The 143153-nt window shown below is 50.9% G+C and overlaps 3 protein-coding genes across 5 annotated transcripts; 1 reads left to right on the top strand and 2 right to left on the bottom strand.

Moving 5' to 3' along the window:
• Positions 1-29966: 29966 nt before the first annotated feature.
• Positions 29967-33426, bottom strand: LOC308437978 (uncharacterized protein C8orf90; the record flags this gene model as incomplete). Its single annotated transcript, XM_080939240.1, has 2 exons — positions 29967-30424; positions 33360-33426. 2 exons carry the CDS (start codon positions 33424-33426, stop codon positions 29967-29969), a joined length of 525 nt encoding a protein of 174 aa, XP_080795366.1.
• Positions 33427-47142: 13716 nt separating this feature from the next.
• Positions 47143-101213, top strand: LOC308438137 (maestro heat-like repeat family member 5; the record flags this gene model as incomplete). The annotated part of the gene is given in 31 exon segments (XM_080939439.1): positions 47143-47277; positions 48080-48208; positions 63365-63524; positions 64600-64652; positions 70025-70132; positions 70425-70541; positions 71544-71663; positions 72301-72459; positions 73055-73177; positions 73811-73890; positions 75255-75555; positions 75558-75581; positions 77159-77254; positions 78319-78423; positions 78908-79043; positions 79310-79508; positions 80354-80478; positions 80625-80728; positions 81633-81782; positions 82487-82641; positions 90319-90478; positions 91222-91403; positions 96162-96299; positions 96685-96799; positions 97512-97655; positions 98968-99144; positions 99679-99834; positions 100324-100446; positions 100580-100682; positions 100796-100870; positions 101113-101213. Coding segments are annotated over 31 exon segments (4050 nt in total). The 5' UTR covers positions 47143-47145.
• A 1876-nt stretch (positions 101214-103089) lies between these two features.
• PTP4A3 (protein tyrosine phosphatase 4A3) lies at positions 103090-133946 on the bottom strand. Of its 3 annotated transcripts, none has more exons than XM_080939529.1 (6): positions 133828-133946; positions 107904-108810; positions 106392-106484; positions 104814-104944; positions 104192-104266; positions 103090-103525 (listed from the first exon to the last, which is right to left on the bottom strand). In XM_080939529.1, the coding sequence occupies exons 2-6, from the start codon at positions 108006-108008 to the stop codon at positions 103408-103410; spliced, it is 522 nt and encodes a 173-aa protein (XP_080795655.1). In that variant the 5' UTR covers positions 108009-108810; positions 133828-133946; the 3' UTR covers positions 103090-103407. The 3 variants fall into 3 exon arrangements, with proteins under 3 accessions (XP_080795655.1, XP_080795654.1, XP_080795656.1); XM_080939528.1 differs by lacking the exon at positions 133828-133946 and adding an exon at positions 111469-111597; XM_080939530.1 differs by lacking the exon at positions 133828-133946 and adding an exon at positions 111347-111364.
• Between the last annotated feature and the right edge of the window lie 9207 nt (positions 133947-143153).

The following is a 143153-nucleotide window of genomic DNA, read 5'->3' as shown; positions in this document are numbered from 1 at the left end:
TTATAATTGAGAAAGCCAAATTGCACAGACAGTGGTGATTTTCCCAAGCAGTCAGTAGATTCCTCCCTCTTCCCAGACAAGGGTCATCTCAGTGACCTAGTCCCCTCTCTTTCAGCCCCCCACACATGCCTCAGCCAGTTGCAGCACAGAGCCACGGAATGGAAGCATGGTTTATCTAGCTGCATAGGCATCAGGATAGGGCTATGGAACTGTTTATTCCTGACCTCAACGTTGGCACAAAGGGCTACCATGTTGAATACTTACTGAAGGGATGAGACTTTGGTGACAGGGTAAGCTTGTTAGTGGAAAGACAGATTGAAGAGTGGATAGATAGGTGGATGAAGTAGGCAGATGAATAGGTAAACAGGTATGTAAAGGGGCAAATGAATGGATAGACAGTTGTTTCAGTGCATAAATGGAAGAGTTGATGAAATAAACAGGAAATGAATGGATGAATAGATGGACAGATGGATGTACAGATTGACGGATGGATGGACAGATGGATGGATAGATAGATAGATGGATGGATGGATAGATGGATGGATGGATGGACAGATTGACGGATGGATGGACAGATGGATGGATGGATGGACAGATGGATGGATGGATGGATGGATGGATGGATTTATGGATGGATGGATAGATGAATGGATGGATGCTTAGAATAAAGGATCTGATTGGACTGATGAGTAGATCAATCGTCGGATGAGCAGGTAGGTAGGATTGGTACCTGACGCACCATGGCGTGTATTCTCTGATATATATCTCTTTTGCAGTAGGGTGATTCAGAAATTAGTCACAGTTTGACAGTTTGGGCCTCGTGTGCATCATCTGCAGATTAACTTGCTCCTGTGTTTCTCATACATGGCCATCATTTCTATACTTAACAGCAGCATCAGTAACAGTGATAGACACGTCTCCCTGTCAGCAGCAGCCAGATCTCCCACTGGGCTTCATTGCAGTCCTGGTGTTCAACCATATCCCAGATCCTCCCACGGAAATAAGGACACTGAGGGTAGAGACAGGTGTTGCCATGGCCTCTGGGTAAGAAATATCTGAGTCTGAGTCACTGTCTGATGCTACATGTGTCTGTATGTATATACATGTCTGAACACACAGGCAGGCGGCTTCATATGTGTGTGATCTGTCCTGTTGTGAGGTAAAATTCTTATGGCCAGTGGTTGGTTTAATGCGCTCTTGAAATCACTCATGTTTTACTGTGGGCCTCCAGATTCCACATGGTCCTAATCATAAGAGCTATATTCGGGGGACCCAGTAGAGCCCACCAGCTCTGCACCATGACCTCATGGGACACCAGCATCTCCTGCCCTTTCTTCGCAGGAGGGATATGCACAGCACATTGTGGAGGGTTAGGCACAGACCCTTGGCACCCTGCCGGGCCTGGCATGACACAGGATCTGGACAGGCACCAACTCTGCTTGCCACCCTCTCCACAAGCCTGGCTCCTGTATGGTACGGCAGAAAGGACTGTCCAGGGATAACAGATAGTGCCATTAGGGAGTGGAGCAGCCCATCCTTCCAGGAGAGAGAAATGAGGCTGTCAGTTGGTGGGGGCCCCAGGCCTCCAAGCGTGATTAACGGGATCAGGCGACCCACACGCTGCGGCAGAAGGTGCCAGGAGATGATTGCTTACAAAATGTACCAATTACCTTCGCGCCTTCCCGCCCACCCTGCCGCCAGGCAAATAAACACATCAGCTGCCAGACTGCACTAGCCTGGGCTTGGAGAGGGCCCAGCGATCAGGGCCATGGGAAGGGCACCCAGGCAGAGACAGGAGGACCTGCCTCACAAGTTCTTCTCAGCCAATGAGACAGGTACCTTATCTTTGCCCAGAAAGATGTTTAATGTTTAAGCAAGGGTGTGGGAAAATGCCAAAGGTGCCCCCCCAAAAAATTGTAAAGGCCCCCCTGCCCCACTGGGAGGAACAGCACTCACTGCACATGATTGACAAGTAACCTCTAACCATTCCAGCTCCATCAACCATGGTCCACACGGAGATGTGTGTGTCTTTGTTTGCATATATATCTGCATGCACCTGCATGTATGTGCTAGAGTTTCAGTGGTGTGTGTGTGTGTGTGTGTGTGTGTGTGTGTGTGTGTGTGTGTGCCTACACATGTGGCTGGGTCCATGTATGTAATTTTGTCTGTGTGTTGTGTGTGAATACATGTGCTTCCATGCATTATGCACGTTTGCATCATGTGTGTACATCTATGTATCAGAGTCTCTATGTATGCATGTGTATCTCTATGTGTTGCATGTGCATGCATTGTGTACCTATGTTCATATGTGTCCTGGGGTCTGTGTGTGTGTGTGTTGCATGGACATGTATTTGCCTCTGTTTGGGTATGCTGCATATCTGTGCACGTACATGCAGACCTTCATAAGTGAGCAGAGGGAGGTGCTGCTGACAACAGGAGTCAAGCCGATCATGTCTGGATGAATGATCAGAATGGGACCAGTAAGTTGGATTCTTCATGAGAAGGAGGAGACAGGGCAGTGAGGCAGTCATCAAGGATCTGCTGTCAGATATGGGGTGGTATGGCTTGATCCAAAAAGAGGTTGCCTCTCATTCTCCTATGTATGAGCATAATCTGTCCCATCTTCCCAGCTTCAGAATCAACTCCATGTTATTTCTTTACAGCTAGATATGGGTACAATCTCTGAGCAACTCTGCTTTCCACAGGGTTAGGGACCTCACTCTCCTTGACAGGAATGAGGTAAAGAAGAATCTTTTGGAGGCCAGGCCAATTTCAGACCCACCATCTTTGGATGTGGCTATGACCACAAGCTAGTCACTCACCTCTCTGAACTCAGTTTCCACACTTGAAAATGAGCTGAAGGCTGGGCAATCCCCCATGGAAAGGCATCGCATGGACTTCTATCAGGCTCTGGTCAGAACTGGACATGGACACAAACTTTGAGGATACTACTGCCATCATCATGGGTCGCTCACAAGGGAATCCTTCCCCTCCCCACCCCATCCATGCTCCCTCCCGAGGGAGGGGCATGCTGGTCTGATCAACCAGACCTGGGAGAGAGTTAAGCCCAGAGCATGGAGCTCACACGGGGCATAATAGCAAAGACCTTCTGTGTCCACCCCAGGCAACCTGTTCTGCTTCAAGATTCTCAATTGGAAGACTCTTCTGTCCTTCCTGCAGACCAGAGCAACATAACACCCTCACCTCTCACCAACCCCTCTGCTAACATCTCCAAATAGAGCACAACGGAAAGCCATGAAGGGCAAGGCAGCAGTGGCCAGTCACCAAGCAGTCTGTCGTTTGCAGCCTATTCGCACAGTGGTCAACACTACTACAGGACAACAACAGGGCGGCTGGGGATCAGCTTGTGTTGAAGGTTTGGTCCCCAGCTGCTGAGACAACAGGGGGTGGTAGAAACATTCAAAGGAGGGTCTGATGTTGAGGGTATACACTTAACTGGGATATTGGGACCTATTTCTTTATGTCCCCTGGCTACCATGAGGTGAGCAGCTCCTCCATCACACCACACCACACCATGGTACTATGCCTTCCCATGGGTCCAAAGCAACAGAACCACATGCACACAATAAGCCCTTCAGAACCCAACCAAACTTCATCCTTTAAGTTGTTTATCTCAGTGACAGAAAGTGACTAACAGGAACCCAGTGGGAGTTGAGCTGATCTGGCATCCCCAGTAGAGCGGGCCTCCCACAGGCAGACCAGGAAAAACAGATCCACAGATTGCAATCCCAGGTCCCTGAGACTAGGGACATGTGTCCTAGGACCTCCTGCCACTGGGAGTCCCAGTTCTCCAAGTACCCACTGGATTCCTCATGAGCTGATGGAGTCATTATGAACAGCTCCAGGCAAGAAAGTGGTCATGGCAGGGAGCCAGGGCTAAAGGGACAGAGGACCAGCACTTTGGGAGTGGAGTCCTGAGGGTGAGTCCTAGCACCTCCCCTCATGTGGAATGACCCGGGTGAAGACCTGAACTCTCCATGCCTGTTATTCCTCTGTGTGGAAATGGATGCAGGAGAAAGGCTTAAGAGACCCTGATGGCTGGGGGTGTGGCTGTGAGCACTCGAGCACGTCCCCCTGTCCTCTCTGCCCAGGAGTGGTGTTTTGCCGTCTCTCAGCCCACCCAACTCTTTACTGTATTAAGACTCAGCTCAGAGGCAGCCACTGCCATGATGCCCTCCCTGACTGCCTTCCTGTGTCATGTTTCCTGCTGACTGCATACAGGAGCTGCAGGCAGAACAGATGCACTATTCACCTGCTGTTCATCCCTCTGTGTGCCTCCCATCCATCTCCTGTCTGTCCACCTACTATCTATCCCTCTGTCTGCTTGCTTGTTATCAAGCCCTCTCTATCCATCCGTTTGCCTACTGTCTTTTTATCTCCGTATCCATCTATCATCATCTCCTAAGCTTGTATCCAACATCAATTTCTCTATCCAACCACCTGTCATCTTTCTCCTCAGCCACCTATCTGTCCATCTGTCACCTCCCATTTCTACCCTTCCATCTATCTTTCATCTGTCTCTCTGTCTATCATCACATCCATTCGCCTATTTGTCTTGTTGGTCTCTGGAAACCCTGAAGAATTCACAACCCACTGGCAAGAAGAGGTTCCAAGATCAACAGTGACCACATAGAAACAGAACTAACAGGGACACAGAGAACACATTGAACTACTAGGTAGGCATTAATGGCATGAGCTATCTCCAGATATCTGTCCAGAGTGTCACAGCCATGTGGCAGTCAGTCAGAACACCACAGACACACAGTGCCAAAGTCCAATGCCCTAGGGCTCAGGACTCATTGGCAAGTAACAGTCACATCTGGTTTCAGAGTTTTATCTGCCTCCTGCAGCCTACGGTTCTTGTTCCTGCATGGGTTGAATTTGACACCACCCCCCCCCCCCACCCACTACAGATGCTGGCAGGAAGTTTGGACTGAAGTTGCAGCAAAGAGAAGCTAGCAGCCTATGGGTCGTGCACAGGGATGGGACATTTATCTTGTTTGACTGTTCTTGGAATGCCAACAGTAAATGCCAGCATGAACAATGTCTAAAAAATATTTCCCAAAACTGATCTCCTTAGGCAGTCCCATGGAGGATCTGGGAAGAACAAGGACTGAATAGGGCAGCTCTCAGCCAGGAACCCTCCCTTCTAGAATGACAGAATCCCAAGGATGAGACAAGGAGTCCCTCAAAGGCAAGAAGACAATAATAGCAAAGAGGGGGTGACATAACCTGCCTGCCATGCCCCTCCAATCCACATTCAGGAGGAAGTTCCAGGGCAACAAAGCAGCCCATGGGCACTGTTCTTGCTTGCACTGGCCTCAGATAACCAAGAGGCTTAAGACCTGCTTCCATGCACAGCGTCGGATAACTGCCCTTTGTGGGCCACCCTGCACCAGGCTGAAAGATGTGTTGGTTAGAGCTTATGAATGGGACCTGACTTTAGGCATAGAGCCCCCAGATGCCATGAGCTCTGAGCTGCTCTCCTGCTGCACAAGGGTGGAGAATGAAGTGGCATCTGCTGGGTGAGGTGGAAGAGCAGGAGGAAGCATCACAAACCAGAGGCCAGGGACTCGCAAGGCTGGAGGAGGTAGAGGACCAGCCTTGGACCAGTGACACCGGATCCATCCCTAGGGGGCTTTGGGGGCATGAGGATGGGTAGCTGTTGCTTTTAGGGATGATTCAGTGCACAGCCCGCTCCCCCGCTCTCTTACCTGGCTGTGGCTCCCACAGGGCTTCACACCCCACTGGCTTTGACCATGTGCTTACCTGGTGCCCGTCTGTGCTCATGGCTCTGAGTGATGTGTGCTGACTCTCACATCCACATCCACACACATGCTGTTCGCTGTGTGGAGGTGCTGGGCTTAATGTGTGAAACCCGAAGGGCAGGCATCGGGATCTCCGTTTCTCTGGACCCAGGCCTGGGAGGCAAGCCTGGAGACAGACTTAGCTCTGGGGGGCAGTGGGAGCAAGCCAGTCTTCTCCACCCCCTTCCTCCAATCACCCAGTTCTCTGCCCTGAGGTGCAGCGGCACGAGACCCCTGTGCTCCCCTCCCCACACCACCATGATGTAGCTGCCTGGCTTTGACCTTCCCAGCTCCTTGAATGAACATCCTTTTTCCTCAGTTACCCACGTGAGCTAGGACAGGGTGAAGAGGTCACAAGATAGCATTGGTGTGGTTGCTGCTGGGAACAGTAATTTTTTTTTTTTTTTTAAATTTTGAACAAGGATACTAAGAGCTTGGGCCCCTGAACCAGTGTCAGACCAGGCCAGACTGAGTATGTTCAACCACGGGAAGCTGAGGCCACAGAAAGGACACAGTACCTCAGAGGACAGGAAGTGTTTATTGAATGGCCAGAGTGACTAAGTCTCCTCCAGAGCTGCCATCCCACCCACTGAGCAAAGCTCCTTCTGAAGGATCTCTCCCCGCGGGTAGTTCTGGGGCATTGTGGTCTGAGCCCTGTCCCTTTTGTCCCTGAGCACACTTGTGACAGGAGCAGTGGTCAAGGAGGAGAGACTCAGGAAATGCAGCAGGGAAGAAGGGAAGAGGCCGTGGGAGTAGAGGATGCCTTGTTAGCCATGCTCTTTGCCTCCGCCGTCCATTTGTTCTGAGTAATTGTGTGCAGGGTTGGCCTGGAGCAAAGCAAAGCACATGAAGCAATTCTGTGTCCTGATCAAAATGAGATGAGGTTAAGTAGGGGACCAAGTCCATGGGAAATTCAACACAGCAACCCACTTAGTCCACTTCGGCACTGAGAAGGAATAGGTGTGGAAACAGAGCTTGGGAGAGCCCAGCCAGTGTGGGGAGGGCAGGACTCCCATTCCAAAGAGGTGGGAGACTGCTGTGGGGGAGGGGCTGAGTCCTGGCAGAAAGGGTATTGTACAGAAGGCATATGCTATCCACGTGCACACCTACTGCATGTGGGCTTACTCAGACCTGGGCAGAGGCCGAAAGTCCCCAGAGTTCCCAGCACCTGCTGTGCAATGTCCCAGCTCAGAATGCTTGTCCTCACCCTCGCTCTCTCTCCTGGCATCAGTGGAGATATTCCTGGCCAGGTGTGTCCACTCCAGGCCATGCCTACCATCTGCCTCCCACTGACTCACCCAGCTCAACCGGCCGACTAGTGTGTTCCCCACAGAACCTGGAGCTAAACTCTGCAGACTTCCTTAAGAAGGCTGGTCAGAAAGGACAGAATGCCCCAGCTTCATGACACTACTCAGTGCTTGAAAAAAGGACAGACTCCATAAAGCCTGTCCCCATTCCTCTGCAACACACAAACACACACACACACACACACACACACATCACACACACAAACACACACACACACCCCACTTAGTTACCCTAGATAACAGAATCTAGGTTTTGTCTATCTAAATGAGCCATTTTGAAAAGCCACAATGACGGGACCACAGGCTGTCTAGACCTCTGGACCTGCAGAAGAAGGTGACGTCACAGAGTTTCTGATTCTGGGATCTGCACTCTATGGATGAGGCTCTAGTAACCAGCACAGACCAGAAGTTCGCCTAGAACCAGACGAGGACACTTCCCAGGAAACCATACCCCAGCCCCATTTCAGAAAGACATGTAGGACATGTGGCACAAGGAGGAAATGCCCAGGAAAGGTGAGATCTGTCCCCAGCTTGCAGGGACTCAGGCCCCCCAGGGAGAAAGAGAGCATGGATAGTTCTGTCTCCCAGATCTGATGCAGAGAGAGTGACAACGACCTCTGTGCCATGCCTGTCCTCAACCCCAGCTGCCTCCACTAGAAGGAAAGAGGCAGTGGAGCAGGTGAGGCCTGGCCATTCCTCAGCCTATGCCTCTAGGGAATCGCCTGCAGTGTTTTTCCTGTGACCAAGGAAGATCTAAATCTATCCACACAGATCCTTGACTTCCTCCATATATAGTCCCAGTAGAAAGGGGTCCCAAGGTCAATGGCACATCACACCACATGGTCATGTGTAGGCCTTTGCCATTGCTTATCGTGATGGTTAGTTTGGGTCTTGACTGAAATGAGAAAAGCTAGAAAGTTTGGAAGCATGCCTCTGGGCATCTTTGAGCAATTGAGAAGGCTCTGGTTTAATCTGTTGATAGACTCAAGGATGCATGGACCATTTGGGAGGCGATAGAAGGTGAATGGTGAGGCCTGGGCAGGATGGGTCAGCAGGATGCGTCTTTGAGAGCATTACTTGACCCTGGCCTCAGCTTGTTTCTCTCTGTTCCCTGCCTGCTGTGAATAAGCACACGCTACCATCACAGTTCTCTCCTTATTGAGGTCCACGAAATGAAACCATTCATCAAACTAAATCCTTCCTCCCATAATCTGTCTCTGATAGGTATTTGGTCCTTGTGATGACTTGCAGTACAGAGGCCAGGTATGTGGAGGGACTGATAGGATTATTTCCCCCAGAACTGAAGCTACTGCTGCATGAAGCTAATTCTCCATATACCACCCCCAATTTACTGACCATTGCAAGAATACAGTCTGCCTAATGCAGTGGGCCTGGAGGGTGTCTCACACTAACTGGTGGTGATTGTAAGCTCTGAGGGCACTGTGGGGTGGGGTGACACTCACCGCACTGTAACTAGCAACAGAAGGAGCCGAGCATCCTGGACTTTCCCTCAGAGAGGCACAAGTCTCACAGGAATCATTTCCAATAGCTATGGGCACCATCCCCCACAAAAGACAGCACTAGCCCCCACAGAGCTGTAGAAATCTGGGAATAAAGGAAGGTGTGGGCTTTCTGCATGTCTAGATCTCTACTTCTATGAAGATGCAGTGTGGACCACTCCTGTGGACTCCAAAGGGGCATCCTGGGTGTGGAGCAGGGTATAAAATACTGCTGACCAGCATGAGGATGAGTCAGAGTGTCACAATGAAAGAGTAAGGGACATTGCCGGGGTAAGGAGTTTGGGGTATCAACCCTGAGCCAGAATCTGTAGACAGTGTTGGGGCTCTAAACCCCCACCCCGTGTAGTCTACCTCATCTCTCATCCTCCTGCATCCACAGTCGGGTCTCTGCTTAGGAAGAGAGGACAGAACCTTATCTTGTTAACTCAGTAGCTGCATTTATCTCTGAGATCCTGCCTGTGCCACACCAACCTGTGCCGGGTGACATGTCACTGCAAATGCAGCTACTACTGCCCCTGGGGACACTCTGTGTGACAGTCAAATGCTAAGTGAGCTCCAGGCTGCCACTTCAGATGTCACTTTCTGAAAATGATGGTGGCTCTGCTGTGGAGCCCCACCCACCCCCATCCGCACATTCCCTACCCTGAGACACAGGCAGGCAACAGATCATGCCCCTCATTCTCCCGGCACATTCAGTGGAGGCTACTGAGACCCCAAAGATCAAGTAGCTGAGTCTGCCATTCTCTATTTTCTAAGACACAGCAGCATCCAGAATTAGGATCTCCATTGTCTATTGTCTTCCCCAGACAAGTGATTCTGCAAAGCAGAGCTCCTGCGTCCCCATATCCCCACCCTGGAGCATCCAGCATGAGCAAGGAGCAAATGCTAAGTTGAAGTGAGAGCTGGCATCGTATCGAGCTGCCCTCTGCAGACTGATTCGGTGCGGCTGGGTTGGAACAGGCTCTGAAGCCCTAGCTGATCCATACGGTCCAACGGAAAGGAGCAGGAGTGTCAGGTCCATTTCTTGGCACTCTCCTGCTCATCTATCCTCAGCAACACACAGTCTCATGGCGATCCCCACACAAGATGGAGCAGAAAGCCTGTTCCGAAGCTGAAAAGCCCTCTGAGGTATTTTTGTCACCTTAAATGCCATGTCTGGAATGAAGAAAGTGCATACCCTTTCACAAGTCACAGCACCATCCAATGGTCAAAAAACAGCCATCAGTGGATCCGGGACTTGCAGCCTCCAGAACTGGGGACCATATGTCTGTTGTTTATGGAGATCTTGGTTTGTGGTATTTTGTCAAGATGCCAAATGGACCAAGATACCAGCTTGTATCTTAGCAAGAGACTTGTGTTGTGTTATTCCTAGGACTGGGCATGTTTATTCCTGCAGCCTGACTTTATATTGCTGACTGCTACACCTGTAACTCAGGCTGGGTAGAGAGCAGTAGCCAAAAACAGCCTGTCTAGGGGCCTGGGGAGAGACAGGATACTTTAGACGTCTACTGGGGTCTCACTTCTCCTATTTTGTAGAGGAGCCTCACCTGGTGGCACAGAGCCACATTTGAAGGATCAGACACTGGGGCCCAATTTCACTCATGCCCCAAAGCGACTCAATACTTTCCACAGCCCCAAAACCTTCACACAAAAGAAGAGGTTTTCTTTAGGTTCAGAGGCAGACATCTGGCCCACCAGTCACTGTAAAACAAACGTTGGCTGGTCTAAGCCCTGTCCTAAATGAACACACAGGTATGGGCCAAAGAGAGGAAGACCTCAACATAAAACCATGGTGAGTCATATCCTTAAAGATTTCTCCTTGGCAGGCCTCCACCCACAAACTCCATAAACCCAGCGTTTTCATCTCACGCCTGGCACATAGAATAGCGTTGTAAGGAGGGAGCTCCAGACATTAAACCCTCTCTCAAGCCTTTCTGGATTTGAGTGGCAGAGCAACGTGGAGGTCTTCTTCAGAAAGGTACAGAGGAGGGCAGAGCTGGAGCCAGAGGTGGGATACAGAACACTTTGGAAGGTCAGGTAGCCTACTCACATCCCCTACCTAACCCAGCTGTCCCAGTGCAAGGACAACCTCACCACCAGTCTGCTTAGTATGCAGGTGAAGAAACGGTCTGTAAACACAACCTTTTCTTTGCTCCTCACAAAAAAAAAAAAAGCTGCCAGGGTCAGTGTCTTAGTCAGGGTTTTTATTCCTGCACAAAACATCATGGCCAAGAAGCAAGTTGTGGAGGAAAGGGTTTATTCAGCTTACACCTCCATATCTCTGTTCATCACTAGAGGAAGTGAGGACTGGAAGCAGGAGCTGATGCAGAGGCCATGGATGTTGCTTACTGGCTTGCTCCCCCTGCGTTGCTCAGCTTGCTTTCTTATAGAACCCAGGTCTACCAGTCCAGGGATGGCAATACCCACAATGGGCTGGACCCTCCCTTTTTTATCACTAGCTGAGAAAATGCCTTAAAGCTGAATCTCATGGAGACATTTTCTCAACTGAGGCTCCTTTCTCTGTGATAACTCCAGCTTGTGCCAAGTTGACACAAAACCAGCCGTACAGTAGGATGAGAAGGGAGCAGGGTAACACACAGGCAAACACAGACCCCAACACATTCAAAAAGCTACACTCATGCCAGCCTTGAATATTCTCTGAAATCACAACAGCTGGGTGGTAGAGATGGAAGGGTTTCAAATTCAAGGCCAGCCTGCGCTGCACAGGAAGATCCTGTCTAAATAAATAGCAAATAAATCCCTGTTGGTGAACCCTAGAATCCTTCAGAGGCTCAGTTGCACAATCAGAAGCCCTGGTTTTCTTATCAGCTCCCAACTCCCTTATAGGAAGAACTTGGGACTGAAGCTACAGGGCCAAGATTAGTTTGCTGTTGTTAGAAGTCCTGCTCCACACAGTAGAACTGTGAGCACTTTTAACATTATAAAGACCTTGTTCTGGGCTCCCCTCAGCTCCCCAGTCCAGTCCTTGTGGTCTCCATCATGAGAGATGCTGAAACAGACTTTATTCCAAAGTAAAATGAATATTCTCAGGGGTGAGAATGGTCGTGGTCAAAGGGACTGCAGAGAGAAACACATTCAAAGACAGAATGGACAGTTCTAGAAGGACCATTGGTGCCAGCTTATATGTTTACAAAGACTTTATACTATTTTCTTAAAGTCTCTAGACCTTGAAGCAGCTGTTGGAGGGGCATTTTCCCACCCAGGTGATTGACAAGTTCATTTGGATTAACTCTGAAGGGAGGGGACATTGGTCTTTATCTGAAAGCCTCTACTGGATGGCAATCTTACGATCTTTTGGACAGTTTAAAATATCCTATCTCCACACAAGGCCAGAGATTCAACTAAGATCCTTGTAATCAAAGTCCTGCAGCTTCTGGTTTTAGATGCTTCGGATTACAAGGGGGGGAGTTTGTCCTCAATGACCTTCAGGCCTGCTGATATCTAAGTAACAGCCTAACATTAGGGAAAAGACCCAGTTCTGGCTGCCTCAAAAAAGCTAAGTTTGACCACCAGTTCAATGACGTCAATGAAATATATGAAGGATGACGTAAGGCAAGAAGTTGAATAGGAAAGGGAACAGAAGGGTCCAGGGAACACAAACCTATCTTCAGGGTGGTAACCTGAGGCTTAGGTCTAACGAGAAGAACTGAGGAGGTGAGAAAGGCAAGAGGTCTGAGTAATTAGGCAGTCCAGGTCAAAGTATGGTCCTTAGTCACTGGGTTGTGTTTATACAAGATGACAGGAAGACATTCTTGGTGCTTGAAGGAACGAGATGGTTCCTACTAGATGATCTGTCCCAGGCGGGGGGGGGGGGGGACTTCTCCACCATCAATAAATATGTCATCCTACAACTCTGATGCTCTAGAATCTAGAACACAGAAGCCAGGTCACACAACACAAGGACACCAATGCTGTCCCCCCTGTCTAGCCCACAAGTCAGGAAACAGGCTTTAAGAATACATGACTCACCTTCACAAGGCATAGGCAAACATGCATGGACAGTGTTCCCAGGACATAGAAACCCCAAGGCCATCTTGACCCCCAGAGGCTCAAGAGCTAGAAGTTAGAGGCTGGGTCTCTGGTCTCCCCCAGGCTCTTACAGCATAGGAAGCTGTATAGAAAGGCAGCTCCAGAGAGCTAAAGCCATAGACTGGGGCTGGGGGTGGGGGGTCCTGGCTTGTTTTCTCAGTTTTTGTAATAAACACAATGACCAAAAGCAACGTAGTGAGGACAGGCCTTACTTACTTCTTCTTACATGTTACAGTCCATCTTGGAGGGAAGCCACGGCAGGAACTCAAGTCAGAAAGAAATCTGTAAGTGGAACTGGAGCAGAGGACATCAGAAGTACCAGCTTGTACCCAAGGCTTGTTCAGCTGTTCTTATACAAACCAGACCTACCTGCCCAAGGATGGTACTGCCTACAGTGTGGTTGTTCCTATCACTTTAATCACCAATTAGGAAAACAATCCACCAACATGTATACAAGCCAATCTGATGGTGTGAGTTTCCCCAATTCTTCCCAGGTATGTCTAGGTTTGTGTCAAGTTGACAAGAACAGAGATAGGTTGATTCTGTACAACGTGGCATTGACCTTTGCCCTTCCATCTCTCGGGCGGAACTGCTGAACGTATCTGGTGCACTGAGTTAGGTTAGATTTGGTGTGGTGTGAGGATAGCAGTTCCCTGCTCTCTAACTCGAGCAGCAGCTTTTGTTCAGCCCAGGACCAAAGGACAGAACTAGTGTGCAGTCTCATCCTGTAAACATGGGTGCTTTCACCTAGAAAGGAAGCCTAGGCAGAAGGAAGCCTGCCCAGTGCCTAGCTTCCTCCCATCCACAGAGGAGCCAACCTGCCCACTCCCCATCCCTGTAGCTTTGAAAAAGGAAAGACCACACACAGCACAAGGCTTTGAGGGGTTTCCACAGGCCCCAGGACAGAGGAGCCAAGGGATGTGGGTACACCTGAGCAGGCCTGATTGCTTCACTCCTTAGACCTAGCCATCAATGGCTAACACTGGGTACCAAAGACAGTGCCCTTGGCTGAGCAGGAAAGCTCCAGGATGGGCTGGGGCCAGGAGACAGGCACTTCCTGCCTGATCTTCATTTTGCTCCCTTTCATGGTAGATTTCCGCCTCAATTTCGGTAATTACTCTCCACTCAGCCTCATTCTTTCCTTCATTCAAAAAGAGGAAAAGCACACTGGAGTCTCTTTGGAGGAGGAAACTCTTTGAGACGGTACATCTGTTCTCTCCATGGGGGCGTCAGGGTGGGGGTAGTGCCTCAGAATGCCACTCTCTGTCCTTGTCCCTTCTCCACATGTCTTCTAGTCTACTACCCAGGCATCCTTACAGCCCCCAAACTGTGTAATCCAAAGGTGGTACGGTGTGGCCATTTCAGGTTGGCAGGTGGAATAGGGCATCTCCTCTGGCAGAAGATGTAGGGAATTGGGTCAAAGAAGCCACAGCTGGCGCTGAGGCACCAAAACTTATCACAGGGGTTGGGATCTGAAATTTGGGTGCTTCCTTCAGTGTTCACCCAAGCTGGGGGCATTCTTCTGTTTACCACAGGACAAAAGAAATCAGGTCTAACATTCACAACCCTGGCCAACAGTTACCAAGCACTTGGGTATGCTATGTGGGGACTAGGCCCACTGTCACTGAGACTCAAAGGAACATACAGTCCGACCAGGGAAGAAAATAAAATCACAGCCACACCCCAGGAAGAGGTGGCATCACAGAACAAGGACTTCAGGACCCAGACACAAAGCTAGGGAAAGATCTCCAGAGTGGATGGTATTTAGGTGGGCCAGGAACACCTTGGCAAAGATGACTCAAGGCCTCCCATGAAGGCCTAACACTTCACCTCCCACAGAGCCTTAGACCTCCCGACACATGGCTGAATGCCAGAACACTTAGTATGATTTATTAATCTGACAGGAGCTTTTTGAGATCTTAATGTGGTGTTTAGAATCTATTTAACTGGGCAACAAAAAAAAATTCTCAACACCAGGCAAAAGTAGATCACGTGTGTTGGGCCTTCCAGGCCCTGGCTGCCACTGTGTGCTCCGTGGTTCTCATTTAAAACAAGTGTCCAGTGTATTAAAGAAGGCATCACTGTGGGCTGGGGTGGGGGTGGATAAAGAGTCTGTACTTCTGTGATTAGGCTGCAAGGGGGATGGTCGGGGTAATTAATTGTTTTTAACTTCAAAAAACTTAAGTTTCCCATCAGCTCCCACATGCCTTCGTAAACCCTATCTGCTTATGTAAATAATGCTACCAGTGATAACATTAATTAGAAGAATAAGACTTGTGCTCACCCAACTGCAGATAGCAGGTAGTCGGGAGAGGATTAATTCCTATTTTAATTAGAAATGTATGTTTTTGGCAGCTTGGCCTCTGGCACAGAACAGTGTCCACATCCAGGGACAAACTCTGGTTCCTTCCAAATGTGGTGACTTCCTAAAGGACACTGGGGGACATTTGCTTCCAAATGTCATCCCTTGCCAGCATGGAGCTGACTAATAACAAAGGAAGGGACAGGATGAAGGCAGTCTAGTGTGAGGGGCCACAGGGCCTGGTCAGCCTACGCTGTTCCATCTGCCGCACTTGCACCAGGTTGCTCAGAGGGCTGAGGTGCAGCCAGCCCTGCAACGCTATGATGGAGGAGCTGCAAAGCTGCAGACGGGTACCAGCCATGAGGAGTCACATTTGCTCCTATGCACCCAACACTGGAAGGCGCCACGGGGGTGGGGGGATATAATGGAACAGATAATAGCCTAGAATCCCTGTCCTAGAGGGCACGGGCATGGAGTCAGGGCTGCTTCACTGAACTCCTTGTGCTGTGCTCACATGAAGAAGAGACCACATGATTCCTGCATGCCCTGTGTCTGCAGCACTGTGCTGGTATGAGTGCTGGACTGGAGCTTTATGCCAGTATGACAGGAATGGGTAATGAGCCTGGAGTGTGTTGGGTGCATGGGAGGGGCAGGGCTTGTTTCTGTTTGAGTCTGCAGACATGCTGAAGGTAAAGGACACTACCCAGCAGACAGTGATGGTCAGGCAGAGAATGCCCCTCCCCTGCCCACCTCCTAGGGGTTCCCCATACCCAGAGTGGGAAAGTGCAAACTAAAATGTATGCCTCAGCTTCCTATGCTGGACCCTGAATGGCTGGTCCTTAGGCTGGAACTGGATTATGAGGCTAAGCTTTAAGGTGGTGACAGAGGCAGTAGGTAGCTATTGGACTTCCTTCTGTGACATTTGTCAAACCATAGTGGGATGGGAATCTGCCATTTCATAGGCCAAAGAAAACTAAGGTGCGACGTGGCAGGAAGTGGTTTCTAGTGTGGGTTTGCCATTCCACCCCAACAGAGGCTCATTGGTAGAAGGGAGCAGGCCTTGGAACAGGAAGTGGCAAGCCTGGAGCTTGCCACTCTCCTATGGAGCAATGAATCTCCAGCCGTACAGGGAACATGGAGCCAATGAGAAGTACTCCAATGAGCTCCCGAGCCTGGGTAGACCCTCTGACCATTGTCTGACACAAGGTGGGCAGTCAAAGACAAGACCTGCTGGACCTATTGCCAGACACACTTGGGCTCTCAAGGACTTATGTAAGTATGTGCTCCCATGTGTGCGTTTGTGAGGTATGTGCATACGTATCTAGGTGGGAATGAGTGTGAGGGTTAGTGTGTGCCTGTTTGTGTTGGTGTCTGTTCGTGTGTAGTGTGTGTGTGTAGTGTATGTGTGTGTGTGGTGTGTGTGTTTATGGTGTGGTATGGGGTGGCATGTCTGTGTGTGGTTTGTGTAGTGTGTGTGTGTTTTGTGTATTGTGTGTGTGTGTGTGTGTGTGTGTGTGTGTGTGTGTGTGTGTGTGTGTGTGCAATTGCATCTCCATGAGTTGATGTCCATGTTTAAGCTTGGGGTCCTGACTGCCTAAGTTCACACCATTCTCTTCACTTCACCCAGAATTAGGTGACTTTGATCAGGCCTCAGAGCCCTTGACCCTCTCCCCCCTTGTCCGAACACATAGGAGGAAGCAAACCAATGGGAGATGCTCAGCCCCTTTGTTCATGGCTCCTACATCCACAGTCCCTTCAGACAAAGGGACAGCTTCAACCTCTTCTGCAGGGCACCATCTCAGACAAGTCCCCTTGGTGAGCTGCCCTCTGCTCGCTCTCCCTGAAGACCCCTCTCAACTCTTACAACCTTCACATGAATCTCGTAATCTGGCTGAGCCCAGAGCATACCCAGTGTTTGCAGAAGGCTACATCACACACTACATCAAGCACCTTCCATGACTCCTCAGCACCCAGCAAGGAGGCAACAGATGTGTGAAATAACTTCTTTCAGAGAGGACACCTGGTATTAGGCAGGACTGACAGACTGCCTGCGTCTGGCTATGGGAGACAGTGCTGTGTTCAGTTAACAGAATATGCAGGGTAAGACACCATTTACTAACCAGCCCAATGAAACCCCAGATTTTGAGCTGACAGCTTAGCACCTCTATGGGCATCTCTATGGGCAGCCACTCACTCGGTGGCCATCCATGGACCATTTGTTCTGCACTAGGTGTCAGGATGTGACAAGAAGACTTTCCTAAGAACTTGCATGGGCTGGGGAAGGGTTGTCGATTGAAGGACTGGGACTATGATGGGGTCCCAAGCCATGGGCAAAGGATCTTCCATCTGACCAAGGAACTGAGACCTACAAGGTACCTCTCTGAGGTTCCCGGGAACAAGCAACCCAGTGTCTGGGCGATAAGCTAGATACACTGCCTCGCCTCTCCTGACTTCAGTATCCCAACTTGTGAAATGCACTTTGGGGCTTCTGTGTCTTAAAATCTTCTCCTGCCCAGCACTCTGGCATGTACTAAGCTCGCAAAGGGAGGGGCCCACTAACTGTAATCTCTCCATCTCACACATGAGGAAACTGAGTCCCAGACATGGACTCAGCATAGTCCTCAGTACCTGCAAAGTCTAGGTGAGAATTCAGCCCCAGCAAGGTAACCAATGAACAAGTAGATAAATAAATGAAGTGTCTGCTCCCCACCTATCAAGGGCAGTGTGTCCTCCCCATGACGGTAACTTCAGGCAGCCCAGTCCCATTCTGTCTCACCATCTACGGAACCTAGTGGACTCACTCCCCAGGTTTCCTTACCTAAGGAAGGGAACATACACCTGCCAGGCAAGTCCTTTGAAATGCCCTAGCGACAGAGACGCAGACCTGGAACAGGTTAGTGCCTCCTGAATCAATGACATGGCCAGCAGTACCCAGGCTTTAGGCCTGCAGCCAGAGGACTCCCGGCAACCAAACCAACCCCTCCCGCTGCTGGCTGCCTGCCGCCCCCTTGAGGCAGCATCTGTTCTCAGCAGGGATGGAGCTAGCACCCAACTGCTATTTTTGTGCATGTTGGGAGTCTGAGAGCTTTGTCTAGACAGCTCCAGACACACAGGGTGAATGAACCCTGTCCTGCCCTGTCCCATCCTGGCAGGAGAAAAAAAAAAGTGTCTTCAAAGCCAGACTTCAGCTCCAGAGCCATCTGGAATAGCCAGGCTGTCAGAAGGAAGCAAGGTTACAAGCTCTCTCTACAGGTCACAGGAAGAGTTGGGACAAGGACCCCAAGAGCACCAAATTCTACCATGCTCTCCCCAGTCATAGCTCTTCCTATCCACGCAGCCAGTCCTCCCTCCAGCATCATGCCTTAGTGAGAAGGCAGGTCACGTGATAATGGCCAGGTTGCCAGCCCCTGACGAGTGTCACTCGACGTGTTTCTCTGTAGAAGCCAGAGCTGCAAAAAAGGGGGCCAGCTGCTTACTATGTGATCCTAGAGGAGTCAGGTTCTCCATAGCCTCAGATTCCCCTGCAAAGCTAAAAACAGACCTCTTTGCTGAGGTTCACAGAGTAACTGTTCCTTCCAGCAGGCACTGGTACCCAGCACCCTACCTATACCTACACCCGGAGAAAACTCCCAGCCGTATGGCATTAGAGCCTCAGCACCACAGACAGAGTAGCTGCGGGTTTGTTGTCACTTAGACACAGTGCTACCAGGCTCTGGCCCAGCTTCTGTTTGTGTTTGTTGCTTTTGGTTTTGACCCAGGAGAGCCCATGGCAGTGGAAAAGCCAAGGAAAAAGCAGTGTGTCACCATTCCTCCTGGGACCACTACTGATGCTTGTCACTCAAAAATGCAGAGGTCTCTGGGGACCTCTTCCCTCAGGGAGCACAGCAGTGTCCCTGTGCTCCAGGAAGCTGGGAAAGAGACCGGAATGTGTCTACCTACGTGGCTTGAACCGGCAGAAGAGGGCCTCAGGGAGTGGAATGACTGGGACCGGCTTTGAGATGGGAAACTGCCCCACAGGTTCAGGCTCAAGGTCAAGATTTTGTAAAATGCATTTTTTCCATGTATCTTCAAAAGCAACCGTAAATAAAATCGGCTGCTTTTGGTGTGTCGGATGTTTGCAAGTGTGAGTGGCTCAGGCCTGCCCGGCTACCTGCCTGAGGCTCCACTCCGGGCCAGCACTTTGATCTCCCTCCTGCCTTGGCAACTTCACCCGCCCTTGCTCCTGCTTAGACCACAGGGCAGGTGGCACCCAGCATGGACCTAGAGAAAGACAGGTCCAGAGGAGCCCAGAGCATGTGTACAGAAGCTGCCAGACCTACAGGGCTGGCACTCAAACCATGTTGTATGTGCACTAGCCAGAGAGAAACGACCCCACAGTCCTAGGCTGCACAGTATGAACCGTACATGCCAGAGCTAACCAGACTCCAGTGGTGCTGTTCCCATGGATACCATGTAGAAGAGGCAGCTGTTCCCAAGACATAAAGATAAAATGGTCCTGGTACTGTGTCTAACCTAAGACCCAAAGGTCACCAGGAACCTTCAGGTAAAGATAGAGGAGGGGTGTCCCTGGCAGAGGTTGGGGAGAGTAAAATGAAACACCTCAAAGTAGGAAAGGGTGGGATGGGGTGAAATCTCCCAAGCCCTACACAGTAAAAGGGGAGGGTCATGGGAGATGCAGTGAGCCTTCTCCAACAATGTGATTACATGAACCCCCAGGATCTTTGGGAACCTTCAGGCTGCCAGAATCTAATCTCAGCATACCAGGGGAAGTAGCCAAGGAAACCACTCATGCATTCGTCCAACAATTACCAAGGACCCCATCAGAACATGACTCCATGGAGAAAGAAAGGAGACCTTGAGGGGGCTGGAGGAAGAACTCAGAAGCCCAGATGGCACCTTCCTCCTTGGAACCTTGCGAGCCACTGAAGGTTCATCAGCAAGGGAGAAGTACAGCAGCTCCACCCCTGTGCAACAGCCTCCTTTGGCGATTAGGTCTGGAGGCTTGCTGGAAGGCCAGTACCACAAGGGGCGTGGCTAGACAGGCCACCTGGGAATCTGCTCTGCTGCCCTGCTGATTCAAGTGCCACCAGAGTGAGCTTAGGAAAACCCTTGGGATTCCAGCTGAGTCCCTATTCAGAGAGGTGACACTTTTTTAAAATGTGAAAAGGGGGACTTGTTAAAGAGTCAATTGCACCAATTAAAGCAGCTTTTCTTTGGGCAAAAGCTCATAAAAATATGACACTAAAACATGTCATTTGCATAACATTTTCATGAATTCAGGGTGCTCATTATTGCCACAAAATAAAAGTGGCAGATCCCAACAGTGGAGACCCTCTCCCTCTGGGAGACCCAGTTGAGCACCAACCCTGCAGTAACCATCCACCAGCACCAAGCCAGACACAGTCATCATCTCCCCAAGACCAGGCCAGATAGGATCCCTGTGGTGATGCCCTTCCTCCCGGTGACCAGGTTACAGATAGTCCCATGCTTTGCTCTAGCAGCTGTGGACCGAAGAGTCATCAACAAATCTCACTTAATGGCTTGAATGGGCCCCAGCCCAGGCCTGCCTAACCTACCTTCTCCATACCATTCCGGTGCTCATAGGTCTTCCCTGAATATCCCACCTACCATGTTTACCTTCATGAGACACACGACCAGAGAACACTGAGGCCTTGATACATATCTGATGTGACCAAAATTCCATTCCACTGAGGTCAGAGATCAGGCCATGACCAGCGACTGGACTGTTTGTAACCAAGACTAAGATTCAGGGAGTGCCCGATATCATCTCCCAGCCTATGGTTGGCATCACCGTTCCACCTAAAGCCAGGGTCAGTGCTCAGCAGGTTATGGGGTCAAGGCTCAGCCTATAAGCAGGGATTAGAGCTCAGTACATGGCCAAGATTGGGTTTAACATGCAGCCAGGAGGACTCAGGTGACAGCTAGAAAATGAGTCTTAACAAGAGGGAGCCAACTCACCCCACCTCAGCACCGCTTCAAGTCAAGGCAACATGAGACCCAAAAATATCTACCACTTCTAATGGCCACACTGTTGTCTGGTTGTCTCTCTCCCTTTCCCCAGCCCAGCCCAGCCAGGCAGCAGGAGAAGGTGTAATTAAAAATCAGGTTTGTTAACACGACACAACGTACATAATATTTAAAACATCCGAGTGCCTTTAACTCGCTACCAACGTGCGTTCGCTCATTAAGCAGGCTTTTTTTTTTTTAACAGCAGCAACACTGCAAATAGCTCTTATTAAAATGCTCAAAACACCATCTGGTCCTTCACTGAGACTCTAAAGCTGGTGGAGGTAGCCCAGCATGCTTGGAGACACGGAGATTCCTGGCTTTATCTGTTCCCGACCCCAGCCAGCTCTTCTGGGCTCTCCTCGGCCACCTCACCCTCCTGCCCGCCTCATTCTCACAGCATTCTGATTTACGGGTAAAGATACAAGACTGGGCTGGGAGATGTTTGCCCCAGTTACCAACTGGAAGAGAATGCACAGATCTGAGCATGGATTCTTCTGACTTTGGTCCAGGCTCTCTCCAGAAGTATTTGAGGGAGCAAAGAGGAAGGAGATAGAAGCCTCATCAGTCTATGCAGCCAGAAATAAAGAGAGCACTGTCCTCTCAGAATGTCCACCACCATCATTAAGTTATTAGAGGTGTGGTGTGGAAGCCCACACCTCGGTCAAAAGACCAAACAGACGCATGTGGAGATATTTTGCAAAGTGTACAACGAACACGAGAATTCCAAATAGAGTCAAGGGGACACTGGAGCTGTTCCTGGAAATAAAACTGTAACCTATGTGGGGTGTCAGGAGGTGTCAGATTTGGACACAGCTGATGACCTTCCAGTGATCAGACCTCAGCAGAGGGAGCGGTGGGTAAGGTTACTCGAGGTGGATCTACAAAAAGGGAAGAGAGACCTGATAGGACCTGAGAGTTCATGAGACTAGGGGAGCCTCAGAGTGGCGTGTCCTGACTGTTGAGTGCTCCGTGGCCTGCCAACTCCGTGACTCCCTGTGAAATGCAGGGCTGAAAACCAGGAATCCCAGGCCGCATCCTTCTGGGTCCAGTCTCAATATAGAGATGGGGCCAGTCCTCTGCTCTCTGCCGCCATCTCTCCTCAACACACAGTTCACGGAGCTACTGTGACAGTATGAGACAGCATGGAGAACCCAGAACCACAAAGGCCTCACTGTTACTTACACAGAAAATAGCATGCCTGGGAGCCCAGAAACACAAGCACACCTGCATATATCACACACAGGTACAAGCACTGACTCCTGCGCACTCGTGTGTGCACAAGCAACAACATGTGCGTACACATAGGTATACACGCGCACACATGCAGGTTAATGATATGGCCCAGTGTATGCACAGCAGCAAAGATACCTGCACACGTGTGCATATGGACACATGTTCATGACACGAGCAAACAGACAGCAGCATGCATGCCTGCCAGCAAGAATACATGCATACATGTATTCATACACAAGTGCACACGTTTTCACGTGTATGGCACAAACAAACACAGACACATGTAGAACAACATTATGCATACACATGGATGCAGAGTGTGTGAGCTCTGTGCGTGTGTGTGTGTGTGTGTGTGTTTGTGTGTGTGTGTGTGTGTGTGTGTGTGTGTGTGTGTGTGTGTCATGCTCATGTCTCATGTTTCCCATGTGTATGGCTTCAATCAATATTGAAAATACCAGCCAAAATTCCAGTTAAAAGCTAACTTAAAAGATACTCCAATGAAACATAAGTATAAGAAAGGTCTTAAAAGGACAACGTGAAGAATCCCTGTCCCCAATCTGTTTTCTGGGTCCTTTGAGGGGAGCAAGTCCATAGGATAATACATGTAAAACCAGCCTGCACCGCTCTACTGTCCCCCACTGACCACCTAGACTATGACCCTGGCACCAGCCCTAAAGACCCCCAAAGACAGAGTAGATGTTGGCTAGAGAAGGGGGATCTGGGACCATGGGCTGGCAAACACAGGTCCCCTTCCCCCCCACCAGTCCCCAGAAATAAGCAGAAAGTGTCAACTTATTCCCAGCTGTTGTTGCCAAAAAAAGAAAAGAAGAAAAAAAGCCTTCAGGGTTTCAAGGAAACTCACAACAACTTTAGAAAATGTGAGAGCAAGATGAATGTTCTGTTTCTCTGCGCATTCAGCCAAAGCCAGGAGCCTGAGTTTGTCACAAGCATTTTGGAAACCCCTGGAAGTGGGAGGGGCCAGGGGACCTCCTTCAGGCCTAACATTGTTCCTCCTTGGGCAGAGCTACCTTCCTGCAAGGAGGCGCTTTTATTTCTCTTTATTCTCAGAAATAATGGTTCTTGACAAGAACGACTCCCACTAGCAATTAGCAGTGATTAATGTAGAAGTCCACTGCAGCCTGGAGGAAGCTCTACAGGAGGAGTGGGCAGTGCTGGCATATTCATGGTCTTGGCACAGGTGCAGAGCCCCAGCAGGGGCACTGTGGGGACTCCCCAGCCCTTGTAGGTACTCTGAGCCTGAAACTGGGCAGAAGGCATGGTAAAATGGCAAGGCTGGGGTCAGAGGCCACCATGGCTTCTCCTGTCACTTTGGGATAAGTCAGGCAGAGTCCTTCGATCTACACTATGGTGATTTCACTTCCCATGTAGAATAACGCTCAAGAATCATTTGCCCAGGGCTTTGGGACCCCAAAGGTGGTGCCAGACACTCCTCTTGTCTTTGCTGCATATGCCCCAGTTTCCACAACCGGAACTGTGGAGCCACCATGAGGGCTAGGGCTAGGTACCTCGTCAGGCCCTCCTGTCATTCCAGGATAATCATTCACCCCAGTCTCCTGGGACCCACAGCTGTGCACACCTGAACTCCAAATGCCTAGTAACCCATCTCATCTGTCCCAACCTCCCGGAGGTTCTTGCTCCTCTACCAAAGCTCAGAGAGAAAGGACACAGGGTTGTTAGCTCCTTCACTTAATTGAATTTTAGGGCTCATTAGTACTCAGTAATTAGGGGGCCAGGGAGCACTCATCACCCCAGCAACAGCCCAACTATTTGGGCTCGAATTTGGGCAGACTGCAAGGAACAGCTCTGAAGAGAAGAGACATACAGTGACTAGTGTGTGCCCGTCCTTGTCCCTGCTGAGAAGCCTGCAGAGAGCAGGGATTTGAGGAAAGGTACAGCACTCAGCAACCTGTGAATTCCTCCCTCGAAGGGCTCAGATCCCCCAGCATACCCTAGAAAGGCCTCCAAAGCAGAGCCACCTGTGGGCATCAGGACATCACCTATGAGCCAACTGTTCTTGCCTTCAGGTAACCCCTGCTGTCCCCAGATCCCTCCTCAAAGTGATGTGACAATCCAGACCAGCCCCTGCCCCACCATCACACCGTGACTCACCCAATTCCCCTCACTCTCCCACCTATCCCCCTAGTCTGGTCTTGCCCTCAGCAGAGGGGCATCCTTCCAGTTTGGAGGTCTGCAACCTTGCATTCATCTTTCCTTCGTTACTTAACAAGCTGTCTAGATAGGTTTTTTACCTCCTACAAAAACTGACCTTCCTCTCCCTCTCTCCCCATCCCCCCCGTCTCTCATGTGTGTGTGTGTGTGTGTGTGTGTGTGTGTGTGTGTGTGTGTGTGTGTGTGTGTACACTGTACACAGCGTTGGATGTCTCTAGCTCCCAAGACCTCAGTGTTCCCTTCAGGGTGGTATCCCTCAGGCTTAGGGACAGACACCCATCAGTCCATCTCCTTGATAGGGTCCATCCCCACTCCCCAGGCCTGAGTGCCTCACAACTTAGGGAGAACACAGCTTACTTCTGCACACCATCTCAAGATCCCACTGGCCAGCCTCTGACATCTTGCCATCCCTTCCTGTGTTTCCTATAGCAGGTCTGTCTGTACCCATCCTCCCGACTTTGCTCAGACCCCCACCCACTAGGGCCTGTGGCTGGCTCTAAGAGGATCCTGGGTTCTCCCTGAAGAGGAGGAAGGGTTTAAACTTGCCTGCTCACTCCCTCCCATCCTCAGATTTACAGATAAGGAAACTAACAGAGAAAAGTTTAAAAAAAAAAAAAAAACTTTCCGTATGAGCCTGGGGGCATGGGGTGGCAGGGTCTGCTGTGTGTAGCAGCCCAGCTGTGCAGAGTCCCAGCCCAGGACCCAGGCTGCTTTGATGAGCAGTGTAGCCAGAGTATCCTCACTCCATCCCGCACGCCGCCAGGAAACCATCTCACATCTCAGAGGAGTATTTCTTGTTCTCTCCACAGGGTTCTATCTCTAGACAGCCCCAGGACCCAGACTATGGGCAAGCCAGGTGCAAGTACTTCAAGACACACAAGAGAGGGGTCTTCATGTGTTTCTCCACCAAGATGCTTTGGCCCACTAGTGGAAGGTCGTGGTGCCCCAATTTCAGTGGCTGTCAATGGTCACCTACTAACCCCACTTGCCTTATAGCCCAGGAGGAGAAGTCACACCCAGAAGTGACAGTAGATTTAACTAGGACATTCTTTAGCCCGCAAAGGTGACCACATATACCCCAATTGATGGTTCACAACAGATCCATTCCCACAGCCATCAGCCTTGACCCTGGCACTGAGGTCTTTATCCAGGCACTATTGTCTTCCCCCACCCCCATCCCACACTCGTTGCCAACCCAATTCCCTGCCTTTGCTGAATACAGGCTTTATCTACAGGGGAGGGACGTAAAGTAGGTCCTTCACAGCAACTCAATTACGCCTCCATTGGAAAGTCTAACACAATCAATTCAGGGAGCCGGCCGACATCATAACACAGTAATTAGGAACAACTTCCAACTCAGGGCTTCCTTTGAAGATTGTAATTGCAATTAATTAAACATCCTCACTGCTCCTCAGAATCTGTTCTTGAGAAAACCTGGGGAGATGGGTCCTACCTCTATTCCAAGCAGCCTGGGACTCAAAGCATGCCCCAGTCTCCTTTGAATACAGCATGACATGGAGTTACCTGGAACAGCTGTAAGATGAGAGGGATCAGCCTCTTAAGTCTACATCTGTATCCTGGACTCACCCTCCCCTTTTCTTCCATTACCAGACTGGTAAGGGCCCCAGGATGCCCTCCCTTGGCTCAGAAAGGTGATGTCTCAGATCATATAATTGCTCTATATACAAACTTGAGAACCTGCTGTATGCACATCTGCCATGTGTGCACCATGTGTGCACCAGGACAGAAACCCTACCATGGCAAGATGGATGCTTCATCCAGATGTCACATCCCCCATCCCCCTTAGGTGGTGCATCCTGAGGCTGAGCCAAATAAACAGTAGGCAGCTCTGGCTCCCAAGAGAATGAGGGGCCCTGGGAAACACTGCTATACTTGGAGCAGAGGACTGGCTAGCCCTTAAGATATGGTAGCATACAGGAGCAGCTTACCCAGTATAGGTCTTGGCTCAGCACTCCAGATCCTTGAAAGATGAATGTGAAGTCCCAACATCCAATGTGACCCTAGAGGAAATTCTTTCCCTCCAACTTCTTAAGATAATTTGAAGGCTAGTTTAGTTTTTTAGTTGCTTGTTTGTTTGTTTGAGACAGGCTGTCACTACACAGACTTAGCTAGCCTAGCACTCACTATGTAAACCAGGCTAACTTTGTACTAACTTTGTACTAACTATGTACAGAACTCAGCCGCCTCTGTCTTCTAAGTGCTGGAATAAAGGCATATGCTGCTATCCCTGACCTTGTTTGAGGCCTTATGGTTAGCTTTGCCAACCTGACAGCCTGAAATCACCTGGGAAGACGGTCGCAATGACACATTGTATTGGTCTGTGACTTGTCCAGCATGTGGGAGCATTGTCTGAGTTAGGTTCATTGATTCTGAAAGCCCAGCCCACTATAGGCAGCTTCATTCCCTAAGCATGGGGTCTGACTGTTTAAGAGTGGAGGGCCGAATTCAGCACAAGTAAACAGGCAGTCTTTCTGCTCTTGACGATGGATGTAATGTGATTAGTTGTTTTAAGCCCCTGCCTTGGCTCCACACAGTGATGGACTAGAACCTAGAATTCTTCACTGAATAAACCCTTTCTCTCCTAAGTAGCTTTGGGGGGAGGTGCAGGGTATTTTATCACAGCAGCAGAAAGGACATGCCTCATGTATTTATGATCCAGACACCATGAGACCTGGAAGGCAGACAGCTGGAGGGAGCATCAGTGATACAGAGGAGGGGCCAAGAGTCCCAGATGATGAAGCAGAGCTATGTCCGTAGCCATAGCAAATTCAGCTCTGTGAGTGCCCCCAACTGTGTATCAGCAAAGACGGAAGCTGGGGTCAGGAAGGGCTGTGCAGATCTTCCTATCACCACGCCCTCATCTGTGAGCTCCTAGAGGCAGAATCTACCCTCACAGCCTCAGAACCACTTGGCGCACACAGATGTCTGGCCAGGCTTTACACAGATGCTAGAGACGCTGTTCTGTAGCTATTTGGGACAGAATGTTCCCTGTGAGTAGGAGGGAAGGTGGAGACTCAGCAGGATCTGGCCATGGGGCCACACCCTTGAACTTCTTGGCTGTGGCTCAGCTCCCTCTCTCCTTGTAGACAGGCCTTAGAGAGCACTGATTAAGTACCTGGCTTCCTGTCCCTGGGAGCTTGACTCTGAGACATACCTAATATTTGCCCACCTTCTTGACAGAGGAACTCACTTTGGTGGCACAGACCAATGTCAACTGGTGTGTGACTCTGCCTGGAACATGGAATCGCATTCACCACAGGGCCACATTTGAGTTCCCGCAACTCCTCAAACATGTGGCTGTCCTTTCTGAAACAGCCAGTGGCCTGTGGCCAGGGAGATGGAGAAGGGACACGGTATGTCAGTTGAGCTAGCGTGATGGGGAGGCCAATTTGAGGGCACAATCGGCAAGCTGGGGGAACAGGGGCTTCCTGGACAGCCTTGAGCCTGGGGAGCAAACCTTCCCTGAAGCTGGTGTTAATGACATTCTAACTATCTGATCACTCAGTCCCTTCTGTGGTTGATGCTCACCTGAGCTCAGTCTCTTCAGTCTGGTAAAGCTCATGCTGGGACCTTTGACACTTGCTGCCACTCCCTGGGATTGCCTAGCCTTTGCCTACAAGGTCTCCTCTGCCTTCAGCTTCCTTCCCTACCCAAAAGGCAGGCTCTGCCCTTTCCTTTTCTTAGCTGAAGTGCCACCCCCTCCAAGAGGCTCTCACATGCTGCTTGAAATAGCCATTATTTCGCATGCCATCTTCTTATGATGTTTAATTTCCTACTTGATAACTCATTCTGGAGCCTTGATGCCCTATATTCCCACACTGGACCAAGGGTTTGTCTCTGAGCTCTCAACCGCATGCTTTTGAAAACTACTTTAAAAATAAATTTCTAGAAAGGCAAGGTTAAAAACGCAAAAGGCCCGACCCCCCCAATTTTATTTTACCGTAATCATAAAATAACTGTGAGAGAAGAGGCTCGCGCTCCAGCCCCACGGGGCAAGCTGACCTAGAAGACTGGCCTAAGGACTCTTCACAATGAAGGGGCAGTGAGCTTCCTGTTTCTGGGAGCACAGCTTTGAGCAATGCTTGGGGAGGAAGTTGTTTTGGGTTTTGCAGAGGCCTGAGGAGGCTGACCTCCAGTTGCCCAAAGTGTGATCTACCTTACCTGCATCCCCTTCCCTTGTTCTTCTGGCTTCCTTGATACCCTGCCCATGTTGGGAGGATAACCTCCACACCTAAGGGCTGCTTTTAAGGAGCCTAAACAGCTAATATACGGTGTGGACAGACAAACACTAGCTCACAGTCAGGATGGATGCTGCCTCGTTGGGAATCAGATGACACTGTTGGACATTTCTGCACAGTTGAAGAGATGTCCTAAGTGAGAAGGAGCCTAAACAGAAGTCGGAGTTCCAGCCAGTGCAGTGAGGGAGCGGGAGAAAGAGATCCCCTCCTCTGTAGCAATAAACTGTCTTTGGTACTGGGCTGTGTCCACCTCATACTCTTCCTCTTCTTCTTCTTCCTCCCCCTCCTCCCTCTTCTCCTACTCCACCTCTTTCTTTCTCATCCTGTCCCTGCTTCTCCACCACATCCCCTAAAGTGAACATTCCATCTAAATTGTTCTGCCAAGACTTGGAATTTTTTTTTCTCCCAGCACTGGGAAATTATAAATAACTCCTGTATTAGAAGAAACAAACAAAACCAGAAGCAAACTCTGAGTCCAGATGCTCTTGTGTGGGAATGGGCCTCCAGCCCACCAGCAGGGCCTCTACACCAGGAACCCAAAGCCCCCAAGCAGGGTGGAGCCTGCTCCTTTCACTAAAGGCCACTTGGCCTGACTGCTTGATATAACTTGATGTAGAGACGTCACCAGGGCCAGGCAGTCCTTCCTTGCTGTCACCTACTGTTGACAGAACTTCTGCCTAAAACTTGCAACTTACATAGGGACCAGCTGGAAGCCCAGGTCACATGTGCCATATTCCAGGAAATCCTCTCAGATTTTCAAGAGAGAAGTAGACAGTATCTTTCTGGGAGGGGAACAGAGAGAAAGGCAGGCTGGAGGCTGTTTAAACTCCTTCCTGACACTGCTTCTTTCATATTTTCCATGCTTACACTCTACTCCTGTGCATCCCTAGCGGCTGTCATAGAAACCAGAGACGCTGTGGCCCTTGGAGTGAGGCACAAGGACAGTCAGCATCCAGGCTACTTCTTGGAAACCAGGCAGACCTCACTAAGTGAGGTGCTGTGACTTCCCATCCTGGCGCTGAGCAAGAAAGACAGCTGGAGGGTTTTGGGGGTGGAGACCTGACCTCCCACCTTCCCCGGGATCACCTCCTTCTCACAGCCTGCCGGGGGTCACCTTTTCCACCTGATTCTCAGACTCACTAAGGCGGTTGAGCTCGTGCAGGCATCGTGTCCCGCGCCCCCTCCCCGGCTTCCCTGGCGCACGGTGCAGGGCGAGGCCGGACACGGGGACAGGAGGGGCAAAGGCTTTATTCGCTGTCGCGGGCGAGGGCGCGCCAAGCAGGACGGCCGGCTTCAGAAGGAAAGGCGGCGGCGGGCTCCAGCAGCACCAAGCCGGGTGGCCGACCGGCGCCCGCGTAGCTAAGCGCCAGGCGCTCCAGGCGCCGCTTGCGCTCGGCCGCCTGCGCCGTGGCGTGCAGGGGTCGCAGCAGCGCGGGGGGCGGCGCGCCGGGGCCGCGCAGCAGGAAGTCGAAGCCCGCGCGGTCCCGCGGGTCGTAGAAGAGCGGCCCGGTGGCCGGGTCCGGGCCTGGCGGCCAGGCGAACGGGAAAGGCAGCGTGAAGTCCTCGGTGAGCACGCGGATAGCGAAGTCGTCCTCTTTGCCCAGAGCGCGGTAGGCGCGCCCGATGCCGCGGAAATGCGCCTCCCAGAGCTGCGCGTCGCCGCCGTAGATGTCGGGGAAGCGTGGCGCCGGGGGCGCAGCCGGACCTGCGGCGGGCGCGACAGTCAGCGGGGATGGAGGGGGTGGTCCCACACTTGTCCCCGACGTGAGGAGACTGAGGGACATGGAAGGAGAGGCCACTCGGCCAGAAGAACCAAGTGAAGGCCAATGGAAAATGAGAACTGGGCCCATCTCAACCCCGAAGAGGGGCCTGCCTTCATCCCTGACCCTTCTCCAGCCTCCTTGTCACCTCTCCCTCCAAAGGGGAAGTTGTCCACTTTCCTGTGAGACAGCATCTGCAGACTGTGGAGGCCTGCAAGGTCCTAAGAGTATGAGAAGGTCAGGCCACTGGGCAGAAAGTTCAAGATGGGGAGGAGGCTAGTTAGCCAGGAAGCCCTGGATAGTAGGATTCACCCAGCAGGTGGCGGTGGCAACAAGCAGCGGTTGGGGCAGGAGGTGTCTGAGTCACTCAACAAAAGCCACACTGACTACTGTGGATACAACAGAATATGAGCCTGGCCTAGGGTCTTGGGCTTGGTTCCCATGAGGAGGAAGTAAGAGTAAGGAGAGTGGAGCTCTCAGATGGAGATACGGGCGCAGGAACCTGGCATGGCAGCAGATGCTGGTCCCCCAGGACGGGGCCAGTCTCAGTGTCAGACTAGAAGATACATGGGTTCCCACATTCCATTTTGCTACAGGCAAAGGTCTAAGGACAGGACAGTCATGTGGGAGGGCTACAATAAACCCACACAGTGCCACAGCCATGCCCAGGAGCCTCTGTTTTTCTTACATAGTGCACTTACTGAGCACCAGCTGTGTGCACTCAGACTCTGGGCTAGGTAACTGTAGCCACGGGCCAGACATCAAAGCCTTCGTAGATAAACAAATGCTTTCTTGAGTCAGAACCTTGGGCAGCATGAGGGGTGTTAGGCCAGGAGGAGAGATGAACTGGAGGTGACCCACCTAGCCCAGTGGAGAGAGCCAGGACCTGAAGGGCAGCACCCATACTCTACAGCTCAGAGGACCGCTGAAATCCCTGCCCCCATCCCTGCAGCCTGTCTGTCTCCCCAGCTGCCTTACAAGTCCCTGTCTTACTGCTCAGTACAAGGCTGGGGTACAGCCACAGAAGGGGCCATGGGAAGTTTTCTGAGGTGCCGGTAGAGACAAGCTTTGGAGAAAAGAGGGCTGCAGTGAGTCCTGGGAGAGGAGACAGTCCCAGGTGAGTACCCTTACAGAGGTACAGTAGGAAGAGCAGCAGGGAGACTGGTAACATAGCAGCTGCCTCTGGCCAGGACAACAGTGAGAGGAGCCCTGCTTCTGAAGATGTCTTGAAGCTACTTAGTGTGGAGACATGGAGTGGGAGCCCCGTGGAGGAGGGAACCGGGGGGCCACCACTTGCTAGAGAGGGGCAAAGATAAAAGAGAAGCAACCGAGGCCAAGGAACGGAGAGTTTGATTTGGGATGGGTTGGCTTGAAGCCTTCAGATGGGCTGGAGACAGACCTGGGGAGATGGTATTTAGAGCCTAAAGAGTGGATAAAATCACTTGAGGAGGGAGGGGAAGAGGGAAGGAAGGGAAAAGGGAGAGAGAGAGGGAGGAGTGGAGTGGAGGAGAGGGCAGAGGGAAGAAGGAGAGGAGCGGGGAGGAGAGGAGAGGAGAGGAGAAGAGAGGAGAAGAGAAGAGAGGAAAGAAGAGAGGAGAAGAGAGGAGATTCAGAGCGAAGCCTGGGCCATCTGTCCTTGCCAGGTCAGAGAGAAGAGAAGCCAGTGAGGGGACCAAAGAGAAGACAGTGATGTAAGAAGCAGACTGGGCCAAGTCCCATGCTACCAGTCGGTCACATCAAATGAGGCCTGAGAGCTGGCCTCAGATTTAGCATCATGGAGGACATCAGTGACCTTGACCTGGGTTGCTTCGGAGAAGTACAGAAATTAAGCCCGATTAGAGCACCATCAAGAACAAAATGGGAGAGAAGTAACCTTCCGGCAGAGCTTTGTTATAAACAAGGAGCAGAGAGAGAAACTGGGTAGTACCTACAAGGGGAGTGAGGTTGAGAGAGCCTCCCAACTCTGTGGTAATGGTTGAGGAAATCAGAGGGTGGCTTGGGTGTGGCCGTGTCAGAGAGAAGGGTGAGCAGCTGTCCTTGGCTGCGTGTGGATAACGTGGACAGAGTCAGGGGTCAGTGGGGGTGGGGCAAGTACCTGAGTCCTATGATGGCTTCAATATCATGGGGGGAGAGGTTCATAGCCAGCATCTGGGGCCCAGAGAGAAGGAACCTGGCTGTTGCTAAGAGAGAGACCAGGCAAGCAAGAGAGTAGTCAGGAGCTTGGCCTGGTGGAGGCACCCTTCAGGCAGCTATGAAGAAAAGGTGAAGACCTGGTTCTTCCAGCCCAAAGGACACAGACAACGGAGTGGGTAGCATTGGGGCAGGGGGTGCCAAGCAAGGACAGGAAAGAGGGCTGGCTAGGTGGGAGGCAAGACACAGCTGGGAGTGCAGGGAGAAAGCTAAAAACAGAGGGTGTGTTGCCCCCAAGTGGGGCAGGAGCTTCCTCAAGGGAGCAGAAGAGAAAAGAATCCTAAGGTGGATATAGGGGAGCTGGAGCCACCATGCTGGCCAGGCCTTGACCAAGCTTGAAGTAGATGAGTCAGGCCTGAGCCGCTGGAAGGGAAGAAGTCAGCAGGATGATAGAGAACAGTCATTGAACAGAGAGGGTGGTGTCCCTAGTGGGGTGGAGGGCTAGGGTCTTAGAGGGCTGCAAGGAGGTGTGACCAGAACAAAGAAGGTCCTATTTGCTCTCCCGGACTTCCAGGGCAAGGGATGGGTAGAGGAAAGAACTCGGAGGAAAAGACTGAAGTCCTCCACTGCCTGGGCCCCACCCCCACTTTCTAGAAGAGTGCTGGTGCGCTGCTTCCTGTTCCCACATTCTCAGAACCTGGCCCCCATACACACACACTTCTCATCAGACATCAGATCCACATGTCTCACCTGGAGTGGTGACAGGGGGCGGGGCCAAACCAGTGGGGCTGAGGTCACCGGAACAAGGGGAAGCCATGTTAGAAGCTAGGGTCCCACTTCTGTTTACTTGGCTGCCCAGGAGACTGGGAGGGTTCTTCTGGAAGACAGAACCTTGTGTTTAAAGGGGCCCCTTCTGGAAGGGGGTGGGGCGGAGTTCATGAGAGTCAGAAGGTACCTTCATATCCTGTCTTGTCTCAGATCAATCTGGTGTTCCCACAGGGCTGCTGAGAACTTAATTCCCCTCGGCCACATTACCCTCCCATGGGCACTGCAGGAGTGTTTCCAGAGCCCAAGAGCCACATCATCAGCTCCTAGCTTCAGCAACTCTATTAGAGCCTAGACTAGAGCCAGACTAAGTCTCCTGCTTCAGGAACCTTCTGTGGACTTGTCCTTCCCCTGCCCCTGTGGACACAGCACCAGTAGAGGTATCAAGGATGTGGGGCTGAAAAGGTAAGACTCTCCAGCAGGAACTGCTGTGGGCAGCAGGGCTCCCTGAAGTCAGGAGAACTGAGCACTGTGGCATAGCCTACCTGGGTTGCCACCCGAGCACTCATGGTTCAGGAACTAGCCATAATCTCTGAAAGAGGCTGGGAGGTATCACTCCCCGCCATACATGCCTGAAGGCTGTAAGAAGGCCCAGAAACCAAGACAACATCAGAAGAAGTGAATACCCATGCTTGTAGTTGGGTCTGGGGCCTGGAAGATAGAAGACCCAATCTTCAGCCATCGTGTGAGCAAGCTCACTGTGAGGGGCTATTTGTTACACAACCGTACTGACAGATACAACAGTGCTGCAGTGGGAGAATGGGGGCAGCTTCATGGACGAGTAGCCTGTCCATCGCCACTACCACCCACATCTGCATTTCCACATCTGCTATCTCCTGTGTTGCTATCCTCTGAAGGGTAAGCACCATCTTGTCCTTCAGGTACCACTCTCTCTGTCCCCTTCCAAGGAGCCCTTCTGGTCTGCTCTGTATCTCCAAGCCCACAGAGCCTTCAAGAGAAGTCGCCTGTCTGAATTAGTCCCTCCTTTGACGTCTGTGGCCTCATGCATCCTGGTAAGAAGAGCATCTTTCTCTAGGCAGCCCATACTAAGACCACTCCCTTTCAATTCCGTTCAGTCATAGTGAAAGGGCTGAAGTCCCTCCCTGTCCCCAAACCAACACCGCTAAGCTGTTGCTCTTACAACTTCCCTGACTCTTAGGGAATTCTAGTTCCTGGTCACCCATGACACACCACCCCATTAGAGCTTTAGTTCTGTGCCCCATGCATGTAAGCTCACACCCTCTGTGCTACATCAGTGTACCACCCTGTCTGCCTCCCCAACGTCTTGGACCAGTAGCCCTCATCCTTTCACCAGCCCTGCCAACCACCGTTCCCCACGGCTGGCAGTCAACCCTGTGGTAGGAATGAGAGCGGCCATATTGCCTGCCATGATAGCTCCTTTCACTTGACACAGTGTCTTCGGAAGCAACGACACATGCTTTCCTTCTGGTTAAAGGCTGGATGGTATCCCCTCAGTGCCTCGTCACCTGCCTCCATCCATTCAGTCCTAGATGGACACAGACCGCTCCCACACCCTGGCCCTGTGGTGGTGGCCGCAAACGAAGAGTGGCAGACACGTCCTGAGATCCTAATCTTGATGGTTCTGGATGTGCGCCCAGACGGGCGATTACTAGATCATATGGCCGTGCTATTTTTGATTTTCTGAGGAACCTCCATACTGTTTTCTTTACTGGCTGCACCCTGTCACACATCACCCGCGGGGCAGCACCGTTCCCCTCCCCCACAGCCCTGAGTCTTGCTTTCCAACAGCCTGTCCTGACAGGTAGGAACTGACAGCTTGCCGTGGGTGGTTCTGATGGCACCACCTGGGTTTCCGTGATGGAGGCACCTGTTTGTCTACCTGCTGGCCAGGTGTCTGTCCACTCTGGAGAATGTCACCGTAGCCCTGCCCTGCTTTCAGTGGGGTTTCTCTTGATGACTTTAAGCATCTTCTTTTACTGTTTGGCTGTAACACCTTATCATGCATTAGAGAGATGATCCCCGGCGTCTTACCCTGGCTGGAGCATGCGCGGGGGAGACTGCCTTCCGTTTTGCTGTTTCCTGTGCTTTGCTGAAGGTTTCTTCTTGGACACCGTCTTCTCCATCTGTCTCTGCCCTCTTCCCCTGTGCTTTTGGTTTCATATCCAGGGAGACCAATGTCAAGCCTCCTGCCCCCTAGGTTTTCTTATAAAGTTCTTGCTGTTAATTCCCAGCCCGAGGTTGATGTCTCCAGAGGGTGAGAGTTGGTCAAAGGGACTGTAATGTACTGCTGAGCAGACAGGAGCAGACCCATGCCTGGCCGCCTCCGTCAACAATGCAGCCCCCCCATCCTTCACCCACTTGGCCCAGCACAGTTCAAGGATCTGCCGCCCTAGAACTCAGAAACCAAGCCTGGCTTCTCAGAGGCCAGGAAGAGCTAGGAAGGTGCACTGTGTTTCCTTAGGAAGGGGGCAAATCCCAGGGTTACAGGGCTGCAAAGAAAAATAAAAAACTGCATCGCTATAACACCGAGGGCTGAGGGAGGCCGAAGATAGGCCTGAGAGCACTCAGAGGCTCCCCTGAAATGGGTCGGGCTCCTGTGCTAGGGGAGCCAGTATGCATCCACAGGAGGTAAGATGCTGAACTCCCACCCCGGAACACCCTGCTGCTGGTCTTAGGATGGGAGAGAGTGCTATAAGGAACCAGCTCACTACCCAGGCTCCAGGACAGGGGGGCAGGCTCAGTGGAACCTTCACATCCCCTCCTCATCTGTCTGTGACCACAGCGCCACCTACTGGCTGCATGGTGGAGGAGCCAGACAAGTGACACATTGAGGCAAGATTGGGAAGCTAGTACCGGGGAAAGCGGGTGCCAGATGGCTTGGACTTGTTTAGTAGCCTGAGTTTGCATCCTGCTCCTAACACTGACAGCTGTGTGACCAATGACTGCCCCCCCCTCTGAATTTCATCCCAGACCAGGACAGTGGGCACATCTGACCTCTGGGTGGCATGAAGAAGCAGTGGCCGCCACTTGACAGGGCACCTATGTCTGGCAGATGTTTGGTTGTGCTCACAGGCAGATCAATACACGCATGGTGTAGCCAGGGACACTGCTGAATGCAGGTTCTCATGAGTACCATGGGTGCTTGTGGCTCACACAAAGTCACCATTATAGTTTCCCACCTGCACAGGTATAGTATACAGCTAAGAAATGCTTTTATCATGAGGACAGTGACAGAGTTACAAACCCAGGAAGGGATACACACGGACTTTTGGGATCCTCTGTTTAAGCTTCCTGTGGCTTTATTTTAGCAACCAGAACACCAAATTCCTAAAAATTCAGGAATCACTCAGAGCCTACTGGGCTGTCTCCTGTACACCTCTGGTCAAGGGCCCTAGGCAAAATGCTTATCAGATTCCTAGGAGCCACCACACACAAGACACAGCACTGCCTCGTGGATGGATAGGTAAGGAGGTGTCAGCCTCCCTAAACGAACGTAGGGTCTCAACTCTGCCCCTCAGACAACATATGGCCTGACAGCTCATGGGCATCGGGAAGTCTGGACAGGATCAAGGTGTGAACCAACTCTAAGTCATCTAAAGGTCTCTTTCTGACTGCAGACAGTACCTTCTTAGAGTCTCTTGCATGGCAAGGGCCCTTGGGCCTCATTCGCTTAGTTACCAGCTTCTACCTTTTCTCCTAGGAAGGAAAACTAAGCTAGAATAGTCCTGGAGACCCCAGAGCAGACCAGAGCCAGGGTGATCAGAGCCTCAGCTGTGAAGAGCTGGGCCCATGGCCTCCAGACGTCTCCCAGGCTAGCCTTTGTGAATGTCGTCCATACAGTCTCATATGATGTTAGGGTTGGATTCAGCTCTGTGGTGACCCAGACACCTGATGGGTCACACCTGACTCTTTATCTTCCTCAGGCGCCCCAGCCCTTCTTTTCTTCACAGTTCCACAAGAGCAGACCTCAAACCTTCATGCTATCTACACACACTGTCCCTAAATACTTCCCAAGTCCTTAGCCTAACATCCCCAACTTACAGGACAGCTGCACTGCCCCACCTTGAGGCCTGGTTTCCTGCTTTGCTTCCCACACTTTGTGGGTGAAGGTGAATTCCAGGAATGCCCAAGGATGAGGACTATGACACTCATCAGCCAGGAATGGCATTGTTACCATCTCTCAGACGATTCTTAGACTGGGATGGCACCAGAACCAAAGATGCCCCCTATTCTGCCCAGTGCTGGGGTACTGTATCCTCTCATCAAGCCTCAGCATGGCCCAGGAGCTCTGTAGATGTGCTCCCATTTCACAGGAGGGGAGACTGACGCTGAGACATAAGGTCAATAAATGGGAAAGCTGAATTTAGTGTGGGTCAGTTTGCCCCACCCTATTCCTAGAACCCCAAGCTGGCCTCAATCCAGGAGCTGCGTCCTTGAAGGTGTTTTCTGGGCATGTCTGTGCAATGACACCCAGAGAGGAGAGCATAGCATCTCATATTTAATTGGAGCCCTAAAGAGCAATCACAGCCCCAGCCTAGACCCTACTATCACCACAGGGTCCTGGACTCCTACAACAGATGGTCCATTCAGTCACAAGTCACGGAGAATGTTGGAGGTCTGAGGAACCAAGAAACAGATGTGAGGCCTTACTGGGGACACATGTCCTCAATGCATGCACATAGACCCAAGCACACATCCATGGCCTACCATCCTCAGACAATGCTGGCACCACAGCACTGTCGCTAGAAGGGTGCTGTGAACACTCGAACCATTATGACCTCAGGGTGAGGTCAGGGCCAGTCAGGGCACCAGAGAAGGAACAGTACCCAGGACAGCGCTAGCCTGTTAGTGAGGATAGGGCTGGCAACTGGGACCTGTGGGTGTCCTGCTCTGAATCTCAACATGGATGGGCAGCATTCTGACAGGTCACACAGCCACAGCTCAATTGATAGGACTTCATCAGCCGTGTCCCACAACCCCAGGTCAGTTCAGCGCTGGAAGACATGGGAGAGTCAGAGGCCACCCAGCCCACAGGCACCTGGGCTTTTTCACCTACCAGGGCAGCAACACACCATCTTGGAGGGTGTATCCTGGGATCACCATGCTGGCACACTGTCTAGGGCTGTCATCTCCAAGAGCAGGCTAACAGGGACTTTAGCATGGGTCCCATGCTATCACTGCCCTCAGTGTGATAGGAGGAGTGGTGGAACTGGACCAGAAGCTCTACCCTTAGGAGAGGAGAGGACAGAAGCTGCTCATGAGGACCAGAGGTGAAGATGGGTCACAACACAGTGTGCGCCAGCAAATGGCCAGCTGGACAGACAGGGATGGGTGCCCACTTCTGTGTCAGCTTCTTCAGGGCAGAGTAGGAAGGACACATAGCTTGTGTTTTTACAGACTTGACCCAGAGAAGAGACACTGTTGTTCACTCACATACAGGTGTACACACATGTGTACACGCATAGCCACACACATATACATACAAATATGTATACATTCATATATATACATACACAGTACACGTATACACATGTGTGTATACACATATACACATACATGTATGCACATATATACAAATACACATATGTATATATGACAGTCACCCTCCAGCTGAGCGTTCACATGAAACATCCTCCTATGGCGGCACTAACCCTATGCTTGGGCCCCATCCTCAGGACCCATTTTAACCCCAATCATTTGGAAAGTCCAACCTCCAAGGACACCAGATGTAGTGAAGTTTTCACCTGAGCCCTAGAGCAAGGAGTAAAGTCTGTTCATAGCAGGGCAGCAGCCTGCTCCACAGTCAAGGTCTCACCCTCTGGCCAGGTGCCTGCTGCCCCCGCTCTGCCCAACTTTGAAACAGTTTCTCCCCAAGCTTGTCCCCAGGGCTTGGGAAACAGTCCCACCCAAGAGCATCCTGCCAGATCCAGAGAGGTAAGCGGGAGACATACAAGCCCAGGGTGTCTGCTGGAGTGCTCTCAGACAGCGTGCATGCCAGCTGAGTTAATACTCTGAAGGCTATTAGGGGCTCCGTCCAAAGATTCAGAGGGGCTGGGGTTGCCTTGGAGATGAGAATTGGTGGGATGCTGTCAGTTATATCTTACAAGCTGAGAAGTGGTAGAAAATTATGTAGAGTGAGGGTCAGGCTGAAGTTTCCGACAAGTTTGTCAAGATGACACCTAAGTAAGACTTGAAAGAAGTGAGCACCTAGGAGCTAGAGAGATGGCTCAGCATTTAAGATGTGCACTGACTGCTCTCGAAAAGTCTGGTTCTCAAGTTCTCACATCAGGGGACTCACATCTTCTGTAACTCCAGCTCCAGGGAATGACTTTTTCTGGCCTCTGCAAGCACGTGTACATATATATGCATCTATTAAGTTGCTTAAATTAAAAAACAAGGGACTGGAAGAACAGTGATGGGGAGGTGACCTCCAGATAGGAGGGAGAAGCTAGTGCAAATGCCCTGAGGTTGTAGCTTGCCTGGGTTTAGAAAGAGCCGGAACTCACCAGACTAGGGTGGGATGAGCAGGAAGCAGGAGGAAATGAGATCCAACAAGGTGGGCTCCCTTCTGCTCGCTGGGTTGTTTTGGTTTTGGGGTTTTGTTTTGTTTTGTTTGGTTTAGTTGCTTGCTTTTTGGGTTTTTTTGTTTTGTTTTTGTTTTTGTTTTTGTTTTGCCTATTTTCTGTATAGTCTTCCATATGATTGAATGTCTCCTAGACCACAAATAAGACAGGAAACAGCTCAGTCTCCATTTTCCCACACAGCCTGGTAGTGAGTGAGCTCCCAGCCACACTCAGCCCAGGAGCCACCAAGCAGTGTTACCTTTTCCATAACGTCAGAAAAATAACACGAAATGTTGCCTTGGGGGTCTGGCTTCTTTCACGTGTCACACTGTGTTTCTGATGTCTGTGTCATTGTTGATCTGTTTTTACCAGATTTCTGGGGCTGTGCTATGGCTTTTTTAGAAGGAGCATTTGCATGCTTTGCGGTTTTAGCTGTTGTAAGTCTGGCACTATTAAACATTTGTGCAGGGATTTGTATGTAACGCTAACACACAAGCAAACACACACAGCTGGGGTGCCTAAGTCACGTGCCCACTATGCATTCAACTTCACCCAACTTTTCCCCCAAGTGCTGAAATTGTAACATCCCTACCCTGACACCGCAGGGACTTCCTGCTTCCACGTGTCCACGGCTTTTGATGTTTTCGGTTTTCCTGATATTATTGTTAGGATGCACAGAGTTTCCCCCGCATGGCTTTGGTTTGTTTGGGGCAGGGCTGCGTTTTTTTCTGTCCTTCAGAGAAACAATGGGCTTCATCCATCCGATGCTCTGTGGTCTACTTCTCTCTACAAATGGCTGTCCCACGAACTGTTTTGCCTGTTTCTTGTTCAGTTGCCTGTGTATGGGTTTGGCTCAAAGTTCTTTATCTGGGGCCCACCCTGTTAACTCCAGGCAGTTTTAGGTTATTTTATGCATGTGTTTAAAATATAGGTAGGGGTTGCTTTGTGAGCGTGTGCCCGAGTATTTCACTGTGTGCAACATGCTGGCAAATTCAGCTTGCATTTTCTTTTGGAATTGCTTTTGCACGTTTGTCAAAACTCAGTTGCCCTGGGTTGGGAAAGTTGCTCAGTGGTTGGAGCACTTGTCTAGCAAGCATGAGAACTAAAATTTGGATCTTTAGAAACCCATGGGTGTGCCAGGTGGTCATGGCAGCCTGCCTGTAATTCCAGCCTCCGAAGAAATGTCCTTGATGAGAAATTATCTTGTTAATTGACCCTGCCAACTGTGGGCAGTACCATCCCCACAGTTTCATGGATGTCATGAAGATGCCCTGGCCTCATTCTTAACTGGGAAGGAAAAGAGTCTGTCTTTCATGGTTAACTGTGAGAGGAGCTGGGGTGGGGTTATGTTCTTGAAGATCATTTGTGAGGGCTCCTCTAATTTCCATTTCCATTGTGATCTTGTTGGACTTTTCAAACATGTTCTCTGCATCTGTTGATATGGGAAGTTGCATTTCCTTGCATTCTCAACAGGAGCCCAACCTGGAGATGACCAGTGAGGAGTTTCCTATATTTTAAAGAAAGCTTGTGGCCCTAGAGGAGGTGTATGAGCCTCTACTTTGCTTTTTTGCAAGGTCACTCATGGTCAGGTGTGGTGATGCAGAACTTTAATCCCACACGTAAGAAGCAGAGGCAGGTGGATCTTGTGAGATCCAGGTCCCAGGCCTGCCAGGACTAAACAGTGAGACCCTACCAGGAAGAACACATGGGAAGAGCAGGCTTGAGTATCTCAGAGGATGAGCCGGACCGTGTTATTTCTTCTGTTTTCTAGATAAATGTCAGTATTGTTTCTCCTCCAAATGCTCTGTAAAAAGTAAGGAGCTGGTAGGTCTGAAGTGTTCTCTGTAGGACATTTCAATATAAAATATTTTTTATCATATATGAGCTTTGTAATTAGCCTCTAGAATGAGTGTTAGCGACTTGTGGCCTTGAGGGTCTGTCCAATCAATTTATGTTGTCATCATAGCATGAGTAAAGTTACCCATTCTATTTGTTTATCATCCTACAAACAGCTATAAGGTGTATCGTCGGGTACCACTCTATTTTAAATTGATCATTTATATCTTCTTTTTGCTTTTTTTTTTTTTTTTTTTGTTCCAATAATCCCACAAGGGATTTGTCAATGAATTTGGCTTTTCAAAGAACCAGTATCAGGCTCTGTTGGCTTTGTCTATTTGTTTGGGAGGAAGGGGTTCATTTTTATTTTGAAATTTCATTCAAACAGCATATTCTTTTCCCTCCCTAACTCCTTCCAGATTCTCCCCGCCTTTGCTATTATTTCTTCATTTTGTTTGTTTCCGATGGCTTGTGGTCAGTTCTCTCCTTCCACCTGTGGGTTTTGGGAATTGATCTCAGGTCATGCAGCCTCATTTAAATGTCCTCACAGCTCACCACCTCACCAACCCCCCAGTTCCTGCTGTTTCCTTTCCTTAAGCTTAATATGCTGTTTTATTTTTACAGAGAGAATCCTAGTCCCTGGATATTTGTTTATTTTGTGAATGAGCATTTTGTCTACACTGCATGCATGCCTGGTCCCCACAGAGTTCAGAAGACCATGTCAGATACCCCTGACACATGTCAGTTCTAGGAATCCAACCTGGCTCTTCTGCACGAACCAGAGCTCTTAACATCTGAGCCATCTCTCCAGCACCTGCTGTTTCGTTTTTAAGACAGGATCTCACTATGTAGCCCAGGCTAACCATGAACTCATAATCCCCCTGCCTCGGCCTTGTGAGCATGGATTGCAGCTGAGCCTTACCACTGGCAGTGCAAATACAGTTCATGCAGGAAACACAGACCTGGTCTTGCTTCCTTCCTTTTGGCCGTCTTTGAATCACTAGCATCCCGTGTGACTGCTGACGTAACTTGGCATTCGTGACCTGTCTCCTTTATTGTCTTTTTGCAGTCCTGACTTTGTGTTGATGTCCTTCTTTGTCATTGCTTAGGTATTTATAGTACGCAGTCCGGCCTTTGAGCTGGATCACACCACTTACACTGCCAGAGCTGTCAACACGTCATTACGACTGTCCCTTGATCTTACACTGATGTTACACATTTTAATTCGACATATATTACAAGCCCACAATGCATTATTTCACAGTAAATATTTTAAACGAGCAGAGACCTTTTCTGCTCGGTTGCATATTTAGCGTCTCCAGTGTTCTTTCTTCTGCTATTTCCATACATGGCTCTGTCAGTCTCCTGCGTGGGAGGGAGCTCTTCTAACACTGTCTGTGGTCTGGGTCTCTGGGGATGAGTTCATGGGGAGTGGGACGCATTCTTAAAAGTGCCATATCTCACCTGAAGGTTTCAAAGGTATTTTCTTGAACAGAGAATCTTCTAGATAGCTAAGCCCCTCCCTCAGCCCCACCCCCACCTTTCTGATCTTCTGTATTGCATTGTTCTAATAGGGACACTGCTGTCCTCATTTCCTTTCATATATCTTTGTTGCCCTTTGTGGGTTTTTTGTTTTGTTTTGTTGCCTTTGGTTTCAGGTAGCATCTTTTCCTGATGTCATTTGCTGTGTTCTTCGTGTCTCTTTGCTTGAGCCTCATTGAGTGTCCTAGATGTGTGGGTCTGTATTGTCTTTATGAAAGCTGCAAAGTATTAAGAGATTGTCAGTTGCCCCCGCAGCTTGAAAGCTCTGTTCCACCTTGTCTGGTCGGCTTGTGTTTTCATTTTCAGATCCCTGCAGTTTGTCAGCTTCTCTCTCCAAGGTATAGAGTCTGCTGCTGGAGCCACCCACTGGAGTCTTCATCTGAAACATGATTCTTGTCCTTTCTGTTTCTTCTCTTTATTTCTTCAGCATCCTCATTCTACTATGTGGAATATAACTGCTTCAGTGACCTTGACTATTGACGTTGGGACTGACTCCTGCATTGGTATGCACCTGTTTGTTTGTAACAGGAGTGTACACTGCAGCCCTGACTAGCCCAGAACTTGCCATGTAGACCAGTCTTGCTGAGATGTTCTCTCACACCTCAGCCTCCCTAATGTTGCGTGTACCTCATACTTGGTCTTCCATATTGATTATGGTCCATTAATTTTCTTCTCTTTGTGGATTGTTTCTTACTATGTTTCATTTCTGGTAAATTTCAAGTGGCTGCCAGTAACCATGAACTAGACCTTGCTCAGTATGATGCTGTTCCTGCACACGTAAAGACTCTTCAGCTCTGTCTGGAATATGGACTGCTGAAACAGTGGTCTCTTTGAGCCTTGCTCTTTCGAGCTTTGACAGGAAGAGCAAGAACACCCTTGCTTGGGTAGATTTTTTCCCTGTAATTGATGTGACTCCTTAAAGACCTCATTGTAGAGATGGAAAAGAAATGCTTCTTAGCCCTGCACCAGCTCCAAAGTTTGTTTCCTCTGCTCCTAACCCTTCATGCACAAAGGTCAGATGAAGATGGGACTGGAGGGGACTCTGGAGACCTTCACCATTCCTCCTGGGTCTCCCACCCTCAAACACTGACCACTGAGTTCTCCCCAAACTACTACTTCCAGGTGAGCAGCTAACAAACATCGCCGACTTTCCTGGTGTTCGCTGGGAACTAGGTTGTGTCTTAACAACCAGCTTTCACAACCTGAAGCTCACCCTGTAGACTTCCATGTCTTGGGGGATCATTGTCCTGGACTGATGGTGTCTACTGACTTCCTAAGGCAAGAAGGAAATCTGGTCCTGGTGGCTCCATCATGGATGCACAGGTGGTGGGATCAGAGACATGGTATGGCAAGTGTCACGTGTAAAACAAGGAATAAATAAAACATTAGAGACTGCGACTTTCTGGTATAAGCATAATGGCAGTCTTTAAAAACACGCCTGATGCCTGTTTTATAATAGGCCTCCTGATCTTGTTTAGTCTGCGGGCAGGGTTATCCTCTTCGCCTATTCTAGAGCAGGCCTTCCCCACAGGAAACGTGGGGAACTAAGAATTACATATGAACCAGCAGATGGTGGTTGTGAAGCAGGGAACAGAAGCCAATATGGAGGCACAGAGGAACTAGATTTGGGCAGCGTCCAAAGCCAGAGGGCCTTTTCTTAGAGCCCTTTATGGTAACTGCCAGTCTAGGGAGATACATTGCATCCTTTCACAAAGCATAAAGCCCTGCATCATCTGGGCTCTCACTGCTGTGCTCCTGAAGATCTGCCCACAGACTCCTCAAGGGATACCTGGGTAGGCAGAATATTACCTGTGCTGCTCTGAAAACCCTGGCTATCAAAGTCACTATGGGGGGGGGGGGCTGGGATGAGCCACCCTGAGCCCTTCTGGACTCCTAGTGCGTCTGTCTATCTCCCTGCTGGATCAGGCTTCCTACTCCAGACTTTAAACTTCTTCTCCATTCATAGGAATCTTTTGCCTAAAAGACCCTGGGGATACAGATGTATACAATAGGCACACAATCCAAAGATAGGAATATACAACAGGCATGCAAGTCAAACACGGGCTGATCATAAAGCCAGAAAGCAATTTCTCTTAATCAATTATTTGCTATGTAGGATCTTACCATTTATTACAGATGAAAACAAATTAGGCACTAATGAGATGGATGTGCTTGTTTGTCTAACACAATAGAATCCAAAGTTGCACTAATTTCATACTTACATGCTGAGTAATGCTGGCAGGGAACTATTCAAAGTTCATTTTCTATCATCCTGTGTGCACGGCAGTGTGTAGGTGGTCTGCTCTGCACCTGTGCTGTGCTAAAGTCACACAATGAGCTCAGGCAAACACGTTCAGGAATATCCCTCTGTTTGATTTTGAATTTGGTCTTGGGGTGTTGCATGCTCAGAAATATTTTACTGGTATCAAATTTCTGAGGCTCCAACAGGCAAATACATGACCCTGTGTGGGGTGAGACCCAGTGTAAGAATCTTCGTCTTATTCAACAGTGTCCTATAGCTTCAAGGAAAACACACATGCGGGCACACACACACACACACACACACACACACACACATGCACACACATACTTCAGGCTCACCAGACCACTAAACAGAGGGACAGACACACAGAAGGACATTGCAGAGCCTGATCCAGAGTAAACCATGCCAATGTGCCCTGCCTGTGACCACACATAAGTGCACGTGATGTTTACACACGGAACTTGATCCATTTCAGAATCTTCTCCCACGTTTCTGTTTCTACGAAGAAGTTGTCGACATGCACCCAGGAACCTCAAGACGATGCCTCCCGGGACCAAGAGTCCCACACTTCCAACTTCCGGCTGTGCAGATCCAAAGGCAGCCAGACTTCCCTGGAACACCAGTCATTTATGGAGGAGGCCTACAACTCAGGTGAGGGTAGCCTGAGCCACAGGTCCCACCCAGTCCCTCCCCAGAAGTGGTCCTAGGGATTCGGAGTGAAAGAACTCCTCTCTAGGACTTTGTGTATCTCAAAGGCTGTGGACATGCACTGTTGTCTGTGAGCCCCTGGCTTGTTCTTAACCTCCGGAAGCACCAACATAATAAAAATTTTTAAATGCCCCTCCTCCTCCTAGTTACTCCTTCTCCCCAACCACACCCCCTACACCTGAGAACTTCAGCTTAGACACGAATCTCTCTTTCTAGAATACTTTCCTCCAGTGCCAGAGAGTATCAGGTGACGAGAAAGACAATTGAAAATAATCAGAGAATTTGTGTATGGAGAGATAGAGAGATGGATTTGAGTGGATTTATGATTATATGGGTGGGTACATTGCCAAATGGATCACAATATGTATTAGTAGATAGTAGTTAGCTGGGTGTAGGAGTGGGTGGATTTTGGAGTACCCAAGTAAATGGGTGGTTAAATAAATATGAAATGAACAGACATGAGATGAAGAGCTAGATCACTGGATATATAGAAATTAGGATGAATTGGTGGGCGAGTGGGCGGAGAGGCAGGTGAAACAATTGTGAATGGGAAAATGAGAATATGCGGGTGAGAATGCATCCCTGCTCTGTCCCGTCTTAAGCCCCAGGAAGGACCATGTAGAAAGCGAGAATACCAGACTTCCCAACGTGTCTCATGTAGAAATTGAGAATATCAGACAACTCCCCAATGTGTCCTGCCCTCACTTTCATTATATGCTTGCCCCTCCTTACCCACCCAACCCTGTGCCACAATATGACCTCCCAAAGGTCTGTCATCCTCACAGCCTTCCTGTTACCTTTAGCCATGTGCTTCAAGATGCTCCGAGACGTAGGCACCTCAGACCTTCTCCAAACCAAATACCTCACCAAGAAGATACAGAAGATGGCTCAGAGGTCCCCCAACCTGGTGATGGAAACTATCCATGACTACTTCAAAGACAACCCAGAGGTGGTGTTGCTTAAGCCCCTGGGGCAGGCATGGAAGCATAGGAAAGCACTGTATCCCAAGCGGGACTCAAACCCCAAATCTTATGTAATCTCCTTGCGTACCAATGGGCTAAATAGGGAGGAAGGGAAATGTACCCACTTACCCTTACCATACTCAGAGCACGCTCATGAGGTAGAGGTTGTGACTCTCACAGATGGGGAACTATGGCTTGGGGCGGAGGAGGGTTTGCCTAAGGTCACAGAACCAGTAAATGTTAGAAACCAGTGAGTAACTATGTGGGTGGGTGGGAGGTGGGCAAACAGACAGATGAGGGGGTGAGGGGTGGATATAGTGGGTTTAGGGTTGGGTGGAGAGATTGGTGGGTAGATAGCTAGAGTGATGGAGAGGTGGGATGATAGAGGGAGAGAAGGGAGGAAGTGTGGGTAGCGAGCAAACATGAAAATGGAAGCATTCATTTATGAATGCTTGAATGCATAAGCGCATTAATGCGTGGATGAGGAAAACCTGCCCAAGTATTGATGAAGGGATAACCTCACTTTGAAGGTGGACTTTTTAAGTCCACAGAAGGTGGACTTTTTAAGTCCACAGCAGTTCCCTGGGGACGGAAAAGCTCTGCCTCCTCGAGTCTGTAGGCCAGGCTCAAGGTTAGCACATGGCTGGTGTCTCCTAAGAATTGCCAAGTGAATGTGTCCACATGTGCCTCCCTCCAGCCTCCTCTCATATCCTCCCAATGGTGTTCTCTTTGGCATTCCCCTGTCCCTGTCAGACAGCATGGTCTCAATCTAGCCTCTGTCCTCCACAGATCTCCTGCCGACACAGATTCCGCCTGTTCCAGGTCCTGGTGGCAGTTATAGGAGCCCTCGATGTCTTGGAGGAGACCTGGCAAAAGTGCTTCATGCAGCTGGCCCTGGATCACATGACCAAGTCCACGGTAGGCTGCTCGCCCACAGCGCACAGGCTGGTTCCCCAAGGGCTTCCAAAAGCCCTTCAGTCAGTTACCTGGGGGTCCAAACTATGTGTGTACGGGGTTTCCGAGCTCTCCCATCCATGTGTTTTCTGTATGTTCTTGACCTTGAAATGTCCTCTTTAGAAGAACCATCTCATGCAGGACCCTGCTAGACCCATATACAAAAAAAAAAAAAAAAAAAAAAAAAACCCAACCATCTGGCTGCAGCCCCTCTTGCTCTCTGGATGTCTCTTCTTTCCCATCTCTTCCCCGATGTCCATACACGAGCATCTGGAAGAACTATTGCCAGCTTCACCCACTTCTCAGACCCCAAACCCGCTTCAGCTCCTGCCTCTTGGGTACCTGTTTGATGGAGACATATAAGCCTGAGACTCGGCTGCCCCAGCCACCCAAACCAGGCGTGAACCAGAAATATCAATGCCCCCTGCCATTCTGTAAGCCATAATGGTCTCCAGGGGCCTGAGACATGTGGTTTTCTCCAGATCCACTGACCCTGGGGAGCCCTGTGTTGAACATATACACAGCACAAATAGTTTTCAAAAACCAGTGACTGTTACCAAGGAATTCTGCAAGTGATACCAGGCTTATTTCTCTGCTCATATGACACAGAAGGTTAATGTCATGAGGAAAAGGTTTGTAATAACATACTCACTGCCACATCCAAATGGTGGCCCAGCACAATTCCATCCAGTGGAAGCCATCCCTACACAGGGGCAGGAGGCAGACAGAGAAAGGTTCTGAGAAACTCTGAGTATGGTAAGTCACTAGAACGAGATTGTCCCCAGGCTACCAATGATGAGGCACGGGTTGAACTGGGCCCATGGTTGCATATTTACAATCTAACCACTGTGCAATGCTCACACACCCATCAGGATGGGGAGAACTTTGGCTCACTGGGTGTTTTGCACAGCCCTGAGATCAGCCAGCTTACCAGGTGATCATTAGTACAGGAAGAAGTGTGTCTACCCCACCAAAGGTTCTTATGGCCCGGTTTTACAGAAAGGGTGGGGGCTCACACAGTTAGAGGACTTGGTCAGTCCAGGTGGTAGCGAGCAGACTGGATGAGCTGCCTGGTTTTCAGCGAAGTCTGAGCAGCCTCGATGGGGGCTGCAGAGGTAAGAGAGAGAAAAGACTGAGTCCACCTAACTCCTTTCAAGCTCTTTCCCCATCATTGTGAAGTGTGTTGGATTCATTGACGAACTGCATAGCTGAAGCCAACTCTTAACAGTGAGTGTCTGTCATACCAGTACATGAGAAGCTGAGGCAGGAGAATGACCATGAATCTGAGGCCAGCCTGGACCTCACAGTGTGTTCCAGGCTAGCCTGAGCTACACAGTAAGAAATTGAATCAAGAAATTGCAAGAAAACAAACAAGCCAACAAAACAGTTGCACACACAGGTGCAGCTGAAGACTTATTGCAGTAACGTCCTAGGGCAGGGACCACAGGTAGAGGGTGAGGGCTACGGGGCATCCTGGGGCATCATCTCCCTGGAGTGGACAGGGACCCTCCTGAAGCTTTCTGACATGGGGCTGGGGTTTGGCAGGCTGAGCGGGCCAGAGCCGCTCTGCATTTTCTGCCTCTGAACACATCCAGATGTGCCCCACCACTGCACCACAGGACTTGATGGAGTGTCTCATACTATCCTTGACGGAGTGTCCAAGCAGTATACAGACAGTCCAAAGCCCAGGATGCACACATTCCCTGACAGTTCCTTCACCAAGAACATTTGGAAGGTCCAATTTTGAGTACTCAGTGTCTAGGAATCTCTCCATTCTCTTGCAACATGGACTAAAATAAAATCGCCGTCCCCTAGTCTTTGTGCCCTTGGTGTGGCTGTTAAAATTCAGAACCTCTAAGCCCAGGTCCTTCCTATGTCCTGTTTTCCCTCCAAGAGCCCACATGGCTTTGAGTTGCATGCTCCAGACTTCTACCGTGAATCAAATCACAGAGCCATGGTCATGGCCATATGTCCTCAAGCTGGCAGCAGTGTCCTCTGATTCCAGAAACCTGCTGAGCATCCTGTATTAATGACAGACAGCACCCCTCTGCTCTGCCAATGCTGATACACAGAGCTCCCCCACTAAGCCTCTCCCCTCCTTTCCCCTCCTATCCCATCTCTCTGGGCTAAAAGTTCACAGCATTCCAAATCTTCCACCAAACATTGTGGTACTGCATCTAGAACTTTTGAGAGAAAACAGTTCTGGTTTTATCAGGATAGACACCTTATACAAAAGAACAGGCTTCTACAACACAGAGAAACACGTGCATCATGTGTGATACTTTTATACATCCTTGTTCCTTCCTACACACTACCGCTAAGCATCTCCCTCACCCAGGTAGTCTCCCGTCCAGTTTCATTTTTTTAAAACATGTTGTTTGATCTAGATTCCAGGTTTAAGATAAGTGACATCCATCTTTTCCCATCTGGCTTATTTCACGTGATTTCCTGTTACGTCTATTTTCCTGCAGAAATGGAATCAGATGTACATCCTTTGTATGTCTGAATAAAACTCCATTGTGTGTTTATGCTGCGTTTTCTCTATCCATTCATCTGCCAGTGGAGAACAAGGCTAAGTCCTTACCTTGGCTATTGCAAACAGTGCATATAAACACAGACATGCACATGTGTCTGTAGATTGACTTAAGACCAGGACTGGTAAAGGGGTAGAGACGTGGCACATCTTCTTTTAGTTCTTCGAGGAATGGCCACACTTATTTCCACAGGTGCTGCTCAAGTAAAATTGCACCAATTAACAGTGTATAAATTCCACCCTACCACCATCCTTACCAGGACTTGTTTACCTTCCTGATGGTGCCCTGTGCTGCGTAGGTCTTTTCAACTTGGCATAAGCTAGCATCAACTGGGAAAAGAAAATTCCCTGAATTAACCTGAGTGTGTATCTTTGGGGCATTGACTGGAACTGCTAATTGACGTAGGAAGGTCCAGCCCACTGTGGGCGGTACCATCCCTAGGCAGAAAGATAGTGAAGCATAAGCCAAGTGACTGGAGCAGCAAGCAGTGTTCCTGCATGGTTTCTGCTTCAGTTCCTGTTTGACTTCCTGCCCTGACTTCCCACACAAGCCAAATAAACCCATTTCCACTCTACACTCATTTCAGTTAATGAGTGTTTCATCACAGTGGCATAAAAGCAAACTATAACACACAGCCACTCTCTGTAAAAGAATAGAATCTCGATGTAATTCTGACTTGGATTTCCCAAATGGCTAAGGATGCCTAACTTTTTTTTTTTTTTACCCAGACAAGTCTTGACCGTTTGTACTTCTTTTGAGAACTGCCTGCTCAATTCATTATTGGGTGATTTGTCTTTTGGTGTTTAATTTTCCTAGCTCCTTAAATGCTCCCGATATTAATCCCCTGTCAGATGAATAGCTACCAACAATTTTTCCCCCATCCTGCGGGCTGACCTTTCACCCTGGTAATTGTTTCTTTTGCTGTGCCAACGCTTTTTAATTTCATGCAGTCCCATTTGTCAGTTCTTGCAGTTGCTTCCTGAGCTGTTAGAGTCCCTTTCAGAAAGTCCTTGCCTGTGCCCATGTGCACGGAGTTCCTGGAAAGAAGCTGTGTCTTCAAAGGCTGATTAACTGACAAGAACTTGGGCCATGTGGAGAGGACCGAATGGTGCAAACCCAGAGCTTAGTTGCAGTTTATTGTGGGCTATCTTTAGCCTAAGCAGACCTTCCTTGCCCTCCTCTGCAGGAGAACAAATACTCCATCACTGAGAGATAAAGCCAGACCTAATATTCTAGCAGATTTTTTAAAGCCCTTTAGAATGTATTAATTCATCAAAACCCAAGTTTTCCACCAACCAAAGGGATAAGATGACATCAGACAGCAGCTAAGACCTACAGCAGAGTTCCGTCCTGCTTGAGTCATCTCCTGCTTTACCCACCAACCTATTTGGAAGATGCCTCAGCTATGGCTTTCTTTCTTTCTATCCCTATAAAGAGTTCATAAGAAATGCAGCCTGCCTAGGACACGGAATTTAGAGAAGACTAAACCTGCGTTCTGGTGCCATGCTCACTCATACGCGGCTCCAAAATAAACTCTCTTATCCCCTGTGAGATGAGAGCCGGGTTTGTGTGTCAGCGCCTATATCTTGAAGTATTTCTTCTATTTTTTTTTTCTTCTAGCAGTTTTGAATTGTCAGATCTTATTGAAGGTCTTTGATCTGTCATAAGCTGAATTTTATTCAGGGTGAGAGATAGTGATCTAGTTTAAGATTTACACGTGGAGATAATCTGCTTTTTTTCCAGCACCATTTATTGAAAGCCCTTCTTTGGTGCAACATAATATTTTGGGCATATTTGTTGTAAATCAGGAGGCTATAGTGTGTTTATTCTGGAAGTCTACACTTCTCCATTGGTTGATTTGTCTGGTTTTGTATGAGCACCATGCTGGTTCTGTTACTGTGGCCCTGTAGTATAATTTATATGCCTATTCCATTGCTCTTACTGCTTTTTATTAATCCCATCAACCCATCAGCAGAGAAAGGTCTGTTTTCTGGTGCCTTCTTTAAATTCCTTAGGCAGTGTCTTAAAGTTTTGATGCTGTGAGTTTCTCACTTCCTTTGTTGGGTTTATGTTTGGCTGTCATTGCTGTTTTTAAGGCTACTGTAAGTAAGATTTGTTTTCTTGCTTTCTTTCTTAGCATGTGTGGTATCAATATAAGGGCATTATTGAGATCTAGAAAACCACTGATTTTTGTATGTTGGTTTTTATATCCCACTACTTTGCTAAGTGTTTGCCAGATCTAAGAGTTTTCTAGTCTTTTGGGTTTTAGTAAAGCAGCAGTTCACAACCCTGTTGTGGGGGTCAGACAACCCTTTCTCACATATCAGGTATTTACATTATAATTTATAACAGTAGCAAGATTACAGTTATAAAGTAGCAATGAAACAGTTTTCTGGTTGGAATTAAAGGGTCACAGTATCAGGAAGGTTGAGAAGCACTGATGTAGGATGAAGGTAATTTGAGTTCTCAATTTCTTCCTCATGTCACTTGTTTCTGTATCTTAACTTTGTACACTCACAAATGATTCATGATCTATACTAGATACAAGTATAAAGAGTAGAGATGTTTGTCTTGCTCCTGATTTTAGGGTAAATGCCCTCAGCTGCTTTCATTTACTCAATGTTCATTGTTCACTGTCTTCAGAGCTTGTTTTTAAGATTTATTTATTTTATGTATATAAGTACACTGTATCTGCAGACATACCAGAAGAGGCATCAGATGCCATTACAGATGGTTGTGAGCCACTATGTGGTTTCTGGGAATTGAACTCAGGACCTCTGGAAGAGCAGTCTCTTAACCACTGAGCCATCTCTCCAGCCCCTTTTCAGAGCTTTTATTATGGGATGTGAATGTTATCCGTTGCATTTTCTGTATCCATATGATCATGTGATACAATCATGTGATTCTATCCCTCATTCTAGTTCTATTCTATAAACACTTCATCGATTTCCATATATTAGACGATCCTTGAAGTGAAGCCAACTTGATTATAGTGTATGATTTTTCTTGGTCACTGTTCTATTGCTGTGAAGAGATACCGTGACCAAGGCAACTGTTATAAAGAAAGCACTGAGCTGGGGTATTGCTTACAGGTTCCGAGGATTAGTCTGTTACCGTCGTGTCAGAGAACATGGTGGCAGGAAGGCAAGCATGGTTCTGGAGAAGTAGCTGAGCACTTTGCATCCTGATCCATACGCAGCAGTGAGAGAGAGACGGACCCTGGAATGGGCCCACTCCGGGCAAAGTACCAACAAGGACACACCCCCTAATCCCTCCCAGCTGGGAACCCAGCATACAAACAGAAGAGCCTATGGAGGCTTATCTCATTCAAGCCACCACACTCCATTCCCTGCCCCCAGAGGCTTATAGCCATATCATAATGCAAAATGCATTCAGTCTGGCTTCACAAGTCTCCACGGTCTACTACAGACTCAACACTGTTTAAAGTCCAACGTCTCTTCTGAGACTCGAGGGAATCCTTAACCAGAACTCTCTGTAAAGCAGATCACATACTTCAAACATATAATGTCACAGAATACACATTACGTTCCAAAGAGGGAGGAAAAGGAGCATCGTGAGACGATCCTGGGCCAAAGCACATCCAAAACCCAGCTGGGCAAATGCCACACTGCCTCTCCACGTCCAACGTCAAAGGGCTCTTCCGAACGCCAATCCATTCGAGCTTTGTTGACTGCAACAGTTCTCTCTCTTGGGCAGGTTCCAGACACCCTAACTCTGGCATCTCCAACACCACCCAGCCTTCACACAATGGCCTCTCCGTGTGTCCATGCAAGGACTTCCCTGACACACACCTGGTGTCCCCAGCTTTTCTTGAGTGGAGAGGAAATTTCCACAATCCCTTTCCCATATTCTTTACTCTAAAACCAGAACCAACGTTATCCTGCTTGCTGGGGCCAGAACCTGAGCGCCTCCCTGGGTTACATTTGCATCAGTTTCCCTTTGCTGGGGGTTTCATTTGCTACTTTAGCTTTCCTTTAATTCCTTTTCACAAACTAAAAGTTCAGCTAGGTGGTATCTTGCCTGGACTAGCACTCTCTTTATTCCATTTAGCATCAGACTTATCTTTATATTTTTTATCTCCTTCAGCCCAGAACTTCACTACACTTCCTTCTGCCCCTTTTCTCCTCAGACTGTGCTTTTTCTACGTCTCCTTACCCTGTTTGCCCTTTTTTCATTGGAGATCTGCATGAAACTGGGCGCTAATAACAAGTCACACGGAACACAGTCAATATGGACGTCTTGAAGTCTCCTCTGCCAGTGGCATTAACTCAAAGACTCTTCAATTTAGCCTCTGGCAGATTTTAAGGGCAAGGGCAAAAGGCAGCCACATTCTCTGCCAAAATATCACAAGAATGGTCTCTAATATTCTTCTCTGAAATCTCCAGTACTACACACTGCCTTGGTACCACCATCTCCCATGTTCCTACTATAGCCCTGAAAACCCCATCTAACACATTCAGCCACTTTTCCAGTCCAGAGTCCCAAAATCTTCCATATGCCTCCAAACAACAGCATGGTCAGGCCTGTTAGTAATACTCTACTCCCTGGTTCCAACTTCTGTCTCAGTCACTGTTGCTGTGAATGAACACCCAAACCAAGGAAATTCTTATAAAAGAAAGCATTTAATTGAGGGGCTTATGATTTCAAAGGGTTAGTCCATTGTCATGGTGGCAGGGAGCACTGTGGCAAGAAGGCAGACATAGTGCTGAGAATTCCTTATTCTGATCCACAGGCAGCAGGCAGAGAAAGAGGAGGAAAGGGAGAGAGACTTTTGAAATCTCAAAGCCCATCTCCAACAAAACACCCCTCCCAACAAAAACACACCTCCTCCAACAAAGGCACACTTCTACTCCTTCCCAGCTGTCTCAGTCAGGGTTTTTATTCCTGCACAAACATCATGACCAAGAAGCAAGTTGGAGAGGAAAGGGTTTGTTCAGCTTACACTTCCACATTGCTGTTTATCACCAGAGGAAGTCAGGACAGGAACTCACACAAGGCAGGAACTTGGAGGCAGGAGCTGATGCAGAGACCATGGAGGGGTGCGGCTTACTGGATTGCTTCCCCTGACTTGCTCACCTTGCTTTTAGAACCCGGGACCACCAGCCTAGGAATGGCACCACCCACAATGGGCTGGGCCCTTTCCCCTTGATCACTAATGGAGAAAATGCCTTACAGCTGGATCTCATAAGGGCATTTTCTTCAATTGAGGCTTCTTTCTCTGTGATAACTCCTTATGTCAAGTTGACACACAAACCCAGACAGTACACCAACAGTCCACTGACTGGGAACTAAGCATTCAAATATACAAAAATATGGAGGCCATTCTCATTCAAACCACCACAATGATATTAATGTGTTCTTGAATTTGGTCTGACAGTATTTTATTTAAAGTTTTTCTATGTTCATTTGGGAACTTTGTCTCTCTGCATCTTGTCTCTCTGTCTCTGTCTGTCTGTCTGTCTGTCTCTCTCTCTCTCTCTCTCTCTCTCTCTTTGTGTGTGTGTGTGTGTGTGTGTGTGTGTGTGTGTGTGTGTGTGCACGTGCCTTTATTGTTTTGGTTTAAGTGTGATGTATTTCTCACTGGTCCATGTGTTGGTTTGAACACTTTGCCCCTCTCTGGTGGTTCTGTTTTAGGTGTTAAGTTGTGAGACCTTAATCATGAGGGGTTTTGTTAATAAAAAGGGCCCCCAGAAAAGCAGGCCTTGGAAATTATAAATTTTACCTACACTATCTCAAGTTCTTCCTGCTTTCCAACACACCAAGATGTAAGGCGTCCACCCACAAGTTCTGCCATGCTTTTCCCACCATGAGGACTCGCCCCTCTCAAACTGGACCAGGGATAATCTTCCACTGAGTATTTATCTTCATCAGATAGTGGGCTGCAGCGATGTGAAAGGTAACCAGCTTGGGCAGCAGGATAATACTGGCTTTGTAGAATGAGGTTGGTATTCTCCATCTCCATGGTGTAGGATGACCGGAGGAGTCCTGGTGTTAATTCTTTAAAGGCTCGCCCAGATCTGGGATTCCTTTGTCAGGAGGCTGCTCACTCCTGTCTCCATAATACTCATTCTACATCTGTTCCGGTTGTTTCTGGCAACTAGATTTAATTTAGTCAGGTCATGTGTCTCTGGGACTTTATCCATGTCTTCTCAAGTAATTCCTAAGGATTGTCTGAGTTTCACTGGTATTGCTTATAATGTCCCCCTGCCCCCATCTCTACCTTTTCAATTGTTTCTTCTCTCCTCTTGGTTAGTTTTGCTAGGAGTTGCCAGTGTCTCTGCAACCTTCATGGTGGCAGAGCAGTGAGCTGTGGGAGGCAAGAAGGCAGTTCAGCTCAACAGGACTCAGTATCTGCTGTTCCTTCAAACGGCAGGAGTCTGACACCAGTTGGTTTATTTTGGGGCCATTAAATCACAGCACAGTCTGGTTAATAAAAATAAAAATTATTTTTGTGACGATCAACTAAATCCTACATGAACACCAAAACTTACCTAAATCTCTTTGAGGAACAACGTAAGCTAAATCCAAATCAGATCTGAGTACATTGAAGCTCTTTGTTAAAGTACCTCTGACAGCTTTCGTAAAGCTAGGGTCTATAAATTAATTCACAAATGCAAGCTGTTGAGATTATTGGGGGTAGGTTGGAGAGGGGACAGTCTTCTGCCACATAGATCGCTTAAAGATCACCGGGCTAGAAAGCATATCTACCCCAGTCCCCTGGGCTGACAAAGTTTTTCATGTTTTGCCTTGAAGGAACAACACTGAATGTTTAACACTCCAGCTTACCCCCTACAAAGAGTTTGCAATACTGTATCTTTTCAGAAAAGCAGCTCGCCAATCACAGCTTTTAGTCCCCTTGTCACTTACTTCCTCCCCATCTTTATTACTCAATTCCATCCCATCTGATAGCTTACTCTTGTTCTTTAAGAGCTTGAGATACATTGTTGAGCTTTTTATTTGAATTATTTTTCTTGGTGGTGGCAGTGGTGGTGGCAGTGGTGGTGGCAGTGGTGGTGGTGGCAGCGGCGGCAGGGGTGGGTTTAATGTGAGCACTTGCCTGTGAACTTCCATCTTAGAACCACCTTTGCTGCCTTCCTGGGAAGCTGTTTTCACTTTCACTTGATTTTTAGGAATTTTTGTTTTTAACTTCTCCAGCAACTCACATCTAAAATGCACCATTTAGTCAATGTATGTTCATATGGTTTCTATAGTTTCTCTTTGATATTTATTTCTAGTTTTTTTTTCTATTACAATCTGATAAGATACAATACCTTTATTTCTGGTTTTCATGTACAAGCTGACTTGTCCTATAAACTATCGGTGAATTTTTTTATTCCTCCATTAATTTTAAGGGAAGGTTGGTGGGTGTGGTATCTGGGTTGTCATCTCTTTACTCTTGGTGCTCAAAGAGGGTTTGAAGCTTCTGTGCTGGTAAGTCTGCTGTCCGTCTGATCAGCAGGGCTTTGAGTTGGCGTTTTCTTCTTGAATACTCAGCCCTGTGTCTCTGTTCTGCAGTCCTGGCTTTCTAACTACAGCTGCACTGAGTGACTCTTCCCTAGACGTGTCTCTTTAGGTTCTAAGTCACTCTTATTCTGGGATGCTCTCTCTTTCTCTTCCTTTGGGGGTTTCCCACTATACTTCTCACTGGATGGGTTTTCTTGTTCCTTCCATTTGTATTCTGGCCCCTTTTCCTACCCATTTGGTTCTCATTTTCTAGTTATCCCTCAGAATTCCTACAAGTTAGCACTATGTTTATTTGTTCTTTTATTGGTCTATGAATATTAGGTTTCTTCGATGAGTATTTCCCTTTAATCCCAGCACTCAGAGGCAGTAACTGACAGATCTTTGAGAGTTCAAGGCCAGCCTGGTCTTTAGTGTGAATTCCAGGACAACCAGGGCTCTGATACACAGAGAAAACCCTGTCTCAAAAGAAAAAAAAAATCTCTTTGACCTCACGTTAAACTGCTAATTTTTTTTCTGACTTGGCCTCCCATATTGGTGGCTCTTCATTTCCAGCGTTCTTTGTTTGATATACTGAGTGTTTCGTTGTAAGCATTTCATTTGGCTGTTGTTCTGTTGGTTGTTTTCAGGCATTCGGCTTTCTTACTGAACTCCTTGGTGCTGCGGGCCCTCCTGCAGGTTCTGTGGCGTCTCTCTGCTTCTTTATCTGCTCGTGTCGATTCACTTTGCTCTCTCTCCAGGCCTTTTTATTAACACATTGGCATATCAGCCTTCCTCATACTTCGATTTAGTAGCTGAAGAGTCATGGTCTTTTGCAGGAGTGACAATGCCCTGCTTTTTTGTGGTTCTTGTGTTCCTGGCCTATGTAGTTTGCTCATCTATTGGGATATTTGCTTCTTCCAACTTTAGCCTAGAGACTTCCTAGCCTTTCTTCTTGAGGGTTAAATCTCAGGCACCACTCAGAAGAGAAAACAAACTACTATAACAACATCAGTACCAAACCAAAGCAGATAAATTAACAGAAACATAATTAAAATCAATTAAAGCTAACTGCTATGCTACCGATAACTGCAGGAAGGAAAATGGCAGAAATTATGTAGATAGGGTAAGCTATCAAGATAAAATGGTTAAGGTAAGCAATAAAGTGTGTGTGTGTGTGTGTGTGTGTGTGTGTGTGTGTGTGTGTGTGTGTGTGTTTAAAATAATGAAATAGGGCTAGAGAGGTGACTCAGTGGTTAAGGGCACTGACTACTCTTCTAGAGGTCCTGAGTTCAGTTCCCAGAAACCACATGGTGGCTCACAACCATCTGTAATGGGATCTGATTCTTCTGGTGTGTCTGAAGACAGTGCTGGTTTACTCACATACATAAAATAAAATAAGAGGATGGGAAAGGGGAAAGGAAAGAAGGAGACTTAAATAAAAGACAAGAGAGAAGAGGGTGAGGAAGAAGATGAAAATCTGGACAGGAAAGAACAATTTGTAATATTAGACAAAGAGAAGGTGTGAAAAATACAAAAGCTTTGCTTAAAAAGTAAAGTAAAACAAGCAGACCTGGGCTGGGGAGATGGCATGATGCCAACCTAGAGATCCGGGTTGTATTCATGAAACCTACACAGAGCTAAAATAGAAAGCGGGCATAACAAAACTGTCCTCTGACCCCCACATGCATACCTCGGCACACTGCCCACACGTTGTACACATATGCGCACTAGTAATTTTTAAGGATTTGTTTTCATGTTCTCATTTTGTGTTTGTGCACATGAGTGTGTGCAAGCGTCCAAAGAGACCAGAAAAGGGTGTTGGATCCCTACAGCTCTTGACTATGAGCTGCCCAACATGAATGCTGGGAACTGACCTTGGGTCCTCTGCAACAGCAGTGTGTGTCTTCTGTTGAGCCAACTCCACAACCTCCATCGCCCCTCCTGATCTTCATTTCTCAAATTTTATAACACATGTAAATGAGGCTTTGCCTTTACCCCGTCCCACCCCAGTCTGGGGGTGTGGGGAAGCCAGGGCTGGGGCTTAGTTTTATTTCTGTTACCAGCACAGCTTGTCTTTCCCTGTCACCTCTTTCCAGAGTCCCGCTGCTCCTCTCTCTCCCTCTTTGGAATAAAAATGCCCCCCCCCCCGTTACTGTGACATTTCTCATTCACAGTCACACACAGGCAGCTTCTAACCGGTCACCTCTTCAGAAGTCTAATTTTCAAGAGATCTCGGTTTTGTTCACAGAGTCACTCTCTGAGGGAAAACCGACATCTTGTCTTCACTTTCCCACCTCCGGTGCCTGTGACCTTGGAGGAGGTGTGTGGGTGGCTCCAACATCAGCAACTCTGAGGCTGTAGGCACCAGCAGGGCATCCCTCCAAACCGAGGAGGCCCTCACACTCTCTACCTGTCGGTGGCCTCCATCTCTGCAGGCTGGGCTCAGTCCCCAGGCTGCCTGCCCTCTTCAGATACTGTCACAGCCCCAGTCCCCTGATCAATAACCACAGGAGGCCCACAACCACCTCCCCATCTTCACTTAATTATCTCAAGCAGCTAAGGGAACTCAGGGAAAGACTGTAAAACGTGGATAGAAATGTGTGTAGAAAGAGGTGTGGGGAAAGAAGGAGCCATCCCTACTCTCTCCAGGCACTCCCAATTTCCAGAAACATCTCTGGGTTGAGCTGTCAAGGAATCTGTGAACCCTGACCTTTCAGGTTCCTGTGCAGGCTCTGTTTCCCATAAATGACCTGGCTCGGGGAGCAAGCAAAAGCTGTCTGCTCAGATGCTTCCTGCCACTGCTAGCAACACTCCTCCCTCCGGGGCTTGGGGCAGGAATGCCCTGGAATAAAGAGATCAAATGACCCACCATGAGATAAAGCAAGTCTGAAGGTCTCTATGATCTGCTCTAAGACAAAAAGGCAGAGAAAGACAAGGATGGCTGCAACCTGCCTTGGGGAATGTGATGGTTCATCCCTGCTGGTAACCTGACACACCTGGGAACAGGGAACCTCAGCTGGGGAGCTGCTTCTATCTTATCTGCTAATGGATGTAGGAGGGCCTAGCCCACTTGGGACAGTACCCTCCCTAGGCAGCTGGGCCTGGGCTAGATAAATAAGGTAGCTGACTACGAAGCTAGGAGAGAGCCAATAAGCAGTATTCCAGTTTCTGCTTCAAGCTTCTGCCTTGAGTCCCTCCCTTGGCTTTCGTACATGGTGGGCTGTAGCCTACCAGGTGAAATAAACCCTTTCCTCCCCAAGTGCTTTGGCCAGGGTGTGTAATCATAGCAACAGAAAGCAAGCTAGGACGTGTAAAGTAATTCTAGGTTTTGTGCTCTACCGTGCTTGGGGAGGGGCCTGTGAGCAAGGAACCATGGATTAAAACAAAAGGTGTATGTTGCCACTGTATGCATGACTTATAGAATTCAGGACATCACCTCCTCTTGCTCTGGTGGCATCAATAGGCTTTCACCTTTGGTTAGCATAAGTGCATGTTCATGGTGCCTACATGTGCACCGATGCACATGTGTGTGCACCCATGCACAAGTGTATGCACATGTGCACCCATACACATGGAGGCCACAGGTCCCTCGGTGATATTGCTCAGGAGGACACTTTCTTGAGACACTGTCCCTCACCAGGACTTGGAGCTCACTGATTAGGAAAGGCTGGCCAACCAGTCCTAGGGACCCTCCCTCCCTGCATCCCAGCACGAGGATTACAAGCACGAATTGCCGTGCCCTGCTTTTTATATGTTGCTGAGTTGAACTCAGGTCCTTGCACTTTCCACAGTGAGCACTGTATCAGCTGAGCAGACCCCCTCGCCCTTAAAGTGTCTTACCTGATGACGCTGTCTGTGTCCAGCCTCTATCTCTCTCCAGTAAGTTCTTTCTGGATTGTACTGGGTAGCAGCAGGCTGTATGGTTTCCTCCCTGTCATGTCCAGAGCTCTGTCTTCCAGCCCCTTCACTGCCACTGTTGTAGTTCCAAAGGTTGGGGAGCTGAGACCACTGGTCCCTCAGATGCAGGGGATGGCGCTGAGAGAGGCTCGATCTCAGTACTCCCCGACGCTGGCATAGCCCTAGGTTGTCAGCTCCCTTGTCCTTCGGTTCCTGGCTTTCAGAACATGATTACTGTTGCTCCCTCCCTTTAATCTCCTAAATACAGTTTTAGATGAGGGACTTCTGTGATGTTTGAGGGGTTTTTTTGTTTGTTTTTTAAACGCAAAATCAGATTCAATCCAGTCTGTTAACGAGAGGCCCTCACAACCGTGCCTATAATAAGCTGTAAGTGGTATATTGATTTCATAGGACAATTTCCTGCATCGCAGGGAGAGCGGGAGGGAAAGGGGCCTCAGACATCTACCCCTACTGATGCTGTCAAACCATCAGATTTGAGCAGGCAGCTGTACCCTACTGAATCTACCTCTCTCCAACCCCACCCAGTAACACCCTGAGTGGGTGGAAGCAGGTTTGGCAAAACATAGCACACTTGCTGAGAAGAGCAATGTGTGGCGCCTGGCTGTGCTGCAGGCACTGAGCTTCTAGCTGCCTGGGAATGATCCTCACGCAGGCAGACAGGGAGCTGCCTGGCTGGACTCTGCTGTGGAGCTTTACACACCCTGGCTGTCCAGGCTGAGGTCTTAAGGTGGAAATTTCATAGGACAATTTCCAGCATCACTGGGAGAGCAGGACGGAGAAGGGCCTCTACTCAAAACTCATGGTAACAGAGAATGGGGGGGGGGGGTGTTTGATGCCCTAAGCTGCCTGGGCTCCAAGGGAAAGGTGATGTTAGCCAGGGACCCTGTGAATGGATGTGAATGGAAAGCAGCTTGGAGGTAGGCTTACAAATAAACGTGGGTTTGACTAGAGAAAGAGGGATTGGAACTCCAGGCAGGAACAGAAAGGTACCAAAGGCTGGGGAGCAAAGACAACACTAGAGTTATGGGCTCTGGAAAGCCCAGCATCAGGAGGCAGCCCGTCTCGGGTTCCTTTAGCCTGTATTCTATCCAAAAGATGGCTTGGTAAAGGCAATGTGGAGTTGCCCGGCTTGGTACATGTCATTCTCACCCTGTTCCATCTGCTCCCACCCTGCGTTAACCACCGCCCTTCCTCCCCTGCCCAGGAACTGGGTGATATATATCAAGATGCAGCCAGCAATGTGTTACTGGCCCTCTGTCGGCATTCATGGCCGGCAGTGGCCAAGCACTTGGAGACGGAGCTCCTGACGGGTGTCTTCCCACACCGGAGCCTGTTGTATGTGATGGGCATCCTGTTCTCTCAAGGTACGTGCTACCATACGCTGGATCAAAAACAGGCAATAGAAGGAGACCATGGAGGGCCTCTGGGATCACCCTCTACCCATGGCTATAGTTACACATGGCTCATGCAGCCTGAAGCCCTCTCAGCAGCTCTGAGCTCCATGCCCTGGCCGTTCTACGGACCTCCCTGTAAAAGGGGGAAGGACCTCTGCCCCACTGTCTGATAGAATCACATTGTTGCTGGTCCCAGACCCTGTGAGATTGTCACTCTGCCATCACGCCTCCCTATACTGGCTGTCACATTGAACACACAAGGCAGATGAGAATTCCAGCTCAAAGAAACCCAGCTTTGATGGTCAGGATCATGGAGATTGCCTTACCTCAGACCCTGGGCTTTCTGCCTGCTTCATTCATTCACTCTTTTCACATGCATGTGCTATTCTTTAAAACGCCCAATCAAGTTGTTGTTACAGGACCCGCTGGTCAGAAGGCCAGTATAGAGGGCTTCCAATAGGAGGCAGGCTGTATGGACCACATCTAGTCAGGCCTTGGGAGCTACAGGTCAGCAGCCAGCAAGGTCAAGCAGGAAGAAGGGATGGGGGGGGGGGCTCCAAAGATAATCTGGAAGTTTGTGCTCAAGTCTGAGACCAGGCAGGACAGGCTTAGCTCAGCCTCCCCGTTTCCAAATTAACAGGCAAGGTGAGGGCCCTTTCATTGCAGAGGGATCCCCAAAGCAAGCCCTCCCATCATGGTAGAATTCCTAATCTTCCTAAAAGGCCTTCAGCCCCATCAGTGTCCCTTCCCAGCCTGACATTCCCATACTTGATGGTACTACAGCATATCCCAGAAGGCCATGTTTCCAAGACCCCTCCATTTACCGGTAGAAAACATGGTCCAACAGCATGCAGGAAGTACTGGGGTTCCAACCCAGCTCTCTAGACCCTCATCCCCATTCTAGCTCATGGTCTTCCTACTGGAGGCTGACCTACCAAATCCCTCTGGATCCCACCAGGCAGGAACAGATGGTTTGGCGGGGGGGGGGGGGGGGGCGGGGGGGAGTTACAAGACCTGTCCTGTAGCCTACCCTCTTTTCCCACAGAGGAGCATCTCAAGAAAGAAGACAGGGGGAGCTGGAAAGATCTGCTTTCCAAGGTACAGAAGGAGCCCTTCACCCCAGGATGTCTGAGGGATATTATCAACAAGTGAGAAACAGCAAGCTTACAGGGGAGCCCTGCTGTGGCCTTCAAGAAAGAGGGAAGTGGGAAAGGTGGAGAGAGTGGAATTGAACAGAGGAAGGGGAAATGGGGATGGCAGGAGGGCAGAAAGGAATCTCCACTTACAGATAAACACACAGCATAGGGGCAGGAGGAGGTGACTTGACCAAGGTCACCGGGGAAGCCAGGATTTGATCTTTGTCTCTAGACACTTGGCACAGAATAATGCTCAGCACAGAAAAGTCCCATACTGCTCAACTTGGGAGACTAGAAAAGACACAGGGGCCAGAGTTAAGACTTGGGAGGAAGGGAGACAGGCTTGGGTGGACTGACTGCAGATGTGTCAGAGGCTTGTACTGGTTTGCAGTCCAATGTCAACTACTCAGAACTGTGGCCTGGGCTGACTGCATTTGCCTCCTTGTTGCTTAGTTTTGCTCATCTGTGAAATGGGTTGAAGGTCTTGCCCAGTGTGGAACCCAAGGGGCTTCCACACTGCTCAGTGTTGGTTGTCAGCAGAGAAAGGAGTGGGTTGAGAGATGACACAGAATTGCAAGAAATATATCATTGAGGACTTGAGGCCCAAAGACATCACTAGCCACATCCATCTGATTGGCGATCTTCACTACAGTGAGTAGTAGGACTTCCCTCTGCCCGCTACACGCTGGCTGTGTATCAGCATCCAATAAACTCAGAAGGACTAAAACCAAACAGAAGATTTCTATGCCCGAAAGTTAAACTAGGCATCGGTGTTAAAAAATATATCTGAAAACATTCCAAATGCTCAAAGATGAAACAACTCGCTTCTCAGTAAAATGTAGGGGAAAGGGATCCAAAGGGAAATTAGAAAAAATATTTTTATGTGACTGTTAATGAAAACATATTTGAACATCCTGGGATACAAAAAGCTTTTTTTTATGTTAGTCAGGATCTAAAACTTCATTGTTAGAAGCTACCAAGGAAGAACAACTTAAATCCAAGAGAAATAGAAAGAAGGAAAAATACACTCAACACAGAGACAGAAGCGCCCTAAGTATGAGGCCAGCCTGGTCTACATAGCAAACACAAAGGAAAGAAAGCAAGTTCATCACAAAAGGTCACCATACTGATTAAGAGGAGGGAAATGTCTCTTTCATCACAAAATAATGAACAACCCCACAAGCGCTTTCAGTATTAAAGGATTCCCTGCAAAAGACAGACTGTCAGCCCTGGAACACGAAGCAGCAGGTCTCAATGGCAGTGTGAGGATGGCAACGGAGCATCTTCCTGTTCCAAGCCAAGCCCACTTCACCAGCTGCCCTGCAAGCAGGCCGGTCACTAAATGACAGACTTGCAAGAGTAACAAATGTATTCATTAGATGCCTAGTGCCTGGACACAAGGATGCGCACGGATGCGCCTCCACACCTGGGGAAAGGTGACTGGATCGCACTTCCTCCTGAGGCACTAGGTGTCACCAGGCAGTTTACAGTGACTAAGAGCAGGCGAGGTCTGCTCTGTCTGCTCAGGACAGCAGCTGGCTTGTTCGGTGTTTCCTGTGTGCAAAGAAAATGCCCAGTTCTACCTGGAGAAATCTAATGGGATTCTGTGACCCTGAGGAATTCTGTGGAGTCGTTCTGTGAATTCTGCAACCCTACAAAAAGTGCACTGCAGCCATCCTTGCTCTAGCCTCAAACTGGAGACACGCAGGGCTGGTGGAGCAATGTCTCCGGTTAGAGATCTGAAGCCACAACCCGATGTCCCCCTTAGGAAGCCCGACAGGGGAAGCCTCCCAAACACTAACCAATTAAAAACAACCAAATTCCAAATTTAAGGAAAAAAAATTAATGAAGTTTGATGCAGGCAGCAGCTTGGATGAATCTCAGAAATATTCACTTAGTGGGAAAAAAGCACACACTAAAAGACTCTAAATACAGGCAATTCCAGAAAAGTCAACACTAGTTTATAATCAGGAAGGGTCATGCTGGTGGCCAGTCTTGGCTCTGCGCAGACTCCGGGAGCTAGAAGAAACATAAAGCTCACAGTTCTAGTGTGCGTTCAAACCTCTTGCACTCTGCTGTGAACGTCACTGTAAGTTAACTACACCTGGGTGTTCCCAACGGTGACAAGGCTCCAGTAAAGGTGCTTATACCAACCCTGATGGCCCAAGTTCAATCCCAGGACCCACGTGAAGGAAAGAATTCAAGTTGTGTATATGTTTTCTGCTTTCATGTATGTCTGTGTGTCATGTGTGTACAGTGGCAATGGCTCTCCTGGAACTGGAGTTACACCTGGTTGTGAACCACCAAGTGGGTGCTGCGAACTGAGCTCAGTTCCTCTAGAAGGGCAGCCAATGCTCTTAACTACTAAGCCAAATCTGCGGCATGTTTGTGTGTGTGTGTGTGTGTGTGTGTGTGTGTGATGTTATACACATATATGTGTTACATACACCGATAGGAGTTATATATGTGTATATTATATAAACCAATTGGGTATAGATGGGCTTCAAAGTTTCAAATATTCTGATTTTTCTAAGTGAAATGGCACCTGCCCTGTATAGTCCCTGGATGCTCTGAACATTGTATAGGGCACATGCACAGACAGAAACACAGACACTGCCCATGCTGCACAGACAGGTATCCAAGAGCTGCAATGCGTGCCACACCATCTTGGGTCAGACTGGGCCACATGCAGAGGAGACTGCAGAGCTATAGAGAGAAAAATGTTTAATTTTCAGAGTTTGAAAATTTGCATTGCAGACAAGAGGCCCTGGTACTTATCACAGTGAGCAGACAGGAGGGACTGGGTGAGAAAACAAGACCCCAACACACAAACACACACACACACACACACACACACACACATACACACACACACACATCTGCTGCTGCTGCTGGGTGACCTGGTGGCTTCCCAGGAGTCACAGTACTCTGGGATCAACCTGGCATCCGTTCTGTATCCTAGAAAGTAGGGAACAGACCAAGAGCAGGGCCCAGCCAGGACAAGCAAGCTTTTATCAGTTTTTGCCATCTGATGAGAGCTATTCCCTTCTGGGGGATGAACGCTAGAGAAGAACATAAACAATCCTACCTGCAGGGGGCGCTCTAAGAAGGTCGTCTGCCTTGCAAGACACTCCCTCTAGAGTTCACAGTGTCTCTCATTTAAGACTTCTTTAGGATAAATTCCTAAAAGTTCAGCTGCTTAAACAAATGTATTTCAGGTTTTAATTTCTGTCAATATTGTCTTTTAATTGGTGCTGCCGAAATGTTCACACATACACATGTGATAAGCTGTCAGTCCAGTCACCATGCTACCAAAGAGCACTTCCTTCCCATCACAGATCTGCTGGGCATTTTCAGTGCTGCGCAAACAGGGTCTAGAGGAAAGTAAGAGTCGGTACTCACAAGCCGTATGGGGCTGCTGCCGGCTGACACTGTTGGAGAGTGAAGGTATATATATATATATATATATATATATATATATATATGCAAGAAGTATACCAAGAAATGATCAAAGGAAGGAGTGGATGCATAAGCCAGCAACAAAGTCATTTATCATGATCAAGGAGTACACACCACACCATAATTGTAAGTGTCAGGTCTGACAAGCCTGGTGGCACATAAGCCTGTTCCCACCAACGGCACCACACTGCCACAAAAAAAACACGGGAGCAAAGACCGTATGACAGCAGCAATGGAAATCTCCCAGCTCAACTTTCAACTTAATGGGACCCTGTCTGTGCTTCTCCGTTGGTGGAAACAATATTGTGAATCTAGTCTCTACTCAGTCTTGGCCCAAGTTAAGTGTTAATTTCCATTTTTTAAATATCCGTTTTAGGATATTTATCCATTAAAAATCCCATTGCTAGGATTACAGACACATGCAGCCACGCTTGGTTTGTTTGTGGTTGCCGTTTGGTTTGGGTTGTTTTTTCTTTTTAAGGTGGGCGCTGAGGATTCAAACTCAGATCCTCAAGTTTGACCAGTAAGCTTCCTTAGCTACTGAGCCCCTGCCTCAGCCTTTAATTTCCACTTCTGCAATATCGGCCAGGTAGAGCTTACACCTTCTTCATCAATACGTTCCCTTTTGCAATTTTCAAATGGGTTGTCGTGGTTACCCTTCTACTGCTGTGAAAAGACACCGTGACCAAGGCAACTCATAAAGAAGCATGTATTTAGGGGGAACGGCTCACAGCATCAGTAGGTCTAAGACTATCACAGCGAGGGTCATGGCAGCAGGCAGGCAGGCATGGTGCTGGAGCAGTAGGTGAGACCTTACATCTAGTCCATAAGCAGGAGACAGAAAGGAAATGTAGGCTTCTGGAACATCAAAGCCCACCCCCAGAGACACACCTCCTTCAATACCTCTTAATCCTTCCTAAACAGTTCCACCAACTAGGGACCAAGCACTCAAATATGTGAGCCTATGGGGGCCATTACCGTTCAAGCAACCGCATCCCATCCCTGGTCCCCACAGGCTTGTAGCCACATCAGAACGAAACGCATTTAACCCAACTCGAAACATTTCATAGCTTTTCACAGTCTCGACACTGTTGAAAAGTCTAAAGTTCGGTCTCTTTCAGGACAATCTCAAGGCAATACCTTAATTGTAACCTGTAAAGTCAAAATGGCATGCTTCCAACAGGCAATGCCACAGAATCTACATTACGGATTTAGGAGAGGCCAGGGGGCAACTTACTCTCAACTATATCTTTCAACTTCGCTTACACATTTTAAGCAACCTTTTCCCGACCATTTATCAACGTTTTCTAAGAGCTGGGTGATAAGGGGTGTCCCTAACACCAGAAGAATGTTGGAAACAAAAACCTCAGGCCCGTTGACTTACAGCATCTGGGAGCATTGGAAATGGAGGTCTATTAGACAGCATTACAGCCTTCCTACTGAGCTAAGATGGAACCTTCCAGAATCCTGCATTTAGAAGGGTTGATGCATTGAACCCTCATTTCATTAAGAAACAATCGAGCGTTTACCACAGGCTGGCACCAGGCCAGGCACTATAAACACACTGGGAAACAGACTGAACCCTGCCTATGGGCCCACCCTGTCTGAGGGCCACTTTTATTGATGCTGAGCTTGTATGGGTTGAGCCCTCGGCTCATGCTGGGAATGTGGCTGAGTACCACACTGCAGCCTCCCAGGCTTTCAGATACCCTGAACACCGCTGGAGGTCCCTTGAGAAATGTGTTCCCCATCTCTAAGAGCCATCCAGCAAGCAAAAGTGCTGAAAATTTAGAGGGAGGAGCAGGGGATAATGAAGCCAGGGCTTTCAGGCTCTGGGAAAGTGCCTTCAGCCCTGCCCACCTCACCTGCTCACAGATTACCAGAAAGTCGGTGCCATTCCTGAACACAGATGTATGGTCCAAGGAATTGCTGTGGGCCATCACCAAGTCTGGCAGGACACAGCAAGAGCACGCCCCAGAGAAGGTAGCCCCCTCCCCACTGTTCCCAAGGGCCCCAGCCTACTCACCACACAGGTCCATGGGCTCTGTCACAGGACAAACAGGGCCCTTGAACAAAATCAGTGGCTCTAAGGGGAGAAGGAACTAGGCCTGGGCAGCTGGACTAGAAAACCTCCCTTCCTCACCTCAGGCTAAGGTTTAGGCTATCCTGGGGCAAAATAGGAAGGGTGGCCTCAGGGTGAGGGAACCCAGGGAATTGATCATAGGAGCTCAGGTCAGGTGGGTTCCGCTCAGGACAGGATGTTGAACCCCACCAGGCCTTCCTGTTCACCTACTATGGGCTAATCCTTCAAGCTGAGGGTAACAGCACCACCGTAAGAACACATCTCAAAACCCTCTTGGAAACGTCTCACCAGTTGGCCAAGCAAAGGGAGGTGAGTTCCCAAAGGGGGGAGGTGAGGGCCCAGGTGGGGGGTGAGAGGGTGCGGTCCAGTGTCCTTTGATCCTCAAACTGCATAAACCAAACCACGGCTTCAGTCAGGGTCACACAGTGACCACCTCTAACTGCATAAACCAAACCACGGCTTCAGTCAGGGTCACACAGTGACCACCTCTAACTGCATAAACCAAACCAAGGCTTCAGTCAGGGTCACACAGTGACCACCTCTAACTGCATAAACCAAACCACGGATTCAGTCAGGGTCACACAGTGACCACGGTCATAAACTGAGCTGTGCTACTCACCTACTGATTCCTGGTTCCCATCACACAGAGCTCTGATCACACACTGAACCTGGATCCTGTTCATACACTGCCTTGTCCCTCTCACAGAATGAGCCCCCTACCTGGTTTCACAATAAACCCTGATCATGCACAGTGACTGTTAATCCTGCTCCCATAGTGAGCCCTAAAGGTCACACACCGAACCCCCTATCCCTTGCTCCTGACACTGAGACCTCCTGAGTCTGGTCACATACTGAGTCATTATAACTCTCAAACAGAGATTTTCCAGTCTGAATCTGAGCCCAGATCCTGGTCCCACATTGAGCCCTGGTACTACTCCCAATCTAAGACCTGACCGTAAATGCTCACTGAGACCTGATCCTTGCCTTATACTGAGCCCTGATCCTGGTCATGTCCTGAAGGCTGATCACAGCATGAACTCTCAGTTGCAAACTCTTGCGTCTCACACATATCTTCACTGCTACCCCTGAGCACGTCTGCTCAGAGCTGATCTGGCATAAGAGACAACCAACCCCAAAAGCTCTATCTCTGCCTTTCCCCCACCCCAAACCCACCCACCAGACTCCACAAGAGACACCTCCTGGGTGTCTGGCCTCTGAGCTTCAAGTCCTAAATTGTGTGTAAGCTCCTGCCCCCTGCTGGTGGACTGGGGAATTACTGGATCCAGGTCACAGATTCAGGACTCTTCATAGGGTATGGCTCTCACGGTGGGACTGGTTGCAGTATGCCACTTGGATGATGCCTGGGCCATCCTAGAACAGTTTGGGCGGAGCACACCGATCAAGTGGAGCCTACAGAATCTTTCCCTGAAGGTATCAACTTAGGGTTCCTGGGGTTGTCGGAGGGGGTGGGGATACACATCAAAGCCCACACTGCATGAAGGGACACATAGAAACCACTGCAGGATTATGTTTGCCACTGAGCCAAAGATTTATCCAAAAGGTGGGACACTTGGCCCGAGAACTGCTTATGAACACTGGAGGGAGCTCCATTCTGTGCTTACACACCCTACATGACCCTCCCTGGAAGGCAGTGCCCGGGAGCCTCTCCATGGGGATTCCTGGGTTGGGGAGGCTCTCCGTGCTCCTGCAGGTAATGTCACCTTGCTAGCACTGTGGTGACATCTGAGAGAAGAGGTGGCTCTGGGCCACACCCAAGCAGGAAATTCCACTTTGCCCATTACTGTCTGTCTGGACAGAGCATGATCTTTCCAGGCCCCCAGCAGCCTGTGTGTGTGGTGTGTGAGCCCATCTGGGTGCTTGACTATGGGGAAAGGGCTATCACAGGAGAGGCCCCAACTCTTCAAGTTCCAGTAGAGCCTAGTATGTCCCGGTACAAAGTCCCTATAGACACTCCCCTCCCCCACATGGCTTGAATCAGGGTACCCCTTCTCACCATTCCCCAAGTAAACCACGGGCAAGACCCAACACCAAATCCACTCCTACCCAGCCCTACGGCCAGATCCCTGAGGACCTTCGGTGGAAGTGGGCCAGCAGCACCATCCTCCTCTCCTACGGCCAGATGGCAGTCTGGGCCAAGTGCCACATCCTGCCATGGGTGGACAACATCTTATCCAGGATGATCTTCTACTTCCGCTTCAGCTCCTGGGTACAGGTTACCTCGCTCACCATCACCCCAGTCCTGCACCTTCCCCAGGACAGAGCCAGAACTCCAGCTCTGCCCTGCCCCAATCATAGAGTCAGAGAAGCCCAGGGCCATCTTTGCCCTGTGCCCAACTCCCCTGCCCTCCCACCAAGCCTCCTGTGCTGTGCATTTTTTCTGGTCTGGTGAGGACCCTCATCCCCCACTTCTAACAAAGCAAATACTAGCTTTTCACTTGGGGAGGGCTGGATCCTAAGAGACTAGGGTGATGCTTTTCTCTAAGAAGCACCATAACCTTGGTTGTTGTAATGGCCAGCAGTAAGTCTTTCCCACCAGGCTGTAGTCACTACACCCCAGAAACCCTCACAGGCCCCTCTTACGTTTTGACTAGACTCACAGAATTCACACGTTTAAACCAAGAGCTGTGCTCCTTCCTAAAGATAACCCTACCCACCAACTCCCAGCCCAGTGGTCCGTGCCATGCCCCCTCACCCTGACTCAAGTGTGCGTGAAGATGGTGGCCTTGGCCTCGCTTCTTGCTTTCTCCCACAAGCTCCTGGGCTCCCAGCCTGATCGATGCCCTGGGGCCTGCCCTACACAGGATGAGACCATGAAACAAAGCTTCCTTACGGCTATCACGATGCTGGTGGGGGCCATCAGCAGGAGTGAAGGTGCCCACAGCTACGAGTTCTCCCAGACTAGCGAGCTCCTCGAGTGTTTGATGGTACGTGCCCTGAGAACAGGAAGCCTTCCCCTCAGAGCAGTCCTCCTAGGCAGAGCTCCCTCTCTCAAACCAGCAGCAGATCATAGAAAGGGCAACCACAGTCCCAGCCCCATCTGGAAATACTCCATATGCCCCGAGTTAGTTGGGTCTTAATGGAACCCTAGAAGACTAGGTATGCCCATACCACAGGTAATGCCATTGAGACCCAAAAAGGCCAACACACTCCATTCCCAGACCAAGCCAAGATTTTGGGTTTCCAAATAGATTCTTTGGGATAGTGAAAAATGTACAAGAAGCTGCACAGTAGAGTCGGGAGTAAAGGGCCACTGATCAAAACAGGATGGCTCCTGTCCCCTGCCCTGAGACCCAACAGCCAAGTGGGATGATTTCTAAAAAAGCAAGAGGCAGAGCATCCTGGAGCTAGTCCAGGGGCGGCAACTAGGACTCAGTATCCAGGACTCAGACCTGGCCTGTCTCGTGCCAGAGGCCACACTGGCTCTATAAGGGTGGGCCAGATCTCAGTACAGTGGGGATAAAGGCAAACAGCAGCAGAACCCAGGTTGCATGCAGTGGGCATAAGATCATAGGTGTCAGAGGTTGGGTCCACTAGCTTCTGCACCTGTGGACTTACAGACGCTGATGGACAAAGAGCCACAAGACACACTGCTCACCAGCATCCGCCAGCAGGTCATCCACATTGTCTCCAGCCTCTGGTAGGTTACAGTCTGTAATGACTGCCAACTCTCTGCCCAGGCTGCTAGCAACACAAGGTAGAGGGAAGTCAGACATCAAAGCCCTTCAAGGCACAACAGCTACGCCACTGCAGGTCATGGGGCAGTGAAGGGTCTGGAACATTTAGTTGGAGCACAGCCATCCCAGAATTGACTCCCTCTCTCAGATACTCAAGTAGGGAAGAGCTGAGGAGGTCAAGCATCTAGACCCAGCCAAGCCCCAAGGAAAAGGAGTGACACTGGGTGTCGAGAGCCAGGGATGCAGAGAGCCAGGGATGCAGAGAGCCAGGGATGCAGAGATCCAGGGATGCAGAGAACCAGGGATGGAGAGAGCCAGGGATGCAGAGAGCCAGGGATGCAGAGAGCCAGTGATGCAGGACCTGGTTTATCTCTCCACCCACAGATCAGAGAGTAGGTTAGACCAGGGTGCTCAGAGCTGCCTGCTCACAGACCATACCAGGCAATCCACATGGCCTCTGGCAGGGTTGGCAGGGTTGGCAGATGGAGCTGGGTGGCTCTCCACTCTGTATTTCCCAGGTGCTTCTCTTCTGCTAGCCTTCCCTTCCTAGTCACCTGCTGCAGTCACTGGTGATCTCTATGTGCTCAGCCCTCTGTGGTCTCTGGAGACACAGCTGGAAGCCAGCAGCAAACACCTCTGTCCGCCATACATGCCCCTAAGATGGAATACATACACCACACGGAACTGAGAAGGGTGCCGAAAGAGACCGAAGCAGGAAGGGAGACAGGGAGAATGTAACATCTTCATGGCAGGAGCCCCAGCACTGGGTCCAGAAGTTGATTGACAGTTGGTAGAGTATTGCATCATAGACTGTTCCTATAAGCTTGGTGCTCGGATAGAGTCCGGGGAATAGTCTGAGGCTGACCCAAACAGGACTATTAAGCAAAGTCAGTGAGCCCCGCGGGTACATGGCTGCAGGAACAGAGCCTCTGAGAGCCCTTAGGTAACACGTGCTTGGGTTGATAGAGGAGTAGGTGACTGGGGAAACCGGTGTGTGCACAAATCCCAGTAAGGGCCGGGGCTGGAGAGATGACTCCGTGGTCAAGAGCACTAGCTGCTCTTCCAGAGGACCTGGATTCAATTTCCAGCAACCACATGGTAGCTCACAACCATCTGTAACTCCTGTTCCAGGGGATCCGACCCCCTCACATGTATGTACATGCAGTCGACACACCAATGTACATAAAACAAAAATACGTAATTTTTTAAAACCAGAAGTAGAAGCGGGAAAAGGCCTCATTGTCAGAAACAGACGATAGGGGATTTCTGAACCCTGACCTACGCCTGCACAATCCCAGGCCCTCAGGATCCTTTACCCTCCCAACAGTGCGCTGAGGCCACCCATGGATATGGACAGGAAGTCCCGCCTCCTCTCCATCTGCTTCCGAAGCATCTTTACCCTGCCACAGCTGGATGCCCTGGAGAAGCACACCTGTCACCTCTTGGAACCACCCAACGTCCAGGTACAGCCAGCAACCCAGGGGACCCTGGCAGAACATCAGGCTCAGTCAGCTATGTGTGTGTCTGGATGGGGGGTAATGGCTTCACAGGCAGGGTTGGAGGCCCTGGGGGGTTGCCTAAAGGCTCAGGATCTCCATCTGCCTGCCTGGGACATGGTCCATGACCATCATTTGGGCCATGGTTACTAAGGCAGGTGGCTTACCTAGTGTGTGCCTGCTCAGGAACTCTGTATGCAAGGGCATGCACAGTTTCCTTGCTGACTCAGGATCCATGTAGAATAGGAAAAGCCACCACTGTGTTGCCTTCTCTCCAACCCCATGCCAACCCAAGGAATTCACAGAAGAGATAGCTCTCTCCAAGGGATGTGTTCCCTGATATTGCAAGAAATTGTCCTGCCACACAAAGGTGGCTTGGGGAGTCCCCTTCCCTGAAGGTAGACTATTTCACCACGCCTACCTGCCTGCTTGGGTACACTACCTTTCAGGTCTCACCTGGTCCACCCTCTTCTATATACCAGCAGGCGATCAGAACAGATACCTGCTATGTCTCATGGCTACCACCAGAGGGCGCGTGAGATTGCCAGGCATAGTCCCAGCCAGGCGAGTCAGTAGCAAAGGGCCAGACAGCTTTGTTAAGTGAGCTCCACCTTGTGGAGCAAAAGCACCAGGCTGTCTGTGTGCCCTTCCCACCTTCCCACAGTGACTTGGGGGCGAGGGGTACACTGCTCAGAAGGAAAAATCCAAGAGTGAGGATGCGAAGATCTGAACCCTACCCAAGGACCTCACTTGTATTATACATCCATGAGGCTGTGTCCAGACTGTCTAGATAGATGGGCCCTTTGGGACCAGGTGGTGACAGAGAAAGCCGTAGTGTCTTTCCCAACATCTTGCAAAGCAACTGGTGACTGGAAGACTCCTTGACGCTGCATAAAACATAACCAAGGTTTGGATGTCCACACTGGGAGCTGGTGGCATTGATCCACTTTCCTGTTTGATACTGCTCCTGTTCTGACACTTGGGACTGGCTTCCTGTCCCCACTGTGGAGGAATGTTGGCCTTAGACATGGAGCCATCACTCCAGGTCACCAGATAGCAAATGGCCAGAGTTCCTAATGGCCTCGTGAGATTCTGACTGGACATTTCTGTGAGCGCCCCCCTCTCTCTTGAAAATGCCAGTGGGAAACACTTTTGAGGGTCCTTATAGGAACCCCAGAAGTCACATCAGCCATATCTTCTGCAGGACCAGGGGAGGTGTTCATCCAAGGCCTTTGTTAAGAGGACCAGTGAGATGGCCACTATGTAAAAGTACTTGCCACTCAACATCCATGACCTGAGTTTGATCCCAAAACCCACAGTAAGAGAGAAACTGCTGCAAGTTGTCCTCTGGTGTCCACACACATGCTGGGGCACATATGCATGTGCATGCTTACACAGAGGCTAAATACATAATGAAACTAAAATTTGCTAAGAGCTTTGGGATGGAAAAATCACTTTTAAATAACATCCCTTTTACCCTGGGGTTCTGGGGCAAGACAGCCCTTGGTCACATGTCTACATGTCTGTGGAGCCAGCCATCCTGAGACTGAATTGTCCTGCAGCCATGGGTGGGTTTCTAGCCAATATCCGTACCTGTGTGGCAAGCCCCCTTGCAAACACAGTGATGAGCTCTGTCAGTTGTGGGAGCCTAGCCTGAACACATCAGAAACTGGGCACTGCAGCAGTTTTGGGGCTTCATCCCCACAGGACCTGGCTGACCTCCTCTCTTCCGCAGGGACTGTACAGCCAGACCATGGAGGCGCTGGACCACATGCTACAGTGCTTCATGGTGCAGCGCCCCACAACCAATGAGTTACACTTCCTGCTGTCGGTGAGGGCAGCTGAGGGACAGGGCAGGGGTACACAGCTCTGGCCCAAAAGTCCCAAAGAGGACATTCCACAGGAAGTAAGACCTGCCCAGTAGGGTTCACATGTCTAGAGGTTTGGAGAGGACAGGGAAGCTTCAGTTAGCCTAACCAGGAAGATCTGCTGAAAAAATGGCTTCCCCTACCCCTACCCATACCTCAGTGTCCCTCAAGGACATGGATATCACAAACCACCTCATCTGCCCACTAAGGTCTCCATGGGAGGGAGACCACTCAGCAGTCAGCAAAAGCCTAGGATGAGGGCCTCAGCCCAGAAGACAGGCCAGAAGTCAGGACCAATGGAAGTTCACTAAAGAGTCCTGAATGAAGACCATAACCATCCCTGAAAAAGACTCACAAGAGTAGCCTAGGGCCAGGGAGAGGCAGGAGCAGTAGGTCAGCAGGTCAGTAGGTCAGTAGGTCAGTAGAGGTAACTTGGCCCACTGGAGCCTGGAGGGTAAGGGGTTATGGTGTGGCTCAGCCCAGCAGGGGCAGGGCCTCATCAAGAAGCCATGAAAATCAGGAGCTCCAAGCCCTGGTGTGCACTGGTTTAAGTCAAGAGGGAGAACACAGCTCCAACACAACCAGGAGTGTGCCACTCTAGGAGTGTACCCAGGTGGCAATGGCTTTGACCGGTGCAAGACACAATGGTTTCAGCACCCATTCCTGGGCCACTTTATCTCCAAACTACCCTGTGTCTAGATCAGGTCACCACCCAGCCTCTCAGCCATGCAGTTGTCTAAACCAATGCCTACCCTCTACCAGAGGCAAGTCTATTCCTGTTTGTGTTCATGGAATAAGGTTCTAGAAAGGACCACCTGGCACGCAGCAGGCTGAGCGCTTGTGGGGGAGGGAATGTGTCTGCTGTACAGGAAGAAGGTAGTCCTGAAGGGTGACTCTAGGAACAGAGACTTACAGGGGAACAGGACAAGTTGAATCTGGACATGGTAAAAAGCCTTGCTCTGAAGGGTGGGCAGGAGTGGCCATTTCTGGGGGTCTGGCAAAGCACCTGACCATATCCACCCTGCAGCACCTCTACGTCTGGCTGACATCAGAGAAGACTCATGAACGACAACGGGCTGTACACAGATGCACAACACTCTTCAAATTCCTGAACCACAAACGCTGCCTAAGTGTGAGCGCCCCCTTCCCAGCTCTTCCCCTCCCCCCTCAACTCACTCTGTAGACCAGGCAGGTCTCAAACTCAGACATCCCAAGTGCTGGGATTAAAGGCACGTGCCACCTTTGCCCTGCAATAAATCCTTCTCTTTAAAAAAAAAAAAAAATGAAGGAAAGAAAGAAATGTAACTATGGTCCTTGGAGTGGCTACTTTGTAAATAGTTTTATTAGATCCAAAGCTGAGATGATAATGTTAGATAATCTCCTACAAGTTCACTGCCCTAAGACACTTAGGACCTGTCCTAAGGCCATGCCACTCATCTGGACATTTTCTACACTTGTTTGAGGATATATTTTGGAGTCAAGTCATTGTATATTTCATAACCCCAACCCCTGCCACACAATGCAAGAGATCCTCTAATGGAGGCCATTCCAGGATGCATGAGTAGCCAGTGGGATGCTGTAGGTAGGCCCACATCAAGGCCATGCTCTCTCCATAGACCAAGGAGAACTTCATAAGGATCGGGCAGCTGGTGGCCATGCTGGGGATCCTGTACCAGGACTCTGACAGGACCATCCAGTGCTTCAGTCTAGAAGCTTTGGGCCATCTCTATCAGCTTCTGATGTACCAGAAAGGTGAGTTTTCTCACCAGCACAGCACACCTAGCCCCTCCTCACCTCAGCCTGGGCGAGCTCACACCAGCATCCCTGAACTCCACCTTCCCCCAAGCCCACCCTTCGCCTTGACTTCATCCGTAACCTTCTACTAACACAACCCCCAAAGCCAAACATACCCAGACCCAGACCTGACGCCAGTTACTAGTGGACCTAGCTGGACTTTTGCCCTGTCCCATAACTCCAGCCCACTCTATCCTGTTCACATCCCTGCCTGCCCTAACCAGCCCAAGAAACTCCAGAAGTGAAGAGGGAAAACCCCTGGGAACTGTTCGGGCCTGATGCAGTTGAAGCTGCCCTATGGAGCAGTGGAGACCAGAAGGGTTCACCAATCCCCCGGAGGATGGCATCCAAAGAGGACAGCATCTTCTACATGAGCAGCAACCAAGCTCTCAAGGTCAAAGCCTTTAAAGTCTTTTCAGCTGGGTGGGTGCACGGCCAGAGCAGACTGCCACATCTGTGGTCAGTGATAAACACATTCCTCTCTAAGATGTTAAGGGAGAGCCAGGAAGGTTGGAGGGACACCAGCACACACTGGACAATGTAAGCCTTGTAGGGGAGCCCAGAGGATTTTCTCATTTTCAGTTTTCCTGTGCCTTTCACACCAGAGTTTGAATTGTGTTTTCTTCAGAAGCCACAACCTGAGGCTATGATTTAGACACTGGTCTTAGCTGCCTGGAACCTGCTAGAGCAGTGTAAGACCTGTGAGTTCAGGAAGTTTGTGAGATACCCAAGCAAAAGTTGATCTGATCCCATAGACTCTGGAACTCAGCAGCTGTAGCATACTGTCCGAAGTACTGGGGCTCCTTAGAAGTTTAGTACAGAAACTCTGAGCCCCTGAGGACAGCACCTCAGTGGGCCTGCCTATCCTGAAGAAAAGCTCAGTGAGTCATAGTTTGCACAGAAGGAGGCAGAGGCAAGGAAAGGGGGGATGGGTTCCACTGGCTGCCAGTCCAGCAAGTACCAGAGGGAAGATGAGCCACTGACTGGGAAGCATAGTGCCCAGGGCCTGGAGAAAGGCATCTGCCCTGCCTTCCCCTGGAGTGGAGACGGAGGTAGAATGAGGTAGACGGAGGTAGAGAAGGGGTGCAGCACGAATGGGAGGATCTGCTAATTGCATAAAGTCATTGTCATCATCAGCTTTACCACTGCTGTTACCACAATCACCATCATGGTGATTGTCACCACCACTGACCTCACTAATACCTCCCTTATCACCACTGCCATCATCATCATCTCTCTGTCATCCCTATCCTTGCTATCCCTACCAGCACCAGCACCACCATTACCGCCACCATAACCACGAGCATTCACTCTCACACTACCATTGTTACCGTTAATACTGGTGTCATCACCTCCACTGCCATTAGCATCACCCCTATCATCACTGTCATCAGTATCCTGACTATGAGTCATCACCATCACCATTATCACTACCGTTGTATTTACCATTACCTCCACCATCATCACCCCTGCAACTGTCATAATCACAATCACCCTTAAACATCGCCTTTGCCATCACCACAATCACTGCCACACCAGCTCACATTCACTCACCGCTCAACATCACGGGGATCTTTACCATTCCTGTGTGTACAGTGCTCTGGATTCTGCGTATCTCACCACCATTCCAACTTGAGCTTTCGGTAAGGTTGAACATGGTCTGCATCTGTACTGAACAGAGGAGCCGCTGGCCATGTGTAGCTCCTGACGTGAATCTAGGGCTCCCAGAGAGCAAATTAAATGTTAATAGATTTAAGTCTATCATAGATCTAAACTACTATGAGTGGTTATATTGAACAGCCATAGTTCAATTCTTTCTAGAAGGTTCTGTCTATGTATTGATCTAGCCCAACTCTCTTCTCCAGGGAAATAGGGAGGAGGACTTAACCCTACCAATCGCCTTGCCTTTATTTTCTCAAGTGTCCTTCTCCACCTTCCTGGGTGGCTCGTGAGCTACATTCAGACATGAGATTCACCATGAGACTGACCCTGGAGAATGTCACTGCCAAGCAAAGCTGGAGGCTCAAAAGGCCTACAAGGAACAGTAGTCCTGAGTTCCATACCAGCCTGGCCCACATATTTTCACCCTACTCCATGGCACCTCTCTCTAGGGCTAGAGGTCGGACCAGGTGGCCTGGAAGATATGTCACAGCTCTGAAGTTTAATTCTCATTGATTAAAACCCTAATAAGGAGGAATGGGGCCTAACTACGGGCAGCACTACTCTGAGCTCAGGATGATATGTGAATGACCTGGGGTCAAGACAGAAAGAAGAAAGGATGAAACAAATCACCCAGGAACAAGCCAACACTGACTGGGGAAAAGAGCCCTGTGCCTGCCCAGTGCTGGGCCTCATATTCTCCCTTCCTGTCCCTAGTCATTGGCTGGGGCAAGAAAGGGTGGAAGAAATTGTATCCTGGGCCCACCAGAGAGCTTAGAGGAGTGGATGCCCAGAGATTTAGGAAATCTGACAAAGGAAAAGGGTAAAGGGGCAGGGGCAGGCACAAGGGTTTGAAGCGATAAGGTAACAGGCTCCCTACTCTCACAGGTGATCATGAATCATCTGGAAATGGCAGAGCTGACCGACCTCATCTGGACATCCATTGATGGCTTGGGCTCTACCAGCTCTTCCTGGGTGCAGGCAGCTGCTGATTTGCTTCTCCTTGTCATCCAGGAGCATGGGGACAGCCTGGCAACTGTGAGGGATTGGGGCCCCACCCCTAGGCCAGGGAGAAGAGGGGCAGAGTTGGGGACTAGGCAGTAGGCAGCATCTAGAGGCTTTTCTCTAAACCATGGTAGACTGGGATCCCATTGCAGGCAGCAGATAATCCCATTGGTGGGAGGGTGGGTGGATGGATATATGGATGGATGGATGGATGGATGGATGGATGGATGGATGGATGGATGGATGGATGGATGGATAGGTGAGTGAATAGATGAGTGGGTGGCTAGATGGATGGACAGGTGGATGGGTGGATTGTTGGATGGATGGATGAGTGGGTGAACAGATAGGTGGATGGGTGGGAGTAGGTGGGTGGGTGGGTAGGTAGATACAGGGGTGACTCATAAAGTCCTGGTGTCCCTGATGACAACAGCAGGACTATGGGGTAAATGCACATTAGTTAAATGCAGCTTTGGACCATAGAGAAATGAGGTGACAGAGAAAAACAGACCTGAGCTTCTAGAGCTTATGGTCTGATGGGGTAACAGGATACAGACAGAGGTGAATAGAATGGTCCAGTCGGTGCAGAGAGTGTCAGGAGCCCTGTGGGATAAGAAGGGTACTCCAGTGAGAGGCAAATGGTGCCAACTTTTCCAGACGCCTCAGTCTGCTTCAGGCAGGTGTGCAGAGTAGTTGGAATCCCCATCAGACACCTCCCATTACTCCCTATCCCTGAGCAGGTTGGTAAAATGGGCCAGGCCATCCACCACCACCTCTGTACCATCCAAATGCCCCAAGCCAAGGACAGTGCCCTGCGTGTCATCACACTACTGGCCCGGAACCACATCCCAGAGCTGGTGGCTGCCTTCCTAGACTTTTCCACGCCCCTGGACAGGTATCTAGCTGTATCCTCCTCACAGACACCATTACCTACCCTCCATCCTTTCCAGGCCAGGGCAACAGCTTCTGCCTCCTGTCTGCCCATCACAACCCACAGGAAACCCAGAATGTTTGGTGTAGGTGGGAGCCAGCACCTCTGTTCACTTAGGCATGGCCCCTGTTGGCATTCCACATGAAACATCTTCCCCCAGCCTCCACAACCCAATCTAAGTGCTCCCTAATTCCAGAGTGCTCCAGCCAGGACCCCCACAACCACAGAGCCTCACCATCTGTTAATGCAGCTCCTTCTGCCTTTCTCTGTTCCTCATTCTCTTCTTCCTACTCTTCTAAGAGCCGCCTCAGCCCTCTCAGGTGGGTCTGGCATTTCTCCCATGTCACTGGGCCCATGGAGATAGGCCAGGGTTCTCCTTACTCTTCAGGATCCCTCCTCCCTGAAATCCCACCACTGAATCCCACAGACTCATTCCATGCCACCCAGAATTCAGCCACCACACCTGGCCTGAGTCACTCCTCACTTCTTGATATCAAAACACCCGCTCAAAGAGTGCTTTCTCCCTTTTCCAGACTAGAATTCCCCCTCTGTCCCTCACCCAAACTTCTCCTTAGATCTCGTACTGCCTGCAGGACCCAGCAAGCTTTTACCTAGTGGGACCAGCATTTTGCTGTCCTGCCTACCTTCTTACCCTAACCCCTGTCCTTACCCAGTTCCAGGTCGGGCTGTACCAATCAGTCACAGCTCACACACCCAAGTCCCTGCCCTGGGTGCTAACTTTGCTCCATGATGCTCTGGGAACTTGAAGCCTGTGAAAGAGCTCCCCCGGAGCCTAGAGTGTTCTCCAGGGAGAATTCTCACCTCGGCAGGAAAATGCTTTGTTCCCATCAGCAATTTGTACTTCCATTGTATTCAGGCTCAAAGGTGGCTGTCTGGTCTCTGGACTTTCCTGATCCTTTGAGCTTATTATGTGAATGGTGCCTAGGTCCTCAGAGGGGTAGGGGGGGGCATACATTCTATCATCTCAATGTGGAGTTTAATGTATCCACCAAGTTCACCTCATTTTTTTAAAAAAGTTCACATTTTATTTTGTGGACGTCAGAAGACAGCTTGGAGGAGTCATTTCTCTCCTTAAACACATGGGTCCCGGAACTAGAGCTCAGCAGCCTTGTGGGCAAACACCTTTACCTGCTGAGCCATATAAGTGGTCCAGGTTGTACCTTTGAAAGTTACTTGCGCATGTTCCCTGAATGATATATTTTTCTATCTTTTGAAATCTAGGTCCTTTGCTCAGTGAGGTACTCCAGACTAATTTTCCCAAGTGCTAGGTGCATCTTGGATTATGTTCTTAAGTCTTTTCGTTCTTGTTTCTGAGAAGTTTGCTCGGCTATCTTTAATGTAGTTGGCCCATGGCCATAGTCTTGGTTTGGAGGCTGTTTTTCTCCCACTTCTCCCTCCACGGTCATCTCTACTCCCATTGCACACCCTCTGGCGCTCTTGGCTTTCCCTAGACCCACTGTCCTCTTCTGCTTGCTCTACTGCCTTACCCTGACAGCCCTTATTAAATGTCCGTTTGGTGTTTACCTCACCTGAATACCCTTTAATTTCGTTCCCATTTCCAGCCATTTTATGTGTGTAATAAACGTGTGTATAGGACATGCATGTGCACGTGGAAGCCAGAAGTTGACAGGCAGTCTTCCTTAGTCTCTCTCCACATGGAAGCAGGGTCTCACAGCTGAAACCAGAGCTCACTGATACATGGCTAGTCTGGCTAGCTTGCTCGGGTGTCCCGTCCCTGCCTTCCAAGTGCTGGAATCACTGATGGGCTGCCACACCCGCATGTAAGTTCTGAGTATCTGAACTCTGGTCTATATTCTTGCAAAACAGGCTCTTTAAACTACTGAGCCATCTCCCAGGCTTGAAAGCCTGTCTGTCTGTCTGTCATGAACTCAGTGTTTTATTCATGCCATTCCTTCCCTGAGTTCAGTCAGTTCTTTATGGATCATACTGACGATCTATCCTTTCTTGAGCATATTCAAGAGGTAGTCTTGTTCCTTGTGGAGTGGGTGAGTCCAGGATTCTTCTGTGGTACTGGTGCCCTCTGGGCATCTTCACTTTCTGTCTCCTAGTGTTTACAGTAACTGTAGAGCTGTCTGTCTTAGTCACTGTTCTACTGCTGCAAAGATACACCATGACCAATGCAAGTCTTATAAAAAAAGGAAACACTTAATTGGTGGCTTACCTACAGTTGCAGAGGGTTAGTTAGTTATCATCATGGTAGGGAGCATAGTAGCAGGCAACTGTGGTGCTGGAGACATAGCTGAGAGCTACTTCTGATCCATAGGTCAAGAAAGAGATTGACACTGGGCCTGACTAGAGCTTTTGAAACCTCAAAGCCCATCCCCAGTGACACACTTTCTCCAACAAGGCCACACCTCCTAATACTTCTCAAGTAGTGCCACTCACTGATAACTAAGCATTTAAATCTATGAGCCTATGGAGGTCATTCTTGTTCAAGCTACCACCCTGTTCATTTTGTTCCTACTGTAGGAGCTGTTGGAGTGTTTCATGGGATTTCTAGTTCAATTATTCCACCTTCTGTCAGTACAGCAAAGACCAAGGCCATCTACAAGACTGGGTTTACTGGTAGGCATCAGCACCATATGAACTCTAATTCTTTTGCTTTTTCTCTTCTTTGACAGGGATGTTTCCTTCTTCCCTCTTTCCTCTTCCCTCCTTCCCTTTCTCCACAAGGTCTCATCCCCTCTTCTTCCTGCTCCCTTTTTTTTCCTTCCATCTTACTTCCCCATCCACTGTCTTCTCCTTTTCCCTTTTAATTCCCAATGCTATTGAAGATGCTGTGCTGTTTTACTCACTCCCCTGTAGCTGGTGCTCTGACCTCCCAGAGTTCTCTCTCCTCCAGTGTATTTTAAGACTTCAAGTGGATTCATCTTACTGAAGATGATTTTGATCTAGTCTGAGCTTTCCCTTATCCTGTATTCACTCTCCAAAAGTTTCTCTTATCTGCCTCTGTCTGTCACAAAGTGTTGAGGTGGGGGTGGAGCTTTCCCATTAGGGCTGGCGGGATTTTTTTTCTCTCCACTCCCAGTGATGAAGTTGCATTACACTGTTCCAACCAGGCTCTGCGCTGTCTTTCAAAGAATCTAGGAAAAGGCTGGTCTCAACAAGCAGCACCTTTTCTAATGCCCAGCAGTTTACGGTTCCGTTCACTGCTGAAATTTATGTCTTTCTTCCTCAGTTCCACAATAACATTTACAGGGTCTGTGTGCCTCATACCAATGGAGTCTCGTGGCTAAATTTATCTGGATTTACATCAGCTTCTTCCAGTCACCTGAGCAGAGTCATCTGTGATGGTTTTAAACATCAAAGTTCCTGCCGGAACTGCTGGGCAGCTTGGGGGCTGCACTGGTGATGGGAATTTGGACATCAAAATAAGCTTTATGGTTCAGATTCCCAGAACAGCACCCTCCTCACAACTAGGGTACTGAAACAGAAAGGGCCCCTAACTCTCATTTTTAAAGAGCAGAGATTTGTTTACTTATTGCTTTGATTTTTCTCTTCCCTAGGCTATGCATATAACACTATAGAGAGATCTCCTATTATATGCCGATCACAGACAATCTTTCTTTTAAAAAAAAAAAAAAAAAACCTGCATGTCCTAGATAGATATGCTAACAGTCACCTAGCCTCTTAACACTCAAGAGGCTGAGATAGGCAGACTGCAACTTTAAGGAGACTCTTTGAATAGAAATTCTCAGAAACAAACAAAAACAAGTCACCACCTTGCCTGGGGTGGGGGTGGGGAGATGTAAGTGGTAAGACAAGAGTTTCCTCCACCAAGTTCAGTGACAGCCAGATCTATATAGCAAGTTCCAGACCAGCAAAAGAGACAGAAAAGGCCTGGTCTCAGAAAGTATACCCATCCCAGTGGTGCAGGATGTGCTGGAAGTATTAACAGAACCATGCAATCCGAACTCTTCTGATGTTTCTTCTTGCCTGGCTTTGTTCCCCCGGCTTCATGTTCCAACTTGTTGGTGTCTTGTCCCAGCTCCCTCGGCTTTGTTGTTCTGTGGCACTAATGTGAATGCCAAGGGTCCTCTCCACTGTCAGCGAGCATTTAATTCTTTCCCACTAGAGACCTTGATAAACAGAGCATCTGTGTCCTAAGACTCAGAACTAGATTTCCTGTGTGTGTGTGTGTGTGTGTGTGTGCCTGCACATGCACGTGCGTGAGTGTATGTACATGGTAAAGAAAGCTGTGCTGAGTCCCATCTCCACAGAGGGTGCAGGGCATTTCCCAATGTTCTCTTGCCAGTCACACTCCAGGAACAGAATGCTATCCTCCGAGCATCCTTCCTGCTCTGCAGCCCCACTGATGCTCAACACCCAAGTTGTAGTCAGTCATTCAAGTTTTAGCTTATTTGGTGGGTACTGGTCATCTTCCAATTTTCACTATTAATTCTGTGGTTAAGTTTGACTTAACATCTTTCCATTTCCTTCACTTTTCTATGTGTATGTGTGTACGAATGTGTGTGTGCATGCTTGTGTGTGCCTGGCCTTGGGTGTGGATGGGTGTGAATTCTAAGACCGAGGTTGAAGTCAGGGATCACCTTCAGCTGATCTTCCATCTTATTCTCTGATACAGTCTTTCCATCAAGCCAGGAGCTCACTGACACAGCTAAACTCATTAGCAGCTTACTCTGGGGATGCTCTGTCTCAGCCTTCAGAGGCTGGAATTACTGATAGATCACCACACCCACCTGGCATCTGTTGTTTCTGGGATCAAAATTCTGGTCCTTATACTTTCCTGACAAGTTCTTAACCACTGAGCCACGCCCCCTTCCATTTTGCAATGGGACTACCCAAATGTCTTGCTTTTCTACGGGCTGTCCCTGTTATAACATAATCTTTCCTGAAAGCTGGACACAATCCCTTCTTGCTTGCAGTGTTAGGAGCATCTCCCAAGAAGCAGCTACTTCCCTGTCCCTGCCACGTCCTTTGGTGAGCAGACACCAATTCACACTCCATGCGCTGCTTTCCGAGGATCTCTTGTTGGCTATCTCGTTGCTCTTTCCAGCCCATCTGGAATGATTCCTGTATGATGCAATATGGTCCCGGAACCACTAACTCACCGTTCTCCTGGCTCAGTAGCCTCACAATTCAAGCACTTCCTGCCCTCAAAGGGTTCCATGCCTCAATCCCGAGGCCAAGGCTCAGAGTTCAAACGGTAGCAGCTCGGCAGCAACTGACTTCGCCTACACAGAGCAGCCTCCCCTCTGACTTTCCAAGAATGTCTTCTCTACTCTTGGCTCTTTGCATCTCCACAGAACACTGAGTGAAGGGCACAAGCTGCCTTTCTCCTCCTCAGCTGCTTCTACTGAAGCTCTCAGAAGCACTGCCTGGGGGCCCGGGGGTGTCTCAGTAGAGTGTCTCCCTGGGCACTTACTGTTCCTTTGGAGGACCAGAGTTTTGCTCCCGGCACCAGTACTGGGTGTCCCACAACCGCCTAATCCCAGTTCCAAGAGATCTAACGCCTCCCTGTGGCTCTCCTTGGGCACTCCGCACCATGTACACAGATACATACGCTCACACACATGCACACTGGTACAGATCTTGAGTCCACACTGCCCAACACTTAGACTGTTCTAGTCTTAGTCTAGACACACCAGTTCCCTTTGTTAGTGTTGCAGCTTTGACTTTTAGTATTTCCACATTTTTGTTTAAGTGTCATATTTATTTATTTACTTATTAATGTGTGTGTGTGTGTGTGTGTGTGTGTGTGTGTGTGTGTGTGTGTGTTGCCTGGGAGTCCAAAAGAGGGGATTCCATCACTGAAGCTGGAGTTAATGTGTGGTTGTGAACAGCCACATGTAGGTGCTAGGAACACAACCCAGGTCCTTTGAAAGAGCAAGGGCTCTTAACTGTAGAGCCATTTCTCCAGCACCCAAACCTGTCTACTGTAGACAGAATTTTATCTAGCTTGTCGTAACCAATCATTGTCTTTGGTTGGAGTACGTGTTCTATTTGCATGTACTATAACTGTTAATGTGTTCGGGATTGACTTCGCTATCTTGACTCTTTTCCAACAAGAAAAGAACCTTCAAAGTCGTCATGTGACATGAAAGTCCATGTGTGACATGGCCCAGTGTTAATGCCTGGACTCTCCCCTTGGTGCTGCACTTTCCAAGTTCCTCTAGACTAAACATGTGTAATAACTTCATTCTTTTGGCTGAACAGTGTTCTGCTGTGTGTGTGTCCTGTGTGGTGTGTGTGTGTGTGTATGTGTGTGTGTGTGTGTGTGTGTGTGTGTGAGTGTGTGTCTGAGACATATTCTGCCCATCAGCTCACCTGCTGATGGACATCTAGATAGGCTGTACCTTTTCTCTGCATTCGTAATCTGATGTCAACATTGGCATACATGAATTCTTCCCTCTACACTCACAGCTCCCACACCCATGGAGCCGGAACAGTCGTCCATAAACACTATGCCCATGCTGACCCCGAGTAGGCTCTCATTGCTACCTAAGTGATACAGCTTAGTGATGGAGCTTAATGACCACTTGCACAGAATCTACTTCCTTAAGTTAGGCAGACTGGTCTAGAACTCACTGTGTCCCAGGCTCTACTCAAACCCTTTCAATTCTCCCGTATCAGCCTCCCACATTCTGGAATGACAGACATAGGCCACCATGCCCAGACAGTGCATCCACAGATTTTCATACCAAAGGGTAACTCTGAAGCCAGCCCCCTGCTGGTACCATAGAAAAACTGCATATGATCCTGTGTCTGGTTTGGGGGAGCTAGGGGTGTGTACACTTAGTGAAAGTTCAAGGCTGTACGGTCATATCCCACCTAACCCCACCCCCTCACTAAGAACAGCCACTCCTTCCCAGAGCAGTTCCGACACGTTCCACTCCACCAACAGCAGTGTATGGATCCAGCTTTCACACATCCTTGTGCTAGCAGGTCACACCCTGGACCATGCTGCCACAGTGGGTAACACGCACTGGTTCCCACTAGAGTCCACATCTTCCATGTGCTTCTTCCTCGGCCTGGCATTGTTCCCTTTTGAGAAGTGTCGGTTTATGGGTTCTGGTTGTCTCCTTTCTTCTTTACTTCCTGCTCCTGTCCCTCACAAGTGGGCTTTCGTGTGGCTTTCCCACTGCAGCTGAGATAAAAGTGCTCATAGCAACGACATCACACTGCTGGGACCATCCCTGTCTTGGATAGCTGCCGGCCGCCAGGTTCTCACCCGGCCTGTGCCCACTTGCCCTCCACACTTGGGGCCTTATGGGTGTCCCCCTTGAGTCTACCTTTACATTTATGAGACCACTCGACTTCCTGGTCTTGCCCCTTCCATCCAACATTCCAGCCCAAAGAAGGCCAAGGCAAAGCAGAAAGCATCTTAATTCTCTCTTGGGATAGCCCTTATCTGCCCTCCCTGCCCTGAGCCTCAGAAGGCTGCAGGGCCAGTGCCCACATAGCAACAGGGCCATGATCTGAACAAGCCTGTCTCTGTAGGCCTTAGTACCTATCTCTCTACAAAGTAAACACAAGCTCACCCTGCCCTTCACTGAGGCCCTAGACAAAGAGCGTACAAACCAAGTCCAACAGATTTGAGGTACAGCATGGTACTCACAGTACCCCCTCTATCCACAGCCATGCCTTTCGCCTGTGGAGGGCCCTGGGAGCTGAACAGCCTGCAAGCTACCTGATTTTGACTGTGCTGCTGGCCTGGCTTCAGAAGAGGCCTCTGCCCCCTAGTGTCAGTGACAGCAGCTCATGTCCCAAGGAGAAGCCCTACTTGCGTTCACTGGCTGTGAGTCTCTGACCCCATCCCTGGCAGGCAACTGTGTGAGCACATAGATCAGTGTGCCAGACTTCCGGGATTGATACAAAGTCCATTTCCTATCTAGAAACCATAGGGCAACCCAACTCATAGACTGACCTCACAGTCCTTGTCCCCAGGCTCAGTTCCCGATGACCTCAGCAAGTAAGTCAGGAGGGTCTGCCCATAGAACTGCCAAGAAGACTGAATGAGGTAGCCTCAGAGGAGCCTTTGAAAATGCACAAAAAGAAGCCTAGAGTTTGGGGCTCAAAGCCATGCCCCATATTGGCGTCAGAGACTGGAGGAGCCATACTGTTGACAGCAACCCTGTACCTGTAGGATCCTCTGTCCAGTTTTCTCCCTTAGCCCACACTAGACAGGACACCTGCTTGCTAAGGTGGCCAGATCTACACCTGCAGGAGATGCTTAGGCTGACGCACAGGTTGGGGAATCATGGGTTGGGGGAGCACGTCTGGCTACAGAACATCAGCTAAAGAGTACAGGCCAGGGAGCACCGTTTGGGGAGCAACAGAACAGCAGGTCCAGAGCCTCTAGTGGAGATTGCACAGGTGGCATACGCTGGCACAGGTCAAGGGGCACTGCCTGGACACTTAGACTTGGTCCTTGAGCCATGTGAATGGGGAGGGGAGGGATGTGATAGAGTGTGGGTTTTGACTAAGCACCTTAGGCCTGAATCCCAGTTCTTCAGATCCATGCTCACCCAACTCCAACAGGCCATGAACACAATTCACGAACTACAGTTCGCTCGAGAGTTCAAGGAAGCCGTGCGGGATGTCTTTCCCCAGCTGTTCCTGGCCCATCTGGCCCAAATGCACTATATCCTGGAGCTGAACCAACTTACAGAGCTTGAACAGGGACAGAAAGCTCAGGAGGAAGCCATGCTAAGCCCTCAAAGGTGAGCCCGAGGCCTCATAGGCAGCTAACCCAGGCCTTACACACAGCAGTAGGAATGCCCAGGACAAAGTTCCTTTTTTGTTTGTTTGTGTTTTCAAGACGGGAGTTCTGTATGTAGCCCTGACTTATTCTAAAACTTACTCTGTAGTCCAAGCTGGCCTTGAATTCAGAGACGCACCTGCCTCTGCCTCCTGAGTGCTGGGATTAAGGGTGTGCACCACCACTGCCCATCAGGGTACCTGTTCTTGTACAGGCTCCTTGTGATGGCTCCAAAATGTAATCCTCCCTAACATGGAACAACAGAGGCTCAGGATGGCTCTGACACCTCTCTATCCAGGAGGCAGTGAGCTGGACCACAGATGACCATCCATCCCCCACTCACCATAGCTAATGCTCTGGCTACCTGAGTGGATCATGGTTTGTCTCTGCGTGATGGCGTGGACAGTAACGGCCCACTCCTCAACCCACCTGAGCAGGATTTAAAGGACATTCCATCCTGCCACCGTAGGCGTCCCTTGGGCTTCTCTTGGCACCTGGCCCTATTTCCCAAAATCCAATACGCAAGTCTTTAAAACCCACGGGGGCTCACTCTTTTCATTTGTCTCTGTGGCAATGTGCTCCATGCAATTTGTCAGTTTTAACAGCTCTCCCTGAGGCATGTCACAGTAGAAAAAAAAATTGTCTTCTTACATTGCCTCTGAATTCCAATATGCGCGAAATCCCTTCTTTATTCACATCAACCATGCAAAATACATGAATCTTCCCTAATAAGCTAAGAAAACATTCTCCTCTCAGAGCAAGCTGGAGAGAATCGCAAAGATGGCTGCTTCCTCCCTTCTGTTCCCCTACTCTTCTCCAATGCCTACTGCCCTCAGAACTTTGCTCATCTGAGACTCACCTGTCAAGGCCTCCCTTTAGGGGTGTCCTGACAAGTTATCCCTATAAACAGCAGCACCTGCCTTAGCCCCTGCCCCACCATGCAGCCGGCCCTCAACATCTAGCAACTGATATCTCTGCTCCTTTGGCTTGTTGTCTCTGTGCTATGGATGGAAGGTTCTAGAAGGCAGAAATGTCTATTTCTACACCCCAGGAAGGTCCCACTCCCCTCAGCTCATGGGTGGCTTCCCCTGTGGATGGAAAGCCAGAGGTGCATCCTTCTCTACCTCGGTTCCTGTTTTCACTGGACATCCTGCACAAAGGTCCTAGCAGCCAAAGGCCCTGAAACATACCCTGGGGAGAGTCCAAGAGCTCTGATTTGCCCAGATTTAGACATATACCCTATCCCAGAACCAATGGAAGCACTCATCCCCACCACAAGCTGAGTGAGACTATCCTCTCTGCAGAGGAAAGCTGCCTGGCTGGACCAACCAAAGGGGCCCAGTCATAGGCAGGCCACCCAGCAGGCACATGAACAGGGGTGACAGTAGGAAGTCAGGGAGGCTGGTTGGCATTCTTTCCATTTCAAAGGGTGCATGGCATCAGTGACATATACCACAGTCTAGGACCTGACACCTTATGCCAGGTTGACCGGCACTGTGGAGAGTAAAATAGGGGTGCTGAAGAGAGGATCTGTGAGCCCATTGGTGAGTGGATCAGTCGCTGTAGATGCTCCTTGGGATGGATGGCCCAGGACACTGGGTGACAGAGAGGTGATCCTTGACACTGGAGGCTCCTGATGCTTTGTTCAGCTGAGCTGGGCCCTATACTCAGGAGTGGGGCTTGGGGTAGAGCATGCCTTTGACATGTGTGGGACCGCCCTGACTCACAAATACTCATGCCCTGGAGACCACCCAGGCTGTTTCTCAGCTGGGTCTGGCCCCTGTCACTCAGAGGACTTCCCACTTGCACCCCCACTTGTGAGACAAGTCATTTCTCTATTTCCAACTCTCATCCTAGCCTCCATGTTGCCCTTTGCCCTGCTGAGCCGAGGGACAGAGACTAGTGATGGAGGAAGGGAAGCGAGTGTGTGGGCACTTTTCTCAGCACTCGGCTCCACATCTGAACCAGGAAGGTCCTGAGTTCGAGGCTGGCCTCACGGAAAGAGCTTGAGGCTAACCTGAGCTACAAGCAAGATCTTGTCTTTAAATGGAAAAGGGCGGGGAGGTGAGAGGAGGAAGAAATCTCCAGGGTGCTTGGTAACGACATGAAGGAACGAAGCATTGCTCAGTGGCAGTGAAATATGAGGTGGAGCAGCTATACAGCCCTCAGAAAAGCCAACTGTAGCATGAGCTGTGGCAGTCTGTGCGTGTTATGGCCGAGGACCGTGAGAACCAAGCCAGCCTGGGACATACAGAGAATGTATCTCCGGGAGGGAAAATCCCTGGAGGAACGTCCGTATGGCCCAGCAATCCCACCTGAGATAAACATCAAAAGCAGAACCTCACCAGAGTCTAAGAAACTTACTGACAGACATTATTCCCAATGGCCCAAACTGGAAATGTGCCAAGTCGGGGATGGATGGACGAACAGATGGACAGAATGTGACCCATCCAGACAATGGGATTAGTTACTTTCTCACTGCTATGTTCAAATACCTGGAAAGCAACTTAAAGAGGACTTCTCCACTTTGACCCATGGCTTTGGAGGGTTTCGTCAATGGGTGCTCAGCCCCAAGCACTCGGACTGAATATCATGGCAGCAGGAACGTGTGGCTGGGTCTGTTTTCCGCTTTTTGATGAACAAGAGGCAGAGAGAGGTGGTATGCCAGAAGAAACAACAGCACCTAGAGGTACGTACTAATTTTCTAAGATGCTCATCAATCTAATCAAGATGGCCCATCACAGAGGATGCTCCAAATCAAAGGGAAGTTCTGACACATGGAAAATTGTGAATGAGCCTGGAGCACACTCTCCTGAGTGACAAGAGCCAGTCATCACACAGAAAACAGCAGAGCAAGGTGGCACAGCGCTGGGATCCCACCAGCTACAGAGCAAGCTCAACTCGAACCTGGGATGCGTGAGATCCTAACAAGACTTAAAGGAATTCTACTCCTGAGAAGTCCCTAAAGGGATGGAAGACAGAAAGCCGCTGGGGCTAGGGGTGGGGTGGGGGTGGGGCTAGGGGTAGGGTGGAGCTAGGGTGGAGCAGGGTGGGGCAGGAGGCAAGGTTTAATGGGAGTTTGCATCTAGGAAGATGGGAGGTAGTAGAGGTTATTAGGGCTGTGCTTCCTGTTGCAGTGTGGCTTACTGCCACTGACTCATGCTTAATTAAAATTAACTATAATGGCGAACTGTAACTCGAACTGCACTTTACCTCAATTAAAAAATAAGGAGCTAGGAAAAAAATGTCTCACCGGGCAAAGCACTGGCTGAATAAGCCCTATGGACCTCAGTTTGAAGCCCCAACAGAGATCGGAAGATTCCAGAGTGTCGCAAAATGAACCAGACACCCTCCCACTCCCTCCTGAAATCTGTCATCCCTCTGTGGGTGTGACCACTGATCTAGAAGATACCACTTTTTAATGACAGCTAGGGATGAGAGTTCAGCCAGGTGGCCCTTATATTGGCACCGTTCAGGGTCTTTAAGAATGGAATTTTATTCTCTGACACTTGGTCTTGCAAATCTGCCCTGAAATGCTGATCTACTAGACAGCCATGAGGCACAGCAAGCCCACAAATTAGGCTCCTGCACTCCCCAACAACCAGGTCAAGTGTGGGGCCATGGAATCGTGGAACCAGGAGGGGCTGGTCTGGAGCATGAGTGGGGTCAAGTTTTGTCCAACCCCAGAGATCTTGTCTTGAGAGTGACAGAAAGTGGAATGACTCCCTACCCAGCTTCCAGCCTGCATGTCCAGCACACTTAGCCCTGTGCCTCCCATGTTTGCCCACACCAGAGGAAGTCACATCCAGATTAAACCTCCCCTCCTCTCATAAGGTCATGTCCAGCAAGCAAATGGAATTCTTCCTTATGTAAATGAGGCACCCTCAGCACCCCGGCCCCTGACCAATGCTGTACACCCATTCCCAATACCCCCTACTCATCCCCAAAGAAGCCTTTGTTACCTCCCAATTAAACAAGCTGCTCCTGAAGCCTGTCTCCCGAGAAGTCTGTTTCTCTTCATGCTCACTCGGTCTTGTATGAGGTCTCCATCACCCACCCGCTCCCATCCTCCCCTCGTTTCCCCTCTCTGAGTCTGATGGTTATGGTCACGGGCCATCATGCCATTAAGGGAGAAGAGTGGGAAAGACAGTCAAGGAGGCAGGCCCCCCTGGGCTTCATGGACCTGCATTCTGAAGTTTTCATCTTGTGTTCAGTAGACCCCTCGAAGGTTCCCTGCAACTGGTCAGAGGAGCCTCAGACTCTACCTGCTCCAAAAGCATGACTGGTCTCCCACTGTGACAGCCTGCATGAGAATGACCCCACAGCATTCAGACATTTTAAATGCTTGGTCCCCAGTTGGCGGAACTGTTTGGGAAAGTTTAGGAGGTGTGGCCTTGTTGGAAGAGGTGTGTCACTGTGGTTGGGTTTTTAGGTTTCATAATGGCTGCTGCCAGGCTCTCTGCCATGATGGCTCATGGGCTCTACTAACCCTGAAATCACGAGCCCCCTAATGAAATACTTTCTTTAATGAGTAGCTTCTAGTGACAACTGTGTTCTGCTGTGTCCTTGCACCAGCACAGCCCTCCTCACCCTGAGCCTTAGCAGGAGGCAGGCTCCAGAGCTGAGAGAGCCCGACCCCCACCCCCATCCCAAGAGCAGGAGGAGGCTCCGGTGGAATTTGCAGCTCCGGATAGAGCCTGGCCTCTCTGCTTGGCTGCAGCACGTCACTGGAGGCACTGAAGAGCCTGCTGTCCACCACAGGACACTGGCATGACTTTGCTCACCTGGAACTGCAGAGTGCGTGGGCTTCCTTCGCCTCCATCCACACCTATCCACATGCCGTGGGCCTCCTTGCCAGGTACTAGTGGGGCAAGGGAAGGGGAGGCTGGGCATATGGACCACAGCGATCTATACCACTGAGCTTTCTGGATCATTTGAAGCCACCAAGGGCAGCCTAAAGGCAGCATCCCTTGGACTTACGTGTGTGCTCACGGCACTCTAGAACACAAGAGGCACACACCACACACACTCAAAGAGAGTGCAGGTGCAGACTCTTTCCCCAAGATACACCCTTGTGCCATGGGACCTCAGGAACAAGGTCTGTCTGTTCCTCCTCTGCCTTCCTCATGCATAGCCCAGGCCTGGCACACAGGAGAAGAACACACAGACACAACCTGGCCAGCCTGGGAGGTGGTAGAAGGTACACTCGTGGGCGGTAACCACAAACCAGGCCCTGCCCCCAGGGCCATGGTGCAGAACCACTGCACACAGATCAAGGCAGTTCTTGGCTACTTGCTACCCAACCTGCAGAGCCAGCAGGATCGAGAAAGGAAGACAGCCATCCTGCTCCTCATCGAGGTAGGGCAGGGAGGGGGCAAGGGTCCCATGTAACCTACGTCCCACCCTCCGTCTGCCTGAACCCCAGACAAGATGGTCCACCTGACTCACCCTGTGGGGCCAGTTTCCAAAACTAACCCCTTCCAGGTCTACAGGAGCTTCTGGGGCCTCTCTGCCTATAGCCTGGGACCTGTCTCTCCATCCTTCCCTGCCCACAATGACCCAAGCAGAGTTAATGAGCCTTGGGTATGGGCTCATAATATTCAAGTGTTGCACTATCCTGCTCACATATAACTCGGGCCCCACCCACTCCCACCCTAGAACCTACAATGGCAGAGCTTTGAAGGAGAGGTCACTTCTTTATCTGGTACCAGCTACCTGGGTCTAAGTCAAGCAAGGGGTCTTGTGCCTCCTCCCCCTCTACCAGAAGGATTTGTGAGCTGCTCTTCCTGGGGCCCTGTTTTTATATGTTCCATGAGCCTACCCAGGGTGTAAGTTGGCTCCAGACTAGCTAAATAACCTCACCAGGCCTCTGTTTCACAAGCCATACCTAGAAGAGTTTGACCATGGAAAAGTTGCAGATGCTTTTTTAACCCTGGTACCCTGGGGAGACTAGCCAACCATCCTTCCCCAAGCCCTGCACAGGCCTAAGCCTCAGAGCCCACAACAAAGACATAGGCTAACCAAGAGAAGGTGCCAAGCCTGAGCCAGCTTGCTCTCGGGGGGCCCCCAGTTCCTCTATAGCCCTGCCTTGTTGGAGGTGCTTTCTAAACAGGCTGCTCTGACTATACTGGCTCAAAGCCTCCAGGACCCCAACTCTGAGATCCGTGTGGCCAGCCTGCAGGGCCTAGGAAACATACTCTTCCACCCGGAGAAGGTGAGAGCCCCAAGGGTCAAGGGTGGGCAAGGCCCAGTGGGTTGAAACCCTAGCTTTGTCACTTGGGACACTGACTATCCCTCTCTGGGTCCCGGCTTCCTTCTCTTCCAAAATGGACGTATTTTAGGAGAGGACACTGCTGTTTGCCAGGAACATGTCTCCTTACTGTGAGAAGGGGCAAACTCTCCTGCATAGCTCCAGAGGCCCACTGAGGAGCCAGGCAGACAGCACCGTTCACCCCGCAGAGTGTTCCCCTTGAGAGTCCCTTATCCTTCACGTTTCTACTCCCAACTAAGAGCCCTATGTTCTCACCATAGCAAACCATACTCCCAGTGGGCAGCTTGGGGGGCAAGAAAGACTGCAATGATGCCCGCCCTTCCCTCTTTCTGCACCCCTCCCAGCTCAGGCCCTAGGGTTCCTGACACCTCCCTCACTGTAGGCACTGTGTAAAGAGCAAGACCTGAAGGCCCTGAATAACCAACCCCCTTCCCAGACTGTTTAGCACTCAGCATTCACATCCGTGAAATGGCATAGGCAGGTCATGAGACCAGTGGTGGCCATGGTCAGCCCTCAAGCCACTGCTGTCGGCCATCACAAGCAGGAGCTGCGCCCTCTTAAGGCCAGGACCCTATGAGCTAGTCAGTGAACTCCATCTGATAAATATACTGAGATGGGGGAAGTGTCCTTACTAGTAGAGAAGTGTCCACTCATCTGCCCTAGGGAGTGACAGGTACACAGCCCCTTCTGTCGCTGCTGTGGGAGACTGTTGTCAATGGAAGGACTTTCAGAGAAAATGTGATCATGGAGATGCCACGGAGCTAAAATTCTAATGAGGACCCAAAATATCCTTGACCATCAACCTGTATCCATTAGACTTAGAGGTCTGCACATGGTTAAAGCAAGTCCAACCATTAAAGTGACCATGGTCAGCAAAGCCCTTTGAACTGCATGTAGCACATGGGGTGCTTAATAATGGGGTGGGGTGGAAGCAATGTAGCACTCACTCACTCACTCACCAGCCTGTAAACCCACCCACCTATCCATCCATCAATACATACATGCATAAATACATACACATACATACAGACAGACATCTGCCCACGTATGGAGTCATCCACCTACCCATACATCTACCCTACCCATCCCCCCATCCTTCCACCTACCCATCTATTCGCCAATCCTATCCAACCAGACTAGACCCCAGACTCAAGGGCAAGACAGCGGCGGAGGCTCGGGTCAGGTACCCTAGGTGAAGTCAGGTGAAGGGGGCAGACCTGTGACTTCCACCCACCACCCACTACCTTCCCCATAGGAAAGCCTGCTCCAGGGTCAGCTGCCAGCCTTCCTCAATGGCTTCTTCCAAAAGAGTGAGGCAGTGGTGGTCGGCATTATGGGCATGGTATCAGATGTTCTGCACCGCCTGGGCACAGAGGGTGCAGGTGCACAGAGTCTCAGCATCGCTATCAACGCCCGCTACTTCTTTGATGACGTGAGAATAGAGCCAGGCATGGCTGGGCGTACTTCCCTGGGCCCTCCCCGAACATCCCATGGGCCTCACGACCCCTTCTGCCTTCTCACTGCACCTGGACACTGAACCCAAGGCAGCTGCCAAGCTGTGAGCCCACAGGTGCACCAGATGTAGCCAGGTGTGCGTCAGGCTAGTGCTCAGCCCTCTTCATGGCTGAAGAGTGCCAAGTTATGCCTGTCCAACTCCTCTGGGTCCTGGCCTACTACAGACCACTCAGACAGGTGTCCAAAATGACTGCCCTCTCCACTAGGATATGGGGAATAAGTAACCCAGCTACCTTCATGGTCAGGGTGACGGGGGGCAACAGAGGACAGGGTAATTCCATGTGAGGATGGCCTGAGGCCTTGTCTAAGAGAAAGCCTAATACTCCTCTGAGTGCAAGAGAGGAGAACCAACGCTACCCTGAGTCCCTGGGCCTGACCAAAGGGGTCTGAGGAAATGAGGGGGCTCCGAGCTGGGAAGCACTTGAACCTATGTTAAATTCCTGCGTCATAGGAAAAGGACAAAGTTCGAGCAGCAGCTATGGCACTGTTTGGAGATCTGGTGGCAACGGTGGCAGACATACAGCTGAGAGGCCTGAGGACCCAAGTATGCCAGAGTATGGTGCCTCTGCTCCTGCACCTGAAGGACCAGTGTCCAGCTGTTGTCACGGTCAGTGCCAACCTACAAGCCTTTCATCTTGGCCACGGGACAGAGCAGCCAGGTCTGGTTGCCTGAGGGTGGAATAGGGTAGTGGCAGAGGATCAGGCCACCCGCAGGGCTTTCTAGATCATGGTCCCTCCCATGCACTGTCATATTCAGCCAGCCAGATCTGTGGGTCTACCAACTGCAACAGAGCTTGGCGGGTTACGGGCAACCAGTGTACCTGCTGATACAAGAATACAGCCTGCCTTACTGTGTTCCACTCTCCTAACATGGGGGAGGGGACAGTAACAGCCAGCTCCCCAGAAAATTCAGACAGAGATGGGTATCTCCCTGTCTTCCACAGGGCGCTGTGACCCTAGGGTAGGTCCAGCTCCCTAGGCACGAGCACTGCAGGCTACTGAGATGCTTACTGCAGCTGTGGCCTTAGGGAGTGGAAACCCCGGGGCTCAGTCACACACGGGCAGTGGGTGACCCCTCCTATGGCTGTCTCCGCAGCAGGCCAAGTTCACATTCTACCGCTGTGCTGTGCTGCTCCGCTGGCAGCCACGGCACACCCTGTTCTGCACTCTAGCCTGGGAGACCGGCCTCAGCGCCCGCCACTTCCTCTGGACCTGCCTGGTGAGAGACCAGGGTGCAGGGTCAATAGCGGGGGGCCTGAGATAGCTCCTTCCTGGGGAAGTGAGGCTGGCAGGGTAAAGATCAACAGTCCCTGAGGCCCATAGAAGTGACAGGCAAGCTCTCCTCTTACCAGATGACCCACAGCCAGGAGGAGTTCAGCATCCACCTGTCACAGGCCATCAACTACCTTCACAGCCATCACCGCCACATCAAGACCTGGGCAGCTCTTTTTATAGGTGGGCAGCATGGGCCAGGCCTGAAGACCTCATTTCACCCAGTCTACCCACCAACGGGGTGGGAAGGAAGGCCTGGGGCTGAGTAGCCTTCATCCAACATCCATCTTGCACAGGGTACACCATCTGCTACCAACCCCAGGCCGTGTCACAGATGATAAATGACAAGGACATCAAGCTGTTATTCTCCAGTAAGTGGACCACACCTTAGGCCTGTCTCCATACCTCCCAGGTTCCTGCAGCATGCCCATCTCAGATGGTGGCACAGACAGGAACCCGGGCCTCTTGAACAGACCCCACCCCACCCAGGCACTTCATGCTGGTCAATGGATGGAAAGAGGCCTCTTAGCCTCCCACCCAGATGAAACTGGAGTTGGGGGTGGAGGGTAACCCAAGCCAGGGTCACCTCTGACTTGTCCATTCTCTCCTGAAGCTTTTAAAGACCTCAGACATGACCCTGAACCCGGCATCCGGGAATTTGCCACCAGGCAGCTCTCATTCTTTCGGAAGGTGTCAGCCAAAGCCAAGAATTGACTTTGAGTCATCCTCTCTGTCTCTAACCACCAGAACAGTCCTGCCCCTACCCTGTCCAAAGAGCTTGGTTGTACAACATTTTTTCACTTGAAAGAAAAACCTAGATTCAAAATAAAAACAAAACTGTATTAGCTGCCAGCTTCCTGCCTACCACTCGAAAGCCCTCTGCTGTGGCCAAGTCAAGTCCTTAGAAGATGCTGGCAAGACTCCAGGACACCGACAGTGACAGACAGGAGAGGGAGGGCAGAGACAACCTGGAAACTCTGTGGTAGACTCTGCTAATGACAGTTCAGGGGCGGGATCAAATCCACATGACCAGAGCCCCAGGCCATAGTGCCCACAGCTGAGCAGGCCATCCAGTAGGGGGAGGCCTGAGAGTAGAGTCTCCAGAGTCCTGAGGTGAGAGCTCTACATGGAGCTGTGGAGGTGTTGGAAGTGACCAGCATCACAGCAGGCCTCTCTACCCAGGGCAGCATCTTCCCCCAGCAGGGCCCACCAGCCTGCCCCGACACAGTCCAGTGGTGTGTTAAATATTTGCAAGAGTCCAGAAGAGGGTACCCAACTCCCTGAGAGCCCCGCTTTAACATCCCTTCTCAGGCAGAGCCTCCTCCTCAGCCCCAGTTCCTATTTAAGAAATGGCAGACAGACCCTGTGGGCTCAGAGCCTGACATTCTCAGGAGCCACTAGTCCAGCCAGCTTCACCAAGGGACCCTCCAGCTAGCCCTCCCATTCTGGGCTTTGTGCCTGCCACTCAAGATCCTCCACACCACATCCCCCAGGCCTTATGAAGTCTCTGGTAGGTAGACCCCGCATACCCTCAGCTGGGTCCCCAACACCATGTCTCTCCAAGTCCCTCGACTACATGTTTCTTGGGACAGTGACATTGTGCTTAAAACTTAAGCAGTGGGGGCTGGTGAGATGGCTCAGCGGTTAGGAACACTGGCTTCTCCTCCTGAGTTCAATTCCCAGCAACCACATGGTGGCTCAAGACCATCTATCTATGAGGGGATCTGATGGCATGTATGTGAGTGTACTTGCAGCAGAGCACTCGTACATCATAAATAAACAGATTTTTAAAGATTTAAAACAAACAAACAAAAAAAAGCCTAGAAGGCAGACCAAAAAAAAAAGTGACTTTGTGCAAATATGCCACAGGGGTAGTGAGTTTCCAGCACACACAAGGTCACCACTGAGTCTGGCTGCACCTTGCCACTGCCTGCCTTACTGGGGGGAGTCTACGTGGGCCCTAACGGTTTCTGGGACCTAGTCCACAGCTAGGTGGAACTTGAAGGGGGGATATCCAAGCGGGCAGCAAATAGAGGCACCCGGGTTCTGTTCTAAGCACAGAAGGGACTGGGTCTGCAAAGGCCTGGGGATCACCTCCATAAGTGTGTCAGTGCCACAAGACAGACGGCACACCCACACGACACTGTCCCTCGTGGTACCCTTTCCTCAGCTAAGGGGGGAGCCAGCCCACTGCTCAGAACTTAAGAGCAGGATGAGGAGGTCCTAAGCAGACCCACATCACCTAAGCCCACCAGCACTCAGATCTACCTGTACCCCACATCAACAAGCCGCATGAAGGTGGGAGCTGGAGGCCACTTCAAAGTTGCAAGTGACTTCCGGTTCTGTCCTGCAGAGGTGATTCAGTCTCACCTCCTAATGTTCAACCTCAACTGTCAGCAGTCCAAGCTGATGTGTCAAGAACTTGAACAAAACAGGGTGCACGCACTGTATGGACACCAGAGGGCGCCATGGAGGCACACAGCAACAACAATAGGAAAGAAGAGATGGGGACAATGGCCTCCCAGGATCCACACCCCATTCCCCCGACCGCACCCCATCCCCGGACTCTGCACCACTCTTCACACACATCCACAGCTCCTTATTTATTGCCTTGAGAGTCCAGAGCACCTAGTAACGAAGGTGCTGGAAAAAGGTTAGGGTGAGGGCGGTGCTGCTGAGGCACTGGGCCCAGTGGTTAAAAAACACCCACCTGCAATACACAGGCCTGGTGGGTGGCCTGGGCAGGGGGTGAAGGGGTTGGACAGGACTGGCAGAGGGTCCAGGGACAGCCTCAGAAAGACAGCCGTGGGCACAGACGGGGACAGAGCAGGAACGCACATAGCCGTTAGACTCCTTAGACATGGATATGAGGTACAAGAGTAAAGGGTATACAGGGCTGGGACCTGAGCTACATGACGCAGCATCTGGTCTTGTGCGTGTGTGGGTCTTTGAACCTCAGTCTCTGCTTAGGCCGGTACTTCTCCAGGTAGGTGAGCTGCTTGCTGTTGATGGCCCCACGGCGCTTCCTGCAGACAAGGACAGACAGAGAGAAGGTCATAAAGCCTGGCTTGGACACCCTGCCTGCCCCAGGGAGCTCCAGGCCCTAGAGGCCCTGAGTGGGTAGACACACAGGAGGTGGGCTAAGATGGTGGTCTGGGAGAAAACAGGGAGGCCTGGGCTTCGTGCAAACCAGCACCTCCTCAGCGCTGTACAAGAAGAGAACTGTGAATCTGTTTAGTGCAATTCTTCAGGTTGCGTACCAGTCTGCATAGCCCTGGCTCCCCTGCAGACACCTGCAGGCTACTAGGCCACACTACTATACCCTGGAGGACTGCCCCAGGGACACAAGAGATAGCTGTGCCTATTTCAGGCAGCACAGAGGTGCCTGCACATGGGTATGTCACACACACGCGCACACACACACACATGTCACAGGCTAGGGGCACAGCATGAGCTGTGCAGTTCTTGCCCAGAAGATCACAAAGATGGGGGTTCTCCAGGAAGGCTACCATACCACAAGGAGGTACAGAGGCCTGGGAGCATCCATGGAGGGTAGAGAGGGGGACTTGACAGGAATGGCTACAGAAGTGAGAGGCGAGGGGCCAGGAAAGGCCGTGGTGACAGCCTAAGCCCCACCCGACAGTCAAAACCGGCCATAGATTCTCAGTGCTGCCCACACTCCAGCTACTCACTGTCGGATGAACTGGATGGCATCTTCGTACTTCATCCCACTCTCAATCAGAGCGAGAGCCACCAGCACTGGAGCCCTGTGGGGACAAGCAGAGCCCTTCTCATGCCCCTGCCTCATGCCACCTCACAAAGACACAGGGCCTGAGAGTCTGATTGACCCCCAATTCTCTCTGCTGCCTTTGGAAGGCACAGACTCCAGACAGGTCTGGCCCCTCCTGTTCAACCTAAGGGATGCAGACAGCCTCTCTGTGCCTAAGCACCTAGAAAAATAACTGTGAGCATTCTGAATGAGTCTGCCTCCCAGCCCTCCTGCAATACGGGTGTCAGGGGATGCTCTCCTGCCTGTCCCATTTCCATCTAGTGTGGGCATCTGTTCTCTCCCCAGCAGGGGGTCAGGCCTGGATGACCAGCAGGTCTTTGTGGCAGTTCCTTTTCTGCATGAGGTGCAGTGATTGGATCAGAGCAGGAAGCCCTCCCTGCCAGGCTGTGAAAGAAAGACCTGGGAACCCCGGGCCTTAGGCATAGCAGATGTGGCTCACATCCAAATGCATGAAGCAATAACGTTAGACTACAGGGCCACAGGCGGAGCATCCAACAGCAACATAAGCCCCGCCTGTCACTCACCTTCCCAAGCCAGCCACACAGTGCACAGCGACGCAGCTGCCCGGGTCATTGTAGAACTTGGCCTTCAGCAGGCTCAGCCAGTCCTCTACCACCTGGCCAGGAGGGGGCGCCCCATCATCAAAGGGCCAGTCCTGCAGAGGAAGAGGCCGAGGACCAGCCCTAGAGATGTCAGCTTTCCTTCCCCTGTCCCTTGAGAGTTCCAGGTGGGAGGTGGAAGCTAGCCCACATGGAGAAGGGTCCAGCCCAGGGCATGCTAGAGCATGGTGTGGGGAAGATGGAGAAGGGGTCATCTTGGACCTATTGGTGACAACATGGGTCTTCAGGTGCTAGGTGATGGGAGCAGCCCTTGGGGTCTCTGCCTCCAAACAGCAGCTCCTGGAGTTTAAGTGGCTATCCTGAGTCTAACCCAAGTCCCTCCTGTGACAGAAGGTCACAGGAAGGAAGTCCGCTGGGGCAACCTTGCACTAAGAGATGCTCATATACCTTCGTCTCAGGCTCACATTCCCCTAAATGACCACATTATGGGAGGCCCGTGAGGCTCTGAATGGCCTGCAGGATCTCACAGGAGGGAAGGGTCAACAGGATTCCTCCCAGGTCTGAGAGAGCCCAAGTTCTTCTTCCTCTACAAACTGCCGGGCAGTAGATATGAGACCCCACTGACACAGTGGGGTAAACTAGTCACTATTACGCTGTGGACTGGGCACCAGCCAGGGTCTGCTGTGCAAGGCCTGGCTCATCCAAGCTCTGCTTTGGGAAGAGAGGCCTTGTTCCAGGAAACTGCAATAGGCCAGACTAGAGGTGGCCCCTATGGCTGTCTCTACTCTGGCCCTCCAAACACTATGACCAGTCCCATAAAGTTGCTCCTCCCCCACTTAGCTGAGCACCCAGGGTAAGGAAGCCAAGGAAACAGCAGCTAGGATCCCTATCCATGGCCTCTGCACAGGGTCTCCCGGGACCCACTGCTGCCAGGAGATAGGCTCCCACATGGCAAGTAATGGGAGGCTGAAGTGAGGCCCAGGGAGCCATAAAGGAGCCAGGCAGGCACATGCTGAGCCCCACCTCATCTGTACAATAGGGTCTCCAGGGCTGTCAGGGCTCAAGCCTCAACCCGTAGTACCAAATACACCCAGCAGGTAAGAGAATCAGCAACCATTAGGGAAATGCCATTCCCCAGGTGAGCTCTCCTGCCTCTTTGCTGGGGTCTAAGAGAATGTCTGACTCCAGGCTTCAATTGCTCCTAAAAGGACCCACACAGAGTCTACAGGCTGCCAATGGACTTGCACCAATGGACTTGGAGCACCTGATAGGACCCACAGGCCCCAACACAGACAAGCCAAGTGCTTCAAGATGACCAATAGCACCAAGTGTGTGCAACCTCACCTCAGGGCTAGTCTGGGAAGATGGGTACAGGGGTGATGACTTCCTCACAGTCATCTGCCCCACATACCAGCACAGGAACAGTTAGCTCAGGCTGTATCACGGGGCTGGAGAGGCCCAGCTTCACAGGGAAGAGCCCCAAATCTACTGCCTAGACCTTACTTAGGACAGCCACAGTGCCCAGAATCACATGTCCCTCACCACAACAGTGATGCCATCTTTCTCCAGAGGGGTCTTGTCATAGGTCACTTCACACACGCGCACCACAGTGGTAGCCCCATACTTCTTGAGGTCCTGGGGTAGAGAGATAGAGGGGTCAGTTAACTGGCTCCAGCCCAGAGCTCTGCCCATGCTGAATCCCCAAAGGCCTGCCCCTCTGGAACCCCTAAACAGAGCTGTGTCCCCTCAAACTGCTTCCCCTGAGACAAGCAGATCGCATCAATCAACAGGTGAGCTTGGAGACTTAGTGACTAGCAGGGTCTCCTGCTGGTGCTTCCGGGTCACCTGTCCCTGTCCCACCTGAAGAAGCGAAGAGGTGCACCCATGTTCACTAAAACGCACAGCTCAACCACTGACTATGATTGGACACCCCTCCTGTCCCTCATACCTCTGCAGCACCTAAGACAAAGGGTCTTAACAACAAAGCCTGGGTCATCAGATAAAGCCGCTAGGTCCCCAGCAGGGTGGCCTGAGGCCACCTTCCTGAGCTTCATGAGTGGGTTCCCCAAAGTCCCTTCCAAGTCTCCAGCAAGCAGGGGTTGCAACCTCAGAGCCAGCTAGGTGGCACACCATTCAAATACCATCGGGGAAGCACCGTTCCTCCAGAGAAAAGTTCAGTCAGCTCACAGCCAACATGGAGTATTTATACCCACAGCCACAAGCAGGACCAACCCCCACCTACCTGCTCCCAGTAGATATTTCGGGAGTGGTGACGGTCTGGCTGGCCATGTGATAGCCAACAGGCACAGCAAGGCCAAGACCCAACTCTTCTGAGAGCACAAGAAAAATGAGGGAGTGTCCACTTCAGACACCATGCGAATGTTCTGTTTTGATTTTATAGCCCCTCACCAGGCCCTGTTGTCACAAAGGTTCTCAACTGCGAGTGGGGCAGCCTTCCCTGGCATAGCAGCCAGCTATGTGTCCAGTTCCCTGACTGAGGGCATCCATTGCCTTCCTCTGCAATCTTTCTATGGGGCTTAGCTCGTGCCACAGAGAAGAGGACTAAAAACGTAAAGCCACAAAAGTCTATCCCGCAAACTGCCGGGCATGCAGCTGAAGGCTCTGCAAGCAGCTCCAGATCTGCAGCCAAGAGCCTTAGCCAGGGTCTCCAGTGAGGCCACGCTGACAGCTGCAACTCTAGTCCCCCACACAGACTGCAAAAAATACCCGGTCCCATCTAGGGGTGGAGTGAGGGTGGCTACAGGCAACAGACACCTGTGGCCTCTCTGGACTCTTCTTTCCCTACGGCTTCCTAACACCTGAGCTCGTGGGCTGAAATAGCCAAGGGGCAGCTCTCCCAGCCCATCTTCCATCTGCCTGTCCCCTTCCCTCGGCGGCCTCTTTATTTTCTCAGTTTCTGCAGAGGCTAAGATTCTGGACAACCATAACCTAAACAATGTGCATTCTCCCAAACCTGAATCCTCCCAGCCCCACACCCACTCCAGGAAAGCCAGCTGATCACGAGCACCCATCACACCCCGAGGGCCCACTCACCTCGATGAATGTGCTGAGGGTGGCGTTGCTGGGATTGTGGGTGATGAGGAAGCGCATGTGTCGGTAGCTCACCTCCACAGGTGCAGGCCGGTTCATGCGGGCCATGCCTCCTCCGGGGACCCAGAGAGGGCTAGCCAGCAAGGGCTGCACGGGGGGTCCCCCAGCCCCCCACACCAAGTCCAGTGAGATCCCCGTGCTTGTCAGAAAAGAAAAGACTTCTTAAAACCTCGCCCCCCTACACCCCGCACAAATATTGTGCAAATACTTGGGGAGAGGGAGAGGAAGCTGCCTGGTGGTGGATAACTCCAAAAAACCCAATTCTAAAAAAGAAAAGGAAAAAGAAACAAACACAGCCCTCCCCCACCCCGCAGCAAGATGGGCAGCTCCAAAGTCCTGTCCCTCAGAGTGGAGTAGTTACAAGGGCGAAAAAATAAAAATAACAACAACCAAAAAAACTGAGCAAAGAGAACTTCGGATTGGTGACTCTGGCCACAGAGCAGTGACCTCTATGCAGCCGCTGCTGGAGACACCCTCTCTGCATGGGTGGATAGAGGAGTGTCCCCTTTGGTCAGAGTTGAGCCCCAGCACTCAGGACCAAAGGGAAATTGAACTTGAACTCAACCAACTCTGACGGCCCTGGGCCGTGGTGGGCAGGCAGCCTCTGATCCAGTCTGTCACGTTACCCCATCAGGGAACAGCAAGTCCTGGAGAGAGGCAGCGGGCTCAGGCAGCAGTGCTGGCCTCCGGCCTGGCAGCAGAGGCCATTGGGAAGCAAGGGCAATGGTGAGGGCCAGAGGTGCACGGGCCTCCTCAGCGGCAGCACCCACGATGCTGGGAACGGCAGTAGTCAGTGCTGCCCTCCTGGGGATCCTCCATCAATCGAACCCTGGTCTTCAGAAGGCACAGTCTATGGGAGGGAGAAAGAAATGGGAGTTCCTTGGATTCTCCATGTGAAACACAAAAGGACAGACGGCTCCTACCAGGGCTACCCCAGGCCTCTGTGGTGACAGAAGAGTCACTACATAGCCACCAAGATGAAGTGAAGAAAGTATCAGGCCTTGTCCCAGGAGCATATGAACGCCACAAGCAGAGTATATCTACAGCAACAGAAGTCAGGTCATGGAGCATGGTCCCCCCCCCCACAGCCCATAGGGGCGGCGGTCCTTCTCCTGGGACCACTGGACACAGCACACAGTAAAGCTCAGATTGTTCTGTAAGGGTAGGGGCAGGGACAATGGGTACCACCAGAGGAACTGGGGGTGAGTGGCCTCAACCACTGCCCCTCAGGCTTTCTGCAATCTCTACCACAGGGACAACTCACTGGGGCTTGCCAGGCACTAGAGGTAAACAAGACGTTCTCCTTGCAAGAGACCACAGGCCAAGGAGCCAGCTGCCAGGTTCATACCAAGGAGGTGACAGCGCAGGTGGCCGGGAAGGGAGTCACACCGTTGACAGGACCCAGGGGAAGGACACTACTGGAGGACATCTGCCCTGACACATTCACCCCACCTTCCCCTCCGCAAATATACTAGCTGCAAGGAACCAAAAGAACAGCTAGCTCCCCGTCACCCCCTGGAGGGCCTGGGAGACCTTGGGCATGTCGCTAGCCTCTCTGGACCTGGTTCTCACCTACACAATGAGGGCTGAAAAAACTTGGCGCCACAGTTAGAGCCTGAGTCCCTGGACTTGGCCCATCCCCCACCCAGCTTTCATCTCTCCGAAAGGAAGGTCCCTCCTGGACCCCACCTGGAAGAATTCTGCCCATACCTCTTACCTCTCTGCCTGTGCCCCAGCACCCACTTCTCCAGCAGCCCTTGGAACCTCAGCCCAGCACAAGACTCTGGTCCCCAGCTTGTGGCACAGGCCTCACTGTCCAAGGCTCGGCTGTACCAGATAGCGCAGAATCCTTACTTGCCACCTTCTACACCTGAGAACAGCTCGGCCCTCCACTCCAAGTCAATGCCATGGCTCACACCTCAATCCTTGCCACCATTCTGGAAGGGCTAAGATGGAGGGGCACCTTGGAGGAGGGCAAAAAGGAGTCCTGTGCCTGCTTTAGTGGGCCAGGTCCTCAGCCCCTGTGCATGCAGAGCCACAACCAGCCCGGTGTGAGCAGAGAGCCTTCTCTCATGCTATGACACAAACACCTGGGCCTCCTGGGAGGAGCATCCCATGTGTGCACACTGCAATGCCCTTGTGTGTACAGAAGAAAAGAAGAGAAGGCCCCAGGAAGCCAGAGAACACTGGTAGGCTCCTGCATTGCTGACTGCACCTAACAGCTACTGCAGGGGTGGAGGTGGGTTATAAGACTCCAGGGGTAACAAGAGCAACATCTGGGTCAAGGAAGCCTGAACCACCTATAATGCTCCAGCAAGACAAAGAGGATGGGGCCAGTGGGCCAGGTGTAGGTGTCACTAGGCTGGACTGTGTCTTACCACACCTGCACAGTTCACTGCAGACTGGGCCACACCCATAAGTGTGGGCAAAGAGGCATGCCCACAGTATGCCTTGAGTCTACCCAGGCTCAACCACATGGTGTCTGCCCTGCAAAAGGAACCCCTCCCTTGACACATGACTCCCTTCACCCTCTTTGCAGACAGTGTTTCTGTCCCTGTCCCGCCTCCTGGAACGGACTCTGAAGACCAGGCTGACCTCGGACTCACAGAGATCTACCTGGCTCTGCCACGCCCAGCTGGACACATCACCTCTGTGGGGTTGAGAAGCCCAGAGAGCAAGCACAGGGAGTGGGGGTGGGGGACTCAGAGGTCCCCTACTGCACTCTAGCAGGCCTGACCCAAAGCTTGTGGGCCCACGGGCTACCTACACCCCTATCCCAGCAGCTCTCGGTGTAGCAGAAGCTGAGAAGCTGAGCTCACCTTCCCTCACCACTGTGGGTTCAGGCACTCCGTCAAGCCACCACATCCTCCCCACCCTTCGTGCTCATTACGGACCGACTCTACTATGGCCTGGGCCTTTTCTCCAACGGCCCCTTCTCTATCCCGGCCCAGCCTCCTCTAGCATTATCCTAAGCCCTCTGCTGCTCCCAGAAGCCGCATGTTTTTCAAGACCCATTTTTGTCCCTGTTTGCCAGATGAAGACTTGGGCCAGAGGACCGTGGAAAGACCTTCTCTGGACCCTGCCCAGTCCCGGCCGTCCAGCCATACAAGTTTTCTCAACATCGAGTCTAGTAATCTGAAACACTTGAACCCCCCCCCCGCAGGGGGGGGAGAAGACACAAAGGTTCACAGAGGCCCCACCCTCGGGTGATGGGGTGGGAGTGCATCTAGCTTCAGAAGAGACCTAAATGGGACCCCGTGTGACAGGGAGTCAGGAGTCACAGTTCAGGGCTCTGTGCTGTCAAGACAGGTAAGGCTGCTCCATGGATGGGCTAGGGACCCCAAGAACCCGTGGTGGGACTTGGGGAGTGCACACAGCTCCCGCACCTCAGCGGGGCTTCCCACCCAGAAGTCAGGGAGCCGCTATCCCGTGCAGGGTCCATCCCAGTAGGGTTAGGGTTCGGGAGCGTCCTCGAAGCCGGGTCCCCGCCGCCCGCAGCCCGGCTCACCCGCGCCCGCAGGCGTGCGGCCGCCTCCATGCGCCGGCCGGCCGGGCCGGGACCCGCGCGCGCCCTCCGCAGCGGCGCCGGCTCCGGGGCGGATGCCCGCCGCCCGCCGCCCAGCTATTTATAGCGCCCGGCGTCACGTGGGGGGGCGGTGACCGGCGGGCGACCCAACTCACAGCGGCTCCCGCACCTGCTGCCTAAAGATAGCACGCAAACAAAGGCGCGGCCAGTAGAGGAAGAGGAAGGAGGAAGGGAGAGGACCACCGCGGACCGGCCTGCCATCCCCTCTGCATCCTGCTGGGCCGGAGACCTTCCTCTGCAGAGGGGCCACCGGCCTGCAGGAACGCTTCCAGCTCTCCGGCTTCATGTGCATTCACTGAACAGCTACTGTGTGGTCGCTCACTTCACCTTAAGAGCCGCCACTCCCAGACTACAGCTGAAGAAACTGAGGGACTGAACCCACGCACACTCGAGTCACACAGGACTCTGTACAGGCTCATCTCCAAGGCAACTGACACCCACCCAACTCTCCTGAAGCCTTCCAGGGCACACCCCCCCCCCAGCAGGATCTCCTTGGCTCCACTGACCAGAGTCATCCCAGACTGGAACCCTGTGCTCTCCAGCCCTAGAATGGTGACAGATGTCAATCCACACCTGCCCCAGTGGCTGTATTGCCCTGGGAGCCTTCTGGAGCAGGATTTGTTGAGTTCCGGCTCACAGACTCCCCAGAGGGCTTGCCTTGCTGGGAACCCTGGTCCAAGCCCTGCTCCCAGACAGAGGCCTGGCCCTGCAATCATTAGTTGGTGCTGGGGAGAGGAATGGTCCCTGAAAGGCTGGACCTGAGCCAGGAGAGGGCATGCTCCTAATACTCCCAGAGAGAAGTCTCATTAGCCAGCCTTGCACCACAGAGCCTACTATCCCTCGTTCAGGTTAAGTAGGGCTGATAATGTCCAGGCTGGAGCATCCTCCCGCAGCCCCATCCTGACTCACCCCCCCCCCAGAAAGCCAGGCAGCCATCTGAAATCCCCGAATATACCACCCTTATAAACCCAGAGCAGTAATGGTATTAAGTAAGATGCTGATCAGTCCCACTGTTTTGGCTGTGCCACTAGTCCCCATCCTGACAGCAGACCCTGAACCCTCTACAAGGTACCAGCATCCAGCAACTCAGAGATACTGAGTAGATCACCCAAGTCACCCACCCAGCCAGGAAGCTAGACCATGCTTGGAGAGTTGCCCACCCACAGTCCCAGCTGGCTAGGAGAAAGCACATCAAACCATGTCTGGTGGCCCACCAGAAAGGGGTTTGTTAGCGACAGGGACAGCAATTTCTGAGATACTGCACCAGCCAGGGCTGCAACCAGGGCTCCAAGTGACCCCCCACCCCCCAGCATGCTGGGGCCCCTCGCTAAGCCTGGGGGCACCTGGTAGAGCTGGCAGAGCCCCAAGCCTTTCGGAGAAGTCTATATATAACACATCCAGAGCCTCTTGGAGCCCTCCCAGAGCACCCATCGCTGGGGCCAGAAGGGGAGACCCTAGCAAGCTCCACCCACACCAGTCCTTAGGAACCCATCCAAAGCTCTTACACCCCTGTGCCCCACAGTTCCAGGGGTATAACCCCTCACAAAACAGGCTCTCTAACCCCATGGCACCCCCAACCCCGTTGGCCATGTGCCCTGCCCAGGGAAGGCATCCCTAAAGGAGGAGGAACCTGGCACTCAGCTCTACCCATACCCCACCTCCCACCCAGGCCTGGCACCAAGAAGCTCCTGCTTGTTTATGGAAGGAGCAAATGACCCGGCGTTCTAGGCAGAGGTCCAGATTGGGGAGCCATCCAGAGCCTATCACGAGACCTTGGTCCTCGAGGTCTGGGAGAACCTCAGAGGAGGGGACACCCATGCCACCCTAACAGCAGCTCCATGCCTTCCAAGAGAGAGCCACTATGTCAGCTGCCCCTTTGCCTCCTTCCTTGAAGGGCTTCCCCAACTTAGTCCCTCAAAGCCTACCTGAAACTACGCATAGGACAGGGACTGCAGGAGAGTCCCAGGTGGCAGACACTCTAGAGGGCAGGGTGGGTAGGGAAGGGTTCCCAGAGAAGGTGACCCAAGAGAGGGCAGGGTCGGCAGGGTGGGCAGGGAAGAGTCCCTGGAGAAGGTGACCCAAGAGGGAGGCAGACACACTCCTGGCGCCTGTATTGACTATCTGCCCTGATGCCCTGTGCCACCTGGGACCAGTGCTGGCCTCTACTGAGCCTAAGGCCACCTCTATAAATGGACACACTGCTAGAGAGGGAAGCCACCTTCCAAGGTGGTGCCAGCACCCTGCAGGCCACAGGCTGTGAAACAACCCTGGGCTTCCAGAAAGCAAGCACCTGCTGTCCCCACCAAGGCTCGGCCTAAACAGTGCCCTGTGGAGCACGGTGGTGATTTGCCAACCCCAGCTCCCGCTCTCTGAGGGCACCCTCATGCCTGGCAGCAGCTCCGTCTGCAGCACTGCAGGCCAATTGCTATAAGTGTCACTTCTGCCAGCAGGCAGCAGAGTGGGCTGTTGTGCCCAGGCCATTGTGCATGAAGTTCACCAGGTCTCAAACTTGGGACCTCTGACCCCTGAAGGTCCACCCTGAGCTCCGTGGATTTTTTTAAGATTTATTTACATATTATATATACAGCGTTCTCCCTGCATGTACACCTGCACACCAGAAGAGAGGACCAGATCTCATTATAGTTGGTCGTGAGCCACTATGTGGTTGTTGGGAACTGAACTCAGGACCTCTGGAAGAGTAACCAGTGCTCTTAACTGCTGAGCCATCTCTCCAGCCTGAGCTCCATGCTCCTGAACTCCTGACTCGGGGTACCTCCATTTCCCAGGCTACCTCATGCAGAGTTGGGCGGTGCTTTCCCAATGCTCTCAAGGGGGCTGTCTGCTGAGGTACCGTGGGCCAGCTCATTCTACCTTCCTTCAGTGCTTCCCACCAATGCTCCACACACATGAACCCAAAGCCGTGGCTCCTGAATCTTTTCTTCCTGTTCCTGTCACGGAGGAGAGCGCTCTTACAGAGTAGCAAGAACTCCGTGCCTCAGTTTCCTCTGAGAAACCCAACTCCCTTACAGTCACAAGCAAGCTCCAAGCTGCGCTCACACCCACAGCACGGCAGTGCTCTCCTGTATCCAGTCTCAGGACTTCTCACCTTTGCCATCTGGTCCCTCTTTCACAACATCCAAGCATCCAAGGACTCAGCTGGGGAAACCCAGCTGCCTCAAAGGACAATATTCACGATTTCTGATCCTGCCAACCTAGGGGGCTTGAGGGCTCCCCAGGTGTCCACAGGCCTCCTCACTCCATCAGTGACCCACTCACACCCAGGAAAAGTGTTAAGTGGGTAACAGCCCGTGTGTTCATGTAGAAAGGCAGCTTGATGTCTCACATTCCAGCACAGATTAGCACCAGGACTGAACACTCGGCCATCTGTCAAGCCACCGAGCAAGCCACCGTGACTGGCCTCAAAATTTGGCTCAAACTGCAGATGGAATGATGTCTCCCCCGGTCACAACTCACACATCTTCCATGGCTCCTGTACCCTACCAAACACACTGCCCTCCAGTGGAAGAAATGAAAGGATATGGGATTCACACCTCCAGGTACCCTGTTCTCTCCCACAGGAAGCCACCGATCACCCTGTGTCCCAAGTTCCCAGTCACATGTTTACCTACCAAGCACTTCTAGGCTCCCTCCATGCCTCATGGTTGCACCGGATTAAGGCTGGGGAAGCAAATTTCATAATGAACTCCCCAAGATCACAGAGATAGAGTTTGCAGGGAGCATGAGATGCTAGGCAGGGAGTTACAGCACAGGGAAACGGGCTCAACAGCATCACCATGGAAAAGAGAAACTGGGACAGCAGCATTCAGGCAGACTCAGTTCCCAGGGCAGGAACCAGGCACATTCTCCATCAGCACAAACACCAATGTCTACCTGGCTGGCGGCTCACAATCTGGCCCATGTGTTTCCCCAAATTTACATACAAACAAACCCCAGCAGAGACACAAGACTGAGAATCCCTGTACTACGTGTGGCCAGATAGAATAGGGAAAGGGGATCAGGGGTACCTGCATCCTGCTTGCCTGATTCTAGCCCAGGCCTCCTTCCCGTCTCCTATTGTGTGACTTGCACAGCCTCGGAAGCTTTACACCCAATGGGCAATCAAAGGAAATGGCGAGAAGCCCACTCCACTCCAATCAGCCATGGTGCCTTCAGAGTCTCCCCAGCCACCCCTCAGAGCTTCTCCAGACACTCTTTAGAGCCTCTCCACACACCCGTCAGAGCCAAGGGGACTGTCACTTTATATACAGCTATGACCAGCATGAGATGTCACTCTCCAGAACTTCACAGGAGCCATTAGGCTGAAGGTGGTGATGGATGCCAAGCCAGGCTGCCATGTGTTAGCATATGGCTGACGGAGGTGATGATGGGGAGGCTCTGGGCCTCACTGATCCCTCTGTGCGGCAGATTTGAGAGGGTGCCCTTGACTGCGCTCCACCAGAGCTGTGCCAACCGCCACATCACCACCCACTGTGGTCCTGGTCCACTTTCTGATGCGTGGCTGCTATGGAAGTAACAGGAGCCACATGGATCAGCCTACACTGAAGCAGGGGTATACCACAGTAGGGGGGCCAGATACCCCATGATGGACAGAGAGCTGAGAGAAAGACAGAACTTGGGTCTTGCTAGAAAAAGATGCCACTCTGGTCACAAGGGTGACACCCTTCCCCACTTTTCCTAGAAAGTGCTATGACACCCTTCCCTCTGCCATAAGCTCCTCTTGCCTGCTGTCCCCAAACAAGAACCCTCCCACTCAGGGCCAGTGACACTCACCACCTGAGTCCTCAGAGCTTACCCTTCCCTTGCAGCTAATTTTATTTACCTGCTCCATGTCAGAGGTAGAGGCAGAAGACCTGAGATAGCAGCCCCAGGACTGAGCTCAAGGCAGCCCAGGGTCCAAAATCACACAGCCTAATAGAAGTCTCCCTGCTGAGCAGGGGACAGGGGACAGGCAGTCCTCCAGGGACCTGTGCTAGCAGGAACAAGGGAGGGTGGGAAGCAGGTCATCACATCCCCAAGGGGGTGGTCAACCTGCCTAATAAGTCTCAACTCACCCCACCCTCCAAGTAAGCAGCCCCATACCCAAAACCACTGGCCAGATATTCCCAGCAAGCAGCAGTTTGGCCTCGGGTCCTACTTGCCCCATCAGTGATTGCTGGGGCTCACACTTCCTCCAGTACAGTACACTTAATACAGTTCCTCTTGCTTGTGGTGACCCCCAACCATAAAATTATTTCCATTACTAGTTCATAACTGTAACTGCTACTGTTATGAATCACAATGTATTTGCTGATGGTCTTAGGTGACCCCTGTGAAAGGACCCTTTGACCCCAAAAGAGGGTCTCAACACACAGGTTGAAAACTGCTGTTCTGGTAGGGAAAAGGAACGGAAAGTAGCCCAGGCCGCACACCCAGCCCACCAAGGCCCAACCCAGGGGCTCGCCTATGCTTCTTCCTGTCCAGTACTAACCTCTACTCCCATTCATTCCCCGGGAAGTGGAAACTCCATAAACAGGTCAGAGGCTGCTTCTGCCTCTCAGAACCAGTCCCTTGTTGCTCCTCAACCACCATGGTGTTCCAACAATGATAATGTAAAGAAAGGCTGTACACACACCTCCACCAATGGTCACTGGCTACCATAAGCCTACGATTCTGGCACACAGGTCCAGGATCCCAGTCAGAGTAAGGCTTGAAAGCCCAACACAGTCCCGGCATAAGAAACCATTCCTCAGTCTTGGCATTTCCCTCCTTGGCATCATCCAGGCTGGTACCAACTCTTACCACAGTGTCAGCCAAGCTGCAAGGCCCCCAAAGCCTAGGGCCAATGATTGGGGAAGGCATCCCAGAGGGGACAGAGATTCTCGAACTTATTTGGTACTAACCCCTGAGGGAGGTAAGACCCCACTCTCACAAAAAGCCCCCACCAAGAACAAAGGCCCAGAGAAGACTTGGCCCACATTTCACCAGATGATTCCTGCCCTCCGTGTCATACAAGAAACCATCCAGTGGAAGTTTTTCAATGTTAATTTTTATTTTATCTGCATTGGTGTTTTGCCTGCATATATGTCTGGGTGAGAATGTCAGACCCTCAGTTATGGGCAGATGTGAGCTGACATGTGGGCTCTGGGAATCAAACTGAGAAGCGCAGCCCAAGTCCTGTAGATTTCAACAGGCACAGACCCTAGGAGGGGACAAGAGCTGCAAGCTGGTGCCTCAGAGAGCTGAATGGGACCCTAGGCCTAAGGTTAACCTCGTACTCTTGTTAGTTACCCAATAAGTCCATATGAGTGTCAGAGGTTCCAAGGAGCCATGGAAATCTGCACTGAGACGTGCTCAACACAGCCCCCGCCTGGTGTGCACCAGGCACTGAGGCTGCCTGCACTGCCAGGGTACCCGTGGAATTGGGCCCACCTCCAAGTGAGGTGTAAATCTGTATATGTAGTGTGAACAGAGTCATCACAGTGGCCAAAAGGCACATGATACAAGTAGGTTACAAGGTGCACCAGTTTTGCACCTGCTTGCAAAGTGCCAAGCCACAGGCCACACCCAGTCTGCTTGAAGGACCAACTTTAGCTCCTTTTTGAGACCTTTCTCCAGGAGTCAAAAAACCCAGGAGCATCAGCTGCAGCCAACAGCCAGCTGGCCATGTGGCCTTTCCCTCGTGCCCCACACCAACACTGAAAACCCACTTGGCATCCTCACAGACCGATGAAGAGCTCTGCTCTAGAGTGAGGATTCAACCTGCACTCCCATCCAACCTGGGAAGTAGAAAGCTAGGCTAGCCTGGCCTTCTAGAGCAGGCCCAATGGGAAGCACACCCAGGAAGCTGTGGTCCTCTAGGATCGCAGGAATCATGAGTTTGTATTGTCACTTCTACAGGAAGCTCAGCAGAATACTCTGGCAGGCAGAGGGGAGAGTCAAGTATCTCAGTGTTCAACTCAACAACTCAAGTATTTCACAGTCGAAAGTAGGATGAACCCAGTGACCTACTCAGAAGCTGTATCCACTCCATGCTGGCTCCTTTCTGGGTCCATTATCCATACCTATGAAATAAGGGAACCCCAAAGCCTCTCTGTGTTGTGTGGTGGTCACATACACCACACCAATTCTCAGGACAGTCCTGGAAGGTACTCATCACCCCATTTTCTGGATGAGGAAACTGAGGCATGCACAGAACCAGCCAGCGATTCACTTCCTGTTTGTTTTCTCCTTACAGTAGCTAAGCCCACTAATGCATGGCAGGCGCAGACAGTTCATCCCTCACCCAGAGTCTGTCTCATGGGATTCCTCCTCAGTCCTACCCAGAGCCCAGAGCTCTGGGGCCAGACGGGCAGGGTGGGGGTGGGGGCTGGAAATCACGTAGGGAGCCAGGGCTTCATGCCAAGGCCCTCGGATGCACGTCAGAGGGGCCCAAGGAGCCGCGGGAAAGAGCTCTGACCTAGCCTCAAGAGGCCATGTCCAAAATAGCTGGCCTTCACGGTGAGATGACTTGGCCTGGTGCACGTAGGCTGCTATGATCCAGCCTTGCCAGGCTGGCCACAGAGGTCACAGCTATTTCTGAGCTGGCCTGGTGATAAAACACAGCCCTGATACCCCCAAGAGGTAGTGTGTGAGGGACAGTAGAGGTCCAACTCAGTGAGAACCCCAGGACACAGGTGAAAAACACTGGGTCATCAGGCCTCCCGGACCACAAGACCCAGTGGTTTCACAGGCCAAACCTATGTCAAGGCACATGGGTGGCAAGGCAGTGAGCCTCTTCCCTGAGACAAGAAAGTGACCATACCACGGGGCTCTGCTGACCGTCCCCAGCTGCTGTGACTGGTACCACTAGGCACATGCATCATCCCGCATACGCACACACAAGCCACATTCCCGGAGGCCACACCCTGGCAAAGCCAGCACTGGCCCCTAAGTGTACAGCCTCTGCTGGGTCCAACTTATCTCCAAATCACTTTCCTCCCATAGGCCTGGCCAGCCCCTGTGACATGATAAGACACTTGAGGAAACTGAGGCAGCTCAGAAAGACTCCCCACCCCTTAAGCCCCTTCAGCTCAAGCCCAAAGCAAGCAAGCTCTCTGGGGTAGCAGACAAAGGGACTTTCTCTGGTGGCTGCCTCATACCCTTGCTCAGGCTCTGACTTCTGGCTGCAGAACCTATTTCTTCACAGAGAATCAGCAGCTTAGACCGCTGGTTCCCTGCTACCTGTCCCTTGTACGAGCTGTATGACATTGGGTGGCATCCTCTACTGCTCTGTGTTCTGTCTGCTCATCGGTGAGATGGGTGCTCTGGAGGTCTGGCCTTAATGGAGCTGTCTTCAGTGTCCAGGATCTAAGAGACGTGTCCCTTTCCCAAAGGCCTGCGAACTGTGCCTGTAGCTTTGACTCTGGGCCAGGTCCCCACTAGGGCTTAGGACCCACACTCAGGTTGGTACTCCAGGGTTCTTTGGAAAACAATCAAAGTAACTTCATTTCTACAAGATTTCCCAGAGACCCCATTCTAGACATGGAGACAAGGGAGAGACAGCCAACAGGCCTTCCAAATGTGTTTGACACTAATTTTAAGAAGGTGGAATAATACAGTAGCCCACAGCAGCAACCTAAGACTAGATCCCTCCATGCCCCAGATTTGACACACAGCAAGAAGGTGCCAACCATGGCTCACTGCTGCTCATCCAAGTGCCTGGTCACCCTACCCAGGGCATCAGGGTCTATTTCCCAGACACACAGGAGTGGGTCTCTCAGCAAGTGTTGGGAGGTGAACTGAGCATGCTGGGCCCAGACAGGCCACATGGCCCTCGTAAGGACCTTACCTGCTCCTGGGATTAAAGCAAATTCCTCCGAGCATCTGGCACCAAGTACAGGCTGGCTTGCTGGGAGGGACCTGCAGGTACTTCATGAAGCACCAGACATTCTCTGGGCTGCCCTGTCTCCCATGGGTCCCAGCAGGGTGGGTAGGAGGCAACAGCACCAGGTTTGAGGCAGACAGAAAGCCATACACAGAGGTGATTCCCAGCCCAGGACACAGAGGACCACAGGGTGGACGGGACCCAGTGTCCAGAGGATGGTTCTCAGGATAAGTTGGAACCTTTCCTCTATTCTGTACCACTGTGGCTGGGCTATTCACGAGTCAGCCAGACTCAGAGGCTCCTCAGAGATCCAGGACAAAGACAGGCAAGGACTTGTAGAGGCAACACTATTGGCACCTGGGGGACCAGGAGTTAGGCACAAGAGCTCTAACTACTCTTGTCATGACTAGGCTCTGGGGGCCCACAGGACAGACATACAGAAGCAAGTATTTGCAGCACTGGCCATGAAGACAAAGAACAGGTTCCCCTCATGGTCCCAGGTTTCCCACTGTGATCATAGCTCCTCAGGAAGAAGGAGGGCAGCAGCCTAGGCCCAGCACCATAGCTGCTAGCACTAACCCTGTATGATCAGTCCTAACACACTAGGCAAAGCCAAGGGCATCTCTATCCTTTCACAAACCAGGGAACACATATTCAGCAAGCCACTTGGGGCAAGGCTGTTTCGATGTCTCCTCTCCAATAAAATCTAGTAACACGAAAATCACCACCATATTTTTTTAAAGGCAAATCTTGCTAGTATAGGTTGGCCTCCAACTCCCCATGTAGCCGAGGCTGACCTTGAACCCCTCCTGCCTTCACTTCACAAGTTCTGGGATTCCAGGAGTGCATTAGACCTCATTCATGCAAACCATTTTAAAGTGTATACCCTCCCTGCAGATTCCATATGACACTTGTGCTGGTGCGCTATGATCTCAGCTGGGAAGGCGGGAAGGTTTTCATGAGTACGAGGCAAATCTGGGCTACCTAAGTTTCAAATCAACAAAATCCACAGCACAAGATGCTGCTGCTACTGCTAATGGTGATGGTGATGATGATGATTTTGATGATGGTGGCCAGGAAGATGGATCAACCAAGAGAGTGCTTGCCATACAAGTATGACTACCTGAGTTCAATCCCTGGAACCTAGACTGGAGGAGGAAGTAAACCAACTCCTCAGAGTTTAACCAATCAATCGATTGATTAATCAACCAGTGCCTGAATAAATAAATTTAACTAAAAGTCTAAAGAGAATTTTCTTTTAATCATAGTACTCGGGCAGCCGAGACAAAAGGACTGTTGTCAGTTGAAGGCCAGTCGCAGGAATACAACAGTGCTCTGTCTCCAGATTTAAAACTTGGAAGTCTTGGGGCTGTAGCCCAGTAGGAAAGTTCTGGAAGAGCACTGTGAAGCTCTGCGTACCTCCCCTCAGCACACAGGGCATCCATAAGCCACACACCTCTGCCTCTAGCCCACGTCCATGGGCTCCCTGTCTGGGATTTTTGGTACAAAAGGATGTCGCATGGAACCACTGTGGTGTCTTTTCCCATACAAGCGTGTCCTCAACAATCTTTCTTATAGCCAGCTGGTGCTTCACTTCCTTTTATTAGCCAAATAATATTCCACCATAGAAACACACCATGTTTTATCCAGTCCTCAGCTGAGGAACGTTATTTAGACCATTTCGAACCCACGCTGGGGACAGTGTTGATCAGTGTATCCAGCAGGAGTAGGGGAGGCAGATGCTGTGAGATGCTGGGGTCCAAGAGCACTGTGATACCCTGACAGGGACCAAGAAACCTAGAGCTAAATCCAGGCCAAGAAGTGGGCCTTAGTAACAAGGACAGAATAACAGGATCCAGCCCATACCCGGAGCACCTGATCAGCCCCTTCTTAGGCCTGGAGGAATTTTGACATTGTCGCTAGGAGAGGTGTGTGCTGTGGCCACTGAAGAGGTACGGGGTAAAAGGGAAAGGAGAGGAGAAGGGAGGGTCTGATGGGCAATGGGGACCTCTGGAGAGCTCAGATCACTCCCCTGAGAACAGGAAATGTTTGTGTAAGCATTTGAAAGCTGCAACACATTCTAACAAGAAAGGGGGAGAGGAAAGAAAGAGAGGGGGAGGGGAGCGAGCACCCTGGGGCTGTTTACTGAGCTCATTTGGACAGAACCAGTAGCAGGCTCCTGGGAGATTTGGGCAGCTGAGTACCTCTCCCTGAAGGACCCTGAGCACTGGGTTGAAGGGGAAGAAAAGGGAGACTTGGGGAGACTTAGCCAGTCACCACCATCCTATGTGACGGGATAATCACTGTCTATTTACACTGGCCTTTATGGGGTTCACCCAACTGTGTAGTGGGATAGACACCCCCAGCATTGGCTTATTGTAGAACTGCCAGACTGTCAGAAACACAGGACAATGAGGGACGTGCCGTTGTTAATGGAAGAGTGAAGGTAGGTGTCCACAGGAAGACCCAGCAACAAAGGGGCCACTGTGAGGTAAGTGGGGAGCACCTACAAGGAAAGACAGCTAGGCCAGCTCTCAGCAGAGTCACCAAGGGCACCAACCACTCTCTGTCTTCATCCAGGCCTGTCCCAGAGTCCAGCACAAGACAAAGACACTGATGTCCGGGGGCTCTGGAAGAGGGTCTATCGAGTCACCTGCCTGAGGGCCAGGCTTCCTGGAGCAGGACCACCTGGAGTCCAGCAGCCCTGGCTGGGTATCCTAGGTCCTCCATCTTCCCAACACACCTCAGGGAGACCATAACCTCCCCTGTTCAGTCCTCCAGCGGCCCTCACCCCCAGGAGAATCTCCCCAAACCCTGTGACTGTTCTCTAATCCACCCCTGCACCTGCCTCCCCAGCTGTGTCTGCAAACCACTAAGCACAGGGCAGCGCTGCCTCCAGGCCTTTGCACGGCTTCCGGCTTCCTGGTTCAGTGGTCCTCTCTGCTTCTCCATGCCTCCTCATCGTCACTCAGACCTCAGGTCAGTGGACTTCTGAGCTAACAGCTGTCCATCAGCACTGCCTGACCTGGGATCTATCTGTCTCCCCACTGAAGGGGTGCCCTTGTCTACGGATTCTGAACACTGCACTGAGTAGGTGTTTCAACAGGTGTGCAAACGCAGGAAGCGGGTGGGGAGATCTGAGCAGGGTGAGGACTACACACCCAGGACACCAGGCCTGGCCAGGATTGTTAGGAAAAAGATGAAGGCGGGGGGGGGGTCCATGGAGGTGCAGCGAGGCATGGGGGCAAGGGGGATGCTTCTGGGGGACCCATGTTGGGAATCCCTTCCTCCTAAGGGACCAGCCACACAACGACGGTATAGTACAGAATAGAGTTTATTCAGGTCATGATAGAGTTAAGAGGGGAGCAGAGGCAGAGGGAGAGAAAGAGAGAGAGAGAGAGAGAGAGAGAGAGAGAGAGAGAGAGAGAGAGAGAGAAGAGGAGTAGAGAAGCAGAGGCCAGCCATAAGCATGTGGAGAGAGGGGGGAAGGGAATGGGGAGAGGAGGGGCAAAGGGGGAGAGCAAGAGAGTAAGAAGAGGAGGAGGGGGCAAGCAGCCCCTTTTATAGTGCCAAGTAACTGGGGCAGGGCATACCTGGCTATTGCCAGGTAACTGTGGGATGGGGTTCACAGAATGCCAACAAGGACCATGTGGCCAGTGAAGTGGAGAAGAACAGCTGGAAGCTCGTCCCTTCACACCAAGCCTCCTAACCTCAGAGCCTGGACCAAAGATAGGGACAATTTAAAGTCCTCACTTGGAACCCGCCCTAGAGAGGGAAGGCTCCTACCCCAAGATGCCCTCACCAAGACCAACCATGCCCCCTCACCCCACCCCGAGGAAGCAGCACATGACAAAAAAGAACCAGAATCACCTATGTATGGGAACACAAAGAAAGGACGCTGTGTGCCCGGGAACGAGCTATCCAGGGTCTGCAAGCAGCTGGGGGGGTCGAGGGGACCAACACAAGCCTGCGACCCCAGGCTTGGGTAGCAGCAGGGACCATACAGGTTTCCCAGGCACTGGACTCACCCTTCCGTAACTGCTAGAGACCTGTTCTTGCACACGTGGGCTGTACACAACAGCTGGGGCAGCCTATGGCTCATGCTAACTCCTAAAGCTTAGAGAAGAGGATTCCTGGCATTTTCTCTTACTGCTCAGTGACTCTTCAGTCTAGCCAGTGCTCAGTGGGGGTTGGTACTGGTGGGGGAAGAACACTGACCAGCACTTCTGAACACAGCCTGTTCCTATATGGTAAAGGGCACAGGGCAGGTGGGCTGCTTGTGCACGCCTATCGGAGCTGCCTCCCTCTGGAGGCCCTCCAGGATCCTTAAGGATGTAGCCCCACCCTGGTAAAGACTTCCTGAATGATACCTCTGGACTCTCCAGGAGACACTGGTCACAGACATGCTGAGCTGTTGGCCAGGAACCACACACACACTCACCAGACCACCCTAGCCTATATGGCCTGGTGGCCTCCATGGCTGTCCCTAGCACCTTTGAAGACCAGGACCCAGCCCTCTGCTCCCACGCTCCTAAGGCTTATGTGGCATATCCTGTGGAGTCTCTGGGTGTTGCCTCCCAGCCTTGAACACAGGCCTAGGATCCCAAATTAGCCTGAGTCTGTCCATCCCCTCTTCTTGGTAGTCTAAGAGGGAAGATCCCCTAAGCTGTGGTATCAGTGAGTACACTGGGCCTAGGAAAACATCACAGCTAAGGTGGCGCTGTCCCAGCCAGACCAGGGCACAGGACTCTCAGCCCAGAGGCCAACACCTAGCCCACTGTGCTTGATGCCCATGTTCCTTGGCCACACTTGGGGTTGTCTGTGGTTTAAATACTCCAGTCCATTCCACTGGGACTTCTGCATTATCTCAGATTCACTCAGTATCTCGTGGGAAGGCAGGATTATTGGGATGAGCCAAGGCTGACCCGACTCTGAATGTCTCACAGAGACAGCCAATCATCTTTCAAACCTGGCACAGCCTCTGAGGTGGAGTACTCTCAGCCCAGGGCTGCATGAAGCTGGATCACAGGACAGCATGTCCTCAGTGTGCACAACAAATGCTTTGGACCTGCCAGTGGCCCTCCTGGGACAATCAATGGCCACCACTGTGCCCAGGGACAGCCTCTATTCCCACCCAGACTGGCCTAGCCTCATGTTCCCATGTTTACTTCCTTCAGCAGAGGGCAGGGACTTGGAGGATACTTGTCTGGGAAACCCCGGCACATCTACGGGCTTGCGCAGGGTCGTATCATAAGCCATAGCCTCCACAAATGGGAGGGAGGAAGGGGAAGGGGAGAAACTGAAGATGAGGAGGCTATACCTTGACCTCCCCATAGCTGGCTGGGACAGGACTGTGTGACCCCAGGGCCCACCCAACTCCCCAAGGCAGATGAGAAGCCAGGACAGACACAAGGCTGCCAAGAACCCAGGCCACAGGTCCCGCAGGATTTGAGGTCCCTCCTGGGGCAGGGCAGGCCCAGCTGGCAGTGTCCGTGGGAACAGTCCCCAGGCCCTGTCAATCATACTTAGGCCAGCCAATGGACAGTCCCCACGTCCCGTCAATCACACTTAGGCCAGCCAATGGACAGTCCCCAAGCCCTGTCAATCACACTTAGGCCAGCCAATGGACAGTGAAGCTGCCCGAATACCTGGGCAACTGGACATGCTCCACCTGTAAGGCAGAAGAGAAGCCTGGGTCTCTAGACCTCAACAGCCAGTCTAGTGAGCTGATAGAGAGTTCTGAAAGGACTTGTGAGGAACAGGCCAGAGGCCTGCGAAGGGGGCAAAGAGGGGTCTGAAGAGCCCAAACCACTGGTACCATGTGTGCCCCGTGACCTGTGTGCTTCTCTCTCCTCTGCCCCCAGCCCAGAGTCCGAGAAGTCAACTTCCCACTCCCGGGGGGTGGGGGCCTACCCTCCCAAGGCCACATCCTCTTCCTGTACCCTCTTCAGCTTCCTGCCCCTAGATCGCTCCTCCCCCACCCTGCCTCCACCTGGTGGTCTATGCAGTGTGTGTTAAACGCCCTCCTGCTCCCACACACACCACACAGCCCACCCTGGGATGGAACCCGAGTGGCTCTGCCTTGGTGCTAGGACCAGGGCTACTGGACCTCCTCTGAGTGAGGGAGGGGTGGATGGAGCGTGGACAGATGGCTCCTCGATGAACGTCTCAACCCCATTCTAGCCACATCCCGGGCTCCCAGCCCTGCCTAGCTCTGTTCTCCTGGCTCCCTGCCCCCTTGCTCCACTGGGGGACTCCACAGCACAGACCCCTAAGCCGCTGGCTGTCCTCACAGGCCTAAAGGGATCCCTGGGGACAGCCCTTCCGGTGACTTCCTGCCAGGGAGGCTATGGGAGGGTAAATAAGCCCTCCAGATGGCTTCCTGCACTGGCCAGTCGTGGGAACTACAGCTAGTGGGAGGGGACAAAGGGGCAGAGGAGCAGGGAGGCCCGCCCTGCATTAGCAGAGGACACCCAAAGTCCCTAAACAGAGACTTCACACCTACAGCCGGCGGGAAGAAACTGAGGCCCTCACAGATAGCAGATGTCAATGGCAGTGCCTCCTATGAGCTAATCACCTCTCTGAGGGGAGCCACAGCTGTGCTGGGTTCCTCCCCACACACCTGGGGGCTGCCGTCTCTAGCTCATCACAAACAAAAGAACCAAGAGAGCTGGGCCAGGCCACTCTGCAAGGGCATAACAACAGCCACTTCCCACTGCCACCTCCAGGCAGTGCCACCTGCAGGAAGCCAGCCCCAGACAGCAGCTTCCTGCCTGAGAAATGGGGGAGATGGGGTGGTGAATAAAGAGCAGCTACCCTGAGGCTACCTTGGGAATCAAAGAGGTACCCTGGACCAGTGCCTACCACCAACCCAAAAGGGCTCAGTGAAGGCCTGCTCAGGTGATGTGGGCTGTACCCCACCAGCCCCTCTCTCCATCATACCTTTTGCCACCACTTCCTAGAAGCCCACCTGACTTCCTGGCAAGAGGAGAATCCCCTTCCTGGAGCACAAGCTCTAGGATGCAGAGCCACATGCTCCTGGAAGGTCTTATAATCCCCTGTAATCCTGCTCAGTGTGTGGGAGTCTCTCCGATACAGGACCACCCCTTTCTACTTTTCTACTCCCGTGAAGCCAGTGCAGACCAGGACAGCTTCCAGGGAGCCTGGGGAGGAAGAACTGTATCCTCACCCCCAATACAGCAGCCAGGACAGTGGCAATGGGGTGATGGGGGATCAGGGCCAGCAGATGGAACTAAAAGATTCACATAGTCCCCAAACGCACGTCCCTAGCTGTCCAGAACTCCCATTATAAATGGGGGTGGGGAGGCAGGCAATAAACAACACTTCAAGACACGAAGACCAGAGGCCCACAGTCAAGGCCATGGGAAAGTCCAAGTGCGATGTTGGCATCCTGTTTCTGTAGAGCTGAGCGTAAAGGGGAAGGTCAGCATGCAAGGGAGCTCTTCCCTAAGCCGTTTACAACAAACATGGCTGAATCTATAAGCTGACCAGTGAATGGTGTTTACTGTTGCGCTTCTCTATGTGAGCTCTGAAGCCACTACAGGTCCACACCAGCCCAAAGAGCATCACCTGGCAGAAAGGGAAATCGAGGCACCAGCAGACAGCACCTCCATAGGCCTGAGAGAAATCGGCATTCGTTGTGTGCCCGCTAACATCCAGTTCAGAAGCAGCAGCTCAGCTCAGGTAGCCAGGAACCAGCCACCCAGCATGATAAGCCGTGCATGATAAGCCATCCGTCTACTGTGGGGTCCATCCAAGGTCGGTATATGCAGGGCCATGCCTCTGTTCCCTAAGGCCAATGCAAGGGGCAGGAAGATCACTGTGGAGGGACCACTGGGAGTCCTGGGCACCTCGAAGCTCTGCAACGCAATTCCCAGCATTTGTTGGGCCTCTGGGCAGCCAGCCAGAGGAAAGCTGACCCTGGAGGAGGGGCCTCATTGCTGCCCTAACTGGGAGATTAGAGGGAACTGCTTGCCTTGGCAGAGTTTCAGGGCCAGTGGGCATTGCCAGAGAGGGCTGCCAGGAAGAAAGGGCATCCTCTCTGGGGCACAGGCAGCAGGGACCAGCAAATGACACTGAGCCAATGCCGAAGCCATGATGGATGGGGCAGGAGAGTATTATTCTGAGTGGGACAGGGGATCCTCCAAACACAGCTGAACTTCTTCCGGGAATCCTGAGTCACAGGAAGGCTCGGGCAGAGTGCAGTGGGAGCCCTGGTCCCAAGGGAAGGGGACAGGACCGGCCTGCCGGCTGCAGCTGACCTACCTCCTCTTCAGGGCCAGCCCCGGCTTTGGGTGTGTCTGGTGAACCCAAGGCCTTGGGAACAGGCTTCCACGGGATCCCACAGATCTAAGGAGGAGAACGAAATACAGAAGCTTTCTACAAGACAGTACAGAGGGAAAACTGAGGCTTAAAAGGAGCATTCTAGCTAGTAACTGGCTGTCTCCCATGCCACTCAGACCCGAAGGCTAAGACACTGAGGCAGGCTGGCCAACGAAACCCATAGTACCTTTATTCCGATTTCCTAGATCAGACCTGTGGTAGCATATCAGTCTTTCACTCATTTAAACCTTCCTCCAGATGCCTTGATCCCAGTGACCTAAATAATCTGCTGCCCACATACTGGGCTCCAGTCCCTCAGCACTGCTAGGATACTCTATAGCTCTTGCTGATTCTAAGAAGAAAACAGCACTCTGAGGTCCAGGGAAACCATTCCCCCCACCTGGTGCTTCCCCTTGAAGAGAAGGATGTTAGGCTCCTGGGGTGTGCATCTCAAGCCACATGATCAACCAGGGATGCTTCCCGATCCACAGCCTTGGATCTCCATTAAGCTGAACTTTACCTGAAGGCCATCCACTAGGAAACATGGGTCCTGCATCTTCCAGACCCTGGTCACTGGCCTACTCAGCCAAGACCCAGTAGCTTCTGCCTGTGTCTCAACCTGGCCCTGTTCAGGGGTTCTAGCCCAACCTGTCCAGGCAGACCTCCTCCCTCTCTCCACTGTCTGCATGGACCACACAGGGGCAGGAGCAGCAAGCAACAAGGGTGGGAACCAAACAGAGTCGGGACAAAAGGCAGGGCAGCAGGAGGAGCCATGCCTAACTCCGGGCTGATTTCTAGAATATCCTTTGCTAGACTCCCTCTGGCCCCAGTAGCAGAGGATAGCATTGTCTAGCTCTAGAACCTCCCAGGGTCACTGCCTTCAGTTTTCAATTAGCAATAAACACGCCTTGGATAGACCTCATTGGCTAGGATACCTTCACTACGCAAAAATGATCACTTCCTTTAGAAGGGTAAATGGCAGCCTAGAAAGACTGGACAGGTCACCCCCACTTTGATGCTTAGGCCTGGAGGTAGGATCCCTCTTTCTAAACGCCCACCCTGAGCTTCACTTCACCTACACAAACCCCTCCAGCCTTATCCCTCCAGAGATCCAGGTCATGGGTTCCAAAAGCCATCACTGCCAAGAGCCATTTGACCTAAGGATATGACAGCCTTGCTGAGCTCAGGCTGGGGAAGAAGGGTGTCCTTCTATGAGAGACGCCACCCAGGACAGTGTCAAGAAGAGCCAGATACCCTGTAGACATTCCATACACTCTGGATAACATAATCTCAGAACTTCTTGATAAAGCAGGCTATCATCATGCCTGCCTCTCCAGGTGACAATGGCCCAAATCATCCATGCTGTCCCTGGGGCAAGTGACAGGAACTACACTGGACACAATAGCTCACTGGGGTGGCAAAGGCAGAGCTCTGAGGCAGCCCACAGCTGGGCTCCAGCCTCACCCAGTAATCATCTGACTCCCCAGCTGCTCAGTAGTTTCCAGACAAGAGTTGGACCCTGCCTTAGTACACTGGCTCAACCAATCAGCTGCACCGTTGCTTGAACATGGAACTGAAGAGGCTTTGAAGTTTATGCCCAAACTGGTCCAACCAAACTAGGGCCACCTGCCCCACCACCTGTGACCCAACCCTGCTGACCAGTCATTAGCATGTGTGACCTTTACCCTCCTCATAGGTGAGCCAGCACACCAGGGACAACCACACTGTGGGCACCCACACTCTGCTAGGGCTGTGGGCAAGGAGAACCAGACTGGCTGCTGGGAGTTCAACTCTACACACCCCGAAACCTTGAAGCGGCCTGCTCCTGAAGTCCCCCCTCAATGAGAGCCCATACCCTTCCATTAGCCAACCCTCAGAAAGCAGTATAGTCCCACAATAGTGGGCCTGGACTCCAGCCCTAGGCCAAAGCCATCCTCAACCAGCACAGTACCCCAGGCACATTCCTGTACCTCTAGGTCCAGCACAGCTGTAGGACGGGAAGATAACCTCACAACCTGAGTGAAAAGCAAGGAGATGTCCAAAGGCCCTTGTGGTCATCACTAATGTCACCAGACACTACTAAGGAGACCCTACTTTTCCTGGTACCTTCCCCAGCACCTGGCCATGCAGAAGATAGAGCTTCCACATCAGGGTAGTCAGCTCGCCCTGAGCAGAACGGAAAAGCACCCAAGCAGGATGGTGTGTGGTCTGCAGGAAAGACCACATGGCATCATTCTGACCCTTCTAGCAGACCCCCACATCTGGGACAGACATCTGGGAGACAAGCAGGTGGGCATGTGGGGGGAGGGGACACGGCGGTCTGAACTTCAGCAAAGGGTGTAAAAAAGAATGTCCCAGGGAAGACAACTGGGTACACAATGTCACCCTAGTGTCCCTTTCAAGAGTTCTAGGGAAAAAAAAAAGACCTTGGTGCTAATGTTCTCAGGCTGAGCTCCAAGCTACATGGACACCAGGTGGCCAGCCAAGCTCCTGAGTCACAGTTCTGTCATTAGGATGACGGCAGAGACCCCTGAGGGTTACCAGCTTCACTAGGCTAGCAGCTTGCTTCTTGTCTGAACTCTCCCAAGAGCTTTGGCCCAGCTCAAAGTGATTATGGTGAGATTCAGGAGTGCTGGCCTGAAGCACCCCTTGATAGGAAACACACAACCTCCACCATGTGAACTCGTATGGAGCCTTCAGAACCCCACAGCCCCATCCTCCTTAGCTCCTCAACTGTGCTTCATTACCTTATTCACTGTAACATAACACTGGCTTGGAGCTACACTGTTGGTGTCCCCAGGGCCCTCAGCAGTCCCCCTGCGCTCCACACCCTGTAGACTGTCCCTTTGGAGGATACATGGCAGGATCTTTACATATGCATTGCTAAGCTAAGACCGGCCCAGTCCACAGCACACCACAGCCGTGTCCCAAATGCAAGACATCTTGATCCCAGAGCCCCTACCGGGTGGAACCTGAATAACAAGGCCATGTATGCCCCCTATTAATTGATCCTTATACCCAACTCCCCAGCCAATAAACCACACCCCAATTTTACAGGAGACACAACTTCAGGACTAGATTAATCAGAAACTAGGAAGCCAAGCCAGCCAGTAATGTCCCATGCCTAGGCAGGTGGAACTCCGAGTTTGAAGCCAGCCTGGTCTACAGAGAGTTCCAGGACAGCCAGTGCTACACACAAAAAAAAAACCCTGTATAGAAAATAAGAGAGAGAGAGAGAGAGAAAGAGAAGGAAAGAAAGAAAGAAAGAAAGAAAGAAAGAAAGAAAGAAAGAAAGAAAGAAAGAAAGAAATCCAGCTCTGGTGGGCAGAACCCAGCCTCATACAACCGCACACACATGTAGATGCTGGAGAAGCCACTGTGGGCAGAGAATGTACATGGGCCAGAAGGAGCAGAGATGGTAAGGGTGGCTAAGGAAACCTCCTGTTGGAGGTGGGTGAGCTGGGAAGCCTCTTGTAAGAGGGCAGTGGGGCACCATGTCATCCTCCTATTGAGGTCCCTCCTGGAGCATCACGGTCACCACTGGGCATCAGAGACTTGTGCCACCCCTGAGGCCAGCTCTGTGCACTGTATCCCAACGTGACAGCAGTGAGTGAGGTCAGGCTCACTTGGCAGCACTTACGAGCCAGGAACTAGCCAAGGGCCTGAGTCGGTGACAGCCAGCTCCCCTCACCCCAGCCAGAGGTCCTCTTGCCATTTTCTGCCCACCACCATCCAAGCCACCTACTGGTCTGAGGAAGAGGCCCTCCTTCAGCTCCCCTTCTGCCAGACCAACTATACAGGCTGGCCACCCTCAGCCCAGCTCTTTGCTGGCTGGAGACAGTGGAGAAAGTCCTCCCAGTGTGTGGGGAAGAGATCCTGGTGGGCTCCTACCTCGACATCCGCGATGGCCACCCGTCCAGATTGCTTACCCATCAACCACCAAGGTCCTAGACCTGCCACCAGCACTGGCCAAGAGAAGAAACCTGATAGGTGTCTGGGGCTGCCCAGTTCCTTCTCAAGGGGACATTTTGAAACATTCCCACAGCGTCCCATCCTTAGGCACACAGTAAAAGTACAAGGGTAGGGGCCCCACCGACCGCCTCAGAGCAGGCCACAGCCTCCATGTGTTGTCTACCCTCTCCTCATTGCAGGTAGAACAAAGTTAGACGTTAGGGGGTAGACCTGACTCCACTTCTTCAGTAAAATCTGGGAACGGGGTTAATAACCTTTAGGGAGGACCTGAGCCCATAGGCACTACCCAAGGAGTCCACACTACACTGCCTTCAATACCAAGATTCTGGGCAGTTTCCTCCAGAACATGCAGCCAAGTAGAGAGGTACATCACTTACCCATGGGACACTGCACACTGTGATAACCGGCCTGGAATCTACTCTGCCCTCAGTGATCGGGTCAGAGGGATGGTCACTCCCTGCCTCGGAACTAAGCATGGCATCCAGTCCAACCATGCCTGCAGCTGCCTACCAGGAGATGGTAGAGTCACCTGCTTAAGCCGGCTGCATTTGGACAGGCTATAGCAGGACCGACCCATGGACAGTGAGGTGCTGTCCCCATCTGACCTGACCCAGGATGCCTAATCCAGGACGCGGTTCCCTAGGGGCCCAAGACTTAGTGCCCAGCCTTCAAAGGTGACCCATTGACATTCATGCGGGAGGCAAGAAAGGCTATGGGGTTCTATGTCCCAAGCTATGCAGAGAAGGAAATTGAGGCGAACCAAATCCTAGGTAAGGATCTTGGGGAAGATGAAAACGGAGCAGACGTTGAGGAAAGCTTCCGCACCCCTAGAAATGGGAGCAGAGTCACCCTTTTCACCCATCAGGTCTGGTCGCTACACCGAGAAAACAGCTGGCTGGGTCCCCACGCCTGGCCTCCCTGCGGCTCCGGCCCTGCACGTGGTAGCCACCGGCCGGGTTCACGCAGGGGCTGCAGCGGGGCGCGGCCCCCGCCGGGAGCAAACACACAGACCGGCGCGCGTTCCCGCCTGCGCGGCCCCGAGGCAGCGCCCCCGCCGACGGCCCCCTGCGCGCCCCCGCCCGAGCGGCGCGGTGGAGACTGACCTGGCGGTCCGGGCGCCGGTGCCGGCACGACGCGGAGGGCTCGGCACGCGCGCGCACAGGGCGCGGCCTCGGCGCCGTCAGGGTGTGCGCGCGCAGGGGCGCGGCCTCGGCGTCGCCGTCTCCGGGCGCGCACCGGGTCACGTGGGGGCACGACCCAATGGGAACGCACCGGTGCACGCTGTCGCACGCGCGCGCGCGCGGGTTTGGAGGACCCACTAGAGACTGACGTGGTCTACTTTTATGTTCCATAACTAGGCACCCCAGGCCCAGGTCTCCTATAGCAAAGTCCCTTGTCTGAGGAAAAGTTGAATGGCTCATGTGGATCAGCAAGCAATAGCCATTGGGCCTGGGGACCTGTGGTTGACTTTGAGACCCCTTGAGCTAAGCGGATTCTAGGAGAGAGGCCCCTCGGAGAACCGACTCGGAAACTAGCTCCCCTAAGCTGTCTTCCGCCTCCGTGGTGAATGCCCTGCCCACCCTGCGGAACCTTCAAGATGAACCCTTCAAAGTGCCACACCCACCAAGCCTGTGCCCCTGTGCCAAAGCCACCACCAATCTAGCAAATTAAACATCCAGATTGTTGTCTTCCCTCTTTCAAAGACATGCATTCATCCACTCTGCCTCAGTGGACAGGAGAGACACCAGAAAGCCAAAGTGAGGGTTCTCTATGCAACACTCCGCAAGGACCCCATGAAGCTGGCGAAGGCCAGAGACCCCACCTTGTCCCCAGCCCACCTAACTGGCTCCTTAATTACTGTCACCTCACACTCTCCAGTTGCCTTCACACCTTAGGGTATTTCACCAAAGATCCACAGAGAGGGCAAGGCAAATGGGGGCCATCCCAGTCTGCGGTCCTAGGAGAAAGGCCGTGTTCCCAGCTCTTCAGTCAATTCCGAACCTGCTTCAGCAGCTCACGGCCCATCTCACGGCTGTGTGTCTGTCTGAGTTGATTTTTAAACCGTTTGACTCCCTCTCACCTGGACAGCGCCCTCCTCCTTACTTCGTCTCTACTCTTTCCTTCCTCTCCTACCCAAAGCCTCAGTAGTTTGATCCGAGCGTTTCTGCCGGGACCAATGAGTGGGTTTGCCTTCCACTCGGCCTCTGGAAGGCTAGAATTCGCGTCTCATCCAGGCAGCCAACCGCAGAAGACACCAACCTGATGCTTTCCATCCAGCACTTCAGACACTCACAGATGCCGGACCACGTGCTCGATCAAATCCAAAGTCCCAAAAGTTCACATCTCTCCATGGAAGAAGCTCTGTAACCCTGCTTCATAGAGTCCCTGACAGAAGTTCTGGGGGGGGGGGGGGGACAGAATGGAAAGAAGGTGCAGGGGCGGGAGGCAGCGGGGAAAAGATCCTGAGGTGCCTGTGGCAAAAGGAACCTCAGGCTGTCTTAGTCTAGACAGGGAATGGTGAGATGGGGGCTGGGCAAGGGGAAGGTAGAGACTGAGTCAGAGCCATCCTTCCGGGAGCTGCAGATGTACACATAGCCCTGCTGAAAACATCCTGCCCTCTGCACTAGACCTATCTGGATCAGGAGGACCAGAGCCACCTGCCTTCAGAAACAACAGGATCAGCAGATTAGCTCAGAGGACAGTGAGTGAGGTCATTGCTAAGTGGATTTCCAGGAAGCTACTACCTCTGGCCGCCAGGCCTGACCTCGGGTCAGCAGGGTAGAAAGGAGGGGCCCTGTCGGGGAAAATGCTGAACTAGATACAGGATTAGGTTGGGGGAAGTGGAAGAGGTTGTGAGGCTAATGCCACAGAAGTGACTTTTGAGCCCCCTCCTTGAGCTGCATGATGTAACCTCTGACTTGTCTTACCATCTATAGAGAGTGGTCAAAACAGTTGTAATCCTGGGGCCATGGAGAAGACTGAGCAAGACAGCGCTGGCCATACTTGCTTGGTTTTGCCAACCCAAGACACACTTTTTAAGTGTAAGTCCATGATAAGGATCCTTCCTGAGAACAGGCGTGATGAGGAATAAGACAAAGAGCTTGTGAAAAAAGAAAGAGAATTCAAGCAGAATGAGGAGCCACTGTGGTGCCTGCTCTGAGCTACCTCCTATATCTATCCTAATTAGCCTCAGTGGGTGTGGCCATTCTAGAGAACACTGCCTTCCCCTCGATGACAGTCTGTCACCTCTTATAGCAGGGAGCCCTGAAATACAAGAGGAATGGCCCCGGGCCAGCTTCCACCACCAGAAAACTGGAGTTTTCTAACCAGGGAATCCTCAGGAGTACACCTGTATATTGGCTTCCTCACTTAGAAGCTGTCCTCTGCCAAAATAACTCATCTAAAGCCAACTCCCCCATGATAGGCTCTGCTATGAAGGGAATTCAAGTGGGCAACAGTGTCCCTGACAAGAAACAGAGACCGTTGGAGGGAAGCAAGGCTTTGGGGCAGCATGAAGAAAAAACTGTAGAGACCATGCTGGTCTGTCTTATTCCTGGGCCCCCTGTTGTGTAACTGTGCCACTGTGATGGGGCAGTTATCCGTGGCTTAGTTGGGCAGTGATTATTCACGATGGCAATTAAATACCATCTAAAATAGCCTGAATCGGCCGAACTGTTGTTAGCTGGAGGTCTGTGGCTAAACATCAGTTCTGGCTTGGGATCCCATAAGGAGATAGTCAACCAGAGATGCAGAGGATCATCTGTGGCTGGCTAGTCTGAGGATCAGCCTCCAAGATGCAGTCCCAAAGCCCTCTGGGAAATTTCCTCTAGGGCTGCCTGAGCATCCACACTATACAGGGACCAATGTACTATATAAGTCAAGTAGAGACTAGGCAAGAAGCTGGGCCGCCCTTGCATGAGCTAGAATCAAGGAACAGTGATTTCAGGCTGGAGAGATGGCTCAATGGTTAGAGCACTGACTACTCTTCCAGAGGTCCTGAGTCCAATTCCCAGCAACCACAAGGTGGCTCACAACCATCTGTAATGAAATCTGATGTCCTCTTCTGGTGTGTCTGAAGACAGCTACAGTGTACTCATATAAATAAAACAAATACATCCTTTTTTTAAAAAAGAAACAATGGTTTTTGTTGGCCACACTGGCATGGAAGGGAAGCTGGGGCCCGTGCAGGCTGAGACTGAGCAAATGTTAGTAACATGGCTGGCTTCCCCTGTGGGACTAAGATGCTTTCCTTCCCAAGATGGGGGTGGAGGTAACTACTGTCCAAGTGGAGCTTCTGAAGCTACCAGAGGAGATGGTAAGGGGAAGGAGACGTCAGAGCTTGCTTCCTTTCATGAAGAGTGGCAGAAGGAACTCCCTTTGCAAGCTTAGAACCTGCTGGGCTCCTGACACATTGGTCGAGCATTGTTCCAGGCTGCTCAGTTCAGGGTATAGATGGAAGCCAGACAGCCCACTCAGTTAGCTCAGGTGCAGCAATTGGGAGCATCTAGGACAACATATGGGGCCTAGGCCTCACAGTGGACCATTCTAGGTGTCTTGTCTAGAGCAGAAGCCTGCCAGTCGGTAGACACAGCAGATACGAGAGAGAAAAGAAAAAAAAAGAGTGCCTAAATGCATATTCTCTCAGGAAGGAGGCTGACATTCAGCAGGCAGAGAGCAGGGAGTCTCCTGACTCCTGGTCAGAGCATCCAGAAAGAAAAACAAAACAAAAAAGGTGTTTCCCCACATCCAACCTCTGCTCCCTTGGCCTCTTCTGGCACCTGCCACTGTCTTTGGTGACTTCAGCATCCTGAAGTACCCTTTGAGGACAGTTCCTGCCCATGAAGATGCCTAGACAGACACCAAGCTGCCTGCCAGTGTTAGTGTGAGACATGACACGTTAGCACCCCCTTGTGGTGGTTCTGGTCAGAGTTGACCATGTGGACCATTCTGGCTTCGGCTTTACTGCCCTTCAATCCCTGCCGTCTGAGGGAGCAGTTTTGTGATTCTGACTCAGAGTCTTGTGGCTTCAAGATTTCTGAAAGGACACAGAGCAGTGAGTGGTTCTCAACCACTTTGGCCATAGCACGTACCACTCTAGGTACACGCCGAGACCCAGCCCACTAACCCTCTGCCGAGCTCCAGACTAGTCCTTACCCCGTCTCTAAGGCTCAGCAGTGAGAGGCTTGACCAGTAATGGGGAATACTGCATGGCCAAAAGGAGACCCTGAAGTGTCAGAGAGTCTCTGCCCTCTCATAAAAAATCCTGAGCTGTCTAGAGTCCAGGGTCGAGCCTGGAGTAGACGGTAAAGAGGGATAAGGGCAGAGTCCAGTGAGGTCTGAGGAGTCCAGTGTTAAAGTGGAAATAAAAGCCCAATATGCAAACCTCCTGGTCAGGAGAGCAGACTCTCTGGCATGAGTAGAGACCTAGCATTTCAGTTGGGCAGGATCAATGCAATAACCTGGTGGAGGGACTACCCCTAGAAAGGCAGGCTCACTTTGGACAGTGCTAAAGAGATGCGCAGAATAGCTTCCTTTAATGAGACAACATACTCTCCCTTTCCCTGGATCTCCTCCCCAGCACAGAATTCAGCATACCACAACCATGTGGCTTTGTAAGTCTGGCACAATTCATAGCTTCTCCTTCTGTCTCCTCTCTAAGCACATAGTGCTCTAAGCTTCCCCGACACCTCGGGCTCTCTTCTCTTTCTCTAAAGCCTCCCTCCCCTCTGTAGCAGCTTTTCCGCTGTGTGCCTGACCTCCATGAGGTCCTAACTGCTTAGCTTTCTCCTTCATTTCCCTGCCCTGAGCAGCTGCCAAGATTCACGGTTTTGCTTGTCCTATTTGGTTTTTGTTGTTTTTGTTATTATAAGTTTTTTTGATTGGTTGGTTTTGTTGGCTTTTCAAGACAAGAGTTGTATCCTAGGTGTATCCCTGGCTATCCTAGAACTTGCTCTGTAGACAAGGCTGGCCTGGAACTCACAGAGATCCACCTGTCTCCACCTCCCAAGCGCTGGGATTAAAGGTGTGGCCATCACTGCCTGGCTGTTTGGTTTTAACTCTAATGATATTGTCCTCAAGCTTTGTCTTTACATTACTTTATGAATGAGACTAAGAACCCAAAAGGGATCCCCATTTTTTTTTCTGTATCACTAAAATCTCCCCAGGGCAGTCTTAGCTGCTGGCAAGTAGGAGGGAGCTGGCCAGCCACATCCCTGCACTGCCACCCACAGGGTCCAGGGCCCCATGTGGAGCACCTAGGTGTCAGGACCCCAGATGTCAGGCAGAGACCCTGTTCTTTCACCTTCTACATGCCACAGGCACAGCATGCTCTCAAATGATACCCACCATCTGTCCAACAACTGAAACCAGAGGACTATGTGTCAGCACCACCCTCCCATGTTGTCCACAGGTGGCCATTAGGAGGGACACTGAGTCCTCATGGGTGTTAGAGTCAATGCTGGGGAGAGAGGTGCTCACAGGAAACTGACAATTTTACTGGGATCTGAGGTCCATGGGGTCAAGCATGTCCAGAATGGGAGCTGGAGGGTTCAGATGCCCCACCAGCTCATTGAGAGGGTCAGGGATCCCAGAGGAGGCCTTAAAGACTCGTAGATCAGTGACTAAGATGGGGCACTGTAGCCTTCCACTTTGTCCATTCACCTCTCCACCCTGGTTCAGAAGCCTCTGCCTCGTGTCCTTCAGCCCTCTAAAAGCACCCCACTACACATCAGTGCACACATGGAGAGCCCCCATGTGTTAGGTCCCAGCCATGTGACTTTGGACAGGTCACCTGCCTCCCTGAGCTATGTTCTTCTCTTCTACAAATGCCATATCTTAGGTGTATACACAAAGGGATCTAAGTGAGCACACCACAGAAGCACCTGCTGGCCCATGTTTACTGTCCATTGGCTCTAATAACATCCATCTGAGTAGCAGCTGAATGGATAAAGAACTATGGCGTTTATACACAGTGGGGCTTTATTCAGCCACTACAAAGAACAAATATGCCCTTTGCAGGAAAGTGGAGAGCATCTCACTAAGTGAAATAAGCCAGGTGTGGGGTGGGGTGATGAAGTAGAAGCCACACTGTTAGAGAATAGGAAGGGAACCCATGGGGTGGGGGGGACAAAAGGGTGACAGGAAAGCAAGTTACAACCAAAATGCTTAGATGCTTAGATGTAAATGACAGGAGAGAACATGCTACTCTGTGAATTAATAACCGCTAATAAAAACCAGAGGGTGAAATCTTAACCAAAACAACAACATACATACATACATACACACACACATTGTGTGTGTGTGTGTGTGTGTGTGTGTGTGTGTGTGGTCCCTGCAACTTCTTAGTTGGTGGTCCTTGGTGTGCCTCACCCTCGGGCACAGACAGCCCTGGGCTGAACCAGGAAGTGTCATAAATAGTCTTTTCCTTGCTTGATGGTGAGTGGAAGGCAACCTGACCCAGGCCTGCATCCGTTCGAAGCACCTCCATATGGCTGGAAGGGAGGGGGACACGACCCTGCACCTGTAACCACCCCTCCCCCTTTGGCCTCAGCAGTGCGCGTTAATTAAGGGCCTTTCGGACCGGTGTCTAGGCCGCCAAAGACCACGCTGCTCCAGAACGGACTAGCCCTGTTTCTAGTCCTCTGTGGAGAGTAACAGAGAGTTCGTCATTTGGCTGAAATAGAAAACAGAACTTGTACTCAGCCACCAGAAACAATGACTTAACCAAATTCTTAAGAAAATGGCTGCATCTAGAGAAGATCATCCTGAGTGAGATAACCCAGTCACAAAAGAACAGACATAATATGTAGTCACTGATAGTGGGATGCTAACCCCAGAGGCTTGCACTCCCCCAGAAACAACTCACAGACTGTATGATGTCCAAGAAATAAAGAAAACAAAAAATATACATATATTCACAAAACAAGAATACTTTGATTATTTCCATGTTGCGTTTTGTTTTGCATGTACTTTACGCTTATTGCAACTAGTACGTTTTCAATGCATACTGTCAAGCCCTTGAAAAAAATCAAGTACTGACTAAAAAATATATTCACATGGTTTTATGTAAAATTTATTTTAATGTCTGAAAAAACAGTACTGACAAAAATATATAATTTTAAGCAAAAAAAAAGCTTTCTGCTATAAGACTTTATATATGGTTATGGTTTCTATTTGTAGCAGTATAATATTGTCTAATACATTGCAATATATTATTTAGGCATTTTGCATACTCAAAATATTGTCATTGCTATTTTATAATGTATAGCCATTACTAGAATATCAAAGATATAGATAGGTAGATAGATAGATAGATAGATAGATAGATAGATAGATGATAGATGGATAGATGGATGGATGGATGGATGGATGGATGATGGAAGGATGGATGTATGGATAGATAGATAAGATAGATAGTTTCAAAATTAACTTTTTATTAATTTGACTATAGCTCCAAGACATATTATTTTAGAAATTTTTTTTTATAAATTCCAGTACAAGTCATTTTTATTTCGGTATTAATCAGTATAGACTTTTCCTAATGTTTACTACACATTGCATTTATACTGACAGACAAAGAGAAGTGTGGAATTTCAGAAGATGAAATTTCACTTTATTAAAATAATGCTTGCAAAGGTACTTTAAAAAAATAAAATAAAAAAATAAAAAGCAACTTTTATCTTAAAAAAAAAAAAAAGAAAAGAAAACAGAACTTGGCATTAGGTTGCTCTCCAAGTTAGATTAACACCTTGGAAATGGTTAGAAGGAAGAAGATACAGAGGAGAGGGATCAATGGAGGGATTAGTGACTGGGCCATGGCCCTCTGTTGTGGTCTCCTCGAATCTCGATCCCGATCCCACACCACACCCCCTACCCCGTCTCTGGTAGAAGAGATGAAGGAAGCTGTTACGACTCCCTGGCAACATTCAGACAGACTGGGGAGTAGAGCAGGAAACTGTGGGGTTGGGGTGGCACAGAATGCCTCAAGCATCCATACGAGACTCCACAGAGAGCAGATGGACAGAAAGTCCATTGACCCAGGATTTGGGAAGCCTGTAGTACCCATAAAGGAGTCTATCTGATAGGTGTACCTCCTGGGTATGGGCGCCCCCTGGAGGATGCCTGTGAGAAAACAGTGGTTAGCCTCGAGGGCCAGGACAGAGGTGTGGACAGCAGGATCAGGGAACTTTAACACAGCTGCTGCCCAAGACATGGAGGTCCAGGCTAAGAACAACTGAAGCCTTGTCCCTGGGACAGGAGCACAAGAATCCAAAAAAAGACAAAACTCAACCCCTGACCTGTGGAACTTGAAGATGCTTCTCTCTCACTATGCTGAAGTGTGGGAGCTACGCCTTGTTCCCATTTCCTGAGTCTCCAGCAGGGGGAACTCAGGGACAGGAGCTCAGAGAGGCCAGATACTCAATGTGGAGAGCCACAAGCCCTCTGCATCTGTAAGCACTTGCCACCAGAGGTCTAGTGTCTCTCCAGAACTGTAAAGACTGAAGGGACTTCACTGATGTCACACTACTGTCCCCTGATAGAGCAACTGACCTCCTTCCATCAAGCCTTTTTAGGGGAGCCTGTGCCCTTATTTCCAGAAAACATGGCCTAGAGAATATCAATCTCTGTCATGAGAGGACCCGTGGATTTGGGCCTGTCGTGATTGGTTAGTATTTTGAAACAAGATCTCACAGCCTCAATCTTATGTTGTTCTTCTTGTCTTAGCCTCTTGATAACTAGGATTGTCCTGTCTTATCAATCAGAGGGTCAAACTGGTCTCCCCCTTGATGTGCTAGCTTACACAGCTGAACCATAAAACACTGTCCACCAAGAATACCCACACAGCCATTGCTTTAGAAAAGGGGTCACCATCAGAGCTGGGGTACAAGCACCCCGATCATCCAGTATCATCTAAGGATGATTCCCAGGAGTTAACAAGTGGGCTGGAGAGATGGCTCAGCAGTTAAGAACACTGACTGCTCTTCCAGAGGTCCTGAATTCAATTCCCAGGAACCACATGGTGGCTCACAACCATCTGTAATGGGATCCGATGCCCTCTTCTGGTGTGTCTGAAGACAGTGATAGTGTACTCACAGACATTAAAAAAAGAGAGAGAGTTCATGAGCCATAGACTATGTCCCAAGACTCACAGGTCTGGGTGACAATGGCCTAGGACTCACAGGAGGCTTCAGGCCATGAAAGGTAGAAAGGGCTGCCACAAAAATAGCACCTATGCAATAGAGAGCCATGAAGGAATAGCAGAGTTGGTTGTGACCACACAGCACCCTAGCAAGATACCTAGATGGCATGGGGTTTCATGTGCCACCTGGAATTGGAAATTCCAGAATTGGAAAAAAAGGAAAGAAATAAAGAAAAGACATGACTATTCCTCATTTCGATGAAGAAAATTTAATGTATCAAGGAGGGAATA

The sequence above is a fragment of the Micromys minutus genome (genome assembly GCF_963924665.1).
Source record: "Micromys minutus genome assembly, chromosome: 27".
Lineage (NCBI taxonomy): Eukaryota > Metazoa > Chordata > Mammalia > Rodentia > Muridae > Micromys > Micromys minutus.
Note: the sequence above shows the minus strand (reverse complement) of the source record. Positions and strands in the feature narration are given on the sequence as shown.

Coding starts and splice junctions, on each gene's coding strand:
- PTP4A3 (XM_080939529.1), bottom strand. CDS start 108,008: ATGGCCCGCATGAACCGGCCTGCACCTGTGGAGGTGAGCTACCGACAC. Junction 104,945..106,391: donor AAGATGGCATCACTGTTGTG/GTGAGGGACATG, acceptor CTTCCTCTGCAG/GACTGGCCCTTTGATGATGG. Junction 103,526..104,191: donor GCCATCCAGTTCATCCGACA/GTGAGTAGCTGG, acceptor CCTTGTCTGCAG/GAAGCGCCGTGGGGCCATCA.